Source organism: Aegilops tauschii, chromosome 2, assembly GCF_002575655.3.
Source record: "Aegilops tauschii subsp. strangulata cultivar AL8/78 chromosome 2, Aet v6.0, whole genome shotgun sequence".
NCBI lineage: Eukaryota > Viridiplantae > Streptophyta > Magnoliopsida > Poales > Poaceae > Aegilops > Aegilops tauschii.
The window spans coordinates 422,951,573-423,095,751 of NC_053036.3; the positions used below are offsets into that span (position 1 = coordinate 422,951,573).

A 144,179-nucleotide genomic window follows, 5' to 3' on the forward strand; every position below is an offset into this window, starting at 1 on the left:
TTTAAGTCGGCTGATGAAACTAAGCTTGTTGATTTCGTTCCAGGAGATTCATCTCAGCAGTTTAGCATCAGTGCCAATCTGGATCCGAAATAGGAAAGCGCGCTCATCGAGTTCATCCGTGAGAATAGGGACATCTTCGCATGGAAACCTTCTGACATGCCAGGTGTACCTAGAGAACTCGCTGAGCACACTCTCAATGTTGATCCAAAATTTAAGCCGGTCAGGCAGTTCCTTCGGCGGTTTAATGAAGAGAGGCGGAAAGCTATTGGTGAAGAGGTGGCCCGGCTCTTGGCGGCCGGGTTTATTGTTGAAGTCTTTCACCCAGAGTGGTTAGCTAACCCGGTGCTCGTACTCAAGAAGAACGGCACTTGGCGGATGTGTGTGGACTACACGGACTTAAACAAGGCGTGTCCGGCTGATCATTTTGCCCTTCCCCGTATTGATCAAATTATTGATTCTACGGCCGGTTGTGCGCGCTTAAGTTTCTTGGATGCTTATTCCGGATATCATCAGATTAAAATGGCAGTTAAGGACCAGGAGAAGACGACGTTCATCACTCCCTTTGGAGCCTTCTGCTATGTGTCTATGCCCTTTGGACTTAAGTGTGCACAGGCGACTTATCAGCGTTATGTACAGAACTGTCTTCATAACCAGATTGGGCGCAATGTTCATGCTTATGTGGACGATATTGTGGTTAAGTCCATAAAGGAGGAAACCCTGATAGATGATTTAAGGGAGACCTTTGATAATCTCTGGGTCTACAAGATGATGCTTAACCCGGCCAAGTGTGTTTTCGGTGTTCCTGCGGGCAAACTCCTGGGTTTTTTGGTTTCTGACAGAGGCATTGAAGCTAACCCGGAGAAGATCAAGGCCATCACCTCCCTGGCTAAGCCGGCGTGTATAAATGATGTTCAGCGCTTGGCGGGTCGCATCGCTGCTTTAAGCCGGTTCATAAGCCGTTTGGGTGAGAAAGCCATGCCATTATATCAGTTGATGAAGAAAACTGATAACTTTGTCTGGAATGATGCAGCTAATACTGCCTTTGAGGAGTTGAAGAAGCAGCTGGCAGAGCCTCCAGTCCTTGCTGCTCCGGTTGATAAGGAGCCCTTATTATTATATGTGGCGGCGAACACACGAGCCGTCAGTGTGGCTATGGTGGTGGAGCGCAAGGAAGAGGGTAAGGAGCATCCGGTTCAGCGGCCGGTTTATTATGTCAGCGAAGTGCTCATCGAGTCCAAACAGCGGTACCCGCATTGGCAGAAGCTTGTTTACGGTGTGTTCATGGCGAGCCGGAAACTTAAGCATTATTTCCAGGGTCATCCCATCACTGTGGTCAGTTCTGCCCCTCTTGGTGACATCATTCAAAACAGAGAGGCCACAGGGAGAGTGGCTAAGTGGGCTATAGAGCTGGGACCTCATGGTCTCAAATATGTGCCACGCACTGCTGTTAAATCTCAGGCCTTGGTGGATTTCATCAATGATTGGACAGAGTCACAAGTGCCCGAGCAAAAGCCGGATAACACATATTGGACTATTCACTTCGATGGGTCCAGGCAGTTGGAGGGCTCGGGGGCTGGAGTTGTGTTGGCTTCCCCTAAAGGTGACAAGTTCCATTATGTGTTACGGTTGATGTTTCCTTGCACTAACAATGCGGCTGAGTACGAGGCCTTGCTCCACGGTCTTCGGATGGCTAAGGAGATGAGCTTGAGCCGGGTAAGGTGTTTCGGTGACTCAGACTTGGTGGCTCAACAAGTATCAGGCAAGTGGGACTCTAAGGACCCTCTCATGGCGGCTTATTGCAGCGAGGTTGATGCCATTGCTGGGCACTTTCAGGGTTACCAAGTAGAGCACATTGATCGCAGGAAGAACGAGGCGGCTGATGCTTTAAGTCGGCTAGGATCTCAGCGAAAGCCGGTGCCACCTAATACTTTCCTGGATGTCCTGTATAATCCTTCTGTTAAGCTGCCTACAGAGGAAGACTTGGCGGTCCCTGACCCGGAGGCACGACTGGTGGCGGCTCTCCACATCATACCGGACTGGACAATGCCCTATTTGGCTTACATGACCCGGGGTGAGTTGCCCGAGGATGAAACTTTGGCCAGACAAATAACCCGGTGGGCTAAGTCAATGATTGTTATCAATGGCGAGTTGCATCATTGCAGTTTCACAGGAGCGTTTCAGCGTTGTGTCTCCCCTAAGGAAGGTCAAGAGATCTTGCGTGAGATTCACGAAGGGGATTGTGGCCATCACGCCGGCTCAAAGTCTCTTGTGGCCAAGGCTTTTCGCCATGGTTTTTATTGGCTGTCGGCTCATGCTGATGCAGAGGACTTGGTCAGTAAATGTGATGGTTGCCAGAGGTTCTCACGACGGGCTCATGTGCCGGCTCAGGAGCTGAGGATGATCCCAATTACTTGGCCCTTTGCGGTCTGGGGGCTTGATATGGTTGGGCCTTTCAAACGATCCAAGGACAAGAAGACCCACCTTTTGGTGGCAGTTGACAAATTTACCAAGTGGGTAGAAGCAGAGCCAGTTAGCAAGTGTGATGCGGCCACAACAGTTCAGTTCATGAAGAAGGTGATCTTTCGCTTTGGCTTTCCGCATAGCATTATAACTGACAATGGCACCAATCTATCCAAAGGCGCCATGGAAGAGTTTTGTCAACGAGAGCATATCCGACTTGATGTCTCCTCAGTTGCTCATCCTCAATCCAATGGTCAAGCTGAGAGAGCTAATCAGGAGATTCTGAAGGGCATCAAGCCCCGGCTTTTGGTCCCTTTGCAACGGACGCCGGGTTGTTGGGTGGAAGAGTTGCCCTCCGTGTTATGGAGCATCAACACTACTCCTAACAGGTCTACAGGCTTCACGCCTTTCTTCATGGTTTATGGGGCAGAGGCCGTCCTCCCCAGTGACATCCGTCATGACTCACCTCGAGTGGCGGCTTGTGTTGAGGCGGACAATGAACAGGCGCGCCAAGATGCTCTTGACTTGTTGGACGAACAGCGTGATGTAGCCGCAGCTCGCTCCGCGATTTACCAACAAGATCTGCGCCGTTATCATAGTCGCCGGGTTAAAACCCGGGTCTTCCAGGAAGGTGATCTCGTCCTCCGGCTCATCCAAGATCAAACAGATGCACACAAGCTATCCCCGCCTTGGGAAGGGCCCTTTGTGGTCAGCAAGAACTTGCACAACGGGTCATATTACCTCATTGACATTCGGGAACACAAAGATTCACGAAAGTCAGAGGAAGAGACCCGTCGGCCGTGGAACATAGCTCAGCTTCGGCCTTACTACACTTGAGTCACCGGCTCTCATAATGTACATATTTCTCTCAGCCATGTATATATTATGATAAGCAATAAAGCAGGACCTCTGTCCTTTTTCTCCTCCAAATGTGCACGTGTTGTTTTCATTGCAAGATTAACATGATAACTTGAAGGAGGATCCGGCTTATGATCGTATTCGAATCTAGCCGAAGGTAATAAGGTCACTTGGGGGCTTCCTGTTCAAACATGGGTAGTATTCGAACCAAAGAGAACATAGCTGTCGATACCCATTTGATTGGCAAAGTGCCGAGCTCATTGGGAGGTTTTCTTTGATCATATTTGAATCATAGTTTAACCCCTTTGGGAACCGACGTGGATCGTATTCGAATCAGCGTCGTTAAACAATTCTTAAAATCACTTGGGGGCTTCCTGTTCAAACATGGGTCGTATTCGAACCAAAGCGAACATAGCTGTCGGTACCCTCTTGATTGGCATCGCCACACCCACTGGGGGCTATATGATCGTATCAGAATCTTAGCTTAACCCCTTTGGGCCGGGTCTCTGGTCGTATTCGAACCGGAAGCCCCTAAGTTCTTCTGCTTCATTATAGGTTTCTTCTAATCATTTCAAAGTGTGTACGGCCGGGTCTCACTTGGCCGGCTTAAACTTTGATTTCCAGTATTAGTTGGACACAATGGGTGTGATTAAGACAGGTCAACCGAAATTGAGGTACCAACCTTATTACCCGGGTTATCTAAGCCGGAAGTATGCTTGCAGGCCGCTAAGTATGTTATTACGGCTATATTAAGGATATAATTGGAGACCAGTCCTTTTTGATTCATATTCCGGGTTATATATCTAAAACTTATGATTCTCAGGGCGGTAAGCCGCCTCGAGACTTGTGATTTGTCCTTCTCTGCAGGATAGTTAAAGGCAACTGTTTTGAGATTAAGGAAAATAAAGGATTGATTATGACCCGGAGAAACATAAAGGAGACAACTTCATCAGACTTTAACATTCAAGGCATGCACGATGGCATGGCAAAGATAAAGTATTGGTCCTACTCTATTACAAAGACTCATTGAGTCCAAAAGGTGAGGCATTGATTGATAAGCCGCCAGCTGAGTTACAACGCTTGCTGAGTTGACGTCTCCGGCTCGTTCCTCTCTTCTCCTCCGACTGATCCCAAGACCAGGAAAGTTGATGACTTCCAGTCGATGCCGCTGAGAGCTTCGAATTGGGCTTCCTCGTCAATTAACCCGGCCGGGTCAATTTCCGGGGCGAAAGTGTGCTGACGAGCCGGCGGGATCAAGTTGAGGGCTTCATAGCGCGGAGTAGGGATCCTCTGATTTTCTGCGTCGTAGCTCGGCTGATACTTGGTCAGATCTGTATCGTTGCCAATAAGAGTGGCCACCGGGCGTACGGCCTTCACGCAAGCTGCGAAGTCCTTCTGATCAAAGGCGGTGCCGTCTTCCTTCAGACTTGGATAGCCGAGGGCGATGTCCGCCGGGTCTAACTCTGGCAAGAACGCCTTGGCCCGGCTCAGCGCGGCGATCGCTCCGGCTCTTGCAGAGGCCCGTCGCAGCTCTTGGATCCGTTGAGGTAGAACGGCGAGCCGGCGAAGGACTTCCGCCAGGTGAGTCGGCACCTCGTTGGAGAGGGCCACCACAGCCAAGGCACGTTGTGACCCGGTGTAGAGTTGCTCCACCAGGGTGTATACGGCCTTCAGCTTGGTCACCACACTCTGGTTCAGGTTGGCACTTCTGGGACCTGTTTAACAGATTCAGATAAGCCGCCGACAAGGATGAATTATGAGATATGTAAATTCTAAACTTGATGAAAGCCGGTGAGATGACTTACCGAAGATTGCGGCCACCATCTGGGACACTTGGCGCTTTAGGCCGGAGAGCTCGGCGGTCTTCTCGGAGAGAGCCTTCTCCGCCTGTTCAGCCTGGGTCACCAATGCGGCCTTTTCTTCGGCCCACGCCTTCCGCTCAGTGTCAAACTCCGTCTTCAGCTTCTCTTGCGCGGCGATGCTGGACACAAACTTGGCATTTGCCTTCCAGGTCTCCATCTCTTGCATCTTCAGCCGGTTCTTGAGATCAGCGAGGTCAGCCTCAAGCTTCTTGCCAGCAGCCTGTATAAATTTCCGGGTTATGGCATGAACAGTTACTATACAAATTTAAAGTCCCAAGCGTTTTCCAAGCAAAGACACTTGGCACTTGGGGGCTAATGCATATTGAACGTTTCTATCTACACATTGCCGGTTCAATGGAGTAAGCCGGAACCTAAGTCTACAACATACTCAATCATAAGTCGTCGACTTGGGGGCTAGCATGGTACAGGTAACTAAGCAGTAAGTAAGAGGACAGAAGAATATTACCTCAGATTTTTGCTGGATCTGGGTCACCATGGCAATCTCTGCGTCCCGGCTCTTGTGCACTTGGCTGACGAAGCCGGAGACGATCTCTCCAATGTTCAAGTTGGAGTAGTCGGTGAGGTCCAGGTTAACCCGGCGCGACTCTAGCAGCTCCCCTTTGGCGGAGCACTTAGCCAGCACGGTAGGTCTCCCTGGCTCAACGAACTCCGTTCGAGTGATTACCACGTCCGGGTCATCTGCTGGTGGAGCCGAGCTGGAGGCCTCCGGGTTAACAGAAGCTTCTGTAGTTGCCTTGGTGGTTGGGGCAGCGGCCTCAGGTGCAGAGGCAGCTGGCGGCTCTTGAGCGGCTGCCTCTGGCTTAGGCAAGTCCGGCTCATCGACGGGCTTGGACTTCTTCGCCCTCTTGGTGATCTTGGCCTGGGCACTGAAAGGAGAGAAAGGTTAAGCACAATAGGGTAAGTGAAGACAAAGTACAACATGAGATGGTTATCATTAGCCGGGCACGGTCTTGAACGCCGGCAGGCTTGACTGCATAGAGTCGCCAGAAGAGGGGGAAGTTTCCTGATAATTTGAGTCAGAAGAGTTGAGCGGTTGACGTATAACACCTGCCAAAGGATGAAAAGGGTACAATTTTGAGTTCACCTCGGTCCGGCGTTTCCTCGATGCGTCAGGTAACCCGGAGGAGAGGTCGGTGCTTTTGTCGGTCCGGGTGTGCCGCCGGCTCTCATGCACCTGTCGCTTCAAAATATATTGAGGGTCTTGATAAGCTAAAGGATGTGAAAAGCTTACTTTCCGGGTTACCCTTCGGATTTTCAGCCTGGGCAAGGGCTCCGAGTCAGAGGAAAATGTCGTTACCTCTTCAACCACCGGGTTACTTGCTCCGGTGTCGTCCTATTGATGAACAAGTATTGATAAGGCGGACAGAAATAAACAACAAAGTACAACAAGGACTTACAGGCTCAGGGGTTACCTCTGACTCGGAGCTGTCGCTTAGTTGCATCAGCTCTGAAGCAGTAGGCCTGTTTCCTTTCTTGCGAGGGGCGGCTTTCTTGGCGGCTTTCTTCGCCTTTCTGGCCTTCTTGGCCGCCTCATGGTCATATTTGACCCGCCAGAACTTATCATCAGCCTGAAAAATACAATGATGATTTCTTAAAACGATTCAGATGACAGTTATATACAGATAAGAGGTTTAGATCAGCGGCTTACCGCTGGGGCTGGGTTGGTCTTGCAGAAGGGGGCTAACCCGGTCCTTCCGCAGTCTGCCAGACTCTCGTTCAAAAGAGCCTTGGTCATCTCCTCTGCAACATCTTCAGGGAGATCGTTGCGGCTGTGTCTCTGGGGGTCATCCTTTCGGCCCGTGTACGCACACATTAAACCGGGGCGGCGGCTCAATGGGATCACCCGCCACGAGATCCAGACCCGGACCAGATCGATTCCGTTCAGACCATTGCCCAGGAGAGCCTTGATCTTGTTGATGGTGGGGAGCAGAGGTTGGCGCTCCGCTTGAGTCAGCTTGTCTGACAGTGGGTGAGTCGGCTCCAGACGCGAGGGGCGAAAGCCGGGCAACGGACTCTCATCCGCCGACGACGTGTCTTGGCAGTAAAACCACGTCAAATTCCAGTCCTTGGGGTGGCTGGGAGGCTCTGCGTAAGGGAAAAGGCAGTCCCTCCGCCGCTGGATGGAGATGCCGCCTAGCTCCAGACTTGGCCCGTTGGCACACTCGTTCTGGCGGTTTAAATAGAAAAGCTCTCTGAAGAGCAGCAGACTGGGTTCTTCTCCAAGGTAAACCTCACAGAACACTTGGAAGTTGCAGATATTGGACACTGAGTTGGGTCCTATGTCCTGAGGCCGCAGATCGAAGAAATTCAGAACGTCTCTGAAAAACTTTGAGCCGGGCGGTGCGAAGCCCCGGCTCATATGATCCGCAAAAATCACTACCTCCCCGTCCTTTGGCTGTGGTCTCTCTTCTGACGGGTCAGGGGCACGGTAGGACATGACGTCCTTCTTGGGCAGATAGCCGGACTTGACAAAATCTGCTAAGGTTTCATTGGTGACATTGGACCTCATCCAGTTGCAAGTGATGGAGGCTTTAGGAGCTTTGGGAGGTATGGTGACTGTTGGAAACCTATGATATAGGGAAAAATATCCGGTTTAGTAATGAGCCGGAGTAGACTTACAAAGTTAAGGTTTAAGGTGGCGGCTTATGGAGGGGACTAATGATATATGTCTAAGTACATCGGGTTATCTAAGCCGCTGGTGTGCTTGAGGATAATTCAAATTGTCTACAGCCTTGTTATAAGTGAGCCGGAAAATTTTACGGCGCGTGGCTTCCCGTAAGTCGGAAGGTTCTACGGCGCGTGGTTTCTTTAAGCCGGTTCATGTAAGCCACCATGATTCAATGAGGGCAGTTTTTTACTAAGTATGGTGAAAACAGGTTTCGCACATTGCGGGAAATATTTTGGATCAAAATGGTCAGGCAAAAGAAAATTTTCTAGACCTAAAAAGCAGACGCAGGGGAGTTTTTGAGCATTGAACAAGGCCTTATGCAGTAAAAGGAGGTCTACTTACATAAGAAATGGGTGCTAACACAGCTACCGCAGTAGTTCTACACAGAGCTAAGATCAAAAGAGGGCAGTAAAAATCAAAACTACCGGGGCTCGTAGGTGACAGCGAAGAACACGAAGAACACGGATGAACCCTACGGCAGATCTGTTCTACAGGGCAAGCAGGACTTACAGGGGCTGGAGAGTCGCGGAGGTCGTCGCGTTTCTCTGGTCAGATCAGGGTGAAGCAGCGGCTTGAGTTGGTGACGACGAGAAGACCTGTGGCGGCGGCAGCAGCAGAGCTCGGGCAGAGGAGCAGTGGCGCGAGGAAGAAGACGAAGGAGAGAGAAGTGGCTGAATGCCCGTCGGGCCGGCCTATTTATAAGGGCGAGCTCATAAGTGGGCGCGAGAATCAAGGAGACCACGGCATGATTATCTCCCCACAAAACGCCTCGATTCTCGGGATGGCAGTAAAGATAAGATCCGCTGCGGATCTGGTGGAGTAAAAAACAGACTTAATGGAAGATGATGTCACGGCGGATTATCCGGAGTCCAGAGGATGACGTCACACCAGGTTATGGCCTTCACATGATTGTAAGCCGGAGATTTTCTGTCGAAAAGATTGAAGATGGAAGATTGAAGATTGACATGAGCCGGCTCAAATCAATTTGGGGCCTAATGTTGAGGATATAGACCTTAGAGTCACCCGCCCGGAGGGGCCGGGTTATTCATATGGTCATTGCCAGAAGCCCGGCGATAAACTTGAAGACGGTGGGCCAGAGATGGGCTTAAGACCCGGATATGGCTTAAGGCCCGTAGTTGCAATCATTATCATGGTAGAACTTGTAGTGTAAGGCAAGAATAGTTAAGAGTCCGAGCCGGACACTCTTATGAGCCGGCCGGGACTCTGAGGGCTACTGGGCGTCAGCCTCCTTATATAAAGGGATGACCCGGTAGCGGTTTAGGGACAAGAAAGATCTCGTCGAGAGCCAGGCATAGCAGTTAAGCTCCCTGGTCATCGAAACCCTAATCAATACCACCTCAAACTGGACGTAGGCTTTTACCTTCACCGTAAGGGGCCGAACCAGTATAAACCCTCGTGTTCCTTGTCCCACTAACCCCTTCAAGCTTCCTAGTTGCGATGGCTCCATGACTAAGTCCCAGCTCGAGGACATCTGCCGTGACAATTCCACGACAGTTCCGGTGGTCCGGGGCGACGGCGGTGACGTCGGGGCGATGCGGCGGAGCGAGGCGGAGGTGGTGGTGGAGTTGTTTGAGCTCGTGGACGGCGTGGACGTCGAGGGCGAGGCGAAGTAGAGCCCAGTGCTCTGCAGCTCCGGCGGGTGGCGGACAAGCTCGGGGTCGTCGCTGCTGTGGGTAAGAGGGTGGCAGGCCATGTCAAAAAGGTGGGAAACGGCGACGGAAGTACATGGGTGGGAATTGGAGTCGAGGGAGTGCTCACCGGAGTCGGAACGGGCGGCGAACTGCGGCGGCAGTAGCGAGATGCGATCGGCGAGGGCGCGAACTGCGGTGGGTTTTGGGCTAGGGTTTTAGGGGGTTCGGGAGAGGAAGGGCGTAGGTATTTATATGACATAAGCTTGCGCGAGGGGAAGGCTTCGGAGCGTGATCCCGGGAAGATCGCAGCAACGGGCGTGCTCCGGTTGTGCTCCGGCTTGGCAAGGCGTGGAGGAGGGGAAAGAAAGGAGCGGGCCCCGCTGGTCAGTGAGAGGGAGAGAGGTGAGACGGGTCGGGCAACCGAGGGGGAGAGGGTTCGGGCGCGGCGCGGGTGGAGCAGGCTGGCTGGCGCGCTGGTGGGCCGCGTCGGGTGGCTGGCTGGGCCGGTTGGCCTGGCTCGCGCCTGGTGGGCCGGTTTTTTTTGAATAAGATAGGGAGAAAAGTAAAATATAGAGAAATCTATAATATTTTTATATAGGACATATATATCAATAAAATCAGAAAAATAAATCCTACAACGCGAACATTTTTCCAGAGGCAAAACAGAAACAAAATAAAAACATTTTCTGCAAATTCCAAATAAAATTCAAATTTTGAATTCAAACCTTTTGGTAATATTTTCTTCTGACATTGTTGGAGTGTCATGTTAGCTCCTCTCATACTTTTAAACAAGTATTTGTCAGGGATATTTGAAACAAATTTCAAATGCCAAGTTGAATTCAAATTCAAATAAAACTCAAATGCCTCTGAAAATTTCCAAATGCCACACAATTCAAACAAAATGCATAGATGCTTAACTAATAATTGTAAAACATTCGAAATTGAAAATTTTGGATGTTACAAACCTACCCACCTTAAGATGAATATCGCCCTCGAGATTCGGGTTGGCTAGCAAATAGGTGCGGGTGGTCTCGGCGGAGATCTTCTTCTCGCTCCCAAGTGGCTTCCTCCTCGGAATGATGACTCCACAGAACCTTGCAAAACTTGATGATCTTGCTGCGGGTAACTTTGTTCGCAGTCTTGAGAATTCTGACGGGTTTCTCCTCATAAGTCAGATCACTGTCGAGCTGTATGGCCTCTAGGGGCACTGTGTCTCTCAAAGGAATATCAGCCATCTCAACATGGCATTTCTTCAGCTGGGAAACATGGAAGACATCGTGGACTCCTAACAATCCTTCTAGCAATTCCAGCTTGTATGCAACTTCTCCTCTGTGTTCGAGGATTTTGTAGGGGCCTATAAACCGGGGTGCTAACTTTCCTTTAACACCGAACCTCTTGATTCCTCGAAGTGGGGACACACGGAGATATGCTCGGTCTCCAACTTCATACGTTATCTCCTTGCGTTTACTGTCGGCATAACTCTTCTGTCTCGACTGGGCTATCTTGAGTCTATCTCGAATCAGCTTGACCTTCTCTTTGGAGTCTCTAATAAGATCGGGACCATAAAGTTTTCGGTCTCCAACACCATCCCACAGCAATGGTGTTCTACACCTCCTTCCGTATAGAGCTTCGAAAGGGGCCATCTTCAGACTGGTCTGATAGCTGTTGTTGTACGAGAACTCTGCGTATGGCAGATTGTCATCCCAGCTAGATCCATAGTCTAGCGCGCAAGCTCTCAACATGTCCTCCAGAATCTGGTTGACTCTCTCGGTCTGTCCATCTGTCTGCGGATGAAAAGCTATAGTGAACTCCAGCCTCGTACCCAAAGTTTCATGCAACTGATTCCAAAACTTTGAGGTAAGTTGCGTTCCTCTATCTGACACGATACTCCTCGGAACTCCATGCAGACGTACGATCCTGGTCATGTATATCTTGGCTAACTTAGCGCTGGTATATGTGGTCTTCACGGGAATGAAATGAGCTACCTTGGTCAAGCGATCAACCACTACCCAGATAGAATCATAACCTGAACGGGTCCTCGGTAATCCTGTGATAAAATCCATTCCAAGTTTTTCCCATTTCCACTCGGGTATCGGCAAAGGTTGAAGTAACCCTGCCGGCTTCTGATGTTCCGCCTTTACTCACTGACAAACATCGCATACTGCTACGTACTCGGCAATATCCTTCTTCATACCTGTCCACCAGAAACTTTCCTTCAAATCCAGATACATCTTGGTGTTGCCTGGGTGAATCGAGTACGGTGAATCATGGGCCTCCTGAAGAATTAACTTCCTGATCTCTGGGTCATTAGGCACATAGATGCGATCCTCAAACCATAAAGTTTCGTGCTCATCATCACGAAAATCTTTAGCCTTTCTGTTACTCATCTTTTCCTTTATCTCTGCAATTTCCTTGTCTCTCTTCTAGGCTTCACGGATTCTTTCAATCAGAGTGGACTGTATATCCAAGGTGGCGACAAATCCTCTCGGTACTATCTCCAGTCGGAGCTCTCTGAGATCGTCGGCTAATTCCTGAGGTAATCCTCCAGCTATGAGGGTGTTCACATAACTTTTACGGCTCAAGGCATCTGCTACAACATTTGCCTTCCCTGGGTGATAATGCAATCTCATGTCATAGTCCTTGATCAATTCAAGCCATCTCCTCTGCCTGAGGTTCAATTCCTTCCGCGTGAAAATATACTTCAGGCTCTTATGATCCGTGTAAACATCACAACTGTTTCCGACAAGGAAATGTCTCCAGGTCTTGAGTGCGTGCACTACGGCTGCTAACTCCAAATCGTGTGTGGCGTAATTCATCTCGTGAGGTCGTAGCTGTCTGGAGGTATAAGCTACAACTTTTCCTTCTTGCATGAGCACTCCTTCGAGTCCTTGACGAGAAGCGTCACAATATACCTTGTAATCCTTGTGTATGTCCGGCAAAATGAGCACTGGGGCTGTAACCAGACGTTTCTTTAGCTCCTGAAAACTGGCTTCACAATCCTCGGTCCAAATGTACTTGGCTTCCTTCTTCAACAGCTCAGTCATGGGCTTGGCAATCTTGGAGAAATTCTCAATAAACCTCCGATAATATCCTGCGAGTCCGAGAAAACTGCTGATCTCCTTGACTGAGGTGGGGGACTGCCAGTTGGTGACCGATTCGACCTTGGTGGGGTCGACTACTATTCCTTCTCCTGAAATAACATGTCCGAGGAATCCGACTTCCTTCAGCCAAAATTCACATTTGCTGAACTTGGCATATAACTGATGTTCTCGGAGTTTCTCCAGAACTAGACGCAGATGTTCCGTATGCTCTTCCTCGCTCTTGGAGAAAACCAATATGTCATCTATGAACACCACGACAAACTTGTCCAGATATTCCATAAATACCTTGTTCATCATGCTCATGAAATACGCAGGGGCATTAGTCAATCCGAATGACATGACGGTATACTCATATAAACCATACCTGGTGGTGAAAGCTGTTTTGGGTATATCCTGTTCACGGATCTTCAACTGATGATACCCTGATCGAAGATTGATCTTGGAGAATACCTTGGCTCCAACTAGCTGATCAAATAAGTCATTAATCATCGGCAGAGGGTACTTGTTCTTGATGGTCACGTCGTTCAATGAATGATAATCCACAACCATTCTCAGGGTTCCATCCTTCTTCTCTACCAAAAGAACTGGGGCTCCCCAAGGTGACGAGCTTGGCCGAATATATCCCTTCTCCAATAGCTCCTTAATTTGCTTCTTGATCTCTTCCAAATCATTCGGGGGCATCCGATAGGGTCTCTTGGATATTGGGGCTGTGCCGGGCAATAACTCAATCAAAAACTCAATGTCTCTGTCCGGTGGCATTCCTGGTAATTCCTCTGGGAACACATCGGGAAAATCTTGCACTACGGGCACTTCCTCCTGAACAACACCCGTGAGGGAATTCACCCGATTCTTCATCGGTGTGCGTCTGGATACATACTTGATCTTCTTCTGCTCCGGGATGGTGAGCAAAATCGTCTTGCGGGCACAGTCGATGTTTCCTTCAAACTTGGTCAACCAATCCATGCCTAGGATTACATCCAAACTCTGGGATTCCAATACTATGAGGTCTGCAGGAAAATCTGGTTTCCGATGCTGAGGGTCGAATGACAGCCTAAGCCTGCCGTCATCTCTCCTCCTGGGGAAGTGACCTGAAGCGGGGTTCTAAGGGTTCTAGTGGGCAACCCGTACTTTTCCACAACTACCCTTGATATGAATGAATGCGTTGCACTGGAATCAAAGAGTACCAATACTGGATGTGAATTTAATAAAAACTTACCAACCACAGTGTCTGGCTGATCATAGACGTCCTCCACATCAAGGTGATTCACCTGAGCACGAGGAAAAGGGTTGGGCTTCTTTGCTGCGCTTCCATTGCCGTTGCCGTTTCCATTCCTCTGCTTGGCCTCCGGAGAATCGGTGGCATAGTGTCCTGTCTTCTGGCACTAGAAACAGGTGATATGACTCAGATCCTTCTGAGCCGGAGCAGGACGGTGCTGGTTGCCATTGCCTCCATTGCCTGACTTGGAGTTGTTGTCATGGTTGCGATTGTTCCCATTCCCTCCATGGTTATGTCCTCCATGATTATGTCCTCCATGGGTGTGATGGGTATGTCCTCCCGAGTATGGGGCATAGTGGGGCTTCTGCTGAGCTCCGGATGTACTTTCCCTGGCCATATTTCCGCCTGCGGCTATCAATCTGCTGCTGCTTGCCTTCAAGTATGGTGGCCTTGTCTACCAGCTCCTGGTAGTTGTTGAAGGTAGCCACCATTAGCTGCATTCCTAGCTCATCATTGGGTCCCTCGAGAAACTTCTCTTGTTTTGCGGCATCTGTGGCCACATCATCTGGGGCATAGCGAGGTAATTTGCTGAACTCATCCACGTACAGCCCCACAGTATGGTTCCCCTAGCGTAAGTTGCGGAACTCACGCTTCTTCAGACTCATGGCTCTAGCTGAGACATGAGCGGTGCGGAAAGCCTGCTGGAACTGATCCCATGTCATGGTGGCGACCCGATAAGTGGCGGTGTAGTTCTCCCACCAAGATGCTGCAGGTCCATCAAGCTGATGTGCGGCAAAGCGCACCTTCTCTGCATATGTGCACCCAGCAGTGGCTAACTCCCTTCCGACCTTGCGGAGCCAATCATCGGCCACAAACGGCTCAGTGCTGCTAGAGAACACTGGCGGATTCAGCCTTAGGAAGCGGGTCAAGTTGTCAACAGGGGGTGGTGGCGGTGGATTGTTGTTGTTGTTGTTGTTGTTGTTGTTGTTGTTGTTGTTGTTGTTGTTGTTGTTCTGGTTCTGGATGAGCATCTGCATCAGGGCATTCTGCTGCTGGATCAGCTGGGTGAGCTCCGGCGGAAAGTTGAAACCGGGGTCACGTCTCGGAGGCATCTGGTGTTTTGGAGTGGATGAGAAATTAGAATAGAACAAGGGTCTAATGAGAAAATAGCACTACCCATATGAATGCACAATCATAATCACACCAATCATTTATTCATTCATCTCAAACAAGGTTCCATCTCGGATTACAAAATCTCGTGACTAATCGAAAATAACGGCCTAACTGATCGATGAAAATAATAATAATATAACATGGCGGTCGACTAAATGTCTTCATCAATTATCCTTGCGTCCTCCGGTGCGGCGTCCTCTGGTGCGTCGTCCTCTGGTGCGGCATCTCCTCTTGCGGCTTCCTTCGGTGGAGCTCTCTTCATAATCCTGGTCATTGCTCACGAGGGGTCCATCATCTCCACTCGGAAAAAGGTCTTCTCCCAGGTCCATCTTCTCCTCCAGTGTGGCAATATATTTATCCCGGTCCTCGATTCTATCCATAAAATCCTTGACTTCTTCTTCATGTTCAAGGAAGTCCGCGCGTGCCTTCTCCTCCAGTTCCAGTTCACGGAACAACAGCCTCCTGTGTACCTTCGAGTTTCGGCGCGTCTGGATTTCCCAGTTCCTGATGAGACTTTCCAAGTCTTGGACATATGAAAGAATGGAGTCGTCCTCTACGGTACGGATGATATCTCCATTCCTAGCTCTGCGAGAAATCATGGCGAGGTCTGATGGGTCGAGCTCGGCCCTGTACTCTTCTCGGAGATGTCCAAGTGCACGATAAATCGCCATGTCTCTTCCGAGGATCCAAGTGAAATCGGTAAACTCAAAGTCAATGGGCTCTGAATCTCCTCCGAAGGTCCTCCTTGGAATGTGCACCTTAATCCTGTAGCGGGTATCCGTCGGAAGTGCATTGGTACGCTTCCCGGTGATTCAGGGCAGAGCAATCTTCAGCTTCTTCACGATCTGAACCAGCTTCTTGCCGAGAAGCATCGTCTCATCTGGCTGGCAAAACTCCGGTAGCAGAACTGGGATGAACTCGGTGGCCATCTAGAATGTTGAAAATCGGAGAGAAGTCAGAAATGATCAGGGGAGAATTACGGAATGATAAGGACATAAAATAAAATAGTCTCTTCCTATGGCTTTCCGATCCTAGGGGTTACGTCCTACGGTCAGCGTGTGCTCTGAATACCATCTCTGTAACGACCCGACCCGAAATCGGTCAAGTCATTGTGTAGCTGTACCCTCCCAAGATCATGCTGGCACACACAGTACATTGATGAAAAGATTCAAAGTTCAATCACACTTGAATTTATTACACGATTCTCATATCGAGTCTTTATTACATCATAATAAATTCGGCCGAAGGCCAACTCATGAGAAATAAACTAAATAAAGCTGCGGAAGCGTAGACGAATAGCGAGTCCATCTGACTCCATAGGGCAATCGCCAAGCGTGGATCGTAGCCTCACTCCTGGTCGGAAAACTCCTCTGCAACATAAGACGTTGCAGCCGTGTAGGTCAGCATTTTGAATATGCTGGCAAGTCATGAAGAGAGAACAACAATAAAATTACTAACACTATATGCAATTTGGCTGTGGGGCTCTAAGTTTTATGTTTTTGCGAAAAAGCCAATTTTTCCCTATAATAAAAGGACTTGCTTGCAATTACTACAAAATGTTGGTTGTTATTGAGATGGTTCCGCCAACCAATGTCTCATTCCCAAATATTAAATAACCCCTCAATTAATTTATTAAGTTCGTTGTTGAGATTTCCGAAATACTCCAATTCCAGAGGCTCATTTGTCCGTAACCGGGGACACGGCTTATCGATTAGGTTTTTACTTTGCAGAGTCTTGTGCACTTTACCCGCAAGAATCGTTCCCTCCTTTATGTCTTCGCACTGCCTGGTGTTTGAAGACGGGACGAACGAAACATGGTCTTCCGTAGAGTTTCTCTGGGCACTGCCGGTGCCCATCCATGTCCTACCGCTCTTCTACATCTGCTGGCACCGTCCGTCCAGAGTCACGCCTAAGGTCAACCCAGCCAGAGCCCATAATGGCTTGCAGCTGCACAGGTAAGCTTCCGGTCAAGGTGTAACCATCCGTCTCTTCGTGGCTGGGTGAAGCTTTCCGCAAGATGTCATGGCGCTTCTCCATGCATCCCGGCCATCCGCTGGTTTCTCCAGGGTGCCCGTCAACCGTCCTCCACCCAGTAGTGAATTTGAAGTCCATCTTGAGCTTGAAGTCATGGGGTTGTCATCATCTTGACCCTCACATCTCCCTTATGAATCTCTCAACCAACCCCGTCTACGAGCATAGCAAAATGAACTACATTGTCCCGGGCAATGGTAACAAGGGGAATTGGGTTCATCCTACCTCATGATACTACTCAAGAACATAACTTAAAATTCTCCTACTGCATGCATGGTGGGGAGGGATAATTCTAATGCAACAAAATCATAGGTATTGTAAAACATGATCAAATGACTTGCCTGGCTGACGGTCTTCGAAAGCTAGCGACTCGTAATAGCAGGCTTCGCACTCCGGAAATTCTATCAGAGCAACCAATAATCATATAAGCATACAAACATGCAATCGCATTAACATAACAGCAAGCTAACATAAATCACACAAAAGCAATCAAACCAAAACCAAAGAAAACTCGAAGAACTCCAAGCCAACAACTAGCAACAAAATAAAATAAACATTTTCTTTTCTGTAAATAAAAGTTCACCCTCTGTAACTACAGAAACTAATCTAAAATAAATTATAACAGAGGTAATATAAAATCTTAAATTAACTAGAACAACAGAAAACAGCAGCAAGCTAAAAAAACTAGAAAAGCTTGTTTTCGAGTAAAACTATTTTTAATAAAGACTAAAAATACCTAAATAAATTCCTACTGCTAGGCAAGGTCAAAACAAAGTAGTTACAAAAAGAATCACTAAAAAATAATAATCCTAGCTCAATTTATAGCAGAAATACTAATCTGACTAAACTAATATAAACAATTTTTTTTAAAAAACTAAAACATGGCCGAATCTATTTTCTACAGAAACTATAGGAAATTTTTGAACTAAAAAAATAATCAACTAAAAACATTAAATAACCTAAGAGATATAGATTTTACAAAATTGGAACTATTCTGTTAAAAACAGAAACGAAAATTAAACAAAAAAAACAACTAAGGCGCTAACGGGCCGAAACAGTGAGCGCTCTAATACTATCTAACGGGCGAGCGATCTTTAACTGAAACGTATACGGGCTCAGCAGAATAAACCGATCGGACCGGTCTGTCTAAACCAGGAACTAAACCGTAAATAAACTGTAAACTAAACCGATCTATTGAAAATAACCTAACCCTTCGCGGATCTAATCAAAGCCGTACATGCGAGATCCAATGGTGGAGGGGGCTCGGGCTTACAGCGGACGACGGCGACGGACGGAGACGAGGGCGGTGACTCGGGAGTCGGTGGCGGAGGGGTTCCGGTGGTCCGGGGCGACGGCGGTGACGTCGGGGCGATGCGGCGGAGCGAGGCGGAGGTGGTGGTGGAGTTGTTTGAGCTCGGGGATGGCGCGGACGTCGAGGGCGAGGCGAAGTAGAGCCCGGTGTTCTGCAGCTCCAGCGGGTGGCAGACGAGCTCGGGGTCGTCGCTGCTGTGGGTAAGAGGACCGCAAGCCATGTCAAAAAGGTGGGAAACGGCGACGGAAGTACGTGGGTGGGAATTGGAGTCGAGGGAGTGCTCACCGGAGTTGGGTGAGGGGAAGGCTTCGGAGCGTGATCCCGGGAAGATCGCGGCGACGGGCGTGCTTTGGTTGTGCTCCGGCTTGGCAAGGCGTGGAGGAGGGGAAAGAAAGGAGCGGGCCCCGCTGGTCAGTGAGAGGGAGAGAGGTGAGACGGGTCGGGCAACCGAGGGGGAGAGGGTTCGGGCGTGGCGTGGGTGGAGCAGGCTGGCTGGCGCGCTGGTGGCCGCGTCGGGTGGCTGGCTGGGCCGGTTGGCCTGGCTCGCGCCTGGTGGGCCGGTTTTTTTTGAATAAGACTGGGAGAAAAGTAAAATATAGAGAAATCTATAATATTTTTATATAGGACATATATATCAATAAAATCAGAAAAATAAATCCTACAACGTGAACATTTTTCCAGAGGCAAAACAGAAACAAAATAAAAACATTTTCTGCAAATTCCAAATAAAATTCAAATTTTGAATTCAAACCTTTTGGCAATATTTTCTTCTGACATTGTTGGAGTGTCATGTTAGCTCCTCTCATACTTTTAAACAAGTATTTGTCAGGGATATTTGAAACAAATTTCAAATGCCAAGTTGAATTCAAATTCAAATAAAACTCAAATGCCTCTGAAAATTTCCAAATGCCACACAATTCAAACAAAATGCATAGATGCTTAACTAATAATTGTAAAACATTCCAAATTGAAAATTTGGGATGTTACAGAATTACAAGAATATTATGAATGAAAGTGAAGAAGAGAAGAATGAACTTTAAGTAAGGGACCTCAAGAAGGAGAACTTGGAGCTGAAGAAGGGGAACATGGAGCTGCAGAAGGAGGTTAATCTGTTGAAGCACATCCAGGCTGCCTAGGCAGAAGTTATTTTGAATGGTAGGCAAGATTCAACTAAAGGCATTGGTGAGTCAAGGAAGGAGAAGAAGAGGCTAGAGTGTGTCATATCTGACCTGTTGAAGGTTAGGGAGGTTAATAAGAACAAGCATGAATGAAATCTGTGATGAGTGATTGTAATATGTAGTTATTATTTATGTTGGCTCGTTGTGGTGTGATGAACTTTTGTATTCTTAAGATTGTGTTGTCATTTTGTTTGAGACCTAAAATTATGATGAACCATGATCTATGATTAAGACTATGTTGTTTAATTGGGACTATGATGAACCATGATTGTATTGAAATGTATTTGATATTAAAATGTTAGGTCCGATTGTATTTAAAGTAAGGGTGAAAGTGGTTAGGATAATTTCCACCCGAATTCGTTTTTATATGATACGTTAAGAGATTTTTTACATCCGGCAACAAATCCGGTCTGAATGTGAGTCTGATTGATACAATACGATATAGGATATGGTATTACTAAAATACGACATCAACTCCGCTTTCGAATCTGAAAATAAATATGGGTAATGATACGGTATAAGGATTAGCCATCTGAATCCGATCCGGTATCACCCCTAATTTAAAGTATCATCATCGAGGTTTGTCGACTCCTTGTATTCATGATCATGAACAAATCATCAACATCATTCATCCATGAAGATGAATGAGCGTCATGCAGACTAGTCCATCATGCATTCATGATCAGTAAAGCATAAATTCAGCAACATTGCTTCATTTCATGAACAAAACATCAATAAAACAACAATAGAACACAAAATCTACAACATATACCAGCTCAACACATGACGACCATAATTCAACTCTGAATGTTCAACACATGACAACAGTTCAACACTCAATAGTTCAACACAAGACATAAGCTCAACATATCACAAGAAGAACATCACTAATCATTTATGACACTTGCATTCAAATAGTTGGTCATCTTGTATGTGTGCTTCCTAGCCCTCTATGTTGGAGGCCTAGCAGTAGCAGCTGCCGATGAACCTGTTGCTACAGTTCTTGGAGCAAAATAAGGAGCTGTGGTAGCACTCGGAGCAGAGTTTCTTAGAACAGAGCCTGGAGGAGGTGCAGTTGTGGCCCTCCTTGCACCAAATCTTGCAGCAGAGGAAGAAGCACTAGAACCTGTTCTGTTAGGCTGAAACAAATGAAAATGTAAATTCATTAACAACACTACTTTTTTAGTTACATAAAGTAAATAGCAAAATATATACCTGATGTTTATTTTTCCTCATCATAAGTGCAGGCTTAAGACGCGATCCACAATTAGTATACCTACGACCCTCTAAGCCATAACTGTTGCAAGTTATTGTGACCATTCTTGAGGTTTATTTTGGCTTAGGCACCTCAAATTTGACATTCCTTCTCTTTGTATGTTTTCTCCCTTTCTTCTTTTTGGAAACTGGTCAGTCAATTGCAACTTGTGATAGTGTTGGGATTCCCCAAGAGGAAGGGTGATGTAGTATAGTAGAAGATAGTATTTCCCTTAGTTAAGAACCAGGGTTTATTGAACCAATATGAGATAACACACATACAACTTTAGCAGTAAGTACACACGCACACAAACAAATGCTTGCACCCCACCAGGTCAAGGGGGCGTCACTCCCCTTGTTCTTGCCCGTTGCAAGTATCAAAACTAGTAGTGGTAGATATAATTAATAAAAGTAAAACTAAAAGAAAAAGAAAATAGCAAGGAAATATAAGATTTGTTTTAATATATGTGTGAATGGACCCAGGGGCATAGCGTTCACTAGAGGCATCTCTATCATAAATAGCATCAGTGGGTAAACAAATTAGTGTTGGGCAATTGACAGAAAATCACATAGTTATGATGACCATGAAGGAAATATGCCCTAGAGGCAATAATAAAGTTGTTATTTATATTTCCTTATATCATGATAAATGTTTATTATTCATGCTAGAATTGTATTAACCAGAAACTAGATACATGTGTGAATACATAGACAAAACAAAGTGTCCCTAGTATGCCTCTATTTGAGTAGCTCGTTAATCAAAGATGGTTAAGTTTCCTGACCATAGACATGTGTTGTCATTTGATGAACGAGATCACATCATTAGGAGAATGATGTGATGCACAAGACCCATCTGTTAGCTTAGCATAATGATCGTTAAGTTTTATTGCTATTGCTTTCTTCATGACTTATACATATTCCTTTGACTATGAGATTAATTATGCAACTCCTGAATACCGGAGGAATACCTTGTGTGCTATCAAACGTCACAACGTAAATGGGTGATCATAAAGATGCTCTACAGGTATCTCCGAAGGTGTTTGTTGGGTTGGCATAGATCGAGATTAGGATTTGTCACTCTGAGTATCAGAGAGGTATCTCTGGGCCCTCTTGGTAATGCACATCATGATAAGCCTTGCAAGCAATGTGACTAATGAGTTAGTTGCGGTATGATACATTACGGAACGAGTAAAGAGACTTGCGGGTAACGAGATTAAACTAGTATGAAGATACTGATGATCGAATCTCGGGCAAGTAACATACCGATGACAAAGGGAATGACGTGTGTTGTCATTGCGGTTTGACCGATAAAGATCTTCGTAGAATATGTAGGACAATATGAGCATCCAGGTTCTGCTGTTGGTTATTGATCGAAGATGTGTCTCGGTCATGTCTACATAGTTCTCGAACCCGTAGGGTCCGCACGCTTAACGTTCGATGACGATTTGTATTATGAGTTATGTGTTTTGGTGACCGAAGATTGTTCGGAGTCCCGGATGAGATCACGGACATGATGAGGAGTCTCGAAATGGTTGAGAGGTAAAGATTGATATATTGGACGATAGTATTCAGACACCGGAATGGTTTCAGAGTGTTTCGGGTATTTATCGGAGTACCGAGGGGTTACCGGACCCCCCCCGGGAAAGTAATGGGCCACATGAAGGAAATATGCCCTAGAGGCAATAATAGAGTTGTTATTTATATTTCCTTATATCATGATAAATGTTTATTATTCATGCTAGAATTGTACTAACCGGAAACTTAGTACATGTGTGAATACATAGACAAAACAGAGTGTCCCTAGTATGCCTCTACTTGACTAGCTCGTTAATCAAAGATGGTTAAGTTTCCTGACCATGGACATGTGTTGTCATTTGATGAACGGGATCACATCATTAGAGAATGATGTGATGGACAAGACTCATCCGTTAGCTTAGCATAATGATCGTTAAGTTTTATTGCTATTGCTTTCTTCATGACTTATACATGTTCCTCTGACTATGAGATTATGCAGCTCCCGAATACCGGAAGAACACCTTGTGTTCTATCAAATGCCACAACGTAACTGGGTGATTATAAAGATGCTCTACAGGTGTCTCTGAAGGTGTTTGTTGGGTTGGCATAGATCAAGATTAGGATTTGTCACTCCGAGTATCGGAGATGTATCTCTGGGCCCTCTCGATAATGCACATCACTATAAAGCCTTGCAAGCAATGTGACTAATGAATTAGTTACGAGATGATGCATTACGGAACGAGTAAAGAGACTTGCCGGTAACGAGATTGAACTAGGTATGATGATACCGACGATCGAATCTCGGGCAAGTAACATACCGATGACAAAGGGAATAACGTATGTTGTTATTGCAGTTTGACCGATAATGGTCTTCGTAGAATATGTAGGAACCAATATGAGCATCTAGGTTCCGCTGTTGGTTATTGACCGAAGATGTGTTTCGGTCATGTCTACATAGTTCTCAAACCCGTAGGATCCGCACGCTTAACGTTCGACGACGATTTGTATTATGAGTTATGTGTTTTGGTGACCGAAGTTTGTTCGGAGTCCCAGATGAGATCACGGACATGACGAGGAGTCTCGAAATGGTCGAGAGGTAAAGATTGATATATTGGACGCTGGTACTCGGACACCGGATTGGTTTCAGAATGGTTCAAGTATATTTCGGAGTACCGAGGGGTTACCGGAATCCCCCGGGGAATTGTTGGGCCTAGATGGGCCATAGGGGAGAGGGGAGGCAGCCCACAAGGGGTGGTCGCGCCCCCCTCCCATGGGGGGAGTCCGAATTGGACTAGGGGAGGGGGCGCGCCCCCCTTTCCCTCTCCTCTTCTTTCTCCTTCCCCCTTTTCCCCCTCCGTAAGAAGGAAAACAAGGCGGGGCCGAATCCTACTAGGAGTAGAGTCCTAGTAGGACTCCCCCATTGGCGTGCCCCCTGAGGGAGTCTTGGATTATGGGGTCCTCGGGTGTGCGGGCTATATAACATGGGCCGGACAGATGGGCTGTGAAGATACAAGATAGAAGGCCTTCCCCCTTGTCCGGATGGAACTCTCCTTTGCATGGATGGCAAGTTTGGCGTCCGGATGTACGATGTCCTTTCTCTGTAAACCGACTCTGTACAACCCTAGGCCCTTTCCGTGTCTATAGATAACCGGAGGGTTTAGTCCATAGAGGCTATCAGAATTCACATAGGCTAGACAGCTAGGGTTTAGCCATTACGATCTTGAGGTAGATCGACTCTTATAACCCCTATACTCATCAAAGTCAATTAAGCAGGAAGTAGGGTATTACCTCCATTAAGAGGGCCCGAACCTGGGTAAACATCATGTCCCCTTTGTCTCCTGTTACCTTCGATCCTCAGACGCACAGTTCGGGACCCCCTACCTAAGATCGGCCGGTTTTGACACCGACATTGGTGCTTTCATTGAGAGTTCCACTGTGTCGTCGGCAGAACGTTCGATGGCTCATTCGATCATCAACAACATGCTGTTTCTGGGGAAACTTTCCTCCCCGGTCAACTTTTTGTGTTCGGCGGCTTCGCTCTGCGTGCCAATTAAATTGGTCACCTTGAACAGATCGATAGTACGCCCTTGGTCATCAGATCAGATTCGGAAGCCTGAATTACGTCGCCGACATCAGAGGAGACTTGATCTTCGAAGGGTTCACGGCCTCGACCACCGAAGGAAACCCATCGGATCCGTCATCAGGCACCGTTCAAGGAGCAACCATCATCCCTGCCCTGGCCTTAGATTCGGGGCAGACTACTTCATCCGAAGATGGGTATTTGAAACCCACCGGACTCTCTCCTACTATGGAACTTTCCTCCGGAGACCCGGAGGCAACTATGTATTTGGCGAGCCTGGAATCAAGAAGAACCCTCCCTATCATCGGAGAGCCGAACCCTCCTCAGGATGCAAACTCCGAACTCTCAAGGTCCGCATCTAGTAAGCACAGCCTGGCAGAATCTGCCGTGCCTAGCCCTGCAGGTCCTCGGTTCCTTGTCCGGCCGTCGCTCTTAAACGAGGCCTTGGACTTAATGCGATCCCTCCCCATTACGGAAGTATCACCTCCGAACTACTTCCAACCCGGACTAGGGGCTGAGAGCGGGGAATTTTACATCTCACCCACCACCCACTTAATAGCCACTGTCGAGGATTTGACTGACATGCTAGATTACGCCTCTGAAGACATCGACGGTATGGACGATGATGCCGGAGACAAACAAAGCCAAGACCCTCGATTCACCGGGCGCTGGACGGCTACCTCCACATATGATGTGTATATGGTGGATACACCCAAAGAGGACGGCGACGAAGGCAGGAAAGATCCGAGTGAGGACAAGCCCGTGGACGCACCACCGAAACATCGACGTCAGCGACGCCGCTCAAAATCACATCGCGAAAAGGACAGTAATACCAGCACCGGAGACAATAACACTCCGGACAACGCCGAAGATCCCGAAGACCCCGTCGAGCCTACGTCCGAACGGGATGATTGGGAGGAAGGACAAGTGAACCCCGACGAGCCAGTCGGGAATGATGATTCGGAAGATAGTAACTATCTACCGATCTCCGAGGATGATGTGAGCCTCGGCAATGAAGACTCCGTCGTGCCAAAGGAACCCCTTGAGCAAGAGCGCTTTAAGCGTAAGCTAATCGCAACTGCGAGAAGCCTAAAATAGAAGCAGCAATAGCTCCAAGCCGAACAGGATACCCTCAACGACAGATGGACCCAGGTCCTAGCTATCGAAGAATATGGCCCCGAGCACCCAATAAAGAGTTATACGAAGCGCCAGCTACTACCACAATTCGATGACGAGGCCTTTGAGCCAATACCATCAAGATATGACCACGCCGATGAACCAGACCGACCACCACGTGGGCGAGATAAAGCGGCTACTTACGCCGAACGCCAACCCACACCACCTCGCCGTAGGGGCAAAGAGGTAGCGGCCTACGACCTACGACAGGACCTGGACAATAGGGCCGGCCAAGCTAGATCAATCTATGGATCAAGGGGGCATTCCCCAACGCGAGAAGACGGCCATCAAGCCTGGCGCGATAGGCATAACCTCACCCGAGCTGAAAAACGAACACTGATGTCATCCAAACTCCGTCGTGACGTTCCCCGATACAGAGGCACCGCACACCCCTTATGCTTTACTGATGAGGTAATGCAGCACCAGTTTCCAGAAGGATTTAAACCCGTAAACATTGAATCATACGACAACACGACATATCCCGCGGTATGGATTGAGTATTTCCTCCTCCACATTCACATGGCTCGCGGTGACGATCTCCATGCCATCAAATACCTCCCCTTAAAGCTGAAAGGACCAGCACGACACTACTTAAACAGCCTCCCAGAGAACTCCGTTGGTTGCTGGGAAGATTTGGAGGATGCCTTTCGAGACAACTTCCAAGGCACCTATGTCCGGCCTCCGTATGCCAATGACCTTAGTCATATAGTCCAGCAACCCGGAGAGTCAGCCCGCAAACTTTGGACTAGGTTCTAAATTTAAAAGAACCAAATCATCGACTGTCTGGACGCCGAAGCCCTCGCGGCCTTTAAACATAGCGTCCATGACGAATGGCTTGCTCGACACCTCGGCCAAGAAAAAGCCGAAGTCCATGGCAGCTCTTACTGCACACATGACCCGCTTTTGCGCGGGAGAAGACAGCGGGTTGGCTCGTAGAACCAACAGTACCAGCGACCCTGGCACCTCCGAAGCTAGAGATGGCAACGGTAGGCCACGAGGCAACAAATACAAGCGTCACAGCAACAATTAAGATACCGAAGACACGGCGGTCAATGCCGGATTCAGTGGCTCTAAATCCGATCAGCGGAAGAAGCCATTCAAAGGAAATAAAGATGGTCCATCCAATTTGGACAAAATACTCGATCGGCCTTGCCAGATTCATGGCACCCCTGACAAGCCTGCCAACCATTCCAACAGAAACTGTTAGGTCTTCAAACATAAGGGGAAAGGGCCGCCAAGCGAGGACGATGAAGAGCCTCGCCCACCGAAAACAGGGGGACAAAAGAAATTTCCCCCTGAGGTGAAAACAGTGAACAAGATATATGCCACGCATATCCCCATGAGGGAACGCAAGCGCGCACTAAGGGACGTCTACGCCATAGAGCCTATCGCCCCTAAATTCAACCCGTGGTCGGCTTATTCGATGACCTTCGGTCGCAGAGACCACCCGACCAGTATCCGTCATGGAGGTTCGGCAGCCCTGGTCCTTGATCCAATCATCGACGGATTCCATCTCACCCGAGTCCTCATGGATTGCGGCAGCAGTCTTAACTTGATTTATCAAGACACAGTCCGCACAATGGGTATTGACCCAGCAAGAATCAAGCTATAGCGATCCGACCTCAGACGGTCAAATCTCTGTGCATAAGTGTCATCCCTGGATCGGTAATGCTGACCCACACAATACTTGAAGGATCTATAACAGAGTTCAATCACACACTTATTACATCGAAGGTCTCAAGAGAGAACTTATTACAATAATATGGCTTAAGGCCAACTAAATACGATAACAACGAAAGCTTCGAAGGTAAAAGAGTCCATTAACTCCAACGGCATAGCTGAGTGCACGACAACGATCTAGCGCACCTTACTCTTCGTCTGAAAAGTTTGCAACATAATATGTTGCAGCCCCACATGGAATATGCTGGCAAAATAACACTATAGAGCAATGAACAAGATAACAGCTATCACTACATGCATATATGGCTGCTGGAGGCTCTATGGTTATCATTTGCATAAATTTGGTTTTTCCCTACAACAAAGGAATATATTTTATTTAACTACAAAGTTGGTTGAAAACATTGAGAATGGAAACCCCATCTCAATCCCAAATTAATAATCATTAACCCAACAAATTAATTAAGTAAAGTGATGAGATCAACATAATAATTCAAACATGAGATACTCAAGATGTCCATAACGAGGGACACGGCTAACCATGATTAGTTTGTACACTCTGCAGAGGTTTGCGCACTTTTCCCCACAAGACTCGATCTCCTCCGTTGAATTTCTCGCACTACATGGTGTTTGAGAAACGGATGACCGGGACATAGCCTTTCAGAAGCAATAACTCTTTCGATGGGTAAACCGTACCACCTACATCCCCTACATCTGCTAATTTACCACTGAAAGAGATCACACAACATACTCAACTATGCCAGAGCCCATAATGGCTTGTGGCTGCACACAGAAGTTTCTAGCATGAATAATCTTATGATCCCTTTGAGCCTAGGTGGCGAACCATAGGATGATCACACGGATTCCCCGGGATCTCCTTTGGACAACACTGGATTCCCCAGGTGCCCACAAACAATCCACCCAGATGTGTATTAAAGTAGCCACCTTAAGTTAAACCTTTGTTAACAATAGCCTCTCACATCCGTCATGAATCAGTCAAACCAAACCACGTCTACGAGCATAGCATAGCAGTATAAGCATAACGTAGAAGTAACTCCCAAGGTTTGCAATAAAGGACAATAGGTTCTACCTCATCAACTACTTCCCAAAACCCACATGTTATCAAGTCCTGACCATGCAATGTTTGAGGGTTGAAACTAATGCATAAAAACTAGTAATAAAGGGGTATTATCAAAGTGTTACTTGCCTTGCTGATGATCGGAAAACCCTAGTGACTCGTAGTAGCACGCTTCGCACTCCGGAAACTCTATCGCAAACAAACAATAACATACATAAGCACTCAAGCATAAGATGCAAGGGTAAAACTTAAATGAAAAGATTCAAACTGAAATTTCAACTGAAGAGGTCCGATTCGCAAAAAGAATCAATCGAATCGGAGCTACGAAACTCAAACTACGATCAAAAGAAGTCCAAATTCAAATCTGCTTGCAACCAAATTTTAATTTGTCAAAACCATGTTCAAGTTGATTAACTAGAAAGAGGGGTCCGAGACGAAGATTTTGGCATTGGTTTCACTGGATTTGGACAAACGAGCAAAAAGTTGCGAGGGTTTGAAGATCAGGGGCTAATCTGCGATAAAAAGTATTCGTGGATAGGTCCCTGGCCGAAAATAAAATAAAAAGAAAAACTTAACGGACGAACGTTCGCTAACAAAGACGTTCGAGTGAACGTTCGCTAATTAGAACTGAACAGAAATAAACCGAAAAAACCGAAGAAACCCTAAAAAAACCGATCTAGGTTTTATACCTAGAAACCGGCGAAAAACCGGCGGGCGCCGGCGGTTTCCGGCGAACAGCGAGGCGACGGCTTCGGCGAACGGCGACGGCTAGCGGCGCGAGGCGGCGAGTGCGTGCGGTGGCGGCGGCAAGCGGCGTCGGCGGCGCGGGCGGCTGGCGGCGGCTTGGGGTGAGGAGAGGGGCGACGGCGACACCTACTTATAGGAGGGGGCTTGGCGGCTTGGGGGAGGGGCCGGGGCCGAGGAGTCCCGCTCGGTCTCTCCAGCGGTGGCGCTGCCGTGCGCGGGGCAGACTCGGGTGGAGGCGGCGCGCGCTTGGGCTGGCTGGGCCGTTGGCCCAGTTCGGTCCAACTTTTTTTTATAAAATTTCGCCCGAAGAAAAAAATCCTAATAAAATAAAAAAATTATAAAAATGCCAAAAATAATTCACCGTCTAAATCTAATATTTAGAACAAAGTGAACATTTTTCTGGCCTAAAAATGCAATTTTCAAAAATGCATATTTTTCTAATTCAAATAAAATAGCAAATAAAATCCAAATAAAAAATATAAATTTGATTTTAAAATTTCTCCTCCAATATTCCTCTCTTTTTGAAGACGACATATTATCTTCCCTCTTTTATTTTTAATATTGGAAATAATTGGAGAGAAAAATATTAAAACCAAATTGATCCTCTTTTCCAATTTGAAAAAAATCAAATATGAAAATAAATGAAATCCCCAACTCTCTCCTTGGGTCCTTGAGTTGCTTAAGATTTGTAGGATCACAACCAAAATGCAAATAAAATATGACATGCATATGATGACCTATGTATAACATCCAAATTGAAAATTGGGATGTTACAAACCTACCCCCCTTAAGATGAATCTCGCCCTCGAGATCCGGGTTGGCTAGAAAATAGGTGTGGGTGGTCTTTCCATTGGTCTTCTTCTCGCTCCCAGGTGGCTTCATCCTTGGTATGGTGGCTCCACTGAACTTTGCAAAACTTGATAACCTTGCTGCATGTAACTCGGCTGGCAAACTCAAGAATCTTGACGGTTTTCTCCTCGTAGGTTAGGTCACTATCCAACTGAATTGCTTCCAGGGGCACTGTATCTCTTAGAGGAATATCGACCATCTCTGCATGGCACTTCTTTAACTGGGAAACATGAAACACATCATGAACTCCTGACAGTCCTTCGGGTAACTCTAACTTGTAGGCCACTTCTCCCATACGTTCCAAAGCTCGATATGGTCCTACAAATCTCGGGGCTAACTTTCCCTTAAGTCCAAATCGTTTAACTCCTCGGAGTGTTGACACACGAAGATATGATCTGTCTCCGATTTCATAGACTACCTCCTTGCGTTTAGTGTCTGCATAACTCTTCTGCTTGGACTGAGCTACCTTCAGTCTATCTCGAGTCAACTTAACCTTCTCTTCAGATTCCTTGATCAAATCTGGTCCAAACAACTGGCGGTCTCCAACTTCATCCCACATTAACGGTGTCCTGCACCTCCTTCCATACAAAGCTTCAAAAGGTGCCATCTTCAAACTAGCCTGATAACTGTTGTTGTATGAGAACTCTGCGTCAGGTAAATTATCATCCCAACTGGATCCATAATCTAGCGCACAAGCTCTCAACATGTCCTCCAGAATTTGATTGACTCTCTCGGTCTGTCCATCTGTCTGCGGATGAAAGGCTGTACTAAACTCTAGCCTGGTACCCAAAGTCTGGTGCAACTGATTCCAAAACTTCGAGGTAAACAGTGTTCCTCTCTCTGATACGATGGTCCTCGGAACTCCATGCAGACATACGATCCTGGTCATATATATCTTGGCCAACTTTGCACTCGTATAAGTGGTTTTCACTGGGATAAAGTGAGCCACTTTGGTCAAGCGATCAACTACTAGCCAGATAGAGTCATATCCTGATCGGGTCCTGGCTAATCCTGTGATAAAATCCATGCCAAGCTTATCCCACTTCCATTCGGGTATCGGCATAGGCTGGAGTAATCCTGCCGGCTTCTGATGTTCTGCCTTCACTCTCTGACATACATCACATATGGCTACTGCTACCTCTTGAGCACTGCGTTGGTTTTCCCTTGAAGAGGAAAGGGTGATGCAGCAAAGTAGCGTAAGTATTTCCCTCAGTTTTTGAGAACCAAGGTATCAATCCAGTAGGAGGCTACACGCAAGTCCCTCGCACCTACACAAACAAATAAATCCTCGCAACCAACGCGATAAGGGGTTGTCAATCCCTACACGGTCACTTACGAGAGTGAGATCTGATAGATATGATAGGATAACATTTTTGGTATTTTTGTGATAAAGATGCAAAGTAAAGTAAACAAAATAAAAACGGCGCCAGAAATAGCTTGTTGTCGGGAGATTAATATGATGGAAAATAGACCTGGGGGCCATAGGTTTCACTAGTGGCTTCTCTCAAGAGCATAAGTATTTTACGGTGGGTGAACAAATTACTGTTGAGCAATTGACATAATTGAGCATAGTTATGAGAATATCTAGGTATGATCATGTATATAGGCATCACGTCCGAGACAAGTAGACCGACTCCTGCCTGCATCTACTACTATTACTCCACACATCGACGGCTATCCAGCATGCATCTAGAGTATTAAGTTCATAAGAACAGAGTAACGCTTTAAGCAAGATGACATGATGTAGAGGGATAAATTCATGCAATATGATAAAAACCCCATCTTGTTATCCTCGATGGCAACAATACAATACGTGCCTTGCTGCCCCTACTGTCACTGGGAAAGGACACCGCAAGATTGAACCCAAAGCTAAGCACTTCTTCCATTGCAAGAAAGATCAATCTAGTAGGCCAAACCAAACTGGTAATTCAAAGAGACTTGCAAAGATAACCAATCATACATAAAAGAATTCAGAAGATTCAAATATTGTTCATAGGTAAACTTGATCATAAACCCACAATTCATCGGTCTCAACAAACACACCGCAAAAGAAGATTACATCGAATAGATCTCCACGAGAGAGGGGGAGAACATTGTATTGAGATCCAAAAAGAGAGAAGAAGCCATCTAGCTAATAACTATGGACCCGAAGGTCTGAGGTAAACTACTCACACTTCATCAGAGAGGCTATGGTGTTGATGTAGAATCCCTCCGTGATCGATGCCCCCTCCGGCGGAGCTCCGGAACAGGCCCCAAGATGGGATCTCACGGGTACAGAAGGTTGCGGTGGTGGAATTAGGTTTTTGGCTCCGTATCTGATCGTTTGGGGGTACGTAGGTATATATAGGAGGAAGGAGTACGTCGGTGGAGCAACGTGGGGCCCATGAGGGTGGAGGGCGCGCCCAGGGGGTAGGCGCGCCCCCTACCTCGTGGCTTCCTGGTAGCTTTCTTGACGTAGGGTCCAAGTCCTCTGGATCATGTTCGTTCCGAAAATCACGTTCCCGAAGGTTTCATTCCGTTTGGACTCCGTTTGATATTCTTTTTCTGCGAAACTCTGAAATAGGCAAAAAACAGCAATTTTGGGCTGGGCCTCCGGTTAATAGGTTAGTCCCAAAAATAATATAAAAGTGAATAATAAAGCCCAATAATGTCCAAAACATAAGATAATATAGCATGGAGCAATCAAAAATTATAGATACATTGGAGACGTATCAAGCATCCCCAAGCTTAATTCCTGCTCGTCCTTGAGTAGGTAAATGATAAAAACAGAATTTTTGATGCGGAATGCTACTTGGCATAATTTCAATGTAATTCTTCTTAATTGTGGTATGAATATTCAGATCCGAAAGATTCAAGACAAAAGTTCAATATTGACATAAAAATAATAATACTTCAAGCATACTAACTAAGCAATTATGTCTTCTCAAAATAACATGGCCAAAGAAAGTTATCCCTACAAAATCATATAGTCTGGCTATGCTCTATCTTCACCACACAAAATATTTAAATCATGCACAACCCCGATGACAAGCCAAGCAATTGTTTCATACTTTTGACGTTCTCAAACTTTTTCAATCTTCACGCAATACATGAGCGTGAGCCATGGACATAGCACTATATGTGGAATAGAATGGTGGTTGTGGAGAAGACAAAAAGGAGAAGATAGTCTCACATCAACTAGGCGTATCAATGGGCTATGGAGATGCCCATCAATAGATATCAATGCGAGTGAGTAGGGATTGCCATGCAACGGATGCACTAGAGCTATAAGTATATGAAAGCTCAACAAAAGAAACTAAGTGGGTGTGCATCCAACTGGCTTGCTCACGAAGACCTAGGGCATTTTGAGGAAGCCCATCAATTGAATATACAAGCCAAGTTCTATAATGAAAAATTCCCACTAGTGTATGAAAGTGATATCATAGGAGACTTTCTATCATGAAGATCAGGGTGCTACTTTGAAGCACAAGTGTGGTAAAAGGATAGTAACATTGTCCCTTCTCTCTTTTTCTCTCATTTTTTTGTTTGGGCCTTTTTTCTCTTTTTTATGGCCTCTTTTTTTTCATCCGGAGTCTCATCCCGACTTGTGGGGGAATCATAGTCTCGATCATCCTTTCCTCACCTGGGACAATGCTCTAAAAATGATGATCATCACACTTTTAATTTCTTACAACTCAACAATTACAACTCGATACTTAGAACAAAATATGACTCCATATGAATGCCTCCGGCAGTGTACCGGGATATGCAATGAATCAAGAGTGACATGTATGAAAGAATTATGAACGGTGGCTTTGCCACAAATACAATGTCAACTACATGATCATGCAAAGCAATATGCCAATGATGGAGCGTGTCATAGTAAACGGAACGGTGGTAAGTTGCATGGAAATATATCTCGGAATGGCTATGGAAATGCCATGATAGGTAGGTATGGTGGATGTTTTGAGGAAGGTATATGGTGGGTGTATGATACCGGCGAAAAGTGCGCGGTATTAGAGAGGCTAGCAATGATGGAAGGAGGAAAAGTGCGTATAATCCATGGACTCAACATTAGTCATAAAGAACTCATATAATTATTGCAAAAATCTATAAGTTATCAAAGCAAAGTATTACATGCATGCTCCTAGGGGGATAGATTGGTAGGAAAAGACCATCGCTCGTCCCCGACCGCCACTCATAAGGAAGACAATCAATAAATAAATCATGCTCCGACTTCATCACATAACGGTTCGCCATACGTGCATGCTACGGGAATCACAAACTTTAACACAAGTATTTCTCAAATTCAAAACTACTCAACTAGCATGACTCTAATATCACCATCTTCATATCTCAAAACAATTATCAAGCATCAAACTTCTCATAGTATTCAACACACTCATAAGAATTTTTCTTTTACTAATCTTGTATGCCTATTATTGTTAAAGCAAACTACCATGCTGTTTTGTAGGACTCTCAAAATAATCTAAGTGAATCATGAGAGAACAATAGTTTCTATATAACAAAATCACCACCGTGCTCTAAAAGATATAAGTGAAGCACTAGAGCAAAAACTATATAACTCAAAAGATATAAGTGAAGCACATAGAGTATTCTAATAATTTCCGAATCATGTGTGTCTCTCTCAAAAGGTGTGTACAGCAAGGATGATTGTGGTAAACTAAACATAAAAGACTCTAATCATACAAGACGCTCCAAGGAAAACACATATCAGGTGGTGAATAAAAATATAGCTCCAAGTAAAGTTACCGATGGAAGTAGACGAAAGAGGGGATGCCTTCCGGGGCATCCCCAAGCTTTGGCTTTTTGGTGTTCTTAGATTATCTTGGGGGTGCCATGGGAATCCCCAAGCTTAGGCTCCTGTCACTCCTTGTTCCATAATCCATCAAATCTTTCACCCAAAAATTGAAAACTTCACAACACAAAACTTAGCAGAAAATCTCGTGAGCTCTGTTAGCGAAAGAAAACAAAAGACCACTTCAAGGTACTGTAATGAACTCATTCTTTATTTATATTGGTGTTAAACCTACTGTATTCCAACTTCTCTATGGTTTATAAACTATTTTACTCGCCATAGATTCATCAAAATAAGCAAACAACACACGAGAAACAGAATCTGTCAAAAACAGAACAGTCTGTAGTATTCTGTAACTAACGCAAACTTATGGAACTCCAAAAAATCAGGCAAAATAGGAAGACCTAGAATTTTTTTTATTGATCAGCAGCAATTGGAATCAATATTTTATCACGTTCTGGTGATTTTTAACAATTATTTTCGTGAACAGAAAGTTTCTGGAATTTTCTGCAAGATCAAATAACTATCATCCAAGAAGATCCTATAGGTTTAACTTGGCACAAACACTAATTAAAACATAAAAACACATCTACCAGAGGCTAGAGCAAGTATTTATTCCTAAACATAAGCAAAAGCAAAAAACTAAAAATAAAATTGGGTTGCCTCCCAACAAGCGCTATCGTTTAATGCCCCTAGCTAGGCATAATAGCAAGGATAGATCTAGGTATTGCCATCTTTGGTGGGCAATCCATAAGTGTCTCTCATGATAGATTCATATGGTAATTTTATTTTCTTCGTAGGGAAGTGTTCCATGCCTTTCTTTAATGGAAATTGGAATCTAATATTCCCTTCCTTCATATCAATAATTGCACCAATCGTTCTAAGAAAAGGTCTACCAAGAATAATAGGACATGAAGGATTGCAATCTATGTCAAGAACGATAAAATCTACGGGCACATAGTTCCTATTTTCAACAATAAGAACATCATTAATTCTTCCCATAGGTTTCTTAATAGTGGAATCCGCAGGGTGCAAGTTTAAAGAGCAATCATCAAAATCACGGAAACCTAAGAAATCGCACAAAGTTTTTGGAATCGTGGAAACACTAGCACCCAAATCACACAAAGCATAGCATTCATGATCTTTAATCTTAATTTTAATAGTAGGTTCCCACTCACCATAAAGTTTTCTAGGTATAGAGACTTCCAACTCAAGCTTTTCTTCATAAGATTGCATCAAAGCATCAACAATATGTTTGGTAAAAGCTTTATTTTGTCTGTAAGCATGAGGAGAATTTAGCACGGATTGCAACAAGGAAATACAATCTATCAAAGAGCAATTATCATAATTAAATTCCTTGAAATCCAAAATAGTGGGTTTATTAACATCTAATGTTTTGATTTCTTCAATCCCACTTTTAACAATTTTTGCATCAAGATCTAAAAACTCCGAATTTTTGAAACGCCTTCTAGGTAAAGGTGGATCATATTCAGTCCCATCATTATCAAGATTCATATTTTAAAACAAAGATTTAATAGGGGACACATCAATAACTTTTAGATCTTCATCTTTGGTTTCATAAAAATTTGAAGAACACGCTTTTATAAAGCAATCTTTCTTAGCACGCATCCTAGCGGTTCTTTCTTTGCACTCATCAATGGAAATTCTCATGGATTTGAGAGACTCATTGATATCATGCTTAGGAGGAATAGATCTCAGTTTCAAAGAATCAACATCAAGAGAAATTCTATCAACGTTCCTAGCCAATTCATGAACTTTAAGCAATTTTTCTTCAAGCAAGGCCTTGAAATTCTTTTGCGAATTCATAAATTCCTTAACACTAGTCTCAAATTCAGAGGGTATCTTATTAAAGTTTCCATAAGAATTGTTGTAGGAATTACCATAATTATTAGAGGAGTTGCTAGGATAAGGCCTAGGATTAAAGTTCCCTCTATACGCGTTGTTACCAAAATTATTCCTACCAACAAAATTCACATCCATAGATTCATTATTATTCTCAATCAAAGTAGACAAAGGCATATCATTAGGATCAGAACAAACACTCTTAGTAGCAAATAATTTCATAAGTTCATCCATCTTTCCACTCAAAACATTAATTTCTTCTATCGCATGCACTTTTTTATTAGTAGATCTTACAGTGTGCCATTGAGAATAATTAACCATAATATTATCTAGGATTTTAGTAGCTTCTCCTCAAGTGATTTCCATAAAAGTGCCTCTCGCGGCCAAATCTAAAAGATTCCTAGAAGCAAAATTCAATCCGGCATAAATTTTTTGTATAATCATCCACAAATTCAAACCATGTGTAGGGCAATTACGTATCATTAATTTCATCCTCTCCCAAGCTTGTGCAACATGTTCATGATCAAGTTGCTTAAAATTCATAATATCATTTCTAAGAGAGATAATCTTGGCGGGAGGAAAATACTTAGAGATAAAAGCATCTTTGCACTTATTCCAAGAATCAATACTATTTTTAGGCAAAGACAAAAACCAAGCTTTAGCACGATCTCTAAGCGAAAAAGGAAATACCTTCAATTTAACAATATCATTGTCAACATCTTTCTTCTTTTGCATATCACACAAATCAACGAAGCTATTTAGATGAGTAGCGGCATCTTCACTAGGAAGGCCGGCGAATTGATCTTTCATAACAAGATTCAACAAAGCAGCATTGATTTCACAAGATTCAGTATCGGTAAGAGGAGCAATCGGAGTGCTAAGGAAATCATTATTGTTGGTATTGGTAAAGTCACATAATTTGGTATTATCTTGAGCCATCGTGACAAACAAGCAATCCAACACACGAGCAAACAAGAGACGAGCAAAAAGAGGCAAACGGAAAAGAGAGGGCGAATGAAACGGCAAGGGTGAAGTGGGGGAGAGGAAAATGAGAGGCAAATGGCAAATAATGTAATGCGGGAGATAAGGGTTTATGATGGGTACTTGGTATGTTGACTTTTGCGTAGACCTCCCCGGCAACGGCGCCAGAAATCCTTCTTGCTACCTCTTGAGCACTGCGTTGGTTTTCCCTTGAAGAGGAAAGGGTGATGCAGCAAAGTAGCGTAAGTATTTCCCTCAGTTTTTGAGAACCAAGGTATCAATCCAGTAGGAGGCTACACGCAAGTCCCTCGCACCTACACAAACAAATAAATCCTCGCAACCAACGCGATAAGGGGTTGTCAATCCCTACACGGTCAATTACGAGAGTGAGATCTGATAGATATGATAGGATAATATTTTCGGTATTTTTGTGATAAAGATGCAAAGTAAAGTAAACAAAATAAAAACGGCGCCAGAAATAGCTTGTTGTCAGGAGATTAATATGATGGAAAATAGACCCGGGGGCCATAGGTTTCACTAGTGGCTTCTCTCAAGAGCATAAGTATTTTACGGTGGGTGAACAAATTACTGTTGAGCAATTGACAGAACTGAGCATAGTTATGAGAATATCTAGGTATGATCATGTATATATGCATCACGTCCGAGACAAGTAGACCGACTCCTGCCTGCATCTACTACTATTACTCCACACATCGACGGCTATCCAGCATGCATCTAGAGTATTAAGTTCATAAGAACAGAGTAACGCTTTAAGCAAGATGACATGATGTAGAGGGATAAATTCATGCAATATGATAAAAACCCCATCTTGTTATCCTCGATGGCAACAATACAATACGTGCCTTGCTGCCCCTACTGTCACTGGGAAAGGACACCGCAAGATTGAACCCAAAGCTAAGCAGTTCTCCCATTGCATGAAAGATCAATCTAGTAGGCCAAACCAAACTGATAATTTGAAGAGACTTGCAAAGATAACCAATCATACATAAAAGAATTCAGAAGATTCAAATATTGTTCATAGGTAAACTTGATCATAAACCCACAATTCATCGGTCTCAACAAACACACCACAAAAGAAGATTACATCGAATAGATCTCCATGAGAGAGGGGGAGAACATTGTATTGAGATCCAAAAAGAGAGAAGAAGCCATCTAGCTAATAACTATGGACCCGAAGGTCTGAGGTAAACTACTCACACTTCATCGGAGAGGCTATGGTGTTGATGTAGAAGCCCTCCGAGATCGATGCCCCCTCCGGCGGAGCTCTAGAATAGGCCCCAAGATGGGATCTCACAGGTACAGAAGGTTGCGGCAGTGGAATTAGGTTTTTGGCTCCGTATCTGATCGTTTGGGGGTACGTAGGTATATATAGGAGGAAGGAGTACGTCGGTGGAGCAACATGGGGCCCACGAGGGTGGAGGGCGCGCCCAGGGGGTAGGCGCGCCCCTACCTCGTGGCTTCCTGGTAGCTTTCTTGACTTAGGGTCCAAGTCCTCTGGATCATGTTCGTTTCGAAAATCACGTTCCCGAAGGTTTCATTCCGTTTGGACTCCGTTTGATATTATTTTTCTGTGAAACTCTGAAATAGGCAAAAAACAGCAATTTTGGGCTGGGCCTCCGGTTAATAGGTTAGTCCCAAAAATAATATAAAAGTGAATAATAAATCCCAATAATGTCCAAAACAGAAGATAATATAGCATGGAGCAATCAAAAATTATAGATACGTTGGAGACGTATCAGCTACATACTCGGCGATATCCTTCTTCATACCTGTCCACCAGAAACGTTCCTTGAAATCCAAATACATCTTGGTGTTTCCGGGGTGAATCGAGTATGGCGAATTGTGGGCCTCCTGAAGTATTAACTTCCTGATCTCTGCATTATTGGGCACATATACACGATCCTCAAACCATAAAGTTCCGTGCTCATCCTCACGAAAACCCTTGGCTTTTCCCTTGCTCATCTTCTCCTTTATTTCAGCAATTTCTTTATCCTCATTCTGAGCTTCTCGAATCTTTCCCAATAATGTAGACTGAACCTCCATTGCTGCAACAAAACCTCTTGGTACTATCTCCAAACGAAGTTCCTTGAGATCGTCGACTAATTCCTGCGGTAATCCTCCGCTTACGAGGGTATTGACATAACTCTTCCGGCTCAAAGCGTCTGCTACGACATTGGCCTTTCCTGGATGATAATGCAACTTCATATCATAATCTTTCATGAGCTCCAACCATCTCTTTTGCCTGAGATTCAGCTCCTTCTCCGTGAAAATGTACTTCAAACTCTTGTGATGTGTGTACACATCACAACGGTTTCCAATAAGAAAAAGTCTCCAGGTCCTGAGCGCATGCACTACGGCTGCTAACTCCAAATCATGCGTGGCATAATTCAACTCATGCGGTCGAAGCTGACATGAAGGATATGAAACAACTCTTCCGTCCTGCATAAGTACACCTCCAAGTCCCAAGCGAGAAGCTCGCAATACACTTGGAAATCCTTGCGTATATCCGGAAGAATCAGCACTGGGGCTGTAACCAAACGTTTCTTCAACTCCTGAAAACCGGCTTCACAATCTTCGGTCCATTTAAACTTAGTGTCCTTCTTCAACAACTGTGTCATGGGTTTCGCAATCTTGGAGAAATTCTCAATGAACCTCCGGTAATATCCCGCGAGTCCAAGAAAACTGCGGATCTCTCCTACTGAGGTGGGTGCCAACCACTCAGTGACTGACTGAACCTTGGCAGGGTCTACTGCTATACCTTCTCCTGATATAACATGTCCAAGAAATCCAACTTCTTTCAACCAAAACTCACATTTGCTGAACTTGGCATATAGCTGATGTTTCCTGAGCTTCTCGAGAACTAAACGCAAATGCTCTTTGTGTTCCTCTTCATTCTTCAAGTATACCAATATATCGTTAATGAACACGACAACAAACTTATCCAAGAACTCCATGAACACCTTATTCACCATACTCATGAAATAGGCAGGGGCATTAGTCAATCCAAATGACATAACCGTGTACTCATATAGCCTGTACCTGGTGGTGAAAGCTGTCTTAGGTATATCCTGTTCTCGGATCTTCAGCTGGTGGTATCCTGATCGCAGATCGATCTTGGAGAATACTTTAGCTCCTTGCAGCTGGTCAAACAAATCATTGATCATTGGTAGTGGGTACTTGTTCTTGATCTTCACCTCATTCAATGCACGATAATCAACAACCATTCTCAAAGATCCATCCTTCTTCTCAACTAAGAGCACTGGGGCTCCCACCGGTGATGAACTTGGTCGAATATAACCTTTCTCCAATAATTCCTTAATCTGCTTCTTACTTTCCTCCAGATCATTTGCGGGCATCCGATACGGTCTCTTGGATATTGGTCCGGTGCCTGGCAACAGCTCTATCAAAAATTATATATCTCGATCTGGCGGCATGCCTGGTAGTTCCTCTAGAAATACATCCGGGTAATCCTTCACAATAGGCACTTCCTCCTGAATAACTCCTGAGAGGGAATTCACTTGGGTCCTCCTTGGCGCATGCCTGGATACATACTTGATCCTCTTTCCCTCCGGAGTGGTGAGTAAAATGAACTTACTAGCACAATTGATGTTTCCTCCATACTCCGATAGCCAATCCATGCCTAGTATTATATCCAATCCTTGTGACTCCAAAATTATTAGGTATGAGGGGAAAACATGGCTCCCAATGGTTAATGGTAACCGATCACACCATCGTCTGGCCATATACTCTGCTCCTGGCGAGCTTACTAACATGGGTGACCTAAGGGCTAAGGTTGGTAACTTAAACTTGTCCACAAATCCCCTAGATATGTATGAATGCGATGCACCAGTATCAAAAAGAACAAGAGCGGTAAATGACTTAACCAAAAACTTACCAATCACTGTGTCAGGCTGATCTTCAACCTCCTCCACGTTGATGTGGTTCACCTGACCTCTGGTGAAGGGATTGGGCTTCTTCCAAGAGCTTCCATTTCCATTGCCATTCTTCAACTCAGAACAATCGTTAGCATAGTGCCCAGTCTTCCCACACTTGTAACAGGTGACATGACTCAGATCCTTCTTAGCGGGTGTTGCTGGGTTGGAATGGTTCTGGTTGCTGCTTGCTCCATTCCCATTTCCATTCTTGGGGCCATTGTGGTTATGTGAACTTCCTCCATTGTGGTGTCGCCTCCATGGTTATGATGGGTGTGTCCTCCCGAGTTCGGGGTAAAACGAGGCTTCTGCTGAGCTCTTGAATTGTACTCCCCTTGTCCATACTTCCTTTTGCGGCTCTCTATCTGCTGCTGCTTCCCTTCAATCATAAGAGCCCTGTCTACCAACTCCTGGTAGTTAGCAAATGTTACTACCATCATCTGCATACTCAGCTCATCATTTAGCCCTTCCATAAACTTCTCCTGCTTTGCAGCATATGTGGCCACATCATCTGGGGCATAGCGAGCTAACTTACTGAACTCATCCACGTACTGCCCCACAGTACAATTTCCCTGGCATAAGTTGCGAAACTCATGCTTCTTCATGCTCATAGCTCCAGTTAAGACATGTGCAGTACGGAAAGCTTGCTGAAACTGATCCCAAGTGACATTGGCTATGGGGTAAGTGGTTGTGTAATTCTCCCACCATGAGGCTGCGGGTCCATCCAGTTGGTGTGCGGTAAAGCGCACCTTCTCAGCATCTGTGCAACCTGCGGTGGTCAGCTCCCTTCCAATCCTGCAGAGCCAGTCATCAGCAACAATCGGCTCTGTGCTACTGGAAAACACCGGCGGATTCAACCTCAGAAAATGGGCTAAGTTATGAACTGGAGGTGGTGGCGGTGGGTTGTTGTTGTTGTTGCCTTGGATCTGGACTAGTAGCTGCATCAAGGCATTCTGCTGTTGGATCAACTGAGTGAGCTCCGGTGGGAAGAAAAATCCGAGGTGACATCTCGGAGGCATCTGATGGGTTTAGAGGGAAGAGATTAGAATAGAGTGAGGTCTAAAGAGAAATCACTACCCATATGCACATGAGACAAACACATTCATTTCACACCACTCAATTCAAACAAGGGCATACAATCGATCTAAACTACCGTTACAAAATACTCGGACTACTACTATATACATGGGGTAATACTACTGATAATATGGTGGTCGACTAGAAATTTTGATTGGTGGAAGACTCCATGATATCCGCTCCAGCTTCGTCTTCATAATCATCATCACTACTGTCGGGGTCGGAGTCGGTGTCGTCGATGATGATGTAGTCTTCAGAACGGATGTCCTCCTCAGGTGCGGGATCTCCCATGAGTATTCCTAGCTTCTTCTTCAGGTCTTCATTCTTCTCCAGTAATACCACAATTTCCTCCTCATATCCATCGCATGTAGTCTTGAGTTCCTCTTCAAGCTCCATGTTCCTGGTCATCATCTTCTTCAGATCTAGCATGCTGGCGCACATTTGGTTCTCCTGACGACGAATGTGCTAGTTTAACTCCTGGATGTAGGCTGCAATGGACTTGTCCCTCCTGGTGCTAATCATCTCCCATTGCTCATCTCGGCGCCCACATATCTGGTAGATGGTGTCCTTAAGATCCTTGTTGTAAACTTTGCCGATGCATCCCATGGCGATGTGGGCTGCCATGCTCTTTCCTAGACTCCATGTTGGTGCATCAAAAGAAAACTCTATGGGTTGAGTAACTGGCGTGAATGTCCTTCCGGGAACATGAACTCGAATCATCCAACACTCCTCTTCTGGTAAAGTGGCGATGTAGGTCCCGGTGAAGCTTGGTATTCCAATGTTCAGGTACCTAGTGACTTCCTTCAAGTGTCGTCCAAAAGGCGTGCCTTCATCCGGTTGAGCAAACTTGTTCCTTGGGTCTGCCATCTATAGAGTAGAAAATGGAGAAGAGTCAGAAATGAGTAGAGAAGAGTGACCTATGGCTTATCTTAGTGGTTGCATCCTACAGTTAGCATCTGCTTTAATACCATCTTGTAGCGATCCGACCTCAGACGGTCAAATCTCTGTGCATAAGTGTCATCCCTGGATCGGTAATGCCGATACACACAGTACTTGAAGGATTTATAACAGAGTTCAATCACACACTTATTACATCGAAGGTCTCAAGAGAGAACTTATTACAATAATATGGCTTAAGGCCAACTAAATACGATAACAACGGAAGCTTCGATGGTAAATGAGTCCATCAACTCCAACGGCATAGCTGAGTGCACGACAACGACCTAGCGCACCTTACTCTTCATCTGAAAAGTCTTCAACATAATATGTTGTAGCCCGAAACAGGTCAGCACATGGAATATGCTGGCAAAATAACACTATAGAGGAATGAACAAGATAATAGCTATCACTACATGCATATATGGCTGGTGGAGGCTCTATGGTTATCATTTGCATAAAGCTGGTTTTTTCCTACAACAAAGGAATATATTTTATTTAACTACAAAGTTGGTTGAAAACATTGAGAATGGAAACCCCATCTCAATCCCAAATTAATAATCATTAACCCAACAAATTAATTAAGTAAAGTGATGAGATCAACATAATAATTCAAACACCAGATACTCAAGATGTCCATAACCGGGGATACGGCTAAGGATGATTAGTTTGTACACTCTGCAGAGGTTTGCACACTTTTCCTCACAAGACTCGATCTCCTCCATTGAATTTCTCGCACTACATGGTGTTTGAGAAACGGATGACCGGGACATAGCCTTTCAGAAGCATTAACTCTTTCGATGGGTAAACCGTACCACCTACATCCCCTACATCTGCTAATTTACCACTGAAAGAGATCACACAACATACTCAACTATGCTAGAGCCCATAATGGCTTGTGTCTGCACACGGAAGTTTCTAGCATGAATAATCTTATGATCCCTTTGAGCCTGGGTGGCGAACCATAGGATGATCACACGGATTCCCCGGGATCTCCTTTGGACAACACTGGATTCCCCAGGTGCCCACAAACAATCCACCCATATGTGTATTAAAGTAGCCACCTTAAGTTAAACCTTGGTTAACAATAACCTCTCACATCTGTCATGAATCAATCAAACCAAACCACGTCTACGAGCATAGCATAGCAGTATAAGCATAACGTAGAAGTAACTCCCAAGGTTTGCAACAAAGGACAATAGGTTCTACCTCATCAACTACTTCCCAAAATCCACATGTTATCAAGTCCTAACCATGCAATTTTTGAGGGTTGAAACTAATGCATAAAAACTGGGTAATAAAGGGGTATGATCAAAGTGTTACTTGCCTTGCTGACGATCGGAAAACCCTAGTGACTCGTAGTAGCACGCTTCGCACTCCGGAAACTCTATCGCAAACAAACAATAACATACATAAGCACTCAAGCATAGGATGTAAGGGTAAAAATCAAATTAAAAGATTCAAACTGAAAGTTCAACTGAAGAGCGTCGATTTGCAAAAAGAATCAATCGAATCGGAGCTACGAAACTCAAACTACGATAAAAAGAAGTCCAAATTCAAATCTGCGTGCAACCAAATTTTAATTTGTCAAAACCATGTTCAAGTTGATTAAATGGAAAGAGGGGTCCGAGACGAAGATTTTGGCATCGGTTTCACTGCATTTGGACAAACGAGGAAAAAGTTGCGAGGGTTTGAAGATCAGGGGCTAATCTGTGATAAAAAGTATTCGCTGATAGGTCCCTGGCCGAAAATAAAATAAAAGGAAAAACTTAACTGATGAACGTTCGCTAACAGAGACGTTCGAGTGAATGTTCGCTAATTAGAACTGAACGGAAATAAACCGGGAAAAACCGAGAAAACCGAAGAAATCCTAAAAAAATCGATCTTGGTTTTATACCTAGAAACCGGCGGTTTTCGGCGAACAGGGAGGCGGTGGCTCCAGCGAACGGCGACGGCTAGCGGCGCGGGACGGCGAGTGCGTGCGTGCGGCGGCGGCAATCGGCGTCGATGGCGTGCGGCGGTGGCGCAGCAGCGGTGGGCGGCTGGCAGCGGCGGCTTGGGATGAGGAGAGGGGCAACGGCGGCGGCTAATTATATGAGGGGGGGGCTCGGCGGCTTGGGGAAGGGGCCGAGGCCGAGGAGTCCGGCTCAGTCTCTCCGGCGGCAGCGCTGCCGTGCGTGGGACAGACTCGGCGGAGGCGGCGCGCGCGTGGGCCGGCTGGGCCGTTGGCCTAGTTCGGTCCAACTTTTTTTAATAAAATTTCGGCCGAAGAAAAAAAATCCTAATAAAATAAAAAAATTCTAAAAATGCCAAAAACAATTTTCTCTGTCTAAATCTAATATTTAGAACAAAGTGAATATTTTTTTGGCCTAAAAATGCAATTTCCAGAAATGCATATTTTTCTAATTCAGATAAAATAACAAATAAAATCCAAATAAAAAATATAAATTTGATTTTAAAATTTCTCCTCCAATATTCCTCTTTTTTTGAAGAAGTCATATTATCTTCTCTCTTTTATTTTTAATATCAGAAATAATTGGAGAGAAAAATATTAAAACCAAATTGATCCTATTTTCCAATTTGAAAAAAATCAAATATGAAAATAAATGAAATCCCCAACTCTCTCCTTGGGTCCTTGAGTTGCTTAAGATTTCTAGGATCGCAACCAAAATGCAAATAAAATATGACATGCATATGATGACCTATGTATAACATCCAACGTGAAAATTGGGATGTTACACAAGCCTACTAACACCACCTTTAAAGGAGTGATACCCGGCGTAGAAGCCCGCTACATGGGCTCAATAACATTGGAAGTAATCTTCGGTTCGCCGGATAAATTCCGAAGCAAAGACTTGATCTTCGACACTGTCCCCTACCGCAGTGGTTACACGCACTGCTTCGACGAACCGCTTTTGCTCGCTTCAATGCGATCCCGCATTATGCTTACTTAAAGCTCAAAATGCCTGGACCCCGCGGCGTTATCACAGTCAATGGAACACATGGAGCGCTCCCTCCGTACCGAGGAGCACACTGCGGCCCTCGCAGCCGAGGTACAGAGCGGCCCTATCAAGCCGAACACTTCATCGACCATGAAGCCTCCGGACACTGTCAAACGAGTCCGGTCTACCCTGCAGAACAACAGCTCGGGTCATCCAGAGCTGGATTAGCAATTCCGCCTCTGTCAGTCGCCCCATCTAATCGCGGCATATGTACCACGCGTGCATAACTACGCACTCAAAATACCTTGGGCGATGACGGAGGCGCATGAAGGATGAAGTCCATAATGCGGCTCGACCCTATTCGGACCTTAATCTTCTTCTTCTTTTTCTCTTTTCTCTCATGTTACAGGTTCCTTAAAACCGAAAGCACTTTATGGTGGTACAAGGGCCCTTTCCCAGGCCCCTTTTATATACATGATCATCGATCCTCTCAAAGGATCCTCCACCAAGGCAAAAAGCGGCACAGACATGCGGCAGGGTGTCCAAAGGATCTTCAAGACTACCTTTTCTTTTTTAGGACCTGTATACAACTTTCCCTTGTTTACGAATTATCGGCATGTAAAACAGCCTTGATGCGTACGGCATTATCTGTAAGAGCACGTTTTGACATATCACTCAGACTATAATGGAAACAGTTTTTTACCAACCCTATTTGGTATTGGCTTATTTCACCATCTGTATTCCCTCTCCACGTCAGATTGACATAGACACTTCGGCATGGCCTAACATGCCAGGGGCTCTATTCGGCCATATATATTTTCAAAAAAAGTCCAAACACTCTCAGAGTATACTTCGATGTCCCAAGTATTGCATTATATGCATCAGCTCCGAATCATGTCTTTGGTCAATAGTTGGGTTGCCCGGCTCCTGTGGTTACTACCTTACGTTCCGCTCGTTCGGCTAAGCTAGTAAAGGGAGAACTAATGCGATTGTGTTTTTGGTTCGTCCGGTCAAGCACCTCAGTAGAGAAAGCCGAAAACTGACTGTCATGATACGGCGAGAGCTGGTCAGCGATTCGGCGACCTATTATAAATCCTTTGTGATTTCTTTTGTATTATACAAAGGATCGGCCTCCGTCCGGTCATGTGCCTATGGCATCCCAGTTCGGATGACCGCATACACACTAGGGCTAGTACTTAGTCCCACCGTCAAACTCCTATGGCTAAGTGAGAGTGCTAAAGCCGCATAGTCTGATTGCCTGGTTCGCTATGCAGAGACCTCCTTTACGGACCAAGACGTTGGGTCAAGAGTGATCATGCGTTATTCCGAACACCCCCGTAGTATCTACGTGGGGGCTAAAGACGACGACTGGCAAACTTTCAAAATAACAAAGTACAGCCGCATAGGAGGCAAGTAATTTCAGATAAAGGCATAAATATATTACAAAGCCTTAGTTCATACAACAACGTCTGGGCAGCCCGGATACATTCACTCAAACATGATATCCTTCGAGCATTGACCCTCTATTAAACAGGCACCCTCTCGGACGTCTTCAAAATACCGCTCCGACTTGCGGTGGTCCTTGCCTTCGAGTGGGCCCTCGACCGCCACGACGGCGGCCTTCATCTTTGCCTAGTGCATCTTGACATGGGCAAAGGCCATCCGCGCACCCTCTATGCACGCCGAGCGCTTCACAGCTTCAACTCGAGGCAGTGCGTTGCCGAGCTGCTTGATCAGGCCGAAGTAGCTGCTAGGAATGGGTCCGGCTGGCCACAGCCGGACTATGATGTCCTTCATGGCCAACCCGAACATCCTATGCAACTCCGCCAGGTGCATCATCTGGTTGTTCAACAGCGCTGGACGCTCCAGCGCCAGGTACTATGACCAGAAGAGCTTCTCCGTCGTGTTCACCTCTTGGGCCCGGAAATACTATGCGGCATCGGCAGCGCTCTTCGGGAGATCCGCAAAGGCGTCTGGAGAACTCCATAGTCGAGTGAACAAGGCATATTGCTGACTGCCAAACTGCAAAAGAAAGGGCTTACTAGCCGCTATTTGTTCGGCCTGCTTGATCTCCTCGCGAGCCGCCCGGGACTCGGTCCGCACCTCTTTGGCCTCATGGAGAGCCTTGGTGAGATCGACCGCTTGGGCCTTATTTTTCTCCTCCAAGGCCTCGCACTTGCCGGCGGCGTCCTTGAGCTCTTGCTCCCCTTTGGTCACCCGCTCTCATACTGGCGGCGGGTGACCTGCTCGGCCTTCAAATCCGCAGCCGCTTTATCAGCGGCCGCTTGGCTCACCCGTGCCTGCTCCTTGGCTTGGGCGAGGGCGCTCTTCAGGGTCTCGAACTCGACCGCACTACCTTCAATAATGATCAGGGCAACGCACGAGCTTAAACTCCGCATTGGCATATCACTTCAGATGTGTAAATAACTTTTCAAACATACCTTGCACCTCATCAAACCGCTTGTTAATGCGGACGATATCATCATCAGCCAGCTTCAGCTTCCGCTGAAGTTCGGACACTTCAGCAGCCTGGGCGGTCGCCGCTAATAGGGAAGCCTATTTACCAATAGACCAGTACGTCACCTCCTACGATTATTATTTGATCCTCTGTTCGGCCGTTTTTCAAAACCGAACAGAGTCTCAGGGGCTACTATCTATACACAAGCATATTTTTCATATGAAAAGCGGCTAAGAATATTACATCGCATACCTCGAAGCCTGTTAACAGGCTGGTGAAGGCTTCGTTCAGCCTGCTCTTAGCAGACTGAACTTTCTCAACCACCGCACCCATCAGGGTGCGGTGCTCCTCCACGATGGAAGCACGTTGCAGTGCCTCCACCAGAGTGTTCCGTGCCTCTGGATTAGTGGAGGTCGCTGCCGAAGTTGGTGCACCCCCATCCTTCAAAGGGGGTTGCTCGCTCAATTCCAGAGCCATATGGGTCTCCGGAATAGTGTCCGACTGGGGGCCGGACTGGTCAAACCCCCCGCCGTTGGTCTCCATGGGGGTTGCGCCCCCAGGTTCTCGGCAGCCGATGCCTCACCCCTAGCCGCCGTGTTCGCGGCTTCCCTCACCTCTTCGTGGCCCGGAGAGGCCCGTCAGGACAACACCTCGGTGTCATCCGCGTGGGTTGGTGGAGAAGCTTACAGAGGTGTCTCGCTCTCCACCATCCCTGGTGCCAGAGAGTTCCCCTCGGATAGCGATGGCTGGGGGAGGTCGCGGGCCAGACTAAAAAAACACAACGTAATATGTTGTATTACAATCTTACAAAATTGGTTATCTGTAAAGTATCCTTTGGCACTTACGATGTGGCTAGGGGCTTGCCCCTGGGGCGCCACTCGGGGTTGTGTTCGGCATCCGTATTCGAACCGTCCGAGAGGGTTATCTTCTCCCTCTTGGACGCCCCCTCCTCCAGGTCTGCGGAGGCTGCCCTTTTCTTCTTTCCCCCCTTGAGGGGAGAGCCACTTTCTGCCTCCTCCTCCTCTTTGTCTTCATCCCCCTTGTGGGAGGAGTGGGCTTCAGTTTCTCTGGACACTACGTCCGAAGTACCTTTATGGCGGAGGCCTCCCTTGGCCTCCTTTCTCTTCTTCTTGGCCTTCTTCTCTGACACCTGATATGGCGCCGGGACCAGCATCCTCGTTAGTAGAGGAGTGGCTGGGTTTTCGGGTAGCGGCGCCGGACACCTGAGCCGCTCTGTCTTCACTGTCCAGCCCTGAATGAGGAAGGGAAATCTCAGTATACCCTTTGACTTTTGGACCGAAATTGTGTTCGGATGTAAAATACTTACCACCGTAGCCGGATTCGCGCTGTCGGGACCGATGTCTTCGGTCTTCTCCGGCCACGTCTTCTGGGCCTTGAAGAGCAGCTTCCAGATCTCTTCATGCGTTGTGCCGAAGAAGCGCTGCAGGGTCTGGGGACCCTCCGGATTAAACTCCCACATACGGAGAGGCCGACGTTGGCATGGAAGGGTCCGGCGGAAGAGCATCACCTGAATCACGTCAGTGAGACTGGTGTTCTTGTTTATCACATTCTTGATGCGCTTTTGCATCATCATCACTTCATCGGTTGACCCCCAGTCCAGGCCCTTGTTGGTCCATGACGCGAGCCGCATAGGGGCCCGAATCTGAACTCAGGAGTGGCCGCCCATTTGATGCCGCGGGGTTCGGTGATCTAGAACCACTCCTGCTGCCACACCTTTACGGTCTCCACGAAGGCCCCTTTGGGCCAAGTGGTGTTGGGGAGCTTGCTCACCATGGCGCCGCCGCACTCCGCATGCTTCCCGTCACCCACCTTCAGCTTCACATTGAAGGCTTTTAACCAGAGGCTGAAGTGTGGGGGGGATGCGGAGTAGCGCCTCACATACGACGATGAATGTCGAGATGTGGAGGAATGAATTCGGGGCTAGATCATGGAAATCTAGCACGTGGTAGAACATCAGGCCATAGACGAAGGGGTGGAGGGGAAACCCTAAAACCCAGAAGAAGTCAGGGATGAACACAACCCTCTCGCCGGGCTCCGGAGTGGGGACGACTTGCTTTTTGGCAGGAAGCCTATGCGCAACTTCCGCGGTCAAGTACCCCGCCTCCCGGAGCTCCTTGACGTCCTTCTCCATGACAGAGGAGGCCACCCACTTGCCCTGTGAACCGGATCCGGATATGACTGGAGAGGTTGGTGGTGGTGGGAAAGATCGAAGCTTGGGCGTTGGAGTTTGAGGATGGGGAAGCAGAGGAAGGAAGAAGGCGTGGGGTAAAAAGATAAATCTTTATCCACTTATATAGGCAGTGAATATCAAGCTCCCCCACAAGCCTTAAAACTCACTTGTTCCCAAGGGGTCGTGCGAACGACACGGTTGGATTACCCAAAACCCGTATTGATGAGAATCCCGCAATAAGTGGACATGATATCTGTTTTGATAAGACGTATCAATAGAGGCCGCGCCTCGAAACGTGAAGCGGGAGGTCAAAAAATGGTTCAAAATGATAAAGAGGCCAGACGTGACGTTTCGCCGAAAAAGTTGTCCGTGGACATATCTTAGTTTGATTAAGTATTGTGCCCTTGTGGTTGAGGGTTGTAACTGCTATATAGAGCCGGATACAGTTCTCTTATTCAGAAGACTACTTTGAAGTATTCGGAGGAGGAACCCGCCTTGCAATGCCGAAGACAATCTGTGTGCCGAACACATCATCATCGAAAGACTGGTTCAGGGGCTACTGGGGGAGTCCTGGATTATGGGGTCCTCGGGTTTCCAGGCTATATAACACGGGCCGGACTGATGGGCCATGAAGATACAAGATAGAAGGCCTTCCCCCGTGTCCGGATGGAACTCTCCTTTACGTGGATGGAAAGTTTGGCATCCGGATGTACGATTTCCTTTCTCTATAAACCGACTCTGTAATTCCCTAGGCCCTTCGGGTGTCTATATAAACCGGAGGGTTTAGTCCGTAGAGGCTATCAGAATTCACATAGGCTAGCCAGCTAGGGTTTAGCCATTACGATCTTGAGGTAGATCGACTCTTATAACCCCTATACTCATCAAAGTCAATTAAGCAGGAAGTAGGGCATTACCTCCATTAAGAGGGCCCGAACCTGGGTAAACATCGTGTCCCCTTTGTCTTCGATTACCTTTGATCCTCATACGCACAGTTTGGGACCCCCTACCCGAGATCGGCCGGTTTTGACACCGACACCCCCTCCTGGCCGGCCGCCTCCTCCCTTCCTCCTTTATATACGGAGGCAGGGGCACCCCAAATAACAGCAGTTGTTCTCTTAGCCGTGTGCGGTGCCCCCCTCCAAAATTTACTACTTCGGTCATAGTGTCGTAGTGCTTAGGCGAAGCCCTGCGCGGAACTCTCCCTCGACCCTCTGCTGGATCAAGAGTTCGAGGGACATCATCGAGCTAAACGTGTGTTGAACTCAGAGGTGTCGTACGTTCGGTACTAGATCGTTTGGATCCTGAAGACGTTCGACTGCATCAACCGCGTTAACCTAACGCTTCCCCTTTCGGTCTACGAGGGTACGTGGACACACTCTCCCCATCTCGTTGCTATGCATCTCCTAGATAGATCTTGCGTGATCGTAGGATTTTTTTTTGAAATTGCATGCTATGTTCCCCAACAGTGCCATCCGAGCCAGTTCTATGCGTAGATGATATGCACGAGTAGAACACAAAGAGTTGTGGGCGATAATAGTCATACTGCTTACCACCAACGTCTTACTTTGATTCGACGGTATTGTTGGATGAAGCGGCCTGGACAAACCTTACATGACCACGTTCATGAGACCGGTTCCACCGACGATATGCAACTTGTTTTGCATAAAGGTGGCTGGCGGGTGTCTGTTTCTCCAACTTTAGTTGAATCGAGTTTGACTACGGCCGGTCCTTGTTGAAGGTTATTGACTCTAGTGCAAGTAGGAGACTGAAGGAAATATGCCCTAGAGGCAATAATAAAGTTGTTATTTATATTTCCTTATATCATGATAAATGTTTATTATTCGTGCGAGAATTGTATTAACCAGAAACTTAGTACATGTGTGAATACATAGACAAAACAAAGTGTCCCTAGTATGCCTCTACATGACTAGCTCGTAAATCAAAGATGGTTAAGTTTCCTTACCATAGGCATGTGTTGTCATTTGATGAACGGGATCACATCATTAGAGAATGATGTCATGGACAAGACCCATCCATTAGCTTAGCATTATGATCATTTAGTTTTATTGCTATTGCTTTCTTCATGACTTATACATATTCCTCTCACTATGAGATTATGCAACTCCCGAATACCGGAGGAACACCTTGTGTGCTATCAAACATCACAACGTAACTGGGTGATTATAAAGATGCTCTACAGGTGTCTCCGAAGGTGTTTGTTGGGTCGTGATGACCCACAAGTATAGGGGATCTATCATAGTCCTTTCGATAAGTAAGAGTGTCGAACCCAACGAGGAGCAGAAGGAAATGACAAGCGGTTTCCAGTAAGGTATTCTCTGCAAGCACTGAAATTATCGGTAACAGATAGTTTTGTGATAAGGTAATTTGTAACGGGTAACAAGTAACAAAAGTAAACAAGGTGCAGCAAGGTGGCCCAATCCTTTTTGTAGCAAAGGACAAGCCTGGACAAACTCTTATATAAAGGAAAACGCTCCCGAGGACACATGGGAATTATCGTCAAGCTAGTTTTCATCATGCTCATATGATTCACGTTCGTTACTTTGATAATTTGATATGTGGGTGGACCGGTGCTTGGGAACTGCCCTTCCTTGGACAAGCATCCCACTTATGATGAACCCCTCTTGCAAGCATCCACAACTACAAAAGAAGTATCAAGGTAAACTAACCATAGCATGAAACATGTGGATCCAAATCAGCCCCTTACGAAGCAACGCATAAACTAGGGTTTAAGCTTCTGTCACTCTAGCAACCCATCATCTACTTATTACTTCCCAATGCCTTCCCCTAGGCCCAAATAATGGTGAAGTGTCATGTAGTCTACGTTCACATAACACCACTAGAGGAAAGACAACATACATCTCATCGAAATATCAAACGAGTACCAAATTCACATGACTACTTATAGCAAGACTTCTCCCATGTCCTCAGGAACAAATGTAACAACTCACAAATCATATTCATGTTCATAATCAGAGGGGTATTAATATGCATAAAAGATCTGAACATATGATCTTCCACCAAATAAACTAACTAGCATCAACTACAAGGAGTAATCAACACTACTAGAAACCCACAGGTACCAATCTGAGGTTTTGAGACAAAGATCGGATACAAGAGATGAACTAGGGTTTGAGATGAAATGGTGCTGGTGAAGATGTTGATGGAGGTTGACCCCCTCCCGATGAGAGCATCGATGGTGATGATGATGGTGATGATTTCCCCCTCCCGGAGGGATGTTTCCCTGGCAGAACAGCTTCGCCGGAGCCCTAGATTGGTTTCACCAGGTTCTGCCTCGAGACGGCGGCGCTTCATCCCGAAAGCTTCCTTATGATTTTTTCCAGGGCGAAAGACTTCATATAGCAAAAGATGGGCACCGGAGGCCAGCCAGGGGGCCCACGAGGCAGGGGGCGCGCCCGCACCCTCGTGGACAGGGTGTGGCCCCCTTTTGGTGCTTTCTTCGCCTAATATTTTTAATATATTCCAAAACTGACTTTCGTGAAGTTTCAGGACTTTTGGAGTTGTGCATAATAGGCTCTAATATTTGCTCCTTTTCCAGCCCAGAATTGCAACTGCCAGCATTCTCCCTCTTCGTGTAAACCTTGTAAAATAAGAGAGAAAAGGCATAAGTATTGTGACATAATGTGTAATAACAACCCATAATGCAATAAATATAGATATAAAAGCATGATGCAAAATGGACGTATCAACTCCCCCAGGCTTAGACGTCGCTTGTCCTCAAGCGGAAGCCGATAACGAAAAATATGTCCACATGTTTAGAGATAGAGGTGTCAATAAAATAAAATACGGACATGAGGGCATCATGATCATTCTTATAATATCAACATGTATATATATGGTCATATGATTTCTTATGCTAAAGTAACAATATATTCAAAATGTTAAGTATGAATCAGAAACTTCATTGAAAACTAACAAACTATGATCTCAGTCATTTAAGCAATTGCAAATTATCATAACATCGAAAAGAGTCAATATAAGAGTTTTTCAGCAAGTCCACATACTCAACTATCATTTAGTCTTTCACAATTGCTAACACTCACGCAATACTTATGGGTATGGAGTTTTAATCGAACACAGAGAAAGATAGGGGCTTATAGTGTCGCCTCCCAACCTTTTACCTCAAGGGTAATGTCAACAATAATAGTTCATGACAACTTACATCCAATTGGATATATATATATATATATATATATATATATATATATATATATATATCAGGATCTTTCCAACACAATGTGCTTGCCAAAGGATAATGTGTAAAAAGGAAAGGTGAAGATCACCTCGACTCTTGCATAAGGTATAAACCAAAAATAAAAAATAAAAGATAGGCCCTTCACATAGGGAAGCAGAGGTTGTCATGTGCTTTTATGGTTGGATGCACAAAATCTTAATGCGAAAGAACGTCACTTTATATTGCCACTTGTGATAGGGACCTTTATTATGCAGTCCGTCGCTTTTATTGCTTCCATATCACAAGATCGTACAAAGCTTATTTTCTCCACACTAATAGATCATACATATTTAGGGAGCAATTTTTATTGCATACAACAATGACAACTTACTTGAAGGATCTTACTCAATCCACAGGTAGATATGATGGACTCTCATGGCAAAACTGGGTTTAAGGATATTCGGAAGCACAAGTAGTATCTCTACTTGGTGCAAAGAATTTGGCTAGCATGAGGGGGAAAGGCAAGCTCAACATGTTGGATGATCCATGACAATATACTTTATTTCGGATATAAGAAAACATAACCCATTACGTTGTCTTCCTTGTCCAAGATCAACTTTTTAGCATGTCATATTTTAATGAGTGCTTACAATCATAAAAGATGTCCAAGATAGTATATTTATATGTGAGAGCCTCTCTTTCTTTATTACTTCCTATTACTTGCAACGATGACCAAAACAATGTTTGTCAACCCTCAACAACATTTATTCATCATACTCTTTATATGTGAAGTCATTACTCTCCATAAGATCAATATGATCTTTTTATTTCTTTTTATTCTTTCCTTCTACTATTATTCCCTCAAGATCATAGCAAGACAATCAAGCCCTTGACTCAAAATTAATATTTATTATATATAGCTCACAGGCTCGATTATATAGAAAGATCATAAAGGAAAACTCAAAACTAGATCATACTAAAACTTTATTCTACTAGATCAAGATATTACCAAATGGATCTAACTAAGAAAAATGGTAAAGATAGGAGTGTGATGGTGATACGATACAGGGGCACCTCCCCCAAGCTTGGCAGTTGCCAAGGGGAGTGCCCATACCCATGTACTTATGTCTCTTTCTTCGGAGGTGAAGAAGATAGTGATGATGAAGTTGTTGATGATGTAGGCTTGTCGTCCAACATCGAGCGTAGGAGGTGCTCCAACTTACGAATAATTCCCTTGAGTGCGGTGGTATGCTCTTGCAACAGAATATTTTCACGAGTTAGATACTTGTTCTGCACCCGAACTATTTCAATCATCTTGAAAGCTTCAATTTCAGTAGGGGTAAGAAGATTGTAATGAGGTTGAAGAATGTCTTCTTCTGCTGCTGCCGGAGCTTGATCCTCCGTGGCCTTCTTGACCCTATCATCCTTGTTGATCTCTCCGGGTTCTTCTCTCTTCAGCTCTATCTTCATTAGCCAAGCATCATCGCCCTCATTGTTGGAGGAGGGGGACGACATGATGCCTGGCCTTGACAACTCTAGCAGAAAATAGCTCGAAACAAAAGCAAAGGATATTTGCGTGGTACGGTGGTCAAAACCTTCGGGAGATTATATAATGAAGTATCGTGCAAGAAAACGGAGTCCGGAGAGCACACAAGGTGCCCAGGAGGCAGGGGGCGCGCCCAGGGGGGTAGGGCGCGCCCTCCACCCTCGTGGATGCCTCGTGTCCCTTTCGGACTACTTCTTATTTTCCTATTTTCTTAAATATTCCAAAACGGAGAAAAATTTCCATTAGAACTGTTTTGGAGTCGGTTTACTTACTGTACCACATACCTATTCCTTCTCGGAGTCTGAAACATTCTGGAAAGTGTCCCTTATATATTCCTCCGGGGTTATGGTGTCAATAACATTGGTTTCAACATCTATGGGATTACCTGAGATATAATGTTTGATTCTTTGACCGTTCACCACCTTCGGATTTGTGCCTTCGAAATTGTTGATTTTTATGGCACCGGAACGATAGACTTCCTCGATAACATAAGGACCTTCCCATTTAGAGAGGAGTTTTCCTGCAAAAAAAATCTTAAACGAGAGTTGTATAGCAAAACATAATCACCTACATTGAACTCAAGCTTTTGTATCCTTTTGTCATGCCATCTTTTAACTTTTTCTTTAATCAGTTTGGCATTCTCATAGGCCCGGGTTCTCCACTCATCAAGTGAGCTAATGTCAAATAGTCTCTTCTCATCGGCAAGTTTGAAATCATAATTGAGCTCTTTAATGGACCAATATGCCTTATGTTCTAGTTCAGGAGGTAAGTGACATGCTTTTCCATAAACCATTTTATACGGAGACATACCCATAGGATTTTTATATGCAGTTCTATAGGCCCATAATGCATCATCGGGTTTCTTGGACCAATTCTTCCTAGATCTATTAACAATTTTTGCAAAATTAATTTAATCTCTCCATTACTCAATTCTACTTGACCACTAGGCTGTGGGTGGTATGGAGATGCAATTCTATGATTAACATCATACTTAGCAAGCATTTTATGAAAAGCACCATGAATAAAATGTGAACCACCATCAGTCATTAAGTATCTACGGACTCCAAACCTCGGAAAAATAACTTCTTTAAGCATCTTAATAGAGGTGGTATGATCAACACTACTAGTTGGAATAGCTTCTACCCACTTAGTAACATAATCAACAACAACTAAAATATGTGTATACCCGTTAGAGGAAGGAAACGGTCCCATATAATCAAAGCCCCAAACATCAAATGGTTCAATAACAAGTGAATAGTTCATAGGCATTTGTTGATGTCTACTAATATTACCAATTCTTTGACATTCATCACAAGACAAGAAAAACTTATGGGCATCTTTGAAAAGAGTAGGCCAATAAAAACCGGATTGCAATACCCAGTTCTATCTCCAGCGTGGTGTCCTCCATAAGCCTCGGAGTGACACTTGTGTAGGATCTGTTCCTGTTCATGCTCAGGTACACAACGTCTAATAACACCATCTACTCCATCTTTATAAAGGTGTGGGTCATCCCAGAAGTAATGTCTTAAATCATAGAAAAACTTTTTCTTTTGCTGGTATGTGAAACTAGGTGGTATAAATTTAGCAACAATGTAATTAGCATAATCAGCATTCCATGGAGTAGTACGAGAAGCATTTATGACAGCTAATTGTTCATCGGGAAAGCTATCATCAATAGGTAGTGGGTCATCAAGAACATTCTCTAACCTAGACAAGTTGTCTGCAACGGGGTTCTCAGCTCCCTTTCTATCAATAATATGCAAATCAAATTCTTGTAGCAAGAGAACCCATCTAATAAGTCTAGGTTTAGCATCTTCCTTTTCCATAAGATATTCAATAGCAGCATGATCAGTGTGAACAGTTACTTTAGAATCAACAATATAAGGTCTGAACTTATCACAAGCAAATACAACTACTAAAAATTCTTTTTAGTAGTAGCAAAATTTCTCTGGGCGCTGTCTAGAGTTTTACTAGCATATTGGATAACATTTAATTTCTTATCGACTCTTTGTCCTAGAACAACACCTACAGCATAATCACTAGCATCACACATAATTTCAAAGAGTAAATTCCAATCAGGTGGCTGAACAATAGGTGCAGAAATCAAGGCTTTCTTAAGTATTTCAAATGCTTCCACACAATCATCATCAAAGACAAAAGGAACATCTTTTTGTAAGAGATTAGTCAGAGGCCTAGAAATTTTAGAGAAGTCTTTAATGAACCTCCTATAAAAACCGGCATGACCAAGGAAACTTCTTATACCTTTGATGTCCTTAGGACACGACATCTTTTCAATAGCATCCACTTTGGCTTTATCAACTTCAATACCTCTTTCAGAAATTTAATGCCCCAAGACAATACCCTCAATTACCATAAAGTGTCACTTCTCCCAATTCAAGACAAGGTTAGTTTCTTCACATCTCTGCAAGACTCGATCAAGGTTGCTTAAGAAATCATCAAAAGAAGTTCCATACACGGAGAAATCATCCATGAAAACCTCAACAATATTTTCACAAAAGTCAGAGAATATAGGAGTCATACATCTTTGAAAGGTAGCAGGTGCATTACGTAAACCAAAAGGCATACGTCTATAAGTAAAGGTACCGAAAGGGCAGGTAAAAGTGGTCTTATCCTGATTCTCTTTAGACACATGTATTTGAGAGAAACCAGAATAACCATCTAGAAAGCAAAAATGTGTATGTTTGGATAATCTTTCTAGCATTTGATCAATAAAAGGTAAAGGGTAATGATCTTTCCTAGTAGCTTTATTTAATTTGCGGAAATCAATTACCATTCTATAACATGTAACAATTCTTTGTGGGATCAATTCATCTATATCATTAGGAACAACAGTAATACCTCCCTTCTTAGGGACACAATGGACAAGACTTACCCACTGACTATCAGCAACAGGATAAATTATACCTGCCTCCAGAAGCTTTAGTATTTCTTTTCTTACCACTTCTTTCATGTTAGGATTTAACCGTCGTTGGTGATCAACAACCGGTTTAGCGTCTTTCTCCAATTTTATTTTGTGCTGACATAGAGTGGGACTAATGCCCTTAAGATTATCAAGAGTATCCCCAATAGCAGCACGGTGCTTATTCAGAATTTTCAATAATTTCTCTTCTTCCTCCTCTAAAAGGTTAGCACTAATAATGACAAGATATATCTTCTTTTCATCAAGATAAGCATATTTAAGAGTATCCGGTAATGGTTTAAGCTCAAACACGCGATCACCCTTGGGTGGAGGAGGATCCCCTAGAATTTCAACAGGCAAATTGTGTTTCAAAATAGGTCCCTGCTTGAAGAATACTTCATCTATTTCCCTTCTTTCATTCATAAACATATCATTTTCATGGTCTAGCAAATATTGTTCTAAAGGATCGTTAGGAGGCACGACAATAGAAGCAAGACCAATAATTTCATCTTTACTAGGCAACTCTTTATCATGGGGTTGTCTACGAAATTTAGCAAAATTAAAATTATGAGACATATCCCCTAAACCAATAGTAACAACATCCTTTTTGCAATCTATCTTAGCATTAACAGTATTCAAGAAGGGTCTACCAAATATAATGGGACAAAAGTCAACTTGTGGGGAACCAAGAACAAGAAAATCAATAGGATATTTAACTTTCCCACACAAGACTTCAACATCTCTAACAATCCCAACTGGTGAAATAGTATCTCTATTGGCAAGCTTAATTGTAACATCAATACCTTCTAACTCAGCAGGTGCAATATCATGCATAATTTATTCGTATAAAGAAGGAGGTATTGCACTCGAACTAGCACCCATATCACATAAGCCATGATAACAATGATCTCCTATTTTAACAGAAATAACTGGCATGCCTACAACAGGTCTATGTTTATTTTTAGTATCGGGTCTAGCAATTCTAGCAGCTTCATCACAGAAGTAAATAGCATGCCCATCAATATTATCGACCAAGAGATCCTTAACCATAGCAATACTAGGCTCAACTTTAATTTGCTCAGAGGGTGTAGATGTTCTAGCATTACTCTTACGAACCACAGTTGAAGCTTTAGCATGATCCTTTACTCTAACAGGGAAAGGTGGTTTCTCAGTATAAGCGGTACGAACAATAGGATCAACATTACAAGTGACAGTCTTTTCTTCAACTTTAATAGGTTCAACTACTTTTACTTCCATGGGAGGATGATAATTAAACCACTTCTCCTTAGGGAGATCAACATGAGTAGCAAATGATTCACAGGAAGAAGCTACTATCTCAGAGTCAAGTCCATATTTAGTGCTAAATTCGCGAAAAACATCGGTATCCATAAAAGATTTAACACAATCAAACTTAGGTGTTATACCTGACTCCTTACCTTTGCCGAGTTCCCAATCTTCATAGTTGCGTTTAATTCTTTCCAATAAATCCCATCTGAATTCAATAGTCTTTAGCATAAAAGAACCAGTACAAGAAGTATCGAGCATGGAGCGATTATTGAGAGAAAGCCGAACATAAAATTTTTGAATAATAATTTCTCTTGAGAGCTCATGGTTGGGGCATGAATATAACATTCACTTAAGCCTCCCCAAGATTGAGCGATACTTTCTCCTTCGCGAGGCCAAAAATTATATATATAATTACGATCACGATGAACCAGATGCATAGGATAAAACTTCTGATGAAATTCCAATTTCAATCGGTTGTAGTTCCATGATCCAATATCATCACATAGCCTAAACAATGTCAATGCCTTTCCCTTCAAATATAAAGGGAAGGCCTTCTTCTTGATAACATCCTCAGGCATACCTGCAAGCTTAAATAATCCACAAACTTCATCCAAATAGATTAGGTGCACATCGGGATGTAATGTTCCATCTCCTATAAAAGGATTAGCTAGCAGTTTCTCTATCATACCCGAAGGAATTTCAAAGTAAACATTTTCAGTAGGTTCACTAGGTTGAGGAGCAATCCTTTGCTCTACTGGTCGGGGTGAATATACCCCGAACAAGCCCCTCAAAGGATTATTTTCCATAGTAACAAGTGACAGTAAATTTCAGCACTCTATCTAATTTTTCCTTACCAAATTCCACCTACCAAAGGCGCTTCACTCCCCGGCAACAGCGCCAGAAAAGAGTCTTGATGACCCACAAGTATAGGGGATCTATCGTAGTCCTTTCGATAAGTAAGAGTGTCGAACCCAACAGGGAGTAGAAGGAAATGACAAGCGGATTTCAGTAAGGTATTCTCTGCAAGCACTAAAATTATCGGTAACAGATAGTTTTGTGATAAGGTAATTTGTAACGGGTAACAAGTAACAAAAGTAAACGAGGTGCAGCAAGGTGGCCCAATCCTTTTTGTAGCAAAGGACAAGCCTGGAAAAACTCTTATATAAAGGAAAACGCCCCCGAGGACATATGGGAATTATTGACAAGCTAGTTTTCATCATGCTCATATGATTCGCGTTCGTTACTTTGATAATTTGATATGTGGGTGGACCGGTGCTTGGGTACTGCCCTTCCTTGTACAAGAATCCCACTTATGATTAACCCCTCTTGCAAGCATCCGCAACTACAAAAGAAGTATCAAGGTAAACCTAACCATAGCATGAAACATGTGGATCCAAATCATCCCCTTACGAAGCAACGCATAAACTAGGGTTTAAGCTTCTGTCACTCTAGCAACCCATCATCTACTTATTACTTCCCAATGCCTTCCCCTAGGCCCAAATAATGGTGAAGTGTCATGTAGTCGATGTTCACATAACACCACTAGAGGAAAGACAACATACATCTCATCAAAATATCGAACGAATACCAAATTCACATGACTACTTATAGAAAGACTTCTCCCATGTCCTCAGGAACAAACGTAACTACTCACAAATCATATTCATGTTCATAATCAGAGGGGTATTAATATGCATAAAGGATCTGAACATATGATCTTCCACCAAATAAACCAACTAGCATCAACTACAAGGAGTAATCAACACTACTAGCAACCCACAGGTACCAATATGAGGTTTTGAGACAAAGATCGGATACAAGAGATGAACTAGGGTTTGAGATGAGATGGTGCTGGTGAAGATGTTTATGGAGATTGACCCCCTCCCGATGAGAGGATCGATGGTGATGATTTCCCCCTCCCGGAGGGTTGTTTCCCTGGCAGAACAGCTCCGCTGGAGCCCTAGATTGGTTTCGCCAGGTTCCGCCTCGAGACGGCGGCGCTTCGTCCTGAAAGCTTCCTTCTAATTTTTCCAGGGCGAAAGACTTCATATAGCAAAAGATGGGCACCGGAGGCCTGCTAGGGGGCCCATGAGGCAGGGGGGCGCCCAGGGGGGTAGGGCGCGCCCCCACCCTCGTGGACAGGGTGTGGGCCCCCTCTGGTGCTTTCTTCGCCCAATATTTTTAATATATTCCAAAACTGACTTTCGTGAAGTTTCAGGACTTTTGGAGTTGTGCAGAATAGGTCTCTAATATTTGCTCCTTTTCCAGCCCAGAATTCCAGCTGCCGGCATTCTCCCTCTTCGTGTAAACCTTGTAAAATAAGAGAGAAAAGGCATAAGTATTGTGACATAATGTGTAATAACAGCCCATAATGCAATAAATATCGATGTAAAAGCATGATGCAAAATGGACGTATCAGGATTTGTCACTCCGTGTATCGAAGAGGTTTCTCTAGGCCCTCTCGGTAATGTATATCACTATAAGCCTTGCAAGCAATGTGACTAATGAGTTAGTTGCAGGATGATGCATTACGGAATGAGTAAAGAGACTTGCCGGTAACGAGATTGAACTAGGTATGATGATACCGACGATCGAATCTCGGGCAAGTAACATAACGATGACAAAGGGAATGACGTATGTTGTTATGTGGTTTGACCGATAAAGATCTTTGTAGAATATGTAGGAACCAATATGAGCATCCAGGTTGCGCTATTGGTTATTGACCGGAGATGTGTCTCGGTCATGTCTACATAGTTCTCGAACCCGTAGGGTCCGCACGCTTAATGTTCGATGACGATTTGTATTATGAGTTGTGTGTCTTGGTGAACGAAGTTTGTTCGGAGTTCCGGATGAGATCACGGACATGACGAAGAGTGTCAAAATGGCCGAGAGGTAAAGATTGATATATTGGATGGTTATATAAGGACACGGGAATGGTTCCGAAGAGGTTCGGGGATTTTTCAAAGTACCGGGAGGTTATCGGAACCCCCCGGGAAAGTTAATGGGCCTCATCGGCCATAGTGGAGAGAGGGAGGATGGCCACAAGAGGAGGCGCGTGCCTCCCCCCTGCCCAATCCAAATTGGACAAGGGGTGGGGGCGCGGCCCCCCTTTCCTTCTCCCTCTCCCTTCTTTCCCCTTTCCCCTCTCCGTTGGAATGAAGGGTGGGGGGCGAATCGTACTAGGAGTGGAGTCCTAGTAGGACTCCCCCGATGGCGTGCCACCCCTAGGTCCGGCCACCTCCTCCTCCCCTCGTTTATATACGGGGGCGGGGGGCACCCCAAAGGCACATCAATTGTTCTCTTAGCCGTGTGCGGTGCCCCCCTCCATAGTTTACTCCTCCGGTCATAGAGTCGTAGTGCTTAGGCGAAGCCCTGCGCAGATCACATCACCATCACCGTCACCATGCCGTTGTGCTAACGGAACTCTCCCTCGACCCTCTACTGGATCAAGAGTTCGAGGAGCGTCATCGAGCTGAACGTGTGCTAAACACGGAGGTGCCGTGCGTTCGGTACTTGGACCGGTTGGATCGTGAAGACATTCGACTACATCAACCGTGTTAACCTAACGCTTCCGCTTTTGGTCTACGAGGGTACGTGGACACACTCTCCCCCTCTCGTTGCTATGCATCTCCTAGATAGATCTTGCGTGATCGTAGGAAATCTTTTGAAATTGCATGCTAAGTTCCCCAACAGTGGCATCCGAGCCAAGTCTATGCGTAGATGATATGCACGAGTAGAACACAAAGAGTTGTGGGCGATAATAGTCATACTGCTTACCACTAACGTCTTACTTTGATTCGGCGGTATTGTTGGATGAAGCGGCCCAGACCAACATTACATGACCACGTTCATGAGACCGGTTCTACCGACGTGCATTGCACACAGGCGGCTGGCGGGTGTCTGTTTCTCCAACTTTAGTTGAATTGAGTTTGACTACGACCGGTCCTTGTTGAAGGTTAAAACAGCACACTTGACAAAAAATCTTTGTGGTTTTGATGCGTAGGTAAGAACGGTTCTTGCTAGTAGCCCGTAGCAGCCACGTAAAACTTGCAACAAGAAAGTAGAGGACGTCTAACTTGTTTTTGCAGGGCATGTTGTGATGTGATGTGGTCAAGACATGATGTGATATAAGTTATTGTATGAGATGTCATGTTTTGTAAAAGTTATCGGCGACAGGCAGGAGCCTTATGGTTGTCGCCTTATTGTATGAAATGCAATCGCCATGTAATTGCTTTACTTTATCACTATGCGTTAGCGATAGTTGTAGAAGCAATAGTTGGCGAGACGACAACGACACTACGATGGAGATCATGGTGTCAAGCCGGTGACGATGTAGATCATGATAGTGCTTTGGAGATGGAGATCAAAGCCAGAAGATGATGATGGCCATATCATGTCACATATTTTGATTGCATGTGATGTATATGTTTTTATGCATCTTATTTTGCTTTGTACGGCGGTAGCATTATAAGATGATCCCTCACTAAAAATTTCAACGTATAAGTGTTCTCCCTGAGTATGCACCGTTGCAACAGTTCGTCGTGCCGAGACACCACGTCATGATCGGGTGTGATAAGCTCTACGTTCACATACAACGGGTGCAAGACAGTTTTGCACGTGCAGAATACTCAGGTTAAACTTGATGAGCCTAGCATGTACAAACATGGCCTCCGAACACTGAGACTGAAAGGTCGAACATGATTCATATAGTAGATATGATCAACATAGAGATGTTCACCACTGAAAACTACTCCATCTCATGTGATGATCGGACATGGTTTAGTTGATATGGATCACGTGATTATTTAGATGACTCGAGGGATGTCTATCTAAGTGGGAGTTATTAAGTAATATGATTAATTGAACTTAAAATTATCATGAAATTAGTCCTAATAGTTTTTGCATATCTATGTTGTAGATCAATGGCCCGTGCTACCGTTCCCTTGAATTTTAATGCGTTCCTAGAGAAAGCTAAGTTGAAAGATGATGGTAGCAACTACACGGGCTGGGTCCGTAACTTGAGGATTGTCCTCATTGCTGCACAGAAGAATTACGTCCTTGATGCACCTCTAGGTGCAAGGCCTACTGCAGGAGCAACTGCTGACGTTATAAACGTCTGGCAAGCTAAATCTGATGACTACTCGATAGTTCAGTGTGCCATGCTTTACGGCTTAGAATCGAAACTTTAAACACATTTTCAACGTCATGGAGCATATGAGACGTTCCAGGAGTTGAAGTTAATATTTCAAGCAAATGCCTGAGTTGAGAGATATGAAGTCTCCAACAAGTTCTATAGCTGGAAGATGGAGGAGAACAGTTCTGTCAGTGAACACATACTCAGAATATTTGGGTACCATAACCACTTGACTCAGCTAGGAGTTAATCTTCCAGATGATAGTGTCATTGACAGAGTTCTTCAATCACTACCACCAAGCTATAAAGGCTTCGTAATGAACTATAATATGCAAGGGATGAACAAGACGATTCCCGAGCTCTTCGCAATGCTCACGGCTGCGGATGTAGAAATCAAGAAGGAGCATCAAGTGGTGATCGTTAACAAGACCACTAGTTTCAAGAAAAAGGGGAAAGGAAAGAAGGGGAACTTCAAGAAGAATAGCAAGTAAGTTGCTGCTCCCGGGAAGAAGCCCAAGTCTGGACCTAAGCCTGAAATTGAGTGCTTCTACTGCAAAGGGACTATTCACTGGAAGCGGAACTGCCCCAAGTATTTGGCGGATAAGAAGGATGGCAAAGTGAAAGGTATATTTGATATAAATGTTATTGGTGTGTACCTTACTAATGCTCGTAGTAATGCCTGGGTATTTGATACTGGTTCTGTTGCTCATATTTGCAACTCGAAATAGGAGCTACGGATTAAACGAAGATTGGCTAAGGATGAGGCGACGATGCACGTTGGAAATGGTTCCAAGGTCAATGTGATTGCCGTCGGCACGCTACCTCTACATCTACCTTCGGGATTAGTTTTAGACCTGAATAATTGTTATTTGGTGCCAGCGTTAAGCATGAACATTATATTTGGATCTTGTTTGATGCGAGACGGTTATTCATTTAAATCAAAGGATAATGGTTGTTCTATTTATATGAGTAATATCTTTTATGGCCATGCACCCTTGATTAGTGGTCTATTTTTGTTGAATCTCGATCGTGATGATACACATATTCATAATATTGATGCCAAAAGATGCAAAGTTAATAATGATAGTGCAACATATTTGTGGCACTGCCGTTTAGGTCATATTGGTGTAAAGCGCATGAAGAAACTCCATGCAGATGGGCTTTTGGAATCACTTGATTATGAATCACTTGATGCTTGCGAACCATGCCTCATGGGCAAAATGACTAAGACTCCGTTCTCCGGAACTATGGAGCGAGCCGCTGACTTATTGGAAATAATACATACTGATGTATGCGGTCCGATGAGTGTTGAGGCTCACGATGGGTATCGTTATTTTCTGACCTTCACAGATGATTTGGGCAGATATGGGTATATCTACTTAATGAAACACAAGTCTGAAACGTTTGAAAAGTTCAAAGAATTTCAGAGTGAAGTGGAAAACCATCGTAACAAGAAAATAAAGTTTCTATGATCTGATCGCGGAGGCGAATATTTGAGTTACGAGTTTGGTCTTCATTTAAAACAATGTGGAATAGTTTCACAACTCACGCCACCTGGAACACCACGGCGTAATGGTGTGTCCGAACGTCGTAACCGTACTTTATTATATATGGTGCGATCTATGATGTCTCTTACTGATTTACCACTATCGTTTTGGGGTTATGCTTTAGAGACGGATGCATTCACGTTAAATAGGGCACCATCTAAATCCGTTGAGATGACACCATATGAACTGTGGTTTGGCAAGAAACCTAAGCTGTCGTTTCTTAAAGTTTGGGGCTGCGATGCTTATGTGAAAAAGCTTCAACCTGATAAGCTTGCCCAAATCGGAGAAATGCGTCTTCATAGGATACCTAAAGGAGACTGTTGGGTACACCTTCTATTACAGATCCGAAGGCAAGATATTTGTTGCTAAGAATGGATCCTTTCTAGAGAAGGAGTTTCTCTCGAAAGAAGTGAGTGGGAGGAAAGTAGTACTTGATGATGTAATTGTACCTTCTCCCGAATTGGAAAGTAGTTCATCACATAAATCAGTTCCAGTGATGCCTACACCTATTAGTAATGAATTTAATGATGATGATCATGAAACATCAGATCAAGTTACTACCAACCTCGTTGGTCGACCAGAGTACGTTCCGCACAAGAGTGGTACGGTAATCCTGTTCTGGAAGTCATGCTACTAGACCATGACAAACCTACAAACTATGAGGAAGCGATGATGAGCCCAGAGTCCGTGAAATGGCTTGAGGCCATGAAATCTGAGATGGGATCCATGTATGAGAATAAAGTGTGGACTTTGGTTGACTTGCCTGATGATCAGCAAGCCATAGAAAATAATGGATCTTCAAGAAGAAGACTGACGCTGACGGTAATGTTACTGTCTGCAAAGCTCGACTTGTTACGAAAGGTTTTTGACAAGTTCAAGGAGTTGACTACGATAAGACATTCTCACCCGTAGCGATGCTTAAGTCTGTCCGAATCATGTTAGCAACTGCTGCATTTTATGATTATGAAATTTGGCAAATGGATGTCAAAACTGCATTCCTTAATGGATATCTTAAAGAAGAGTTGTATATGATGCAACCAAAAGGTTTTGTCGATCCTAAAGGTGCTAACAAAGTGTGCAAGATCCAGCGATCCATTTATGGACTGGTGCAAGCATCTCGGAGTTGGAATATATGCTTTGATAGTGTGATCAAAGCATATGGTTTTATACAGACTTTTGGAGAAGCCTGTATTTACAAGAAAGTGAGTGGGAGCTCTGTAGCATTTCTAATATTATATGTAGATGACATATTATTGATTGGAAATGATACAAAATTTCTGGATAGCATAAAAGGATACTTGAATAAGAATTTTTCAATGAAAGTCCTCGGTGAAGCCGCTTATATATTGGGCATCAAGATTTATAGAGATAGATCAAGACGCTTAATTGGACTTTCACAAAGCACATACCTTGATAAAGTTTTAAAGAAGTTCAAAATGGATCAGTCAAAGAAAGGGTTCTTGCCTGTGTTACAAGGTTTGAAGTTGAGTCATACTCAATGCCCGACCACTGCAAAAGATAGAGAGAAAATGAAAGTCATTCCCTATGCCTCATCCATAGGTTCTATCTTGTATGCAATACTGTGTACCAGACCTGATGTGTGCCGTGCTATAAGTTTAGCAGGAAGGTACCAAAGTAATCCAGGAGTGGATCACTGGACGGCGGTCAAGAACATCCTGAAATACCTGAAAAGGACTAAGGATATGTTTCTCGTTTATGGAGGTGACAAAGAGCTCGTCGTAAATGGTTACGTTGATGCTAGCTTTGAGACTGATCCGGATGATTCTAAGTCGCAAACCGGATACGTATTTATATTGAATGGTGGAGCCGTCAGTTGGTGCAGTTCCAAGCAAAGCGTCGTGGCCGGATCTACGTGTGAAGCGGGGTAGATAGCTGCTTCGGAAGCAGCAAATGAAGGAGTCTAGATGAAGGAGTTCATATCCCATCTAGGTGTAATACCTAGTGCATCGGGTCCAATGAAAATCTTTTGTGACAATACTAGAGCAATTGCCTTAGCGAAGGAATCCAGATTTCACAAGAGAACTAAACACATCAAGAGACACTTCAACTCCATCCGTGATCAAGTCAAGGATGGAGACATAGAGATTTGCAAAATACATACAGATCTGAATGTTGCAGACCTGTTGACTAAGCCTCTTCCACGAGCAAAACATGATCAGCACCAAGACTCCATGGGTGTTAGAATCATTACAATATTCTAATGTAATCTAGATTATTGACTCTAGTGCAAGTGGGAGACTGAAGGAAATATGCCCTAGAGGCCATAATAAAGTTATTTATATTTCCTTATATCATGATAAATGTTTATTATTCATGCTAGAATTGTATTAACCGGAAACTTGATACATGTGTGAATACATAGACAAAACAAAGTGTCCCTAGTATGCCTCTACTTGACTAGCTCGTTAATCAAAGATGGTTAAGTGTCCTGACCATAGACATGTGTTGTTATTTGATGAACAAGATCACATCATTAGGAGAATCATGTGATGGACAAGGCCCATCCGTTAGCTTAGCATAATGATCATTAAGTTTTATTGCTATTGCTTTTTTCATGACTTATACATATTCCTTTGACTATGAGATTATGCAACTCCCGAATACCGGAGGAATACCTTGTGTGCTATCAAACGTCACAACGTAACTGGGTGATCATAAATATGCTCTACAGGTATCTCCGAAGGTTTTTGTTGGGTTGGCATAGATCGAGATTAGGATTTGTCACTCCGAGTATCGGAGAGGTATCTCTGGGACCTCTCGGTAATGCACATCATGATAAGCCTTGCAAGCAATGTGACTAATGAGTTAGTTGCGGGATGATACGTTACGGAACGAGTAAAGAGACTTGCCGGTAACGAGATTGAACTAGGTATGAAAATACTGACGATCGGATCTCGGGCAAGTAATATACCGATGACAAAGGGAATGACGTATGTTGTCATTGCGGTTTGACCGATAAAGATCTTCGTAGAATATGTAGGAACCAATATGAGCATCCAGGTTCTGCTGTTGGTTAGTGATCGGAGATGTGTCTCGGTCATGTCTACATAGTTCTTGAACCCGTAGGGTCCGCATGCTTAACGTTTGGTGACGATTTGTATTATGAGTTATGTGTTTTGGTGACCGAATATTGTTCGGAGCCCCGGATGAGATCACGGACATGACGAGGTGTCTTGAAATGGTCGAGAGGCAAAGATTGATATATTGGACGATAGTATTCGGACATCGGAATGGTTTCGGAGTGTTTCGGGTATTTATCGGAGTACCGAGGGGTTACCGGAACCCCCCCGGGAAAGTAATGGGCCACATGGGCCATAGGGGAGAGAGAGGGCAGCCCACAAGGGGGTGGCACACGCCCCCCCATGGGGAGTCCGAATTGGACATGGGAAGGGGGTGTGGCTCCCCTCTCCTTCTCCCTCTCCATCTTCTTCCCCCTTACCCCCTCCGAAAGAAGGAAGGGGGGGAGGAAGAATAGGACTAGGAGTCCAAGTGGGATTCCTCCCCACTTGGCGCGCCCTAGGCCAGCCTCCTCCCCTCTCCCTCCTTTATATACGGGGGCAGGGTGGCACCCCAAAGCACATCAATTGTTTCTTAGCCGTGTGCGGTGCCCCCCTCCACCGTTTACTCCTCCGGTCATATTGTCGTAGTGCTTAGGCGAAGCCCTGCGCGGATCACATCACCATCACCGTCACCATGCCGTCATGCTGACGATACTCTCCCTCGACACTTTGCTGGGTCAAGAGTTTGAGGGACGTCATCGAGCTGAACGTGTGCAGAACTCAGAGGTGTCGTACGTTCGGTGCTTGATCGGTTGAATCGAGAAGATGTTTGACTACATCAACCGCGTTAAGCTAATGCTTCCGCTTTCGGTCTATGAGGGTACGTGGACACACTCTCCCCCTCTCGTTGCTATGCATCTCCTAGATAGATCTTGCATGATCGTAGGAATTTTTTTGAAATTGCATGCTACGTTCCCCAATAGACCATCCATGGCATAATTCTCGAACCTTTGGTCGGTTGTCAGCATCATCTCTCTTGATAACGGTACCCCTGATATATTCTTCTGGAGATGGAGCACCTTTGGACAGCATTCTACGCAATGTACGTACAAGATGTTTTTCTAGGGCATGATTTGCTTGTCCACCGGTCATTGCATTTGGAAGAGCTAAGCGCCCCTCAAATGTAAAATATTCATATGGCTTGCCATCCAATACCATGTTTGGACCTCTGATCAACGTTTCCAACATGGATTGCAAGACGCTACTGCTTCGTGCTTCACTTGCTGCCAGGAGGAGGATACTTTGGACCACATCCTTATGCAATGTGTTTATGCTCCGCATGCATGGCATGTATGCTTTACCCGCTGGCTATTCGTATTGCCATCCCTTCTGTAGAGGACAACCTTGAGGTGTGGTGACATAGAGCGCACAAAGGTTTGTTGAAGATGTCCACAAAGAGCTTCGATTCTCTAGTAATTCTCATTGCTTGGATTGTGGAAGCAAAGAAATGCGAGGGTGTTCAGGAATGCGGCGCATCAATGCAATATCCCCCAATTTGTTAACTTCACTCTCAATGAGGTACAAACTTGGAGATGGGCTGGAGCTAGGTGTTTTCAAGCCTTTATGAGAGAGTACCATGTAATTGAGGGTGCGTGTGTGTTTGCTAGCTGGTAGCCCAACTTGTTTAGCCTGATTTCTTTATGATTAATAATTTGGTAATTGCAAAACTAGTAAATGATGCGTAAAATTTTTAAAAATAGGAAGGATGCCATGAACAACGACGTCCAGAGCTAGATGCCATTGAGAACCACGCCCATGTCTGGATGCTATTGCCAACGGTGTCCAGTTATATGGTTCGACCAGTGCTCTAACTGAACTGAACTAAGTCGTTTCCCATTGACATATGGAAATTCCAGGTGAGCTATAAAACCTAGCTCGCATGCAATCATCGCTCGTCGACCTTGCCGTGCGGTAAGCAACATCAGCAGATGTTAAAAACCCAGGCACTACTCCATCAAACACAGGGGATTACTGCTCTCCCGTATTGATTCTCTCAAATATCAGGCCTGATTACAGGACAGGAAATACTAGAGAGGAGAGATTGGGGAGGAAGAGAGCTAACCCTTATCACGGTCCTTCAGTTCCTTTCGTGATCCCTTGGGATAAGCTATAGGAATAAGAGTAACACTACTAACAAACACATAAAAAGCACAACTAATTTGCATATCCCACTCCTAAGAATCTGACCCACTCATTGTCGTTCTACCGCTCAGAGAGAGTGGAACGTCTCGCTGACTTGCGAGGCCCGGCCAATTGCGTTGTCTCTTACGAATTTGTGTTGCTCGGGCCATCTTCAGTTTCATCAGGCATGCACCTTCTTTGTCGGTTGTTGTTGTTACTCTACTCGTTCCGCTTCAACATTGTCCATAGCATTGTGATGTTCTTCTGGCGACGATGTATTTGAGGCATTCTTGTAAATTATTATCCGTCTTCAATAAAAATATGATACATAATTTGCGTACTCTCGAAGAAAAAAGTTACATATGGCTATACCATTGATCATGCTCTAAGAGCAACTCTAGCAGACCCCGCATTTTGCCGACCTGTAAAATGTGTTTGCAGGTCGCACGGGGGCAGTTATGCAGGCCGAAATTTGCGGCGGCAGACTAGAAACCGCAAACAAACCCCTAAATTTTAAAAAAGTTGTTTCGCGCGAGAAATTTAAGCAGCAGCTCGCCGGAGCTCGCTCGCATAGATGGTTCTTCTTCGCATAATAAGTTCATACACGCCACATACATACATAAAGGTTAGATATGCTAGACAGGGCCTACGCTACCACACCACTACAACAAAACTGAGCTCACCGGAGCTCCTGTGGTAGCTGCCCACCGGCGGCGATCAGTCGGAGTCGGAGGAGTCGGAGTCGAGGTCGACGTAGAGCTTCGCATGCTCCTCCTTCATCACCCGCAGGTCGGCCTCCTTCGATGCGTGCGCCTGCGATGCCGTGAGGCCCGTCTCGAGGAAGAGCCGCTCGTACTCGAGCTCGTGCCGGATGCGCTGTTCCATCTCCTCCTGATCCCTCACCGACCTCTCGAGGACAACGCGCTCGAGGAGCTCCTCCTGCCCCGGTGGGAGGTAGTCCTTAGGTCCGATGACGCCTCGGCGCGGCGGCGCATCGGGCACGGCCTCCTCCCGCTTCCTCTTCACCGGAACGAGCCGCGAGCTTGATGCGCCCGCGGATGAGCACCCTACGGACCCGTGGCCGGATGAGCTCCCCGCGGACCAGTTGCCGGAGGACGCGCGACTGCGACGAGCGTGCTCGAGCTCGAACTCGTCGAGCTTGCGCCGGTTGAATGCCGGCGGTGGCCGGGCACCCTGGTTGAGCTACCGACGCGCCCCCCGCTTGCGCGCGGCGTCAGATCTGGCGCGGCGGCGGCGCTCCGCCTCATCCCCCGAGTCGGCCATGGTGGTTCAAGGCTCGTCGGCAGCGAGAAATCGAGCGGCGTGGTGGGGAATTGGAGGGGAACACAGTGGCGGGAGGATAGGGTTTCGACCCGCATCTGCCCTGCAAACCCGCAGTTATAGTGGCTCGGGGGTTGCTTGTCGGTGTACAAAAGTAGGGGCGCACCTTTGTACCCCTTTACTTGTGCACGGGCAGTCAGAGCCACGCGCCACGGCCACACGTAGCAGGGCAAGGGAGGGGAGCCGGAGAGAAGCCAACGCCCAAGGCAAATAAAACAACGCCAAGGCCAAGAACACAAAGAGGCGGAGGGACGAAGCAGGTTCCCCCGGCAAGGCCCTTGCCGGGGCAGTTCGCCCACACCAGCGGAGCACGTCACCCTTGCGCCCGCGGGTTCCAACTCAACCAACCACGTAGGAACTAGGGCCCGGGAGGCACCTCCGTGGTGGCATCCAAATCTTTGTCAAGACCATAGAGAATGAGGTCAGATGAGGATTAGAAGATGGCGATCCTCGGCGGGATCCTTGCCAAGGAGATCCACAAGACCCCCGGCACGACTGCGATGCCACGGCAAGACCCTTGCCGGGCCCCTCGGCAAGGCCCTTGCTGAGGGCGTCAGCGGGGCCACTGCCAGGCCCGCACCAACCAAGTCTCCACCGTCGTTCGCATGCAGCTGCCAGCCCAACCAGCTGGGCAGGCACCTGCGTGGCAACATGCAGCTTCCAGGTCAACTCAGCACATGCCCGCATGGCGGCATGCAGATCTTCGCGAAGACCCTATCACCGTGCCACCTCAGCTGCCTGCCTGCCTACATGGCGCCGCATGCATCGCTGGCCAGGGCGCGTGTCGAAGCGAGGAGGGGCGGCGATGGACGGGACGGGCCTCGTTCCCGTCCCCGATAAAGCAAGGGGACACCTAAGCGATGCATTAAATGCATCCTGTCCTGTAATACGAGCGATAAGCTCACGACACTGAAGGCCTTTCCATCTCCTGTGTGCCACTGTGGCAACCCCTTTCGACTATAAAAGGAGGCCCATGGCATACTGGAGAGGGATTCGACACTTTTGAACGACACAGCCACCATAGCTAGTTCGAGAGCTCAAGAACTCTCTGAAATACAGCCACCAAAGCAGGACTAGGGTATTACGCATCCTCGCGGCCTGAACCTGGGTAAACGATCCTTGTGTTGACTGCTATCCCTGCTCTTCTCACAACCCTGCATCCCGGCAACCGTAGTAGGGATTCTTGTGATCCCATAGGTGTCGTTTCCCACCGACATCTTTGGCGCGCCAGGTAGGGGGTGCAATTGTGAGAATCTGGTCTAGTAGCGAACCTGGTTTTTCATCACCATGGCTCTGGTGGAAGACGACCAGGAGAAGACGACGCCGCCTGCGAGCGCGAAGGACGCCAGCGCGGCAACAGAAAAGCTAAGTCATCCAGAGCCTCGAGCAATTTCCTTTTATACATAAGATTATTATCCCCGGAGATCCTTCCTATGTATGAAAAACCTGCACGCAAGGGGGCCCTCCCGCAATTGGCAACGCCTTTGTTCTGTTTTGAGTCCGCTCAACAGATCAAGCGGCCGCGTCGAAAGTGGCAGGGTAGCCTTCCACACTTGGCAACGCTCTCGACTCTGACTCGAGTCAAGCTCGACAGTTCGAGCGGCCGCGTTAAGGGCGGTAAGGTGGTTTGCCCAGAGGCAAGCACACCCGGCAGGCCAATGGGGATCCGTCCTCAAGACGCTGCCTTGGGTTTACGCGCCGGCAGGCCTACCCGATTGACGTAGGGTGGACATGCAAAGGAAGATCAAACAGGAAAATAACATGCATGGTATCAAGAGTGCTGCAGAGTTATATTATATCAAGTTATTGTTGCGGTTCTAACTAAAGATAGCAATTGTCTTGGTCAAGAACCTGCAGCGGCAATAAGAAGCGGGGTGCCTAATCCCAGCGCTGGCCCTCCACCGTTTGAATTCCGCCAATGCGGCTGATGATGGGCTCGATACGCTCCTTGAGCGGCGCGACGTCAGTACCCTCCGGCAAGCTCTCTAGTGCGGCGTCGAAGTCAAGGGTGGGGTTCCAGTATGCCACCTTCTTGAGAACCTTGGTCATGGCACCCCGGCAGAGTATTCAGTTCTCGTCGCCCAGTGAAGCTGCCCTGTCGGAGTGAAGTTGCTCCAAGGCCCCGAGGACACCCTCGAAGAACAGGGCCAGCTTGGCGTTGGTAGTCTCGCTGCGCTCTGGGGCGTACCTCGCATTTGGCATTCCCATGGTAGCCAGCTGCGCGGTGATCCTGCCCGCGACGTCCACGAGGCGGCTGATTGATACATCTCCAACGTATCTATAATTTTTGATTGTTCCATGCTATATTATATTCTGTTTTGGATGTTTAACGGGCTTTATTATACACTTTTATATTATTTTTGGGACTAACCTATTAACCGAAGGCCCATCCCAGATTGCTGTTTTTTTGCCTATTTCAGTGTTTCGTAGAAAAGGGATATCAAACGGAGTCCAAACGGAATGAAACCTTCGGGAACGTGATTTTTGGAACGAATGTGATCCAGAGGACTTGGAGTCCACGTGTAGGTGCGTGGGACTCGCGCGTGGTCTCCTACTGGATTGATACCTTGGTTCTCAAAAACTGAGGGAAATACTTATGCTACTTTACTGCATCACCCTTTCCTCTTCAAGGGAAAACCAACACAGTGCTCAAGAGGTAGCAAGAAGGATTTTTGGCGCCGTTGCCGGGGAGATTCGCGCCAAGTCAAGTCAAGATTTGATTTCCCGTCAACGAGCCATTTCTGGCACCGTTGCCGGGGAGATTCGCGCCAAGTCAAGTCAAGATTTGATTTCCCGTCAACGAGCCATTTCTGCCGCCGTTGCCGGGGAGTCTACGCACAAGTCAAGACATACCAAGTACCCATCACAAACTCATCTCCCTCGCATTACATTATTTGCCATTTGCCTCTCGTTTTCCTCTCCCCCACTTCACCCTTGCCGTTTTATTTGCCTTCTCTTTCCCGTTAATCGCTTTCTTGCTTGTCTTGTCGTTATGGCTAGTCCTCTATCTTCTCCATTGTCTCCCGAGAATGAAGTTCTTAATTTTAAGCACAGGGAGGGAGAAAACCTAAAAGACGCTTGGTATAGAATTTGCAATGCTCAAAATAGATCTACCAGGAAGCAATCTACTTCCATTCTTCTCCGCAATTTTTATGTAGGTGCTACTCCTTGGTACAGATATATTCTTGATACCATTACTGGAGGTAATTTCTTGGGTAGCCATACTTTTGATTCTTATAATGCTATGATAGATTTGTTTGGCTCACCACCCCTTTTGGTTAATGGAACTATGTTAACTTTGGAACATGTGATGCAAAGGCTTGAAGTTATTGAAAATAAAGTTGCTACTGTAGAGTTGATTGAGAATTTGGATAAAAATATCCACAACCAAATTACCCAATATGGATCTAAGGTGGGAGTCGTTCTGAAAAGTTTTAAGGAAAAAGAACCTATAGTTAATGAAAGAATAGATCAAGATTCTACTAGAATCGATAAACTTGAGGGAATTATCACCAACTTGGGGACCGCTTTTTCTTCCTTTAAAAACATTCCAAATCCTCCTACCAAAATTGCCAAGTTTGTTTATGTTCCTAAAAATAAGGGTGAATCCTCTAGTAAGGAAACTGCGGATCTAAAATCAATAAGTGTTCATCCCAATCTTTTTGCTATCATTAAGGAACCGTTTGTTGCAAATGATTTTCTTGATTTTGTGCCTACAAGTTTGATAATTAATAAAAAGAAATAAACTCCTAGGGCTCGTAGGTGTCTTATGGAAGAATTACCCACCAAAGATGGCAACACTTAGATCTATCCTTGTTTTTATGCCTAGCTAGGGGCGTTAAACGATAGCGCTTGTTGGGAGGCAACCCAATTTTATTTTAGTTTTTTGCTTTTTGCTTCTGTTTAGGAATAAATATTTGTTCTAACCTCTGGTTAGATTTGTTTTTATGTTTTAATTAGTGTTTGTGCCCAGTTAAACCTATAGGATCTTCTTGGATGAGAGTTATTTGATCTTGCTGAAAATTGCAGAAACTTTCTGTTCACAAAAACAATTGTTAAAAATCACCAGAACGTGATAAAATATTGATTCCAATTGCTGCTGATCAATAAACAAATTTTTTAGGTCGTCCTATTTTTGTAGAATTTTCTGAGTTACAGAAGTTTGCGTTAGTTACAGAATACTACAGACTGTTCTATTTTTGACAGATTCTGTTTTTCGTGTGTTGTTTGCTTATTTTGATGAATCTATGGCTAGTAAAATAGTTTATAAACCATAGAGAAGTTGGAATACAGTAGGTTTAACACCAATATAAATAAAGAATGTGTTCAATACATTACCTTGAAGTGGTGTTTTCTTTTCTTTCGCTAATGGAGCTCACGAGATTTTCTGTTAAGTTTTGTGTTGTGAAGTTTTCAAGTTTTGGGTAAAAGATTTGATGGATTATGGAACAAGGAGTGGCAAGAGCCTAAGCTTGGGGATTCCCATGGCACCCCAAGATAATCTAAGGACACCAAAAAGCCAAAGCTTGGGGATGCCCCGGAAGGCATCCCCTCTTTCGTCTACTTCCATCGGTAACTTTACTTGGAGCTATATTTTTATTCACCACATGATATGTGTTTTGCTTGGAGCGTCTTGTATGATTTGAGTCTTTGCTTTTTAGTTTACCACAATCATCCTTGCTGTACACACCTTTTGAGAGAGACACACATGAATTGGAATTTATTAGAATACTCTATGTGCTTCACTTATATTTTTTGAGCTATATAGTTTTTGCTCTAGTGCTTCACTTATACCTTTTAGAGCACGGTGGTGGATTTGTTTTATAGAAACTATTGATCTCTCATGCTTCACTTATATTATTTTGAGAGTCTAAAAACAGCATGGCAATTTGCTTTAATTATAATATCATGAGAAATTTGATGCTTGATAATTGTTTTGAGATATAAAGGTGATAATATCATAGTTGTGCTAGTTGAGTAATTGTGAAATTGAGGAATACTTGTGTTGGAGTTTGTGATTCCCGTAGCATGCACGTATGGTGAACCGTTATGTAACGAAGTCGGAGCATGAGGTATTTATTGATTGTCATCCTTTGTGTGGCGGTCGGGATCGCGTGATGGTTAACTCCTACCAACCCTTCCCCTAGGAGCATGCATAGTAGTACTTTGCTTCGAGGGCTAGTAAAATTTTGCAATAAGTATATGAGTTCTTTATGACTAATGTGAGTCCATGGATTATACTCACACTTACCTTTCCGCAATTTTCTAGCCTCATCGGTGCCGTGCATTGCCCTTTCTCACCTTGAGAGTTGGTGCAAACTTCGCCGGTGCATCCAAACCCCGTGATATGATACGCTCTACCACACATAAACCTCGTTATACCTTCCTCAAAACAGCCACCATACCTACCTATTATGGCATTTCCATAGCCATTCCGAGATATATTGCCATGCAACTTTCCACCGTTTCGTTTGTCATGACACGCTCCATCATTGTCATATTGCTTTGCATGATCATGTAGTTGACATCGTATTTGTGGCAAAGCCACCATTCATAATTCTTTCATACATGCCACTCTTGATTCATTGCATATCCCGATACACCGCCGGAGGCATTCACATAGAGTCATATCTTGTTCTAAGTATCAGTGTGTAATTCATGAGTTGTAAGTAAATAAAAGTGTGACGATCATCATTATTAGAGCATTGTCCCAAGTGAGGAAAGGATGATGGAGACAATGATTCCCCCACAAGTCAGGATGAGACTCCGGACTTAATAAAAAAAAGAGGCCATGAAAAAATATAGAGAAAAGGCCCAAATAAAAAAAATGAGAGAAAAAGAGAGAAGGGACAATGTTACTGATAACCCACAAGTATAGGGGATCGCAACAGTTTTCGAGGGTAGAGTATTCAACCCAAATTTATTGATTTGACACAAGGGGAGCCAAAGAATATTCTCAAGTATTAGCAGCTGAGTTGTCAATTCAACCACACCTGGATAACTTAGTATCTGCAGCAAAGTATTTAGTAGCAAAGTAGTATGATAGTAGTGGTAACAGCAGCAAAAGTAATGGTAGCAAAAGTAATATTTTTGGGGTTTTGTAGTGATTGTAACAGTAGCAATGAAAAAGTAAATAAGCGAAGAACAATATGTGAAAAGCTCGTAGGCATTGGATCGGTGTTGGAGAATTATGCCGGATGCGGTTCATCATGTAACAATCATAACATAGGGTGACACAGAACTAGCTCCAATTCATCAATGTAATGCAGGCATGTATTCCGAATATAGTCATACATGCTTATGGAAAAGAACTTGCATGACATCTTTTGTCCTACCCTCCCGTGGCAGCGGGGCCCTAATGGAAACTAAGGGATATTAAGGCCTCCTTCTAATAGTACCGGACCACAGCATTAACACACAGTGAATACATGAACTCCTCAAACTAAGGTCATCACCGGGAGTGGTCCCGATTATTGTCACTTCGGGGTTGCCGGATCATAACACATAGTAGGTGACTATAGACTTGCAAGCTAGGATCAAGAACTCACATATGTTCATGAAAACATAATAGGTTCAGATCTGAAATCATGGCACTCGGGCCCTAGTGACAAGCATTAAGCATAGCAAAGTCATAGCAACATCAATCTCAGAACATAGTGGATACTAGGGATCAAACCCTAACAAAACTAACTCGATTACATGATAGATCTCATCCAACCCATCATCGTCCAGCAAGCCTACGATGGAATTACTCACGCACGACGGTGAGCATCATGAAATTGGTGATGGAGGATGGTTGATGATGACGACGGCGACAGATTCCCCTCTCCGGAGCCCCAAACGGACTCCAGATCAGCCCTCCCGAGAGAGATTAGGGCTTGGCGGCGGCTCCGTATCGTAAAACGCGATGAATCCTTCTCTCTGATTTTTTTCTCCCCGAACACGAATATATGGAGTTGGAGTTGAGGTCGGTGGAGCTCCAGGGGGCCCACGAGGCAGGGGGCGCGCCCAGGGGGCAGGCGCGCCCCCACCCTCGTGGCAAGGGTGTGGGCCCCCTGACCTTGATTCTTTCGCCAATATTTTTAATATTTTCCAAAAATAAGCTCCATGGAGTTTCAGGTCATTCCGAGAACTTTTGTTTCTGCACATAAATAACACCATGGCAATTCTGCTGAAAATAGCGTCAGTCCAGGTTAGTTCCATTCAAATCATGCAAGTTAGAGTCCCAAACAAGGGCAAAAGTGTTTGGAAAAGTAGATACGATGGAGACGTATCAGTTACTATCCTTTTACCACAATTGTGCTTCAAAGTAGCACCATGATCTTCATGATAGAGAGTCTCTCATTTTGTCACTTTCATATACTAGTGGGAAATTTATTATAGAACTTGTCTTGTATATTCCAATGATGGGCTTCCTCAAATGCCCGAGGTCTTCGTGAGCAAGCAAGTTGGATGCACACCCACTTAGTTTCTTTTGTTGAGCTTTCATACGCTTATAGCTCTAGTGCATCCGTTGCATGGCAATCCCTACTCCTTGCATTGACATCAATTGATGGGCATCTCCATAGCCCGTTGATTAGCCTCGTCGATGTGAGACCTTCTCCTTTTTTGTCTTCCCACATAACCCCTATCATTATACCTTATTCCACCATAGTGCTATATCCATGGCTTGCACTCATGTATTGCGTAAAAGTTGAAAAGGCTGAAGCGCGTTAAAAAGTATGAACCAATTGCTTGGCTAAAACCGGGGTTGCACATGATATGAATATTTTGTGTGGTGAAGATGGAGCATAGCCAGACTATATGATTTTGTAGGGATAACTTGCTTTGGCTAAGATATTTTGATAAGACATAATTGCTTGGTTAGCATGCTTGAAGTATTATTGTTTCTATGTCAACGTTAAACTTTTATCTTGAATCATATCAAATCTGAACATTCATGCCACAATAAGAAGAACTACATTGAAATTATGCTAAGTACTCCCTCTGTAAACTAATATAAGAGCGTTTAGAATACTAAAGTAGTGATTTAAACACTCTTATATTAGTTTACAGAGGGAGTAGCATTCCACATCAAAAATTCTGTTTTTATCATTTACCTACTCGAGGACGAGCAGGAATTAAGCTTGGGGATGCTTGATACGTCTCCAACGTATCTATAATTTTTTATTGTTCCATGCTATATTATATTCTGTTTTGGATGTTTAACGGGCTTTATTATACACTTTTATATTATTTTTGGGACTAACCTATTAACCGAAGGCCCAGCCCAGATTGCTGTTTTTTTGCCTATTTTAGTGTTTCGCAGAAAAGGAATATCAAACGGAGTCCAAACGGAATGAAACCTTCGGGAACGTGATTTTCGGAACGAACGTGATTCAGAGGACTTGGAGTCCACGTCAAGAAAGCAACAAGGAGGGCACGAGGCAGGGGGCACGCCTACCCCCCTAGGCGCGCCCTCCACCCTCATGGGCCCCTCATGGCTCCCCTGACCGACTTCTTTCGCCTATATATACCTACGTACCCCCAAACCATCAAAAGAAGAGCCAAAACCCTATTTCCACTGCCGCAACCTTCTGTACCCATGAGATCCCATCTTGGGGCCTTTTCCGGCGCTCCGCCGGAGGGGGCATTGATCACGGAGGGCTTCTACATCAACAGCATAGCCCCTCCGATGATGTGTGAGTAGTTTACCTCAGACCTTCGGGTCCATAGTTATTAGCTAGATGGCTTCTTCTCTCTCTTTGGATCTCAATACCATGTTCTCCTCGATCTTCTTGGAGATCTATTCGATGTAATCTTCTTTTGCGGTATGTTTGTTGAGATCCAATGAATTGTGGGTTTATGATCAAGTTTATCTATGAACAATATTTGAATCTCCTCTGAATTCTTTTATGTATGATTGGTTATCTTTGCAAGTCTCTTCGAATTATCAGTTTGGTTTGGCTTACTAGATTGATCTTTCTTGCAATGGGAGAAGTGCATAGCTTTGGGTTCAATCTTGCGGTGTCCTTTCCCAGTGACAGCAGGGGCAGCAAGGCACGTATTGTATTGTTGCCATCGAGGATAAAAAGATGGGGTTTATATCATATTGCATGAGTTTATCCCTCTACATCATGTCATCTTACTTAAAGCATTACTCTGTTCTTATGAACTTAATACTCTAGATGCATGCTGGATAGCGGTCAATGTGTGGAGTAATAGTAGTAGATGCAGAATCGTTTCGGTCTACTTGTCGCCGACGTGATGCCTATGTACATGATCGTACCTAGATATTCTCATAACTATGCTCAATTCTATCAATTGCTCGACAGTAATTCATTTACCCACCGTAATACTTATGCTCTTGAGAGAAGCCACTAGTGAAACCTATGGCCCCCGAGTCTATCTTCCATCATATTAATCTTCCAACACTTAGTTATTTCCATTGTCGTTTCTTTTACTTTGCATCTTTATTTACTCTCTATTATAAAAATACCAAAAATATTATCTTATCATATCTATCAGATCTCACTCTCGTAAGTGACCATGAAGGGATTGACAACCCCTTTATCGCGTTGGTTGCGAGGTTCTTGTTTGTTTGTGTAGGTGCGTGGGACTCGCGCGTGGTCTCCTACTGGATTGATACCTTGGTTCTCAAAAACTGAGGGAAATACTTACGCTACTTTACTGCATCACCCTTTCCTCTTCAAGGGAAACCAGCGCAGTGCTCAAGAGGTAGCACTGATCCAGCGACTCTCACCCTCCACAAAATCCTTGTGCTCGGTAGCCTCGTTCTTCCGCAGCTGCTTCTCGGTCTCCAGCTCCTTGGCCAGGGTCCCCTCTCGGGCCTTGGCCTCCATGAGCATCCCCTCAAGGCCCTCTAGCTTCAGCTTGAGGTCCTTGATGGAGTTGTTGGCCTCGGAAAGCTCCCCGGCCCTGCTGACGGCCGCGCTCTGCGCCTCCGTCAGGGCGCCGTTGAGCGTGCCCTTCTCCTGGGACAGCTTCAGGGCCTGCTCCTTCAGCCCGTCCCGCTCCACCTCCAGCTCCTTCACTTTGCTGGCGTGAACCAGAGCCTGGGCATCGAGCGTCTCCCTGTGCCTCTGCTCCAGCTCTTGGGTCCGCTGCGCGACAAGCTTCTCCACCTCCTCGTCCTTGGCGTGGAGTTTGGCGTCAAGGTCCGCCTCGCGTTTGGCGAGGTCCTCCTGAGAGTTCAGCGCGGCCTGGTGCTGGTTCCGGGCGGCCTCAGCAGCGGCGGCCAAGCCCTTCGCCGTCTCCTGGGCCTTCTCGATGTCGGCCAGCTTCATGGTGAGCTCCACATCGTGCTTGGCCAACTTGCCTTGGGTGGCCTTCAGCTCTTTGCTAGCTTGGCGGAACCAAGTCTGCACCTCGGCGACGCGCACCTTGAGGTCCGCCTCCGCCTTGTCCACCGTTGCCATCCTAGACTTGGCCTTGTCCAGGCGGGCGTGGTGGAGCGTCTGGAGCTTCCGGAAGCTGGCATCCATGGCCTGGAGGAGCCGCTCCTCCTGGGAGCCGTCGCCACCAACGCTCGGCTCATCGATGACCTCAAGCCCAGCCGCGGCGAGCACCTCGTCGTCGAACACCTCTCCCTCGACGGGCGCCCTGGTGCTCGACGCGCCTGGAAGGTGGACGCACAGATCGTCGCCCACCCTTAGATACGTGCCGGAGCCGGAGGCAGCGGAGGAGGAAGGCTAGTCATCGACCACCTCCTCCTCGGCAGCGGCCTTTCCGGATTCTCCGGCAGGCCCCTTGCCGGCCTCTTCGGCAGTAGCCTTGCCAGGCTCCCCGGCAGGCCCCGTGGCGGCGTCCTCCGCAGCACCCTTGACGGACTCCTCGGCGGCGACCTTCTCGGCTTCTACTGTGGCGTCCTTGGCGACGTCCTCGATGATAGCGTTTATGTCATCCTGGTCCGCCGATGGATGATTTGGGCACCAAAAAGGGGATGAGACAAAGCCAAGACCAAGAATCAGCAAGAAAAGAAAAAGAACAAGGACGAAAGGCGAGCGGCTTACCCGTGCCGGGCTGGGAAGCAGAGGTCCCCTCCCCGCCAACATTTGGCGCCGAGGCAAAGCCACCAGTGAACAAGTTCTCCTCCTCCTCCTCCATGTGCGTGGGCTCGGTGCTTGGCGCCCTTGCCGAGGACGCCCCTCGTGGCGGCGTGGTCGATGGGGGCGGCGTGTTGGGAGTAGCCCTCTGTGGCTCCTCCTGCTGCTGCTGCTCTCCTCCTGCGTACACGGCAAGGTCAGCACCAAAGTATCATACCCCTGACACATGCCGACGAGGGGTGAGCGATGAACTTACGCTAGGGGCTGCGCCGGGGGCTGCTGTCCGGGCTGCTCAACACCATCAGTGGCGCCCTTGAAGTACCAGCCGGGGGCTGGCCGCCCGCCGAGGCCTTGGCGCTCTTCACCCTCTGGGCCAGCATCTCCGCGTCCCTACAAAGATGAACACAAGTCAAGACAAGCGGTACAGATTGAGGAGACAGAGATGACGGGAAGAGCAAGATGCTTACTCGTCGTCCATCTCCTCCTCTGTTGCCTTCCTCTTCCTCCTCGGGCTGAGGGATCTGAAGTCGAAGGTGACCCCCGCGTCGGCGTCTGCCGGAGGAGGAGAGGAGGGCGGAGTCTGCGCGCGCTTGGACGAAGAGGAAGCAGATGCTTTCTTCTTCCCCACTGTGGCCTTCACCACCTTCTTCGCCGCCGCGGCTCTCGTCTGACGCGCGGACTCCTACGGAGACTTTGGCTGCCGCGCGGCCATGACGGGCCGTACCGGCTTGCCAGAAGTGGCCCACCGCAGGACTCGCCCTCTCCCCGTGGCCGGAGGGTCAACAGCCTCAGCCTCCTCCTCCTCCGATGACTCGACGACTGCATCTTCAACAAGAGGAGCCCCGGTGCCGGCGCTGCTGGCCTCCCAAGCGGCCTCCGCCCACCTGGCATGCTTCTCCTCCTCCGCGACCGTCGCGTCCTTGTCCTCCACGCCACCGGCGCTGCCGGCCTCCTCGGCGAGCTTCGCCTCCATCGCCCTGGTGGCGATGTAGTCCAGCTCCGCCTGAGTGGTGTCCTGGACGAGCCGTGGCTCGGCGGTGACGTACCCCTCGTGCAAGGTGTCGAAGAACTCCTGCACTTGGATGTCCTCCGGCTCGACCCAGCTCGGGTCAAGCCCGTGCACGTTAAAGTCCGGCATCATGGCGATGATGTCGGTCCGGCGCGAGTTGTTGCTCAGCGGGACCACTCCCGCCGGCAGCTTGAACAGGGACCCCTTGGTGACCTTGCCGGCGTTCGCAGCGGCCCTCGCGGCCTTGCCGGTCCGCTCGACCTCGCCATCACGGTTCATGTCAAGCTGGAAGAGCCGCTGGCAGAAATGAGCGTGCCCCATCATCGTGAAGTTGTGGTCGAGGCCAGGCAAAGCCGCATGATGTCAGCGACGTTCGTGAAGAGCCAGGTCGGCCTCCCCCTGTTATGCAGCGGAGCGATTCGGCGGCGGATGAAATCCGCCCCAATCATCTCAAGGGTGAGCCCGGCCTCGGTGAGGCGAAGGATCCTGGTAGTGGCGATCGAGAGCTTTGCGTTGTCAGCGTCGAGATCGCTCCAGTCGCTCCAGCGAACCGGCGGCGCATCGCGGACCCGGCAAAAGTCCGGCAGGTCCTTCTCTTCAATACAGCACCACCGGCCTCGCCATTCTTCCCACCTCTCCTTCGTGGCGCCCTCCGGGTACGCCCCCTTGGACCTTGGGATCCAGGTGACGCAACCAGAGATGGCGCCGCCTGTTTGGATCCGAGGGAAGAAGTAATGGCGAAAGAGCGCCGTCTTGGGGTGCACCCCGGCAAAGCCCTCGCAAAGATGCGCGAAAAAGGCCATGCACGCCACCGCATGTGGAGTAAAATCCAGAAGGTGGAAGCCATAGGTGTGCATGACGTCGCCGAAGAAGTCGGAGAAGGGAGGACAGAGCCTGCAGGAGAAGTAGTCAACAAAAAAGGGTACCGATTTGGGGCAGCCTCGGCGCAATTGGCGGGGATGAACGCGTGGCTGGATGCCCCGTCTTCACCCCCCACAAGGGTTTGAAGGCCTCCCGGAGCTCGAACAAGTCGACGGTCGAGGGGAAGTAGGCGAGCTGCGTTCGCTACACCGCCAACGCACTCTCCGGCGGCTCCGTCGCAACGACGTCCTTGGCCACTCCCTTGCCCTTGGTGGATTTAGGCGCCATGACGGCTGGGGGGAGCAAGAGGGACGGAAGACGGCGGAGATGCAGCGGCGGCAAGCAAAGGCGAAAGCTTAGGGAGGAAGCAAGGGGGCGGCGGCTCTGAGATTGGGGAAGACGCAGGGATGGGGATAAAGTGAGCAGCGCGCCCGCGGTTATTCCTTTTTACAAGGAAGGCATGGGCCGCCTCCTTTCCCATTAACTGTGACATGACGCATGCGCGCGGGAACCGTCCCATGCATGCCGCCCACGTCACGCATGATCCTCCACAACACGCGGGTCGTGGGGAAGCGCAGCGGACGAAGAGTTACCGTGGTGAAAATCCGCCCCACCTGCCCACGCACCGTTCTGGGCCTGGCCCAACAACGTGTCGCGCTTATGTGTGGCCCAGGCCCGGGGGCTCCTGTCGGTGTACAAAAGTAGGGGCGCACCTTTGTACCCCTTTATTTGTGCACGGGCAGTCAGAGCCACGCGCCACGGCCACACGTAGCAGGGCAAGGGAGGGGAGCCAGAGAGAAGCCAACGCCCAAGGCAAATAAAACAACGCCAAGGCCAAGAACACAAAGAGGCAGAGGGACGAAGCAGGTTCCCCTGGCAATGCCCTTGCCGGGGCAGTTCGCCCACACCAGTGAAGCACGTCACCCTTGAGCCCGCGGGTTCCAACTCAACCAACCACGTTGGAACTAGGGCTCGGGAGGCACCTCCGTGGTGGCATGCAAAACTTTGTCAAGACCATAGAGATATGAGGTCAGATGAGGATTAGAAAACGGCGATCCTCAGCGGGATCCTTGCCGAGGAGATCCACAAGACCCCCGGCAAGCGCCTTGCCGGGGACGACTGCGACGCCACGACAAGACCCTTGCCGGGCCCCCCGGCAAGGCCCTTGCCGAGGGCGTCAGCGGGGCAACTGCCAGGCCCGCACTAACCAAGTCTCCACCGCCGTTCGCATGCGGCTGCCAGCCCAACCAGCTGGGTAGGCACCTGCGTGGCAACATGCAGCTTCCAGGTCAACTCAGCACACGCCCGCGTGGTGGCATGCAGATCTTCGTGAAGACCCTACCACCGCGCCATCTCAGCTGCCTGCCTGCCTATATGGCGCCGCATGCATCGCTGGCCAGGGCGCGTGTCGAAGCGAGGAGGGGCGGCGACGGACGGGACGGGCCTCGTTCCCGTCCCCGATAAAGCAAGGGGACACCTAAGCGATGCATTAAATGCATCCTGTCCTGTAATACGAGCGATAAGCTCGCGACACTGTAGGCCTTTCCACCTCCTGTGTGTCACTGTGTCAACCCCTTTCGACTATAAAAGGAGGCCCATGACATACTTGAGAGGGATTCGGCTCTTTTGAACGACGCAGCCACCATAGCTAGTTCGAGAGCTCAAGAACTCTCTAAAATACAGCCAGCAAAGCAGGACTAGGGTATTACGCATCCTCGCGGCCCGAACCTGGATAAACGATCCTTGTGCTGACTGCTATCCCTGCTCTTCTCACAACCCTGCACCCCGGCAACCGTAGTAGGGATTCTTGTGATTCCATAGGTGTCGTTTCCCACCAACATTGCGTTTGCGGGCTGCGGCAAAAAATTTACGGGCCGGACACCGATGCGGGCTCTGGTCTGGCCAGAAAAATGGGCTGAGCCCGTATAATTGCCGGAATTATGCGGGTTTGCACCGGATGCGGGGTCTGCTAGAGTTGCTCTAACTACCCACCTGCAATTCATCGTTTATCTGGACCACTTTGTGAGCAACGGGCTAGGATCTCTCTCTATTGACGAACATCACTCAGATCTGTAGCTCTATTTCGAATTTACAAGCCGGGAGGAGGGAGGAAGAGAGTTACAAGCAAACGGCGGACTGCCGTGCCAAACTGGCCGACCCTCACAAGGAAGCTGCCCTCCTTATTTATCCTACCTCGTGGTCCATTCCTTGCCAGCGTAGCGCGTGGATGGGCGCCTGATCCTCCTGTGGGCCCCGGCGTCAGTGGAAGACCTTGGCTTGTTGACTGGGTCTTGGCTGCCCTGGCCGTCATCCTCTGTAACTGGCTCGGTGATGCTAACATTCCCTCTCCCTTGGAACACAGCTTGCCCCCAAGCTGTTGCACGAGGAAAACGCTGCTGCAGTTCCTGTAAATCTTCCCAAGTCGCCAGGTCTTCAGTTTGCCCAGACCACTGAATTAAGCCTTGTGGTACAGCTACATCACCCACTCGACGGAATCTGCGCTGCAATACTCTGATTGGCACAGAAAGAATGGCATCAGTAGGTGGCAAAGCAGCTTCTACCTGACAGTGCTCCCCAAGCGCTTTCTTCAGTTGAGAAACGTGGATCACAGGGTGGATGCGAGACTTGGGCGGCAATTGAAGACGGTAGGCCGTGGCACCAATGCGTTTGCATCGGAAACGGTCCATAGTACTTGAACAGCAGCTTATGGTGAGCACGTGGAGAGACAGAAGATTGAATGTATGGATGAAGTTTCAGAAATACAGAGTCGCCCACCTGGAACACGCGATCAGATCTTTTCTTATCGGCCTGGTACTTCATACGATTTCTGATGCGCTCCAAATGTTGTTGAAGAAGACAAAGCGTTAAAGCACGTTCTCCAAGCCATTCTGTAAGCTCAGGAACTGACAGGCATCAGATGCAGTGATCCCAAACTGACGAGCAGAGTGGCCATACAGGACCTCAAAGGGCGATTTACCATCCAGGGCAGAATGCATGCTAGTATTATACCAGAATTCAGCAAGAGATAACCATTGCGCCCACTTGACAGGGCAGGCATGGGTGAAACAACGCAAATACCCTTCCAGACACTGATTCTCTCGTTCTGTAGTGCCATCTGTCTGCGGATGTTGAGAGGAACTCATGCGAAGTTTGACCCCGGAAAGAGCAGCCAATTCTCGCCAGAAACGGCTGGTGAAAATCCTATTACGATCAGACACAATGGATTCAGGCATCCCGTGAAGCTTATGCACATTATCCATGAACGCGGCAGCCACCACTGGTGTAGTAAACGGATGAGACAGGCCGACGAAATGAGCATAACGGGACAATTTATCCACTACCACCATCACACAGTTAAAACGGCCGGAGCGTGGTAACCCTTCCACAAAATCCATTGTGAGCATCTGCCAATATTGCGAGGGGACCGGCAATGGTTCCAGTAGCCCCGGGTAGCGAGCGCGATCAGGCTTAGCGCGTTGACAGATAGAACATTCTTGCACATATTGATGGACAGAAGCGCGCAAACCCTTCAAATAAAAACTTTGCTTAATGTGGCGCAAGGTAACAGGTATACCAGAGTGCCCACCAATTGGAGAATCATGAAGAGCAGCAAGAATCTTTTGTTTGAGATCAGGAGAATCCGGAATCCAGACCCGGTCTTTGTAACGAATCAACCCATTGCGCAGGGAGTAATGATCATCCGTTGTAGTCGAGACGGCCAAGCGAGTCAACAACTCTTGTGCTGCAGGATCCGAAGTATAAGTGTCCACGATGTCCATCATCCAAGCAGGACGGCCATGGCTAACAGTCACTAAACAAGTGTCAGGTGCAGGTCTGCGCGACAAAGCATCAGCTGCTGCATTGCTAATCCCTTTTTTGTATTTGATCTAAAATTGTAAGCCGAGTAGCTTGGTAAAGACCTTCTGTTGCCACGGAGTATGCAGACGCTGGTCGCCCAAATGCGCCAAACTGCAGTGGTCTGTCATAATCAAAAACTCTGAATGTTGCAAGTATGGACGCCACTGTTCAACAGCTAGTAATATGGCCATATACTCTTTTTCATAAGTCGACAAACCCCTAGTTCTTGGACCCAGTCCCTTGCTTACATATGCCAGCGGGTGGCCGCGTTGCATCAGTACAGCGCCCACGCCCGTGTCACTTGCATCAGTCTCAACAACAAACTGAACTTTGAAATCCGGCAAGGCCAGCACAGGGGCACTCACTAAAGCTTGCTTCAAGGTGTCAAAGGCTAATTGAGAGTCAGCTGTCCAGACAAACGGAACATTCTTGCGAAGCAAGTGTGTCAGAGGTTGGCTGATAACACCATACTGACGGACAAATTTACGGTAGTAACCTGACAGACCCAAAAACCCACGCAGTTCTTTGACAGAAGTAGGGATCGGCCAGTTCTGAACATCAGTCACTTTCTGGGGGTCAGTAGCAACACCTTCTTCCGACACCACATAACCGAGATACTGCACAGATCTCTGGGCGAACGTGCACTTGGACCCTTTGACTTTCCAGTGCTTCTCTTCAAGGATCTGAAGCACCTGACGTAAGTGCTTGATATGTTCGTCATACGTCTTGCTGAAAATAAGAATGTCATCGAAACACACCACAGCACAATGACGTAGAACAGGTGACAAATCTGTGTTCATAACGGATTGGAAAGTGTAAGGTCCCTCAGTGAGCCCAAAAGCCAAGAATGAGTATTCAAAATGGCCGTTGTGTGTGTGAAACGCTGTCTTGTATTCATCCCCAGGGGCCAAACGGATTTGATGATAACCAGCGCGGAGATTCAGCTTGGTAAACCAAGATGCACCGGATAACTCATCCAATAGTTCATCGATAACAAGCATTGGATATTTGCTCTTCAGCGTCAACAAATTCAGATGGCGATAATCAACACATAGGCGCCATGTTCCATCTTTTTTCCGGACCATGATGATGGGCGAGGCAAACGGGCTAGTACTGGGCTTGATGACACCCGACTGCAACATTTCTGCGATCTGCCTCTCGATTTCAGTCTTGAGTTCAGGAGAAAAACGATACGGCCGGATGTTCACTGGCTGTGCGCCGGGAATCAACGGAATCTTGTGATCGCAAGCACGACGAGGCGGAAGTCCAGTGGGAGCCTCAAACACTTCGGAGAACCCATCCAGTAGGCATTGAATTTCATCAGGAAGCTCTGGATTTTGTTGCCCTTGAACTAACTGGAGCTCAACAACAGTAAGATCGAACACAGCAGGGGGATGCCCTTGGAGAAGAATCTGTTGGCCCAGATGCTCGAATGAAAGCCACTTCTGGTCCCAGTTCACCTGCATAGTGCCTCGCGCTGCCAACCAATCCATACCAATAATCCCATCATAAAACTTCAACGACAAAATTTTGAAATCAGACTGGAAGGTATGCCCATCAGCTGACCAAGTGCAGTTGGGTACCATATGAGTACACTCAAGATGAGCCCCTCCCGCAACTCGAACATGTTGCTTACGAGCTAGTAGTGTGTGTCCTGGAACAGTTGCTGCTACCTTAGTACTGAGGAAGGAATGGGAGCTGCCGGAGTCCAACAGAAACACAAACCATTGCCCTTGCAACTAACAATTAAGCTTGATGGCACTGGGTTCGGATTTATCAGACTAAGCTTCTGTTGAGAGTACCATCAGATCATCAGCACTATCATCAGAATCTGGAGAGTTGAGGTCACAGAATTCCAGCATCTCCTGCACCACATGTAACTGGACAGTTGTATTACATTTATGATCACGACCCCAACGTTCACCACAGACATAGCAGAGTCCTTTTGCGCGATGATATGCCTTCAATGTGGCTAACTTGTCATCAGTTTGAGCTGGTTTGACAGTGAGATCACGAGTGTCCTCGGAATGTTTGGCTTTGTACGGTCGGCTCGAAGCAGATGAACTTGGCCGCCGATTGTATCCAGAGGAATTCAGCTCCGTCGCACCTTCACCCACCTCTTCCTGCACAGATGCAATAGAATACGCAGTATCGAGATCTGGGGGCGTTGAACAGCCACAATAACACGAACAGCAGGTTTTAAGCCATCTATGAAACGAGTAGTATAGTGCATCATGTCAGGACTAGGTTCATACGCCGCAAGTTGATCCATCAGAGCCGAGAACTCGAGGATATAATCCTCTACAGAATCAGTTTGGTGTAAGCGATACAAGCGACGAATCAGGGTTTGGTGTTGATTCCTACCAAACCTATGCACTACAGCAGCACTAAATTCCTGCCAAGAGGCGTGTGCAAATTTAGACTGAACTGATGCCAGCCAACGCGCTGCAGGCCCTTCAAACTGCATCGCGGCGATCGCTATCCATAGCGCAGGGTCAGTGTCAAATAGAGCAAAGTAATCTTCACACCGGGCCTGCCAGAATTTAGGATTGTCGCCGTCGAAATGGGGAAAATCACACTTCGGTGTGCGACTATGGTGAGGCTGGGATTGACACTGAGATGCGCGGCGCTCGCGATGAACCAGACTGGCAAACGAGGACGATGGGGGCGGATCGGTGATACCTCGTGCCGGAGGCAGAACGTAGGGCAGCGAGGCCCCAGGTACCGACCCCCGTGTAGTCGAATGTCCGCGGAGCCCATCGGGGCCGGTCTCCGCCGCTCCCTTGAACGCAGGCGGCCGCACTGTCGCCGTGCCCGAGTTGGAGGCGAGACAAATCGAGGCGCGGAGGTCGCTGATTTGCTTGTGTAGGTCCTGCTCGGCGCCATCGGTGTACGCTTGCAAGTCCTCGACCACGGATCCCAACGCCTGGTCGACCGCGAGCGGAACAGGGAGATCGCCGCGTCGACGGCGTGGCCGACCGCCGCGATGATGAGCTCCTCAAGCTCTTTCTTCTGTTGCTGGTGGGTGATCGTCGCCACGGACGTGAGCGTCTCGTACAGCGCCTTGCCCTCTGCAGAGAGGTTCTCCATCAGCTCTCGCCGCCGGCGCGCCGCCGCCACCGCCGCCCTCGTCTCCGTGGTGATGTTCCAACGCAGTGTGGATGGTGGAAAAATTTGGCTCTGAGTACCAATTGTTAGCAACGGGCTAGGATCTCTCTCTATTGACGAACATCACTCAGATCTGTAGCTCTATTTCGAATTTACAAGCCGGGAGGAAGGAGGAAGAGAGTTACAAGCAAACGGCGGACTGCCGTGCCAAACTGGCCGACCCTCACAAGGAAGCTGCCCTCCTTATTTATCCTACCTCGTGGTCCATTCCTTGCCAGCGTAGCGCGTGGATGGGCGCCTGATCCTCCTGTGGGCCCCGGCGTCAGTGGAAGACCTTGGCTTGTTGACTGGGTCTTGGCTGCCCTGGCCGTCATCCTCTGTAACCGGCTCGGTGATGCTAACACACTTCCTTCGTTATCTTCCTCTAACAACGTACTACGCCCATCCGCTTCTCCAAAACACACTCCCCCAACTCTTCTAAAAAGAAAAACACTCCCCGAGCCAGCATAACAGCACGACGTCACAGACGCGTGGGACCCGTGTCTTCGGTACCCACCTGTCATCCTAATGGTCAGTGCCTTGAGCAAAGAACCCTCAAAGTGGGACTGAGCCAGAACCCGGTCCTCCAAAAGAAAATATATAACTGAACCAGAACCCTACTGTCGCGGCGCCGGCTGCCCAGCTCCTGGCCATCTCCCAGACTCTTCATCATCTCCACCAAATCCCCACGCCGATCGATCTCCAAGATTTGCCCTGGCACCGAGCGATTCCATCTTTCCAATCAAAATTCCACTCGCCTGAATCGGAGCGAGCCTGCCCCCAGTCCCGCCGTCATGGGCGGCTGGAACCGCATCTCCAGTGCCGGTGGTCTACTGAAGCCGCTCGCCGGCGTCCCTTTCGCCTCCATGCCCGGCGCCGGCGCCGCCTACTTCCTCGTCGGCTCCGCGCTCGGGGTCTTCGCGATGCTGCACGCCTCCGAGTCCGAGGTCGGCCGCGAGTGGGCCTCCGTCGCGCGCTGGGCTGCCCTGTCCCGCACACCTGCTCGTCGCAATGTCCCTGCTCCTCCTGGCCGCCAAAGTCTGGTGCCTCGGCAAGCGCTGCGACGTGGTGGAGGGGCTCGTGGGGAGCCCAGGCCCCACGGTGCAAGCGGTGCGCGTCAGAGGCGTCATCTGCACCGTGTGTGGGAGTGGGACGAAGGCACGGGCTATGAGGAACGGCAGCTCGGGCCACACTGTGGAGCGCGCCCGCTCTGGCAGCTGCTCCGACGTTTCGTGGTCGCTGGCTTCTGAGCTGGAGCAGGAGGCCGACACGGAGGACGAGGACATCGCTAGCAAGGTGACCAGCGCGGAAGAGAGCAACGTGGAGCGGCTCAGGCGGCGGCTCGTGCGGGAGAGGAGGCTGAAGGAGGCCGCGCTAGAGGACCTGGAGAAGGAGAGGTGCGCGGCGGCCTCCGCCGCTGACGAGGCCATGGCCAAGATCGCGTGCCTGCGGAACGAGAAGGCGCTGGTGGAGCGCGAGGCGAAGCAGTCCCGGGAGATGGCCCAGCAGAAGCAGATGTACGATCGGCAGGTGATCGAGTCTCTTCAGTGGATGATCAACAAGTTTGGCGTGCAATCTTAGGCATTTCAACTCTAGTAGAAGAGCTAGGCATAGTAGGTGAACAGTGATTTTTATGAATTTAAACATTCTTAATTTTTTAGTTCTCGAATGATAATGCCGAAACATGTGGCACGAAGCAATTTCGCCCACATATTTTTGCCAATTTTAGATACAAGAGGATGCCAATTTTAGTTGTAAAGCATGGCAACTTTCTGTTTGGATGGCAAGTTTCGGTTTTTTTGAGATTTTTTTTCGACGGCAACTTTAGTGTAAAAACATGTGGGTGGTGTTATTACATGCCACATGTGTGGCGGTTATCGGCATCCCTTTTTGTCTTAGCAAATTATTTATCAAAAAATTCACTTAGTGACACAGTATTATCAAGCAGAGTACTAGTATCATCACAAGTGTCATTCATAGCAGAAGCAGTATCATCAATAACTTGGAACATATCAGATTAAACAATAGGTGGCAGCGTCGCAAGTCTACTCAAAATATGATGAGTCAAGTGCGGAGCTAGACGACAGTTCCTTACCTCCCCTCGTCTTAAAGGGTACGATCTTGGTCTTAGCGTCATTCAGATTCTTCATGGTGATCAACAGATACAATCCCAAGTGTCTCGATAAATAGAGGTATGCTTCCCGGCAACGGCATCAGAAAAAGTCTTTATAACCCACAAAAAAGGGGATCGAGACCGTCTTCAAGGTAGTATTTCACCCAAATTTATTGATTCAATACAAGGGGAGCCAAAGAATATTTGTAATTATTAGCAATTGGGTTGTCAATTCAACCACACCTTAAAAACTAAATATCTGCACCATTGTGTTTAGTAGCACAACAGTATGATAGTAGTAGCAACAGTAGTAATAGTAATAGAAACAACAACGTAGCAGTTTTGTAGTGATTGTAACAACACCAACAACAGCAACAACAACGAAAGTAACTTAGGAAAGATCAATATACGAAAAGCATAGCCATTGGATCAGTGATGGATATTTGTGTTGGATAACATTTATTATGTAGCAGTCACAACCTAGAGCGATACACAATAACTCCAATTCATAATTGTGACGTAGGCATGTACTCCCTCTGTAAACAAATATAAGAGTGTTTATATCACTATTTTAGTGACCTAAGCGCTCTAATATTTGTTTAGAGAGGAAGTATTTTCTTATATAGTCATACATGCTTATAATAAGAATTTGCATGACATCTTTTGTCCTACCCTCCCGTGACAGCGGGGTCCATAAGGAAATCTAAAGGATATTAAGGCCTTCTTTTAATAGATAACTGAACCAAACACTTAGTAAATACATGAATTCCTCATACTACGGTAATCACCGGAAAGAATCCTAATTATTTTCACCTTGGGGTATGTGGATCATAACACGTAATAGGTGCATACAACTTGTAAGATACGATCCAAAACACACTTATACTCATGAAAACATAATAGATTCAAATTTGAAATCATGTCATTCGGGCTCTAGTTACTAGCATTAAGCACAGCAAAGTCATAGCAACATCAACCTCAGAACATAGTGTATCCTAGGTATCAAGCCCTAACAAATTGACTCGATTACATGATAAATCTCATCGAACTGCATCATCGTCCAGCAAGTCTACGAAGGAATTACTCACTCTTGGTGGTGAGAATCATAGAATATTTTTGTTGAGAAGGGTTGATGATGATGATGATGATGGCGACGAATCCCCTCTCCGAAGCCCCAAAGCCCTGCCGATGAAGAACGGGAGGTGACGGCGGCTCCATATCGTAAAACGCGATGAAACTTTTTCTCTTATTTTTTTCTCAGTGAAATGAAATTTATAGCGCAGAAATTAGGGTCAGCGGAGCCTTGTGGGCCCCAAAAGGTAGCAGGTCCCACCTTGGAGGGTGGTCGGGCCCTGTTGCCTTGTGGAGAACTCGTTGCCCCCTTCCGGTGGATATTCGCTCTAGTATTTTTTTAGTCCATAAATAATCTTTAAAAGGTTTCATCCAATTACAAGAACTTTTATTTCTGCACAAAAACAACACCATGGTAGTCCTGCTGAAAACATCGTCAGTTCGGGTTTGTTTCACTCAATCATGCAAATTAGAGTCCAAAACAAGAGCAAAAGTGTTTGGAAAAGTAGATACGACGGAGACGTATCAACTCCCCCAAGCTTAACGCATTGTTTGTCCTCAAGCAATTCAGTTGACAAACTGAAAGTGGTAAAGAAAAAACTTTTATGAACTCTTCTGTTCTTGTATCCGTATATAAGCTTAAATAGTACTCAAGTTTTCAACAAAGATCATGAACTAACCATGCAAATGATAGCACTTAGAAATCACATTTACTCATATCAATGGCATAATCAACTAGCGAGCAATAATAACATATCTCAAATGTCAACAATTTGTCGAAACAATCATCATATAATATGATCACATGGTATCTCGCTAGCCCTTTCTGAGACCGCAAAACATAAATGCAGAGCACTTCTAAAGTTCAAGCAGGGACTAAACATTGTAATTCATGGTAGAAGAGATCCAGTCATGATGCACACAACATTAACTATACTCAATGCATAAGAATGACAATAGTGATCTCAGGATTGGTGCTTTAATTGAGAAGGCGATGACTCAACAATAAAAGTCAATAACATAAAAGTAAATAGATAGGCCCTTCGTAGAGGGAAGCAGAGATTTGCAGAGGTGCCAAAGCTCGAAGCTTAAAGCAGAGATGAATATATTTTGAGAGGTGTGCTTTTCCTGTCAATGCCAGGACCGAGGATTTTCAATATCTTCCATGTTAAACACATCATCGACGGTTTCCAAATGGAAAGGTAAAGTTTACTCCCCCTCAACCATTCAAATCCAAGCCATGGCTAGCCGAATTCACGGGTGCCCTCCAAACAATCAACTTCCCAGGGGAGTTTGTTTTATTTTATTTTTTCTTTATTTTGATTATAGGGCTGAGCATCCCAATTACCAGCCTCTCTCGTGCAATGACAAGTGAATAAACACCCATTGTGAGAATAGCCCGCTTAGCATGGAAGATATTGACCGCCCCCTATCGCTCCATGAGAGGTACGGGCACACAAACAGATGATTATTTTAATGATTAGAGGTGGCACATGCAAATTTACTTGGAACGACAGAGTAATACCACATATAGGTAGATATGATGGACTCATTTGGAGCAATTTTGAGTTTAATGATATGGATGCACAAGCAGCATTCCCGCTTAGTACAGGCAAAGGCTAGCAAATAGATTGAGAAGCGACCAACTAGAGAGCGACAACGGTCATAATCATGCATTGTGAATAATTAACATTGAATACTAGCATGAGTAGGACATAATCACCATGAACATAAATATCATGGAAGCTATGTTGGTTTTGAATCAACTACATGTGTGAACATGTGCCAAGTCAAGCCACATGAAACATTCAAAGGAGGATACCATACTATCATACTACATCATAACCATTTTAATGCATGTTGACATTCAAAATAAATCATTATCTACTCCTAGCTACTTAAACATGGAATGAGCAACTATAATCTCTAATTGTCATCAAAAACATGATTACTCATAATATCCTAAATCATGGATACTGAGTTAAACATATTTACAAAAACAAAAACAAGGAGAGTTCATATCAGCTCTTCTTTGACACAGTCACTTCATCAAATCATCATCATTATTGCCTTTCACTTGCACGATTGAATGATGTGAAAATAACAATAGTGCAAGAGTGTCGTGAACTAAGCTGGAATATGCAAATATTTTATTCAAAGGAGAAGACAAGGTAATATTGGCTCCTTCATTAGATTAACAACAAAGCATGTGAGGGCCACTCGACAATTTCATCGTGGTATTCTCCTTACTACGACTCAAGGAAAAGAAAGAAATTCAGAGAAACACATTGAAATATTTTTTGAGTTTTTAGTTTTCCTGAAGAAAGCAAACTAAAGAAGAAAAACAAAAAGTGAGAAAAACTATTTACATAGGAGAACTCCCAACAAGCAAAAGCAGAAACAAGAAATCTTTTTGGGTTTTCTTTTACTACTATGAACTAACTAAACAAGAAAAAAAATGAAAAGAAGCGATAAATATTTTTGGATTTTTTAAAGTTTTCCAAACACATAAGAAGAAAGCGGAAATAAAACTGAGCATGGATATGGAATGAAAAAGGATAAACACCGACAACTGAAAGGAATGTGTGAACATGAATGTAATGTCGGTGAGAAATACGTACTCACCCAAGCTTAGGCTTTTGTCCTAACTTGGTAATCACCACCGCTGGTCTGGATAATACTCGTAATGGTAGCTCATGGAGGCATGATGTGCTGCCTCCTCAGCGAGACAGACAGCCTCTACTGCAGTGTTATACTCACGTGCCTCGTTCTCATAGACAAAATATCTTTGTTTGCACTGAAAATCGAAGAGAATGTGCACATGCAAAACAACAGAGACAACACGGTATTCATCAAATATCAAGTTATAGTCATACATGTGAGTGTTATTCTTAATAAATTTATGACGGTACATTGCCTCAAAATCTATATATTTATCAGGTAATATGGGATTATTGGGCCGAGGAGAGACCCCAAGCCTCGCAGCTACGCGGGAGGCATAAATTCCTCCATACAAATCACCATTGCCCGCGTTGCGGTGCAACCGACGTCCAACAATTGCCCCAAGGTTATACTGTTTATTGCCTGCTAAGGCGGCGTGAATAATGCTCATGTCAGGAGCACAAATTGCACTACAATCTTGCTTGCCAACAATGCACCTCCAATTAAATAGTGTAAAGTATTGAATAGATGAAAAATGAATGCTTTTTATTCTAGCTTGCGTAACTCCCCTATCCTCACCATTGCAAAGACTACCAAGAAACATATCATAATCAGATTTCCGTGGTTCGCTAAGTGAGCCCCAATATGGAATTTGGCATGCATCACACAATTCTTCTAGAGACATACCATAGGATCTATCATAAAGGTGAAATAAAACTCTAGAATTATGAGGATGGTACTCAAACCTCCTAGTGAACGATTGGGTGAGGTTGTAGTGCTGAGTGCACTTATCTACGATGATGGCGGAGAGCTCAGTGTTCTGAATGTATTGATCAAATTCTTCCTTAATGCATGCACCTATCATGAACTCGTTGCAAGGCCAGCGGCATGATTTTGCTTCAGCAATACTCACCGAACTTGCCCTTGGTTCAACATATGCCTGGTGTGCCGAGCTTTTGCTCGAAGATCCGTCTGAGGACCTCCTCCTTGAAGAGTGAGGGATTCCTGGACTAAGGGGTCCTCGGGCGTCCGGCCTGTTATCCATGGGCCAGACTTATGGGCTGTGAAGACACGAAGGCCGAAGACTGTACCCGTGTCCAGATAGGACTCTCCTTGGCGTGGAAGGCAAGCTTGGCGATCAACTATGAAGATTCCTTTCTATGTAACCGACTCTATGTAACCCTAGATCCCCCCCGGTGTCTATATAAACCGGAGGGTTTAGTTCGGAAGATATACTCATTACCATAGTCATACAGGCTAGACTTCTAGGGTTTAGCCATTACGATCTCCTGGTAGATCAACTCTTGTAAGACTCATATTCATCAAGATCAATCAAGCAGGAAGTAGGGTATTACCTCCATAGAGAGGGCCCGAACCTGGGTAAACATCGTGTCCCCTGTCTCCTGTTACCATCGACCTTAGATGCACAGTTCGGGACCCCCTACCCGAGATCCGCCGGTTTTGACACCGAGATTGGTGCTTTCCTTGAGAGTCCCACTGTGACGTCGACGACAGGATCAATGACTCGCCTTGTCCTTAAAGACAATATCACCTCCGGAGGAGCACTGGCCCCGGGCCAAACCCTCCGGCTGGGCGGCTTTAACATGATCGCCCGTTCGGCCATTGAGCCAACGATGACCTCTCGGGCCATCAAAAATCCCCTTCGTATCAACTCCGAACACTCCAAGCAGATGGACCAGGCAGAGTTTTCGTCCTTAAACAAGCTCCTAGATCGCATCGCCGCCTTGTGAATCGCCACAAATTACGATCGGATCGGGCCTAAAACCTCCACCGGTCACCCACCAGATAGCGGTAGTCGAGGAGCGGGACGGCGAGTCTTCCTCTATATCGAAGACGGACTATGTTCGGATCACCGACCCGGAAGAGCCGAATACCCACCAACGAAAGGAAGCGACCGGCCCTCCGAACATAGAATCGGACGGCGGCCCTAAGCAATCAGAAGATACTCCGGAGCCCGGACTGTTGAGTCTGGAAGATCTTCAGACTCCGGATAACCGATCGGGTCAGGGTCCGGATCTACTTCCACCCACCCACCCAGACATAAGTGCTCTCATGAGCATACAACAGCAGTCTCAGGAAACGGTCCACCACTTTTGGGCCAGATTCCTCCTCGTCAAAGACAAGGTCAAAGATTGCCGCGACGAGGACGCGATATCAGCGTTCTGCAACAATTGCGCGGATGAAGTAATTCTCAACGCCATCAACCGCCGTCGCATACTACACTTCGCTGACTTAGCGACTATCGTCCAGAAGTACAGCACAATGGAAAGCGCTTGGAAAACCCATGCAGCTCTCTGGGAACCATCGGTCCCCATACATCCACTCGTTCAGGCGAAAAGGGCGCACCCTCATGGCACGCCCAGTCCAATAACAAAGAAATATAAATCCACTATGCGTCATGGAACCGTCCTGGAAGGATGGCTCGATGGGCCATGCAAACTTCACACAACATCAGACACAATATCAAGCCACAACCTTAGAGCATGTTGGATACTCCGGCAGGTAGCCAAGAGCGGCGAGGACATCCTTAACAAAGACACCCCAGAGCAACACCCTCCTGAAGACGACGACCCCAGAGTATTGACGGTCTTCGAGACATTTGCCTCAAACAATAAGCGCAAAAGGGCACTTCGCGACCTCGCCGAAGTTTGCCAAATCGCCGCAATAAACCCTTGGAACGACACGGCTATAACCTTCAATGCCGGTGACGAACCAAAATACAGGACAATCCGAGCGCCAGCCGCATTAGTCCTTAGTACTATCGTGGACGGCTTTCGACTCACCAAGGTCCTTATGGACGGCGGCAGCGGGCTAAACCTCATTTATGAGGATACACTCCACAAAATGGAAATAGATAGGAGCCGCATCAAGCAAAGCAGCACGACCTTCCGAGGAATCATTCCCAGTCAGGAGGCACGGTGTGCGGGAAAAATCACACTTGACGTGGTATTCGGCACGCCGGAGAATTATCGGCCTGAAGAAATAACCTTCCAAGTGGCCCCTTTTAACAGTGGATATCACGCCCTGTTAGGGCGAGATGCTTTTACACGCTTCCAAGCTATACCTCATTACGGGTACATGAAGCTTAAAATGCCTGGGCCCAATGGCATAATCACTCTTGCCAGTGATCCGGACATAGCACTCCGCTCCGAAAACAAAACCGCATCCCTGACCCTTGAGGCATTATCTGAAGCCCTCGCGGCCGAAGAATTAACCGCACTGCGCTCCACGGTGGATAGGGACGATGTGATCTTAGACAAATGACCCAAATCCACCTCCTTCAAACCAGCAGAAGAAATAGTCAAATTCCAAGTCCACCCAATGGACCCCAAGAAGACAACATCTATTGGAGCACAACTAGACCCAACAGTCGACGCCGCACTAAGGGATTTCCTTCGTGAAAACTGGGATATATTCGCCTGGCACCCTTCTAAAATGCCTGGAATCCCACGTGAGCTGGCCGAACATAGCCTTAATATCTTAAAGGGATACAAACCAGTCAAACAAGCACTGCGGCACTTTTCGGAGCCCAAATGCCAAGCTATGGGGGAGGAGCTGGCCAAGCTAATTGAGGCCGGATTCATCAGAGAAATAAAACATCCGGACTGGCTGGCAAACCTGGTGATGGTACCAAAGAAGGACAAATCCTGGCGGTTGTGCATCGATTTTAAAGACCTCAATAAAGCTTGCCCTAAGGATCCCTTCCCCCTGCCCCGCATTGACCAAATCATTGATGCTACCGCAGGATACGACTCACTGTGCTTCCTTGATGCATATTCCGGATACCATCAAATCAAAATGAAGGAGTCCGATCAAGCTGCAACAACATTCATCACCCGATATGGGCCATTCTGCATCAACACCATGCCATTCGGGCTCAAGAACGCCGATGTCACATACCAATGCATGATACAAACATGCCTGGAAAAGCAGGTCGGCAAGACAGTTGAAGCTTATGTGGATGACGTCGTCATCAAAACTAGGCGCGTCGAAACACTAATAGACGATTTACGTCTCACATTTGACAAGCTCCGCGCGTATGACATTAAGCTCAATCCGGAAAAGTACGTTTTCGGCGTCCCCGCTGGAAAACTGCTGGGCTTCATTGTTTCCAACAGAGGAATTGAAGCAAATCCAGCCAAAATCCAAGCTCTGTTACAATTGGCTACGCCAACAGACCTTAAACAAGTCCGAAAGCTCGCGGGTTGCATGGCAGCTTTAAGCCGCTTTATCTCCAGATTGGGAGAAAAGGCACTGCCACTTTACCGCCTTCTACGGTGAACCGATCACTTCGAGTGGACGGACGCGGCAACAGCCGGACTGGAGGAAATAAAAACCCTTCTTGCGAGCAATCCAATCCTGGCCGCGCCAAACGTCGGCGAACCGATGTTATTATACATATCGGCAACACACCAGGTGGTGAGCGCCGTGCTCGTCGTTGAACGAGAACAGGACGGACACAAATTCCCGCTTCAGAAGCCAGTATACTACGTATCCACTGTCCTTACACCATGCAAATCCCGGTACCCCCATTATCAAAAGATAGCATATGCGGTCTTCATGGCATCCCGAAAGCTCCGTCACTACTTCCAGGAGTGTTCGATCACGGTGGCTTCCGAAGTACCACTCAATGACATTATAAATAACCGCGATGCCACGGGCCGGATTGCCAAATGGGCCATTGAGCTCTTTCCATTTGATATTACATACAAACCACGTCGAGCTATTAAATCCCAAGTACTGGCTGACTTCGTCGCCGAATGGACAGAGGCCGAACTCCCTAAAGAGTACGACACCTATTCCAATTGGGTTATGTATTTCGATGGCTCCAAAAAGCTGGCAGGGCTTGGGGCGGGCGTCGTTTTAACGTCACCTACTGGAGACGTCGTTCAGTACGTACTCCAAATACTATACACAGACTCCAACAATGCAGCCGAATACGAGGCCTTATTGCATGGTCTCCGGATGGCTGTCTCCATGGGCATACAACGCCTAGAAGTGCGCGGGGACTTAAACCTTGCAATGTCTCAAATAAATGGAGACTTCGACACCAAAGATCCAAAGATGGCAGCTTATCGTAATGCCGTCATAAAAATGTCGGCCCGGTTCGAGGGGCTCGAGTTCCATCATGTGGCTCGAGAAACTAATCAAGCAGCGGACGTTCTTGCTCGTATCGGAGCAAAGCGTGACCCCGTCCCACCTAATATCTTTTTGGAAAGGGTTTTTAAGCCATCCGTGGTGTGGCAGGGGGAAAACGGCAACACTAGTCCGGATCCGAACATAACCCCAGATTTCGAAAACATCGACATCATCGGAGGCTCAGCCACCGAAATAACACCGTCGGCGCATCTCATCATGGCAGTCATTGCCCCATGGACCGAACCCTTCCTGGCCTACCTTAACAGGAAGGAGCTTCCCGACGAGCAGAATGAGGCCCGCCGCATTGTCCGGCGTTCGAAGGCCTACAAGGTTCACGACGGAGAGCTCTATAAGAAAAGCGCCACCGGAGTCCTTCAAAGATGTATCTCCAAGGAGGAGGGGCGGCAGCTCCTGGCTGAGATTCATGCCGGTCTCGGCGGGCACCACGCCGCAGCTCGGGCCCTTGTTAGCAAGGCCTTCCGTAAAGGGTTCTATTGGCCGACGGCCCGAGCGGATGCAAAAGACCTTGTCCAACGTTGCGTTGGATGCCAACTCTTCGCCAACCAAAGCCATATGCCCCCACCGCCCTACAAACAATCCCCATCACTTGGCCTTTTGTGGTCTGGGGACTGGATATGGTTGGACCCCTTAAAGGAGGAAGCCATAAGAAAAAATATTTGCTAGTCATGGTAGATAAATTCACCAAGTGGATAGAGGCCAAACCAGTTAAAACGGCCGAGTCCGGGGCAGTAATAGACTTTATATCCGGCGTTGTACACCGTTATGGTGTTCCGCACAACATCATCACTGATAGCGGCTCCAATTTCACAGCCGACGAAGTGAAAAACTGGTGCACTAATCTGGGCATCAAGCTCGATTACGCCTCTGTCTATCATCCACGGACGAATGGTCAAGTCGAACGAGCCAACGGTCTTATTATGAGCGGCATCAGACCCAGACTAGTGCGGTCTTTGAAAGAATTAGACAAGCATTGGGTTGAGGAGCTCGACTCCGTACTCTAGGGGTTGCGGACCACGCCCAACCGTACTACCGGATACACACCTTTCTTCATGGTGTATGGCGCAGAGGCTGTGTTGCCCTCCGATATTATTCATGACTCACCTCGAGTGCGCATGTACGAAGAGAGAGAAGCCGAGCTAGATCGACAGGACAGCCTAGATGCCCTGGAGGAGGAGCGCAATGTCGCAAAAGCCCGTTCAACATTTTACCAACAGCAGGCTCGAAGATATCAAAGCAGAGAAGTACGGGCCAAGACTTACAACATTGGCAAACTCGTTCTACGCCTGCCAGAGAAGAAAAAGGAAAAACTCAAGCCCAAATGGGAGGGTCCCTTCATAATTGACGAAGTTCTCACCGGAGGAGCGTACCGTCTTCGGGATGCATCAGATAATCGCCTAGAGCCGAACCCCTGGAACGCGGCTAGGCTCCGAAGATTCTATGCCTAGCGCCGTACTCCTCGTTCGTCTCCTTCTGCCCTGTAGTTTCCATTATTTTTTTCTCTCTTTTCCGATTATTCTTCCTTTTTTCTTGCTTTAAAGCTCTCGTACGGCTAGACCGTACACCCCTGACATATACATCTTAAAATATGTACGTCTATATACCCGGGGGCTTCTTGGACAGAAGCTTGTTATTATTCTTCGAGCATCAAGCTCTTCACATATGCGTCCTTTTCCATATGTACCTTTTCTTCGCCATTATATGCATCGATATGACTTAAGTTTTGGCCAAGCTGGGTTGCCTGGCTCCTTTGCTTATGCCCTACGTTCCCGTTAGTTCGGCTAGGGCATAAAGGGAGCACCTCTGCGATTGTTACTGCCGGGTCATCCGGATGTGTACCTCAGACTGGGTGAAGCCGAAAGCTAGCGTTCTTAAGGGAATATTCGGTCGGTGAATTAAAGATGTTTTTGCACTTGCTCCATCATGAACCCCTAGAAGTTATACACACTATGATTTTTTCATCAGAGTCCGGACATGCACATAGATGCGTGCACACCCAGGGAAAGGAACCCTTAATGGAACTATTCTCTCTCGAAGATGTTTCTTACAGTTTCAATGTAATATAACATAACTAGCCGGATACAACTTGTCTATTCAAGCACCTGTGACCCCTACGCCTGGTTTCCACGCATACCTCGGTTTATTTTGCCGCTTAGGTATTCGGAAACACTCCGCACCTTCGGGTCGAGAGGTCGAAGCAAAAAGGTCGGCCATGACAATCGTTTTACAATCCAGCTAGAAGGAAAATACATAGTCACTTAGGACTTAAAAATTTCCTCCTCTATACCGTCCAACAGGCGGTCTAATTTACAATCCTGTTGGGAGTATCTAGCAGCCACCTCTACCTGGCCATATACTAAACTAACGGGAATTTCTTCCCCATTTGACCCTAGCGGTCTGACTCGGGCCATGTGTTTCGGATCCAGCTTGGCATATCGTGTTTTTACCATGGCCCAGGCCTCTCGCGCACCCTCTCGGCAGGCTGATATCTTCCATAGTCAGATACGCCGCCGTGCTCCCTTGAACAGCTCTACAAGCTTCTCCATACTTCCTGGAGGGGAGTCGGATGGCCATAAGGCCTTGGCTACACTCCGCATTGCCTGCCGAGCTTGCTCATGCAACTGCGACAGCCCTTGTAGAAGATCACTTGATGATCCGGACACCTCCTCTTTGGGACGGCCCGTCAATATACCTGCAATCACAGCTATATCAGCTACTTTTACTTCCAAACTATTATAAGGTAAATACGGCCACATACTGAATATGCCGCCTCGCAGTTTTTTGTTCTCCTTTACGGAGTCGGCTAGCAGGGCCCGCACATCCTTCAGCTCTTCGCCCAGCTGGGTGTTTGCATCTTGGAGTTTGTTTTTCTCCTGTCAGACACGGGTCAAAACTCGCTTGCCTGCGGCAAGCAGTCTTTTCGACTCCTTTTCCTCCAATTGATCTGATGATCCTGCTATGAGATAAAGCTGCAGTATTAGCACGGTCGCTATGCAATAACTGTTTCTCGATGGAGGGAAATATTACCGGAAGACGCCGCTTTGGATTTTTCCAGTTCAGCGGTCACCGCGTTTAACTGCGTCCGGCACTTTTCTAGCTCTTGGGTTAGCACGTCGTTCTTCTCCGACAGAACCTGGTCATGCAGCGATCCTCAAATCAGTTGTCCCAACTAGTTTAAGTCTCGGGGCTACTGGCATACGGTTATCATACTTAGGCACAGTAAACTTACCTGCACATCTTTTAAATGCTGCTTTGTGGCTCTGCTAAGCCCATCTCGAGCAGCTCGGATGTATGCATCAGCCGAGCTGAAGGCATTAAACGCCTCTTTCAAAAAGCAGGGGTCTCGTAAAATGGCCCTCCGGCGTCGATGATTCATGGCGCTCTCCACTTCCGAGTTGGTAACGGACATATTTTTCGAGCCCTCGGCCGAAGGATAGTCCGGCGTCACTCCCATATCGCCCCGTCCCCTCGGCTAAGGTTGGATCCTGGCTGCTGGGAGTATTACTGGCCGAACCCCCGGACACAGTTCGGTGGACTCTTTTTCTGATACAGGACGAACATGAAAGTCACGGTTGGATGCGACTATTAAGAAAACATATTTGCAAACCCATACCTCTTTGACGAGGGCCCGACTGTGTCTTCATTTGCCTTCCTCTTCAAAGGCTCGCCCGGTGCGGGAGCCGCTCTCTTCGGAGTCGCTCCTGGAGTAGCACGGCATGTAGAACGCCTCCCCTTCGAAGCACGAGACAGTGCGGTGGGTGAGGCGGAATGAGGGAACCCTTTCGGGGGATACGTCTCCTGACTACTTACGTGCGAAGCGGGGAGAAGACCAGGGTAATCAGCGATGATGGGAACTTCGGCGCCGTCGTAGCTCGCCTGATAAAACATGTCGTTCTCGAGCACCATGAATATATCCGGATCCTCTTCGAATCCAGGGTCAAGGTCCCGATTGTGGCCCTCGAGCTGTGGGGCGGGGCTGTGAAGCCCCTCGGAAATCTTTCGCCAATGCTGTTACAAATGGACAGGTTAATATTTCAGTGAACAAAGCTCAGGGAGGGGAATGAGTGGAGCAAAAAAGTTGGGGGCTCACCCAGCTAGGAGGATTGTACATGGAATATCCTTCTTTGTGCGTTATGCGCAGGAACTCCTCTTCCTCACCCTTGAACAGTTCGGCCAATATTTTGGTTAGGGCGGCGGGGGTGTCTGGACCTTTCCTGCCGCAGTGGAAGGTGTCATCTTCCCCATTGTAATTCCACATGGGAAGTCCTCTATATTGGAGTGGCTGAACTCCCCGTACTATGGAGGTCGCCATCACTTTGACTATCGTATACCCGGACTGGGCAAGCGTCCTGATCTTGCTCAGAAGTTGGCGAACTTCCGCACTATCTTCCTCCTCGAGGCTCCGAGGGCGCCAGCTGTGGCGCTTCTTCAGAGGAACACTCGCAAACTCGGGGAGACCTCTCCGGACTGGATCTAGAAGTACGACGTCATCAATGTAGAACCACTCGGAGGTCCATTATTCGGAAGCTTTTTTCGGTGTGCCAGATAGGTATCCGGTCTCATCAATTCGCCATATTTCGGCCCCGCCCACTTCAAATATTGATCCCTTGTGGTTGCGCGGGACAAGGCAAAACAACTTTCTCCACAGATCAAAATGGGCCTCACAACCCAAGAATAGTTCGCATAAAGCGACATAACCCGCAATGTGCAGGACAGAGGCTGGAGTAAAGTTGTGCAGCTGGAGGCCATAATACTCCAGAAGCCCTCGAAGGAAATGGGTGAATTGGAAATCCCACGCCCCTCAGCAGATAGGGGACGAAGCACACTCGTTCTCCCGCAAACGGATTGGGGAAATCCTCCGCCTAGGTTTTGCCGTTGAAGGAGGCCAATCCTGCTCGAACAGGGACCATATCTGCAGGGGGAGAAATCCCTGCGTTTGCAACTTCTCCAATTGACTGTGGGATACATAGCACCTCTCCCACTCGCCTCTCTCTAGGTTGGAATGGGAAGAGGAGCTGGGATTGTTAGCCATGTTGGAATGGACTTTCCTGGTAGTCTCTAAGGATTTTTCTCCGCGTGGTGCCGAACGGATCTGAGATCCGATCTCTTTAAATAGACGCTCTTTCTTGCAGGGCTAGGGTGTTATTTGCAAAAATACCCTGACCTTCCTCATTCGCTCGACACGTGGAAGACGAAGTTATTAACGCACAGAAGCCGATGGAGCGACATTGAATCAACGGCCGAATACATTTCCTAGAAGTCATCAGAGGAGGAACCCGCCTTGGAGTGCCGAAGACAATCTGTGTGCCGAACACCTCGTTATGGAAGACTGGTTCGGGGGCTACTGAGGGAGTCCTGGACTAAGGGGTCCTCGGGTGTCCGGCCTATTATCCATGGGCCGGACTGATGGCCTATGAAGACACGAAGGCCGGAGACTGTACCCGTGTCCGGATAGGATCTCCTTGGTGTGGAAGGCAAGCTTGGCGATCAACTATGAAGATTCCTTTTTTTTTCTATTTAACCGACTCTATGTAACCCTAGATCCCCCCGGTGTCTATATAAACATGAGGGTTTAGTCCGGAAGATATACTCATTACCATAGTTATACAGGCTAGACTTCTAGGGTTTAGCCATTACGATCTCGTGGTAGATCAACTCTTGTAATACTCATATTCATCAAGATCAATCAAGCAGGAAGTAGGGTATTGCCTCCATAGAGAGGGCCCGAACCTGGGTAAACATCGTGTCCCCTGTCTCCTGTTACCATCGACCTTAGACGCACAATTCGGGACCCCCTACCCGAGATCCGCCGGTTTTGACATCGACAAAGAGCTCCTCCTAAAAAAATTCATTTTTCTAAGAAACATTTTCTGAAATTTTTGGACCACAAAATGATGTTAACAAAACTTCACAAGATTGATAGAAACTACTCATATGGATGTCTAGAGGCTATATCAAGCATTCAAACTACCTGGAACTCAACAAATTCAACATGCAAGCTCATGATACGTCTCCAACGTATCTATAATTTTTTATTGTTCCATGTTATTATATTATCATTCTTGGATGTTTTATAATCATTTTATAGTCCTTTTATATCATTTTTTGGTACTAACCTATTGACATGGTGCCAAGTGCCAGTTGCTGTTTTCTGCATGTCTTTTACATCGCAGGAAATCAATACCAAACGGAGTCCAAACGCAGCGAAACTTTTTATGGATTTTTTTGGACCAGAAGACATCCAGTGGGCCAGATAAGCGCCTGGGGGGTGCTCCGGGGGATCACAACCCACCAGGGCACGCCTGGAGGACCAAGCGCACCCTGGTGGGTTGTGCCCACCTCGGGTGCCCCCTGAACCGACTCTTTGCTCTATAAATACCCCAATATTCCAGAAACCCCAGGGGAGTCGACGAAAATCAATTCTAGCCGCCGCAGAGTCCAGAACCACTAGATCCAATCTAGACACCATCAGGGAGGGGTTCACCACTTCCATTGGTGCCTCTCCGATGATGCATGAGTAGTTCTTTGTAGACCTTCGGGTCCGTAGTTAGTAGCTAGATGGCTTCCTCTCTCTCGTTTGATTCTCAATACAATGGTCTCTTGGAGATCCATATGATGTAACTCTTTTTGTGGTGTGTTTGTTGGAATCGGATGAACTTTGAGTTTATGATCGGATCTATCTTTTTATCCATGAAAGTTATTTGAGTTTCTTTGATCTCTTATATGCATGATTGCTTATAGCCTCGTATTTCTTCTCTGATATTTGGGTTTTGTTTGGCCAACTTGATCTATTTATCTTGCAATGGGAAGAGGTGCTTTGTAGTGGGTTCGATCTTACGGTGCTTGACCCCAGTGACAGAAGGGGAACCGACACGTATGTATCATTGCTACTAAGGATAAAACGATGGGGGTCTATTTCTACATAAATAGATCTTGTCTACATCATGTCATCGTTCTTATTGCATTACTCCATTTCTCCATGAACTTAATACACTAGATGCATGCTGGATAGCGGTTGTAGATGCAGGCAGGAGTCGGTCTACTAATCTTGGACGTGATGCCTATATAATGATCGTTGCCTGGATATCGTCATGATTATTTGAAGTTCTATCAATTTCCCAACATTATCGTTTCCTTATTTTCTCGAGAGAAGCCACTAGTGAAACCTACGGCCCCCGGGTCTCTTCTTTAATATATTTGCCTTTGTGATCTATTTTCCTTTGCTTTTATTTTCAGATCTATTAAACCAAAAATACAAAAAAAACCTTGCTACACTTTATTTTATTTGGCGTTCGATCTATCAATATTTACAACTCTCTCACATACGTTTGCCAATTTCTGGCGCCGTTACCCGAAAGGAATTGACAACCCCTTTAATACGTCGGGTTGCGAGTATTTGTTATTTGTGTACAAGTGCTGTTTAGGTAGTGTTGCTTGGTTCTCCTACTGGTTTGACAACCTTAGTCTGATCACTAAGGGAAATACCTACCGTTGATGTGCTGCATCATCCCTTCCTCTTTGGGGAAATACCGACGTAGTCCTAGCCGATATCAGCTAATTTTCAGTAGCACTAACAATAGCAAAATATGCAAAATACAATCCATTAAAATAAAAACTAATTGGAGCAATGGAGGAGTCACATACCAAGGAGTGATCCCCGAAAACAATTTCGTAAATGGAGCTTCGAGCTGAGAGATAAAAATGTCAGGTTTGGGAGCAATAACACGATATATGGAGGTAGGAGATGAAGTGGGCTGAATGTGGACCCCACAAGGCATCTTGGGGCGGCCTGGGGGGTGGTCGCACCCTATTTCCTTGTGAGCAACAAGGGCACCCCCTGGGATGTATTCAGTGCCAAAAATTCCTTTATATCCTAGAAAAATTATGTTAAAATTTTACGACATTCTGAGCACTTTTATTTTTGAGTTATTTTTTATTGCGCGGATAATTCAGAAAACAGGAAAATCATATTAAACTATAAATAATAGAGAGAAAACAAGGATTACAGAAGGTTGTGCTTACTAAATTCATCGACAACATGCCCCTAAAAAATAATCCATTAATAAGGTTGATCAGTCTTATTAACAAACCAATTCCGAGCAACATGAAATCGAAGAACTTTCATATGACACTAAGCTACCTCAATGGGGATATGCATCTCCCCAAAAACAAGAGTTTCATGTTTCTTTTTGATGGTAGGAAGAGGAGTTTGAAACTTTCAATAGTGATTGTCAATTGTTTTTCAATATAATAGATACCATTCACAAAACTTTGTATCTTTGAAAATAAATCGTATGCTCATTACCTGTGACGCCCGGATAGTTAAGCTACAGTGAACCTCCGCTAATGATGCCATGTCATCTCGGTTACTGTTGATAAACTCGCGTCAGTTCGAAACCTAGTTCAAATTTTAAAATAAAAACAAACAACAGAAGTTTTCAAACAATAAACAAAAATGTTCGGATTCTGCCAAATATTCCATACTAAATATTGGTGAAGCAACCACACTTCTGTAAAGTATTTAAGTGCACTGCATTAATTAAAACAGTAGCAAAAATGATTATTTAAATACCTTTTATAATTAATAAAATGTCAAACTAAGTTATTTGGGGACTAGGCTTTTTGTTACTATGGACTTAGTTGAGATACTAATTTAGATGCTAAGTGTATATTTTACGAAGACTAAAATAAAATGTAACTAAAATAAAACAGGAAAGAATAAATAAAAAGAGAAAAACTAACAAACAAACAAATAGAAAAGGGGAAACCAACCCCCCTCGCTGGGCCATTTTGGCCCAACTGGGCCAACACAAGGCCCAGCCGGCCGATTCCCCCACTCCCCTTAACCTCCTGGTCCCGTAACCCTAACCCCATCCACCCCCCACTCTCCCCACATCGCCTCTCCCTCTCCCCCACCACCTCTCGATCCCATCTGGATCGGGGTGGGGTTCAACCGCGACGCCGCCCCCGCTGCCGCCCATGCCGTCGTCGCTCCGTCCTGGACTCCTCGCTGGCTCCACCATCCCTCACCACCCCCTTCCCTGATCCGATCTGGATCGGGGCCCGACTCGGCCCCCGCCGCTCGACACTGTCGCTGGAGGCCACCTCGCCGAACCGCCTCCCCGCCGGACTGCCTCCCCTGCGCGCGTCGTCCCCGTCCCCCACCTCAAGCCCCATTGCCATTGCCCTAAATCTACATTGTGAGGCCTCCCCTTCTTTCCCACCTGTCTCGACGAGTTCGCACGCGCCCATCGTCACGCGCTCACCCCGCCACGCGTCGCCCGCGCCCGTCCCATGCGCTCCCCTGCACCCGTGTGCCCGCTGCGCGCGCGCCCGCGTGGCTGGCCGCCCGTAGTCACCGGTCGGCCTCCCCTGCTCGACGCGCATTGCTACTACCCAGCCCGCTGCCGCGCGCACCCGCGCTCAACTGTGCAGCCCACAGCTTGCGCGCGCGCCAGTCACCGCGGCCCTCCGCTCCTGCGCTGAGCCCCCGTCGTCCCACTCCGGCCCCGACGCCCTCCCCCTCCTTCTCTAGCGACCGCCCGCAGACCCGCGGCCTCGCCTCTGCTCTGCCCGCGCGGCTCCCTCCGCCTCTGCGCCGCTCCGGGCGCCTGCCGGTGCCGTGGCCGCCGGCGCCCCGCGGTGCTGGGCAGCGCCCGTTGCAGCTGCGCCCACAGCGCCCGCCCCTCGCCTATGTGCCCGCAACTACCACCCGACGCCAGTGACCCACCGCCCGTTAGCGCCCGTGGCCCTATGACATGTGGGGCCCCAACCCCCTAGAACGATTTTATAAAAAAAGATTAAATAATAATAATAAAATAAATTTAATTAATTAATTAATTAATTAACTAACTAAATTAATTAACTTAATTAATCATGTTTAGTTTACCTAATTAAATATTGTTAATTAATTAAACAGTAATTAGATTAGTTAAATCCTAATTAGAATAAATAGAGTATGACATGCGGGACCCGCATGTCAGATTGACGCAGTCAACGCCCTGTTGACTGCTGACATCATGCTGACATCATGATGACGTCAGCATACACTATTCTGGATAATGTTAGAATTAAATAGATAAATAAATTCAGAAAATGATTAAAACTTTCGAAAAACATAGAAAATAAATCGTAGCTCAGATGAAAATGTTTTCTACATGAAAGTTGCTCAGAACGACGAGACGAATCCGGATACGCAGCCTGTTCGTCCGCCAAACATCCCTAGCATAGCAAACACGCAACTTTCCCCCTCCGGTTCATTTGTCCGAAAACGCGAAACACCGGGAATACTTTCCCGGATGTTTCCCCCCTTCGCCGGTATCACCTACTACCGCGTTACGGCACACCTAGCACTGTTCATTGTCATGTCATGCATCGTCATGCATATGTTTGCTTTTATATTTATTGTTTCTTCCCCCTCTTCTCTCGCTAGACACAGAGACCGACGCCGCTGCTACGCAGTACGACTACGGTGTTGACGGCCCCTCCTTCTCGGCTGAGCTTCCAGTCAAGCCCCCCCTTGATCAACAGATATCGCCTATTCTTCTCTCTACTGCTTGCATTAGAGTAGTGTAGCATGTTACCGCTTTCGAGTAATCCTATTCTGCTGCATAGCCTGTCATTGTTTCTACAGTTGTTATTGTTACCTGCAATCCTAGATGCTTAGTATAGGATGCTAGTATTCCATCAGTGGCCCTACATTCTTGTCCGTCTGCCATGCTATACTATCGTGCCGTGATCACTCGGGAGGTGATCACGGGTATATACTTATATACATATTATATGATACATGTGGTGACTAAAGTCGGGTCGTCTCATAGAGTACCCGCGAGTGATTCACAGATTGGGGGCTGAAAGGACCTTTGTCCCGACGGCTCTCTAGGTGGATCTTTGTGGCGGAGCGACAGGGCAGGTTGAGACTACCTAGGTGAGAGGTGGGCCTGGCCCTGGTCGGCGTCCGTTGTTACTTCATAATAACACGCTTAACAAGATCTTGGTATTTGATCTGAGTTGGGTCGTTGACCTTATACACACTAACCGCCACGTGGGACTAGATATGGGCAACCGACGTCGTGGTATCAGCCGAAGCCTTCGTGACATCAGCGACTGAGCGGCGCGCGCCGGATTGGACTGGAACGCCTGCTGTTGTATTAGGGAGGTTAGGTCTGCTTCCGGCCGCCCACGCAACATGCAGGTGTGCAATGGGCGATGGGCCCAGACCCCTGCGCCATAGGATTTAGACTGATGTGCTGACCTCTCTGTTGTGCCTAGGTAGGGTTGCGACGTGTTGATCTTCCGAGGCCGTGCATGACCCAGGAAAGTGTGTCCGGCCAAAGGGGATCAAGCGTGTCGGGTAATGTGGTGCACCCCTGCAGGGAAGTTTATCTATTCGAATAGCCGTGATCTTCAGTAACAGGACGACTTGGAGTTGTACCTTGACCTTATGACAACTAGAACCGGATACTTAATAAAACACACCCTTCCAAGTGGCAGATATAACTCGGTGATCGCTCTCACACAGGGTGACGAGGGGAGGATCGCTGGGTAGTGATGAGGACATGACTACCTTGGATACGACCAAAAATATTGCATACATGCATATTTGCCAGGTGATTTCTAGTGCAAACTATTCAATAATCTATTTATGTTATCCAGAACAAAAATACTTCACACACTTTTGTGTTTTGTCTAATTGCAGGTGTATGGGACATTTGTACAATCCACATATGAAGATAAGGCAAAAGGAGAAGTTTAGGTTCTGTTCAAAAAGTCCTCTCACGTCACTTTTGGGCCAAGAGAAGATAGAGTCCAAGTCTCTCACGTTCTGGATTCAGATTCGGACTGCACAGACATACCTGACTCAAAACGCCAACAACTTTTTCATACGGACTCCGAATTGGGTGATTCTTTTTTTGTTGGAAACTAGATTTCGTGCTCTTTCCAACCCAATTGGATTCACCTTTAAATTCGTCCGGAGCATTGAGTTATGGTCGAAACAATCTGACGTTGCACCAGAATCCGAGTCAAACTACAAGTCCAAAGGTGTTGCATCACCTCCACTTGGGCCCATGAGCCTTGTACGACCTAGGGTTGGTTTTAGGCTGCCTTGGGACGTCCTCCCACCTCCTTGGCCGCCACCCCTTGCTCCTATATAAGTAGATCCATCTAGTAGCTTTTTCCTTGGAATTTGTTTAGTTAAAAGTTAGCCATTGCAACTTCGTGTACTTCGTTTGTGTCCAACGACCAGACCAAGACCGCTTACGCATTCCCACCACTATCAATACTTCATATATATTCGCAATATTCAGATTGCATTATCATATTCTTGCTCGTTCTTCGATTGCTTGCAGGAATAGACCTTCGTGGTCAGGCTGATCGTGCTTCCGGCATCGTCAGTAACCTCAGGAGATTGGTTTAGCGATTGATAAGGCGCAACGTCGTGCACGTTTGTAGTCGGATCGTCAAAGTCGTCTCCACCAAATCGATAGTTATCATCTCATCGAAAGATCGGGACACCTTTGCCTCTATCAGGTAGGATTATGCTATGCGATGATACTTGGTGAACTTACCATCTAGTCTCTTCTACATGCTGCAAGATGGAGGCTGCCAGAAGCGTAGTCTTGGACCGGACTAGCTATCCCCCTCTTATTCTGGCATTCTGCAGTTCAGTCCATCAATATTGCCCCTTTACACAAATACCCATGCATATGTAGTGTAGATCCTTGCTTGCGAGTACTTTGGATGAGTACTCACGGTTGCTTTGCTCCCGCTTTTCCCCTTTTCCTTTCTTCCTGGTTGTCGCAACCAGATGCTGGAGCCCAGGAGCTAGACGCCACCGTCGACGGCGACTCCTACTACACCGGAGGTGCCTACTACTACGTGCAGGCCGCTGGCGATGACCATGAGTAGTTTAGGAGGATCCCAGGCAGGAGGCGTGCGCCTCTTTCGATCTGTATCCCAGTTTGTGCTAGCCATCTTATGGCAACTTGTTTAACTTATGTCTGTACTCAGATATTGTTGTTTCCGCTGACTCGTCTATGATCAAGCACTTGTATTGGAGCCCTCGAGGCCCCTGGCTTGTATTATGATGCTTGTATGACTTTTTTTATTTTAGAGTTGTGTTGTGATATCTTCCCGTGAGTCCCTGATCTTGATCGTACACGTTTGCATGTATGATTAGTGTATGATTGAAGCGGGGGCGTCACAAGTTGGTATCAGAGCCGACTGCCTGTAGGAATCCCCCTTCCACATTCCTTGGCCGAAGTCGAGTCTAGACATTCAAAACTTTTTACTAACATGGCTGTGTGTCTTACGGGCCCACGTAGCCATTGGGTGGTACTAGGATCTTTTACTCCTCGATCTTTACTCTGGGACTCTGAACTCTCTTCTATTCGGGTAAATGATTTTGCTAAAATCTAACTTTAGGTTCTCGAAAATACTTCCTCCCGGAGAGCCCCTTCAGGCCAGATGATCACCTGCCGCACCAGAAGATTCTGAAGACACTCTCTGATGCTTTCCCGAGACCCTTGTGCCCTTCGCCGTTGCGATTCCTACCACCGATAAATGGATAACTACCTACTTTTGTCGTTCATACCTTCATCCCCAGTTGCCCTTGTTATTACAAGGTGCCCTCAAGTACTCTCCGATGTTCCAAGCATCCTTTATGCTACTACCCCGCAGTTCCTTGCCGCATGAATACCCCTACGAATAATTCTTCACCCTTATCGAGGAACTGTTCATTACTAGTTGATCATATGATCCACAAGGTACATTGATATACTATCCGGTCTTCCGGTAATTCTCTGCCAGCTGTTGCTGTGCAAATACTTGTCTGCTTGCATTATGGTTGCATTCCAAAGGTCTAGCAATATTCATTAGTATTCCTTGTCATCGTCATTTTCAGCCTTTGATTTGATATGTGGTGAATGCTCGCAATCCTTAGTCGAAATCCTAGAATTCATCCTTCCGGATCAGACGTCATTTTAAACATGAACTGGTTCTCGACCAACCGAATTGCCGTCGGTTGTACCCCTAAGTCTACTCAACTTATCCATCTTTAATCAGAGCGTTTGCGTCTGATCCCTTGATTTGGAAATCACAATTCGTTTGCATTTGAGATTTGAATTAGTTAGCTATTCCCATAATCTGACGCCTTTACATTCTTTCTTCCTCTGGTTGAGTACCGATACTCACGTCAGCTCCGTTATGGACCACCAAACCCATTGCTGGGTTGTTATCCGATGGTATCATCCACATTCAAATCTTGTGAGTTATTTCCTTGATACATAATGCTTTGACAACCATGCTCTACTTTCGCGCTTGTGTTAATTACTCCTAAAAATTTGTGGTATATGTTCCTAAGATGCCTCGATGGGTTGGACCAATGCCTTACCTAATCTATGTGAGCCTGAAAGATTTCACGGGCCATACTCATCTGGTATTTCACCAGGTAAAACTTTCAACACTAATGCCTTTATCAAAACGAGAAGTGAATGTAAGGTTGTGGTTTGGAGAAGTGGGAGTCGACCTTGAACTTTGTGTTCATGCCCATGGATCCGATGTGGAATCTATCATGGAAGTTTCTTGTATTAATAATGGCCTCCTTGTTATAAGTTCATCTTGTATCTAAGTTGGGCCTTTGTAACCGTGGTTCCCACCATGATTGATCATTTTTTATCCCATTCTCGGACAAGTTGAAGTACTTGCCTTCTGCGGATAAATACGCCACTTCAACCTCTATTCTGATATGCCTTCGAGTATTACCCTCGGTATCTTGAGAATATCACGGAACTACATAACTTCTTATGAGTTCATCAACTATTAATTCTTACCAATTCCAATTTTCCCCGGGGTTCTGAGTGGTAAATCACTCGAGAACATCGATAAGTGAATCGAGACCTCACTACGATTTAACAACTCTTAGTAATGTTTGTTGCTTACGATTTTGTACTCGATCATGTCATTCTCAGTCGATTGTCTAAACCATCATCGTCATGCTGAAGCTTGACCATGCTATCTATGTCCTTCATCCTTGGAACACCATTACATCAATAAACTAAACTTAAATCGAGCCTTCAACATTATGTTCGTTGTCTCAAAAGGCTATTTTGATTCCGAGCTTGCAATCTTATCTGTGGTTCCGACAACCTTTCGCTTCACCATTCGTTTGGCTTGATGTTGTCGCTAATCGATTATATCTTCATGAAACTTCTCAACAAATGTGTCGTGATCATCATGAACGTTTTGAGCTCTTCCAGGATATCAATCGAACTCATTATGACAAATATCTTCCTTGCCCCTCGATGATTTGTGTTATCATCGACAACATTATTGCCTTCCCTCCGACACAAACTTGTTCATGTTTTGTGTTGTACCTTGAGTTCCTTGCTATCCAGCTTCTGTTGCTTTCTACCTTGGAGTATTACCATCTTTGATGTCAAGGATGTTGTGAGAATTGCTCCACCCATCATTTCTTGAAATAGTAATACTTCTCGCCATCTCTGTTCATTTCTTGGTCCCCGTGTTGTTTCTACCCGGAATACCGACAATTGAACTATGATGTGTGAATTCGAAACTTCTAGCAGCCCCATTTGCTTTATAGTGAATGGTCGATAGTTTCATTCTTTGTGTATTGGTTATCAAATCACCATACTAACATTGATCATGCTACCTAAAGCCCATATTTCGGGTGCACCTTCCAACCAGTGTTTGCTCGTGAATGTTCTCCTCGAGCATACATCATTATATCATTTGATATGAAAAATGTTATCTCCTTGTTCACATAATTTTGGAACTCCATCTTCTTGGAAATTTCGAGGAATTGTCGCTGAGTCCACAACCACCTCCTCACCTCTCCTTGATTTAATGATGAACTCTTGTTTCGGAACTCACTTCCATAGTTCACCTGAGAATATTACAATGTCATCTCGATAATTTGTGTTGCACCTTTCTTCTCAGGCATCCTGAGTCTGAGTTATCCTGACACCAACCAGATCTGAATCTCGGTCAGATATGATGGTTGGAACATATTTTCAAGAGTTATAACATTGGTCGTTATATGACCCGGTAAGGTGGTGTCATGCCTAGTACACCTGGCTGGAGGACCTATTGTTATAGTTTCCTTGTTAGCAAGGCTATCCATTCTTCCATGAGGAAATTGTAAGACTTATTCTACAAGTTATTCCTGATGAATCCATTGAGTATCCAAAGTCCGACCTTTGCTTGAAGACCATGTCAATGCTATCTCGGAGCATGTCTGTGGTACTCCGATTTTCGACAAGAACATTTGAAGCCCAATGCTAAATGTTTTTCTTGCTCAATTATCCAAACACTGTTGCGTGGGTAATGTCATGAAATTTCTCTCCCCTTACCTAAAGAGTTTTCTACATTATATCCTGTCATGGATATCATGCTCTGCTTGTCCTTGGGAAGGATATACCCTTGAAATATGTGTTTAAACACATTTTCCTTTCCATTGTTCTACTTAAACCTGATAATCATATTTTCCTTTCCATTGTTTGGTTTAACCTTTCTTGTGATCTATATGATCTAAGCAGTAATATTCCCCTGCTTTTGTAAACACCTCGGTGTACAATTCTGTCAGAAAGACCCGGTTACTTTTGTTGATGTCATTCCGGTAACCACCGATGGACGAGAACTTTGCCTACTGGTCCGCCTCGTTCAACGAGCAGGAAAATGGTTCTCTTCGTCCCTCGCCCTTGGTACCGATGTTGTTGCCGACATAACCGACAGGCTGTCCTCTAACATGCCTTGCTTACATGATTGTGCAAGATGTCACCGCCCTTCCTACTTTTAACCCACATGGTGGGCCCATAACCCATAGTTCCACAGGATCGAAACCTGACTCTCCTGTACACCTTGTTGACAAAGTTATCCCTTGCTCTTGGTTTCGTAGGTAATTCGCGAGCCACCTTCCTAGTGATCTATTCTGGTATCAGATGCAATACTTATTCACGTTGCTCTGAACCCCTATTCACACTCTGTTTCAGGCAACGCGCGATTGCATGCCCACTCGGAACTTCTCATGCGACCTTCATACTTTGCTCTCGATATATTATTAAGTTTCAATTTGAGAGTTACTTTCCGCCACCTCCCCCGATGTTATCTACAAGATAGACAACCTTGCAGAGGTTCGTTCTCCCGGATACCCCCCTTATTCTTTCGTAAGTACGAAGGAGTTCCCGAAGAAAGGACGACAACTACATCATGATGCATTGATGCATAGGAATGAAGAAATCAACGCCATGGATCGACCTCTTAGAGAAGAGCAACCAAGACCGAGAAGATTCGTTAGAATTTTGTGACCAGATCTTTCCCCTTACTCCATCTCTTAAAATCTCGGGACGAGATTTCTTGTAGTGGAGGAGAATTGTGACGCCTGGATAGTTAAGCTACAGTGAACCTCCGCTAATGATGCCACGTCACCTCGGTTACTGTTGATAAACTCGCGTCAGTTCGAAACCCAGTTCAAATTTTAAAATAAAAACAAACAACAAAAGTTTTCAAACAATAAAATAAAAATGTTCGGATTGTGGCAAATATTACATACTAAATATTGGTGAAGAAACCACACTTCAGTAAAGTATTTAAGTGCACTACATTAATAAAAACAGTAGCAAAAATGATTATTTAAATACCTTTTATAATTAATAAAATGTCAAACTAAGTTATTTGGGGACTAGACCTTTTGTTACTATGGACTTAGTTGAGATACTAATTTAGATGCTAAGTGTATATTTTACTAAAACTAAAATAATATGTAACTAAAATAAAACAGGGAAGAATAAATAAAAAGAGAAAAATAACAAACAAACAAATAGAAAAGGGGAAACCAACCCCCCTCGCTGGGCCATTCTGGCCCAACTGGGCCAACACAAGGCCCAGCCGGCCGACCCCCCCACTCCCCTTAACCTCCTGGTCCCGTAACCCTAACCCCATCCACCCCCCACTCTCCCCACATCGCCTCTCCCTCTCCCCCACCACCTCTCGATCCCATCTGGATCGGGGTGGGGTTCAACCGCGACGCCGCCGCCCATGCCGTCATCGCTCCGTCCTCGACTCCTCGCTGGCTCCACCATCCCTCACCATCTCCTCCCCCGATCCGATCTGGATCGGGGCCCGACTCGGCCCCCGCCGCTCGACGCTGTCGCCGGAGGCCACCTCGCCGAACCGCCTCCCCGCCGGACTGCCTCCCCTACGCGCGTCGTCCCCGTCCCCCACCTCAAGCCCCGCTGCCATTGCCCTACATCTACCTCGTGAGGCCTCCCCTTCTTTCCCCCCTGTCTCGACGAGTTCGCACGCGCCCATCGTCACGCGCTCACCCCGCCATGGTCGCGCCTCGACCGCGCCCGTCCCATGCGTTCCCCTGCACCCGTGTGCCCGCTGCACGCGCGCCCGCGTGGCCGGCCGCCCGTAGTCACCGGTCGGCCTCCCCTGCTCGCCGCGCATTGCTGCTACCCCGCCCACTGTCGCGCGCCCTTCACCGCGGCCCACCGCTCCTACGCTGAGCCCCCGCCATCCCACTCCGGCCCCGACGCCCTCCTCCTCCTTCTCCGGCGACCACCCGCACACCCGCGGCCTTGCCTGTGCTCTGCCCGCGCGGCTCCCTCCTCCTCCGCGCCGCTCCGGCCGCCTGCCTGTGCCGTGGCCGCCGGCGCCTCGCGGTGCTGGGCGGCGCCCGTTGCGGCTGCACCCACGGCACCCGCCCCTTGCCTATGTGCCCGCAACCGCCGCCCGCCGCCCGTGACCCACCGCCCGTTAGCGCCCATGGCCCTATGACATGTGGGGCCCCAACCCCCCAGAACGATTTTATATAAAAAAAGATTAAAAAATAATAATGATAAAAAATATATTTGATTAATTAATTAACTTAATTAATCCTGTTTAGTTAACCTAATTAACTATTGTTAATTAATTAAATAGTAATTAGGTTAGTTAAATCCTAATTAGAATAAACAGAGTATGACATGCGGGACCCACACGTCAGATTGACCCAGTCGACGCCCTGTTGACTGCTGACGTCATGCTGACATCATGATGACGTCAGCATTCACTATTCTGGATAATGTTAGAATTAAATAGATAAATAAATTTAGAAAATGATTAAAACTTTAGAAAAACATAGAAAATAAACTGTAGCTCAGATGAAAATGTTTTCTACATGAAAGTTGCTCAGAACGACGAGACGAATCCAGATACACAACCCGTTCGTCCGCCACACATCCCTAGCATCGCAAACACGCAACTTTCCCCCTCTGGTTCATCTGTCCGAAAACGCGAAACACCGGGAATACTTTCCCGGATGTCCCCCCCCTTTGCCGGTATCACCTACTACCGCGTTAGGGCACACCTAGCACCGTTCATTGTCATGTCATGCATCGTCATGCATATGTTTGCTTTTATATTTATTCTTTCTTCCCCCTCTTCTCTCGCTAGACACCGAGACCGACGCCTCTGCTACCCAGTACGACTACGGTGTTGACGACCCCTCCTTCTCGGCTGAGCTTCCAGGCAAGCCCCCCTTGATCACCAGCTATCGCCTATTCTTCTCTCTACTGCTTGCATTAGAGTAGTGTAGCATGTTACCGCTTTCGAGTAATCCTATTCTGCTGCATAGCCTGTCATTGTTGCTATAGTTGTTATCCTCACCTGCAATCCTAAATGCTTAGTATAGGATGCTAGTATTCCATCAGTGGCCCTACATTCTTGTCCGTCTGCCATGCTATACTATCGGGCCGTGATCACTCGGGAGGTGATCACGGGTATATACTTATATCCATATTACATGATATATGTGGTGACTAAAGTCAGGTTGGCTCGTAGAGTTCCCGCGAGTGATTCACGGATTGGGGGCTGAAAGGACCTTTGTCCCGACGGCCCTCTAGGTGGATCTTTGTGGCGGAGCGACAGGGCAGGTTGAGACTACCTAGGTGAGAGGTGGGCCTGGCCCTGGTCGGCGTCCGTGGTTACTTCATAATAACACGCTTAACGAGATCTTGGTATTTGATCTGAGTTGGGTCATTTACCTTATACGCACTAACCGCAACGTGGGACAAGATATGGGCAACCGGCGTCGTGGTATCAGCCGAAGCCTTCGTGACATCAGCGACTGAGCGGCGCGCGCCGGATTGGACTGGAACGCCTGCTCTTGTATTAGGGAGGCTAGGTCTGCTTCCGGCCGCCCACGCAACGTGCAGGTGTGCAATGGGCGATGGGCCCAGACCTTTGCGCCATAGGATTTAGACCGACGTGCCGACCTCTCTGTTGTGCCTAGGTAGGGTTGCGACGTGTTGATCTTCCGAGGCCGGGCATGACCCAGGAAAGTGTGTCCAGCCAAAGGGGATCGAGCGTGTCGGGTAATGTGGTGCACCCTTGCAGGGAAGTTTATCTATTCGAATAGCCGTGATCTTCGGTAACAGGACGACTTGGAGTTGTACCTTGACCTTATGACAACTAGAACCGGATACTTAATAAAACACACCCTTCCAAGTGGCAGATATAACTCGGTGATCGCTCTCACACAGGCTGACGAGGGGAGGATCCCCGGGTAGGATTATGCTATGCGATGATACTTGGTGAACTTACCATCTACTCTCTTCTACATGCTGCAAGGTGGAGGCTGCCAGAAGCATAGTCTTGAGGCCATGAAATCTGAGATAAGATCCATATATGAGAACAAAGTATGGACTTTGATTGACTTGCCCAATGATCGGTGAGCCATTGAGATTAAATGGATCTTCAAGAGGAAGACGGACGCTGATAGTAGTGTAACTATCTACAAAGCTAGAATTGTCGCAAAAGGTTTTCGACAAGTTCAAGATGTTGACTACGATGAGAGTTTCTCACTCGTATCTATGCTTAAGTCTGTCCGAATCATGTTAGTAATTGCCGCATTTTATGAAATATGGCAAAGGGATAAACAAAACTGCATTCCTTAATGGATTTATTAAAGAAGAGTTGTATATGATGCAACCAGGAGGTTTTGTCAATCCTAAAGGTGCTAACAAAATATGCAAGCTCCACCGATCCATCTATGGACTGGTGCAAGCATCTCGGAGTTGGAATATATACTTTGATAAGTTTATCAAAGAATATAGTGTTATACAGACTTGCGGTGAAGCCTGTATTTACAAGAAAGTGAGTGGGAGCACTACAGCATTTCTGATAAGTATATGTGAAGGACATATTGTTGATCAGAAATAATGTAGAATTATTCTGCAAAGCATAAAGGAGTGTTTGAAAGAAGTTTTTCAAAGATAGACCTCGGTGAAGCTGCTTACATATTGAGCATCAAGATCTATAGAGATAGATCAAAACGCTTGATAAGTTTTTTCAATGAGTACATACCTTAACAAGATTTTGAAGTAGTTCAAAATAGAACAGTCAAAGAAAGAGTTCTTGCCTGTGTTACAAGGTGTGAAATTGAGTAAGACTCAAAGCCCGACCACGGCAGAAGATAGAAAGAGAATGAAAGTCATTCCCTATGCCTTGGCCATAGGTTCTATAAAGTATGCCATGCTGTGTACCAGATCTATTGTATACCCTACACTGATTTTGGCAAGGGAGTACAATAGTGATCTAGGAGTAGATCACTGGACAGCGGTCAAAATTATCCTTAGTGGAATAAGGATATGTTTCTCGATTATGGAAGTGACAAAAGGTTCATCGTAAAGGGTTACGTCGATGCAAGTTTTGACACTAAATCTAGATGACTCTGAGTCTCGGTCTAGATACATATTGAAAGTGGGAGCAATTAGCTAGAGTAGCTCCGTGCAGAGCATTGTAGACATAGAAATTTGCAAAATACATACGGATCTGGATGTAACAGACCCGTTGACTAAAATTATCTCACAATCAAAACATGATCACACCTTAGTACTCTTTGGGTGTTAATCACATAGCGATGTGAACTAGATTATTGACTCTAGTAAACCCTTTGAGTGTTGGTCACATAGAGATGTGAACTATGGGTGTTAATCACATGGTGATGTGAATTATTGATGTTAAATCACATGGCGATGTGAACTAGATTATTGACTCTAGTGCAAGTGGGAGACTGAAGGAATTATGCCCTAGAGGCAATAATAAAGTATTATATATTTCCTTATATCATGATAAATGTTTATTATTCATGCTAGAATTGTATTAACCGGAAACATAATACATGTGTGAATACATAGACAAACAAAGTGTCACTAGTATGCCTCTACTTGACTAGTTCGTTAATCAAAGATGGTTATGTTTCCTAGCCATAGACATGAGTTGTCATTTGATTAACGGGATCACCTCATTAGGAGAATGACGTGATTGACATGACCCATTACGTTAGCTTAGCACCCGATCGTTTAGTATGTTGCTATTGCTTTCTTCATGACTTATACATGTTCCTATGACTATGAGATTATGCAACTCCCGTTTACCGGAGGAACACTTTGTGTGCTACCAAACGTCACAACGTAACTGGGTGATTATAAAGGTGCTCTACAGGTGTCTCCAAGGGTACTTGTTGGGTTGGCGTATTTCGAGATTAGGATTTGTCACTCCGATTGTCGGAGAGGTATCTCTGGGCCCACTCGGTAATGCACATCACTATAAGCCTTGCAAGCATTGTGACTAATGAGTTAGTTACGGGATGATGTATTACGGAATGAGTAAAGAGACTTGCCGGTAACGAGATTGAACTAGGTACCGAGATACCGACGATCGAATCTCGGGCAAGTAACATACCAATGACAAAGGGAACAACGTATGTTGTTATGCGGTCTGACCGATAATGATCTTCGTAGAATATGTGGGAGCCAATATGGGCATCCAGGTCCCGCTATTGGTTATTGACCGGAGAAGTGTCTCGGTCATGTCTACATTGTTCTCGAACCCAAAGGGTCCGCACGCTTAAAGTTACGATGACAGTTATATTATGAGTTTATGTGATTTGATGTACTGAAGGTTGTTCGGAGTCCCGGATGTGATCACGGACATGACGAGGAGTCTCGAAATGGTCGAGACGTAAAGATTGATATATTGGACGACTATATTCGGACACCGGAAGTGTTCCGGAGAAGTTTCGGATTAAACTGGAGTGCCGGAGGGTTACCGGAACCCCCCGGGAAGTATTGGGCCTTAGTGGGCCTTGAGGGGAGAAAGAGGGCAGCAGCCATGAGGTGGTGCGCCCCCTCCCAGAGGAGTCCTAGTTGGACTAGGAGAGGGGGGCGCAGCCCCCTTTCCCTCTCCCTCTCCCTCTCTTTCCTTCCCCCTTCTTTTCCTAGTAGGACTAGGAAAGGGGAGTTCTACTCCTACTAGGAGGAGGACTCCCCCCTCTCCTTGGCGCGCCCCATAGGCAGCCGGCCTCCCCTTGCTCCTTTATATACGGGGGCAGGGGGGCACCTAAGAACACACTTGATATACGATATTTTAGCCGTGTGCGGTGCCCCCCTCCACCAGATTACACCTCGATAATACCGTCGCGAAGCTTAGGCGAAGCCCTGCGTCGGTGGAACATCATCATCGTCACCACGCCGTCGTGCTGACGAAACTCTCCCTCAACACTCGGCTGGATCGGAGTTCGAGGGACGTCATCGAGCTGAACGTGTGTAGAACTTCGGAGGTGCCGTACGTTCGGTACTTGATCGGTCGGATCGTGAAGACGTTCGACTACATCAACCGCGTAGTGATAACGCTTCCGCTGTCGGTCTACGAGGGTACGTGGACAACACTCTCCCCTCTCGTTGCTATGCATCACCATGATCTTGCGTGTGCGTAGGATTTTTTTTTTGAAATTACTACGTTCCCCAACAATTAGGTAGTCCACCCTTGAATGAATAACTTGCAAGAATGGTAGAAATTTCAACCTTAGGTATCTTTCTTTTATTAGTGACAATATCTTTCATGTATTTAGCATATGGAGGCATCTTCAAATATCAGTCAAACGAGTGTGCAAAAAGACGGGTCTAAGCATTTCAACAAAGCACTCAAAGTCTTCCTCGTCCTTATTTCTAGGTGGGTTAGTAGGAAAAGGCCCATGTTTTTTATTGTTCCATGCTATTATAGTATCAATATTGGATGTTTTATATGCAATTATATGTCATTATATATCATTTTTTGGGACTAACCTATTAACTTAGTGCCCAGTGTCAGTTGTTGTTTTTTGCCTGTTTTTGGTTTTTCAGAATATCAGTACCAAACGAAGTCCAAATGCCACGAACCTTTTTGGAGATTTTTTTGGACAAAAGAGACATTGGAAGCTTCGGGAGAAGGCTAGAAGATGAAGCGTGGGCCCATGAGGCTCCGTTTGATCTAACTCCGCCTCTATCAATTCTCTAAAATCGAGAAACCAACAGAGAGCGAGAGGAAATAATTTTTCCGCCACCGCAAGTTCCTGTTCTCGCGAGATCGCATCTGGAGGCCTTTTCCGACACTCTACTGGAGGGGGAATTAATCACGGCGGCACTCTACATCAACCTTGCTGCCCTTCCGATGATGTGTGAGTCGTTTACCACAGACCTACTGGTCCATAGTTAGTAGCTAGATGGCTTCCTCTATCTCTTTGATCTTCAATACAATGTTCTCCTCGATGTTCTTGGAGTTCTATTAGATGTAATAAATTTTTGCGGTGTGTTTTTTGGGATCTGATGAATTGTGAGTTTATGATCAGATTATCCATGAATATCATTTGAGTTTTATCTAAACCCTTTTATGCATGATTATTGTAGCTTTGTATTTCTCCCCGATCTATTGATTTGGTTTGGCCAACTAGGTTGATTTTTCTTGTAATGGGAGAGGTGCTTTGTGATGGGTTCGATCTTGCGATGCTCAATCCCTGTGACAGAAAGGGACATGACACATATTTGTATCATTGCCATTAAGGATAAAATATGGGGTTTATTCATGAGTTTTCTTTGTCTACATCATGTCATCTTGCTTAAGGCGTTACTCCGTTCTTTATGAACTTAATACTCTAGCTGCATGCTGGATAGCGCTCGATGTGTGGAGTAATAGTAGTAGATGCATGAAAGAATCATTCTACTTGTCTCGGATGTGATGCCTATATACATGATCATTTGGATATCATCATCATTATTCACTTTTCTATCAATTGCCCAATGATACGTCTCCAACGTATCTATAATTTTTGATTGTTCCATGCTATTATATTATTTGTTTTGGATGTTTAATGGGCTTTATTATGCTCTTTTATATTATTTTTGGGACTAACCTATTAACCGAAGGCCCAGTGCAAATTGCTATTTTTTGCCTATTTTAGTGTTTCGCAGAAAAGGAATATCAAATGGAACGAAACCTTCACGAGGATATTTTTTGGAACAAACGCAATCTAGGAGACTTGGAGTGGAACTCAAGGAAGCAACGAGGCAGCCACGGGGTAGGAGGGCGCACCCAAGGGGGTAGGCGCGTCCCCACTGTGACGCCCAGATAATTAAGCTACAGTGAACCTCTGCTAATGATGCCACGTCACCTCGGTTACTGTTGATAATCTCGCGTTAGTTCGAAACCGTTTTGAATTCAAATTCAAAATTAAGCAAACAATAAAAGTTTTCAAATGTCAAAACTAAGATGTTCGGAGTGAACCAAATAAATCATAAGCAATTATGGTGGACTGGGTCCGTGAACTGAGGATTGTCCTCATTGCTGCACAGAAGGCTTATGTCCTTAATGCACCGCAACGTGCAGGTGTGCAATGGGCGATGGGCCCAGACCCCTGCGCGCATAGGATTTAGACCGGCGTGTTGACCTCTCTGTTGAGCCTAGGTGGGGCTGCGACGTGTTGATCTTCCGCGGCCGGGCATGACCCAGAAAAGTGTGTCCGGCTAAATGGGATTGAGCGTGTTGGGTTATGTGGTGCACCCCTGCAGGGAAGTTTATCTATTCGAATAGCCGTGTCCCTCGGTAAAAGGACGACCCGGAGTTGTACCTTGACCTTATGACAACTAGAACCGGATACTTAATAAAACACACCCTTCCAAGTGCCAGATACAACCCGGTGATTGCTCTCTAACAGGGCGACGACGAGGGGATCGCCGGGTAGGGTTATGCTATGCGATGCTACTTGGTGAACTTACCATCTACTCTCTTCTACATGCTGCAAGATGGAGGTGGCCAGAAGCGTAGTCTTCGACAAGATTAGCTATCCCCCTCTTATTCTGGCATTCTGCAGTTCAGTCCACTGATACGGCCCTTTACACATATACCCATGCATATGTAGTGTAGCTCCTTGCTTGCGAGTACTTTGGATGAGTACTCACGCTTGCTTTTCTCCCTCTTTTCCCCTTTCTATACCTGGTTGTCGCAACCAGATGCTGGAGTCCAGGAGCTAGAGATCCCGAGGATGATTCTACATGGAGTTCGGCTTCGAGGAGTAGTTAGGAGGATCCCAGGCAGGAGGCCTGGGCCTCTTTCGATCTGTATCCCAGTTTGTGCTAGCCTTCTTAAGGCAAACTTGTTTAACTTATGTCTGTACTCAGATATTGTTGCTTCCGCTGACTCGTCTATGATCGAGCACTTGTATTCGAGCCCTCGAGGCCCCTGGCTTGTATTATGATGCTTGTATGACTTATTTATGTTTTAGAGTTGTGTTGTGATATCTTCCCGTGAGTCCCTGATCTTGATCGTACATGTTTGCGTGCATGATTAGTGTACGGTCAAATCGGGGGCATCACAAGTTGGTATCAGAGCCGACTGCCTGTAGGAATCCCCTTTCCAACTCCTTGGCCGAAGTCGAGTCTATTGAAAACTTTTACTAACCTTGCTGTGTGGCTTACGGGCCCACGTCGCCATTGGGTGGTATTAGGATCTTTTACTCCTTGTCTATACTCTGGGACTCTGATCTCTCTTCTATTTGGGTAAGTGAATTTTTGCTAAATCTAACATTAGGGTCTCGTTATCACTTTCACCCGGAGAGCCCCTTATTGCTGATGATCGTCTGCTGCACGTGAAGACCCTGAAGATACTCTCCGCTGATAACCCGAGAACTTGTGTTCATCGCTTTTGCAATTCCCTTTCATCGGTAAACTCCTATGGATAACCACGTATACTCGCTATTCATACAATGTTTCCCGGTTGATCTTGTTACTACAAGATACCCCGTAATTCTCTTTGTTGTTACGAGAATCCTTTGAGCTTACTACCTTGCTGTTCTTTGTCACCTGAATACCCCTACGGATAATTCGCGCACTTACTGAGTATCCGCTCATCCCCAGTTGATTCAAGGATTTCACAAAAGTTGACCTCGCAAGCCTTTTTGCTCTTGAAATTCTTGCTTACTTGCATTATGATTAATCTTAAGTCTCGTAATCTTATTGGCATCTCTTGTCATTATCATTTTGAGTCCGTTGATTCAATATGTTGTGAATTCTCGTAGTCCTCCATCAGATCCTAGAATTCATCCTTCTAGCTCAGACGTCATATTAAACATGAGTTGGATCTCGACCAATGAAATTGCCATTGATTGTACCCTTAAGCCTAATCAACCTATCCATCCTTGATCAGAGTATTTGCTTCTGATCCCTTGATTTGGAGCTCATAATTCCTTTGCATTGGAGCTTTGAATTAGTCGGTTGTTTTGATAATCCGATCTCCTTGCTTTCTTTCTTCTGCTGGTTGAGTACGGATGCTCACATCAGGTCTCTTGTGGACCACCAGAACCTTTATGGGATCTTATCCGGCGACGTCCTTCATATTCAATAACTTTGTGAGTCTTTCCTCGGATACATAATGCCTTTGGTAAATTGTATCCTCTGCTTTGTCAACCATGCTCTACTTTTGAGCTTGTGATAATCACTCTCGAAGCTTGTGGCATATGTTTCTAAGTTGCCCTGATGGGTTGAACCTGTGCCTTCCTTAATCTGTGTGAACCCGAAAGTTTTCCAAGGTTCATACTCCTCTGGTAATTCACCAGGTAGGTCTTTGCACTCAAATTATCTTTTATAGAGTAGTGAATGAAATGTTATGCATTGCAGAAGTGGGAGTCGACCTTGAACTTTGTGTTCATGCCCATGGACACGATGTAGATCCTATCATAGAAGCTTCTTGTAATAATAACTATTTCCTTGATATGATATCGTCTAGTATCTGTGTATTCATCCTTTTGCAATTGTGGTTCCGACCATGTTCTCCTTTAAATACCATTTCTCGTGCAAGTTTAAGCACTTGTCCTCTGCAGAGCAATACCCCCCGTCCAACCTCTACTTTGGTCTATCGTCGAGTATTACCCCCCTGGTATCTCGAGAATGCCAAGTAACTACTTAACTTCTTATGAGTTCTTCATCAACTAATATCGATTCCATTTTTCCAACGGGTTCTGAGTTGTTAGAGCCCCTCAAAGACACCGATAAGTGAATCAATTCCGCACTCCGATTCAATAACTCTAAGTAATTTTTGTGGCTTACGAGTTTAATAATCCTTCAAGTCATTCCTAGCCTGATTGGCTATATCTTTATCGTGCTAAATTTTAAACATTGCCACCCCGTCCTTCTTCCCGGAGCACAACTTTCGACAGTGAGCTAATCTCGCGTCGATATTCCTTGTCATATCACATCTCCTTGAACAGCAAACTTGATTTCGAGTTTGTGTCCTACCCGTGGTCCCAATAACCTTTCGCTTTCATCATTCCTTCGACTTGATGTCATCGTCGATCAATTACATCTTCTCGAAAACCTCTCGACAAATTTGTCGTGATCATTGTCAACAATTTGACTTCTTCCTAGTTGTGTGTCGAAATTCAGGATGAGAAATACCATCCTTGCCCGTCGATGAATTGTGTTATCATCGACAACATTCTTGCCTCCCCCCCAACACCAACTTGTTCATATTTTGTGTTGTATCTTGATTTCCTTGCTATCTAGCTTATGATATGTTCTACCTTAGAGTATTACCATCTGTTATGTCGAGGATGTTGTGAGAATTGCTCCACCTTTTAAAAATTCTTGATTTAGTGATACATCTCACCATCACCATTCTTCCTTGGTTCCCGTGTTGTTTTTAACCGGAAAACCGACAATTGAACTAGGATGTGCGACTACAAAACTTCTAGCAACCCTATTGCTTTTAAGTTAATGGTCGATATTTCATTCTTAGACCATTCGTTATCGGATCACCATTCTAACACTGATCATGCTACCTAAGCCCATATTTCGGGTACACCTTTCAACCAATGTTTAACTGTGTATGTTTTCCTCCAGCATACCTCATTATATCATTTGATCTAACAAATGTTATGTCCTTGATCACATAAGTGTGGAAATCCATCTGTTGAAAATCTCAATGAATTGTCGCTGAGTCAATCAGCCACCTCCTCACCTCTCCTTGATTTAATGATGAACTCGTGTGTCGGAACTCGCTCCATAGTTCATTTCCCGAGAATCTTACATTGTCATCTCGTCAATTGTGTTGCACCTTTTCTTCCTAGGTATCCTGCCACCAATCATAACTGAATCTCGGTCTGATATGATGGTTGGAGCATTTTTCCAAGAGTCATAGGATTGGTCTTTATATAACCCAGTAGGGTGATATCATGCCTAGAGGCCCTATTGTTATAAGTTTTCCTTTTTAGCATGGTTAGCTATTCTTCCATGAGGAAATTGTAAGACTTACTCTATAAGTTGTTCCTGATGGATCCTTTGTGTATCCATAGCCTGATCTTACCTAATGACCATGTCAATGCTATCTCGAAGCATGTCTGTGGTACTCCGATCTTCAATAAAAACATTTGAAGCACAATGCTAAATTTTCGTTATCAATTATTCAAACACCGTTGTTTGGGTAATGTCATGAACTTCCTCTTCCCTAACCTAAATGGTTCTCTTCTAACCATTGTCCTTGGGAAGGATATACCCCTGAAATATGTGTTTAAACACATTTTCCTTTCCATTGTTCTGTTTAATCTGTTAATCATATTTTCCTTTCCATTGGTTGGTTTAACGTTTCTGGTGATCATTATGATCTAAGCAGTATTAATTCCCTGCTTGTGCAAACACCTCGGTGTACAACTCTGTCAGTAAGACCCTGTTACTATTGTTGGTGACATTCCGGCAACCACCGATGGACGAGAACTTGCCTATTGGTCCGCCTCGTTTCAACGAGCAGGAAAATGGTTCTCTTCGTCCCTCGCCCTTGGTACCGATGTTGTTGCCGACATAAAAGACAGGCTATCCTCTGACATGCCTTGCTTACGTGATCACGCAAGACGTCTCCGCCCTTCCTACTTTTAACCCACATGGTGGGCCCATAACCCACAGTTCCATAGGATCGAAACCTGACTCTCCTATACACCCTGTTGTCGAAGTTATTCCTCGAGCTTGACTTCGTATGTGATTCACGGGCCACCTGCCTAGTGATCTATTCTGGTACCGGACGCAATACTTTCCCATTTGCTCTGAACCCCTGTCACATTTCGTTTCAGGCAACGAACGATTGCATGCCCGCTCGAAACTTCCCATAATACCTCCTTACTTTGCTCTCGATATTTTCTTAAGTTTTAGTTCGAGAGTTACTTCCCGCCACCATCCTCGATGTTATCGACCAGTTAGTCGACCTTGCAGAGGTCCGTTCTTCCGGAATAACCACCCTTTATTCTTTCGTAAGTACGATGGAGTTCCCGAAGAAAGGATGACGACTTGATCATGGTGACTTGAAGCAGAGAAATGAAGACAGCAACAAAAGGGATCAACCTCTTCGAAAGGGCAACCAAGAGAGAAGCCTCTAGTGAAAACAATGGCCCCGGGGTCTACTTTTATCATATATTAAAATCCCAAAATACCTTGTTGTAATTTTTCTTTACTTTATTTTATTTTGTATTTTATCTATCTATCTATCACTACAAAATTTAATCTTACAAATAATCATCAAGGGGTTGACAACCCCTTGTTCGCGTTGGGTGCAAGTATTTGTTATTTTGTGTGCAGGTACTGCTAACGAGGTGTTGCATGATTGTCCTACTGGATTGATAACCTTGGTTCTTAACTGAGGGAAATACTTATCTCTACTATACTGCATCATCCCCTCCTCTTCTGGGTACATCAATACTAATTCGCTGAAAATCTTGCTCAATTCTCTTGGGATGACCTTCAGGATATAGAGGACTGAGTCATTTTACCTCCTCTGGTCATTACCCTAACAACATGATCATTCATTTTATTATTCATCTCATTAAGCAAATCATTTTGTGACTTAGCTATTTGTTCTAACTGGGTGTATGAACCATGGATGAATGTTTACTGAAACCTTTAACATTGTAACCAATTCTAAACATCAAATCACTCAAACGATCAATTGCTCAAATCATTCCGTTTCAATTGCTTGCGAACATACATGTTAAAATGCCCGCTTAACAATGTAATTATCAAATTCATCTAGGCATTGACTAGCAGATTTAATATAAGGAATATCACCTTCATCGGATCTAATAAGAGAATTTATCTCTACTACCTCTGTCAGGGTATCAAGCCCATGTATTTCTTTAATAGGTGGAAAATTCTTAACATCTTTAGATTTAATACCCTTTTCCTTCATAGATTTCTTTGCCTCTTGCATATCTTCTCGACTGAGGAATAGAATACCTCTCTTCTTTGGGGTTGGTTTAGGTAGTGGTTCAGGAAGTTGATACGTCTCCAACGTATCTATAATTTTTGATTGTTCCAGGATGTTATATTATCAATCTTGGATGTTTATATACATTTACTAGCAACTTTATATCATCTTTTGGGACTAACCTATTGACATAGTGCCGAGTGCCAGTTGTTGTTTTTTGCTTGTTTTTTACTTTGTAGAATATCAATACCAAACGAACTCCAAGTGCCACGAAACCTTTTGGAGATTTTTTCTGGTGATAAGAGACACTGTGTTGTAGGGTGGAACCCTAGATGGAGATCTTTCACAAATTGGAGGGGAAATCCCCAAGAACACGAAGAACACAAAAGAGGGGAAACACTCAAATTGACTAGATCCAATCACACATATGCTAGATCCAAGAACACACAAGAGGTCACAATGATTCAAGTGCAACAAAGGAAAGATACAAGGTTCTAGTTCATCCCAATCCTATGAGGAGAGAGGTCTTGATGATCCTATGATGGGGATCCTTCCCAAGATGGGGGCTTGATATCCACTAGGGATCTTCTCCTAGGAGGTCTTGATCTCCTAGAGGAGTGGGTACAAGGAGCAAAGCTCTCTAATGTCTCTCATATACTTTGTTATCCTCTCTAATGAGCTAGGTGGGGGTACTTGTAGTCTAGGGGCGAAATAAGAGAGGGAGATGGGTACAAGGGAAAAAGCCCAAACAGGCACGTAGGCCCTCGAAGGGGTCCGGGCACCCGGTGGTCCAAGGCCCGGGCACCCGGGGTAGACGCAGGGGGCTGGGCGGTCGAGGCCGGGCACCCGGGGTCCAAAGCCCGGGCACCCAGGTGGCGCTGGAGGCTGGTGTCGGTGTCAAAACCGGCGGATCTTGGGTAGGGGGTCCCGAACTGTGCGTCTAAGGCGGATGGTAACAGGAGGCGGGGGACACGATGTTTACCCAGGTTCGGGCCCTCTCGATGGAGGTAATACCCTACTTCCTGCTTGATTGATCTTGATGATATGAGTATTACAAGAGTTGATATACTACGAGATCGTAGAGGCTAAACCCTAGAAGCTAGCCTATGGTATGATTGTTGTTGTCCTACGGACTAAACCCTCCGGTTTATATAGACACCGGAGGCGGCTAGGGTTACACAGAGTCGGTTACAAGGGAGGAGATCTACATATCCGTATTTCCAAGCTTGCCTTCCACGCCAAGGAGAGTCCTATCCGGACACGGGACAAAGTCTTCAATCTTGTATCTTCATAGTCCAACAGTCCGGCCAAAGGATATAGTCCGGCTCTCTGAGGACCCCCTAATCCAGGACTCCCTCAGTAGCCCCTGAACTAGGCTTCAATGACGATGAGTCCGGCGCGCAGATTGTCTTCGGCATTGCAAGGCGGGTTCCTCCTCGGAATACTCCATAGAAGATTTTGAACACAAAGATAGTGTCCGGCTCTGCAAAACAAATTCCACATACCACCGTAGAGAGAATAATATTTCCACAAATCTAATCTACTGACGCATCTTGCAGCATGACATCACACCACGGCCCGGTCATTATTCGAACCGTTTTTTCACAACCAGCCTCTGCACATATTGCAAGGCGATTTCCTTGGCATGTCTTGTCGAAGCAGAGATCGTGTCCCCTTATCACGGGATCTCATCAATACGGGTGTGGGTAACCCAACCGCGCCATTAATTACGGCGCTTGGGGAAATAAGAGGTTTTACCAGGCAAGTGGGAAGGCGTAGAATCCCTGTTGCCTTTATAAGGGGATAAGAACTCCCTTTCGCACCCACGCTTCCTACCATCTGCTCAAGCTCCAGCGCGCAAGTGTTCGTCTTCTCTGCCCACAAAAGGTCTTTCGAAGATGTCCGGATCCGGAGCAGGAGGCAAATGGATGGCCTCTACCGTCCGAGAGAAGGATATCAAAAAGCTTCGGGAGGCCGGGTACCTTGCCAAGAGAATCAGCCACCATCTCCCGACGGCGGGACAGATCGTCCCTACTCCGGAACCCCACGAGAGGGTTGTATTCCTCCCTCACTTTGTCCACGGGCTAGTGTTTCCCCTCTACCCGTTCGTTCGCAGCATCATGTATTATTATGGAACCGATCTTCATGATCTGTCCCCTAATTCCTTCCTCAACATCTCTACATTCATTGTCATGTGCGAGGCATTTCTCCGCATTTTGCCGCACTTCGGCTTATGGCTGAAGATTTTTAATGTGAAGCCCAAGGTGGTGGGCGGCGAGCACGCCGAGTGCGGGGGCACCATGGTGAGCAAGATGCCCAACGTCATATGGCCAGCGGGAACCTTTAATGATTCTGTCAAGGAGTGGCAACAACAGTGGTTTTATATCACTGAGCCACGCGGCACAGAGTGGGCCGCCTCTCTCGAGTTCCGATCCGGCGCCCCCCTGCGGCTTACATCCTGGGTCAAGAAAGGCCTGGACTGGTCCTCGTCCGACGAACTATCGGTGCTCCAGACGCGCGTTGAAGATATAGGAGACAAGAACATTGAACTTGTCAATCTGGTCCAGGTGATGCTAGTTCGTCGGACCCTGCCTTGTCAGCACCGGACTTGCAATCTATGGGAGTTCGATCGGGCCAGGCACCAAACCCTGCGAGAGCTCTTCGGCTCTTCGCACAAGGACATCTGGAAGGTGATTTTCAAGTCCAGCAAATCATGGCCGGACTCCGCCGAGGACCGCGGGTACCAACTGTCCCGCCCGCAAGTTCGGTGAGTTATCAAACTTTTCTATCCACATAACCCAAAGGAAGCTTTTGACGTGTTTTATACAACTCTCCCAGGGCTGGACGAAGAAGGCGGAGCGGATCCATTGTCCGGCCCCGCTGCCCGAAGAACCGGCCGTCCCACTTCTGACGAAGATGCTAGTCCCGGCGCCTTACAAGGTGCTGAAGAAGACGGCCGAGAAGGAGGCCAAAAAGACCCGGGCGGCCTTCGTCGCCGCGGCACATCGGACACAATATCCGAAGGCTCCGATGTTGATTCCGCCTCCGAAGAGGACGAGGAGGAGGAGGAAGATGAATCCCCTGCGGGGGGAAGAAAGAAGAGGACGGCCTCCGTACACTTGGAGGCCGAGCTGCCCAAAAGGGGAAAGGCTCCTCTTCCGGAGGAGTCCACTGCCGCCGCCGACAGCGGCCCGGCATGGGATCCCAGGGCCCAGCCCCTGGTGAACTCGTAAGTATATAAAATCCGAGTACGGTTTAGGCGTCCGGACTTATCATGGCATAGTATTTCAACCTAAGCCATATTTTTTGTAGTCCGGCGAGGTCCCGTACCAAACAATCCTCATCAGAGGACTTGCTGAGCTCAAATGCTATGGAGAGCGGGACGCCCCCAAAGGCCCCTTCCTCCAAACAGGTGCATAACACCGAGGCTTCGTCCTAGAAGGACCCCGGCCAAGGAGGAAAAGGAAAAACCGTGAAGGCGACGCCTGGAGGTCAAACCTCGGGGGCCGAACACGTGGGGGAAAAGATTCCCATGGGAGCTGACGGCGGGGGCCATCCTGAGTTCGGCTCCCAGCCGGATGCGATTCTAGAGATCTATGCGGCTCCAGAATCAAGCAGGCAGCCTCCCTCGGCTGGAGGGGGCGTGCCTGTTCCATCGGCGACCTCTGTCCAACCAGAGGTGTCGGATGCTTTGTTGGTGGCGTTCAAAAATGCCTCCATCGTTGATGAACACCTTGCCCTTATGGGTGCGGTGATTGAGAAGATTCAGTCAACTGAGAATGGACTGAACAAAGCCTGTATCAACCTTATAAGAGGCTTTGAGGTATGTTTTATGAGTTTTCGAAGAGTGTCATAGTATAGATAGTAGCCCCTGATACACTGTTCGATGAAAGAAAGAACCGGACAGGGGATCAAATTTATGATCGCAGGAAGACTCATTGAATGATATCGATTTCTCTTCTGTTATAAGCAGGCGTCTGTAGCGGCTGCTGCCTCTCGTACTGCGGAGATCTCCGGACTGAGTCAAAGTTTGGAGCGGTCCAAAGAAGAACTTGGCCAATTGGGAATGCAGTTGAGAGATAAACAAGGTATGCACAAGCCTTGCTCGCATTTATTGCGAATGAATTTTCAGTATGAAATAAGCTTCATGATTTGTGCTAGGGATTGTGACCGAAGTCGAGGCCCTTAAAAAGGTTGTGCCGAGGCCGAGAAAAGGGCAGCCACAGAGCAGGCTCTTCGTGAGAAGCACGAGGCCAGGGTTATTAAAGCTGAGCAGGAGCTGCAAGAGGCCGTAAGGAAATGTGAGGCCTTGGAGCAGAGTTTAACGGAGAAAGAATCCGAACTCACCAAGGCGCATCAGGCCACGAGCGATGCCCAGGGGGAGACCCAAAGCGCCCTGCAGGGGATCCAAGAGGCGAGAAAGATCGCGGCGGGTAAGGCTTTTTCCATGTAAAGCAAGTATTTGAGGGGAAAACTATGTTTCTAATTTTGAATCCGGATTTCTCAGGGGTATTTGCCGAGCTACCTCGCAGCATATCGGATGCCGCCCAATTCTACCAAGCCGAAGAAAGGGACACTGCAGATAAGCTCTTCTGGTCGCAGTATTTGGCACCTAATTATCCGGTGCCTTTTACCGATCAACTGAAACAGCTGATCGAATTGCATAAGGCGGCGGGACTAGCCATGAAAGATTTGGTTATCTGGCTATGGCCCGCCGAGCCGATTCCAAGCAGCTACTTCGGGCTCGTGAAGTGGCTTGTAAGCGCTTGCCCTCGACTTGACGTCATCAAGCGGTCGGTCTGCATAGAAGGTGCGCGAATGGCCTTCGCCCGCGCAAAGGTGCACTGGGGAAAGATGGATGCTGAAAAGCTGATGACCAAAGGACCGCCAGAGGGGAAGGAGCACCACAAGCCTGAATTGTATTATGAGAGTGTCCGGAAAGGATCCTACCTTGCAGCGGAGCTATGTACCAAGGACATTATATTCCCATGAATGCAATAATGTTGTCTTTTGTAATGTTTGAACAAGGTCATTGATTTGTTGCCTGTTATATAAAAGTTTACCCTCCTGTGCGGCCGTTTTTATATGTTAAACCTGAGAGTTGGCCAGTCGTCGGCTTCTGCCCCAACGTAATAAGTATGGGGGTGTTCGGGATAAACCTGAGCGCTCTTTATCCCAGTTTTGGGTCCTTCGAAGGAGGCGCTCAGCACAACGAACCAGGCAATCGGACTATAGGGCTTTATCACTCTCACTTAGCCATAGGAGCTTTAGTATGGTAGGCGCAGCCCCTGGTGTTCGGAAGACCGTACTAGGGGCTCTATAAGCACCTGATCGGGAAAAAACCGATCCATCGCATGCTGCATTGGTTATGGCATTATGCGGGAGAAATCCTTAAAGATTTTGTGACCTCTCGAACAGCTGACCAGCTCTCGCCGTATCATGACAGTCAGTTTTCGGCTTTCTCTACTGAGGTGCTCGTCCGGAAGAATCGGGACACAATCGCAGTAGTTCTCCCAGTGCTACCTCAGCCGATATAGCGGAACGTAAGGCACCAAAACATGGGAGCCGGGCAAACCCAACTATTGACCCAAGACATGATTCGGAGCTGATGCATATAATACTATAGGTTCGGGGTGCCGAACTTCCATGAAGGTGTTCGGGCTTTATTGCCGTGTTATGGGTAAAACGAAGCCTCTGGCATATTTTAAGACATATCGCTATGTGCGGATGCCACTTGACATAAGAATTTCAATGGGAAATAACGGCAGGTAAACGTCATATAAATCCACATGTTGTATTTGAATAGTACGTCTATGCGTATGAGTACAAGTAATGTGATAAAAAGGGAATATGATTGCGGAACCTGCTGAGACCAAGGGGAAGAAGCTGAGTGCGGATCCATAATATAGCCGGATGGTCATTGCGGGGAATGTCTAAGGATTCCCTTGCGCGTTCAAGCTACCTCCGTATAGCCCGTCCTGGTCGGCACAAAGGTGAACCTGCGAAGGAAATGTAAGAAATATTTGCGTACCGGAGAGCGGTTGAGCCGCTGAGTTCGGGCTATCCTGGCTTTCGCCGGAGTGTTTAATTGAGCTCTGGACGAGCCGGGCTATCCTTCGGCGAAGCAGTTCGGAGTCCCTTGACGGTGTATGGGAGCCTGGACGTTGACTCGAGGTTGGGCTGCAAGGTGCTGCTCGTTGCTTCTGCTGCTAAGGCAGTCGTGTATTTGTTTGTGCCGGGGGAAGGTTCGGCCTTCCCATTGACCGTGATGACGCCGCGCAGACTGGGCATCTTGAGCTTACGGTAGGCATAATGTGGCACTGCGTTGAATCAAGCGAACGCGGTTCGTCCGAGCAGTGCCTGATAATCACTTCGGAAAGGGACGATTTTGAAGATTAACTCTTCGGTACGGTAATTTTCTGGTGATCCGAAGACTACCTCAAGGGCAATGGAGCCTGTACAGCTGGCTTCCACACCTGGTATAATGCCTCTGAAAGTGGCTTTAGTGGGTTTGATCGCCGAATGATCGATGCCCATCTTGCGCACTGTGTCCTGGTAAAGCAGATTTAGACTGCTGCCTCCGTCCATAAGGACTCGAGTGAGGTGGAACCCGTCTATGATCGGCTCGAGGACTAGTGCGGTTGGATTGCCATGATTGGTGTTAACCGGACGATCTGTGCGGTTGAAGGTGACCGGCCCTAGTTTATACTGTGGGACGACTAGTTCCATTAAGTCGGCATCCCTAAGGGTGCATATCCGGTCCGAGTTGGTAATTTGGGTGATATTTACCATGTTCACCGATTGAATATGCGGGGGAAATTTCTTTTGCCCTCCTGTGTTCGGTGATCTGGGCTCTTCGTCGCCATCATCGCTTTGAGGCCCCCCTTCTCCGTCTTTGGCGCCTGCCCTGCCGGCTTGTTTGAAGACCCAGCATTCTCTGTTGGTATGGGTGGCTGGCGTTCCTAGGGTGCCATGAATTTGGCATTGGCGATCAAGTATGCGGTCCAGATTGGATGGACCCGGATTGTTATTTTTGGGTGGCCCTTTCCGCTGACCGGACTTTGAGCCCCTGAACCCGGCATTAGCTGCCGTATTTTCGGCGTTTTCACCATATTTACGGCGCTTGTGTTTGTTGCGTCGTGGTTTGCCGTTGCTATCCCTGGATTCTGATATGCCAGGTTTGCTTATTGTATTGGTACTACGAGCCAACCAGCTATCTTCGCCCGCACAAAAGCGTGCCATAAGTGTCGTGAGGGCTGCCATCGATTTTGGCTTCTCTTGGCCGAGGTGCCGGGCGAGCCATTCGTCACGGATATTATGCTTAAATGCCGCTAAGGCCTCTGCATCCGGACAGTTGACAATTTGGTTCATCTTAGTTAGGAAC

General features: G+C 46.5%; 1 pseudogene; it reads left to right on the forward strand.

Moving 5' to 3' along the window:
- Positions 1-94,858: 94,858 nt before the first annotated feature.
- On the forward strand, positions 94,859-95,875 carry LOC109770230 (protein FLOURY 1-like; annotated as a pseudogene).
- Positions 95,876-144,179: the final 48,304 nt, after the last annotated feature.